This window comes from Schistocerca americana, chromosome 8 (assembly GCF_021461395.2).
Source record: "Schistocerca americana isolate TAMUIC-IGC-003095 chromosome 8, iqSchAmer2.1, whole genome shotgun sequence".
In the NCBI taxonomy this organism is placed as follows: Eukaryota; Metazoa; Arthropoda; class Insecta; order Orthoptera; family Acrididae; genus Schistocerca; species Schistocerca americana.
The window spans coordinates 352586903-352731081 of record NC_060126.1 but is presented as its reverse complement, the minus strand read 5'-3'; the positions used below and the strand labels follow the sequence as shown (position 1 = coordinate 352731081).

Sequence of the window (144179 nt, the reverse complement as noted above, 5' to 3'; positions counted from 1 at the left end):
TGTAACCGGTCGTGACGCAGAAGTCCCGCAAGCAGAAGCCCTCGCTAATCACTGCAAAAGTGCGCGAGCGCCCGCGATTTCCATAAACGGGGAAAAATGAGTCGAGTGGACGTCGTGTGGCTGTTAATGAGCCCCGCGTCAGCTCGGAGTGCCGGCACCATCGATCACCACTGGAGTGGCGCAGCAGCCTCGGCCGTAGCAGCTCCGACACCCGAGCCGATCACGCACTGCCGGTCTGCGGACACGGAGCACCTGCTGATCGCCGAAAGCACCTCAGTCGGATTTTGCGCAGAGCGGAAGCATTATGATGAGTGTGGACCATCGCTGTGCGGACATTTGCCACGCCGGACATTTGCCACGATTTTACCTGCTCCGAAGGGTTGGGTCCCTTGTCTGCCCCTCCTCCTCCTCCTCCTCCTCCTCCTCCTCAACTGCCGCACGACCCGCAGTAAAGGTACTTACTGAGCCTTTCCGCTGGTTTACTTAACATAGAACCAGACTCTCTTTGGATTTTCCGCCACATATCTAGAGAGAGTTTCGTTGTGGAAACTATTAAATGCATCTCGCATTGAAATCCGCACCAAATTTCGAGCCTCCGTAAAACTTCGCCAATCTTGGAGATTTTGCGTTCGTCTAAATTATACTCGCCTTTTTCGATGCTCCTGCAGCAGCTTTCTGTCGCGTTTTGTGTACCATGGGGGATCAGTTCCGTCTCTTATTAATTTATTTGGTATGAATCCCTCGAGTGCTGTTGATACTATTTCTTTGAAGTTAAGCCATATGTGGTCTTCACTTGCATAGTTTTGAAGGATTGGGGACTGTCTCTTAGAAAGACGTCAACAGAATTTTTAGTTGCTATTATAAATTTATATATTTCGCGTTTAGTTTTGGTGAATTTCTTTGTTACGGAATTGAGTCTCGCTACGACTGTGTGTTCACTAATCCCTGTATCCGTCGTGACGCTCAGGATTAACTGTGGATAGGAGGTCAAAAAATGGTTCAAATGGCTCTGAGCACTATGGGACTCAACTGCTGTGGTCATCAGTCCCCTAGAACTTAGAACTAATTAAACCTAACTAACCTAAGGACATCACACACATCCATGCCCGAGGCAGGATTCGAACCTGCGACCGTAGCAGCAGCGCGGCTCCGGACTGGAGCGCCTAGAACCGCACGACCACCGCGGCCGGCTGCTAAGAGGTCAAGTGTGCTTTCATAACCATTTACAATTTGAATGGCCTCGTGAAGTAATTCTCCAAAATTATTTTAAAAAAGCATTTAGAACAATTACAGAAGTTGTTCTCTATCTACAATGTATTTCTCTAAGCATACGGAAGGTAGATTGAAGTCACTGCCAACTATAATTGTATGAGTAGGGTACCTATTTGTGATGACACTCAAGTTTTCTTTGAACTGTTCAGCAAATGTTTCATCTGAGACCGAGGGTTGGTAAAAGGAGCCAGTTATTCATTTATCCCGGTTGCCGAATATAACGTCTGCCCATACTAAGTGACAGGAACTATCTGCTTCTATGTCGCTTGTGAGCTGGAACACACATTATTTTTCCTTAAGTCGTGCTTCTTGTTTCTGTTGAAGTGCAGATCATTACAATTACGGCTTTTCCCTCCAAAACGTAGGATGCTTTCTCTGTGATTCTGTAAATACCAGAGCTAAACAATGTAGAACAACAACGTACGTTACTAGCATAGCATTCTGTATTACTTCATTTCCTTATTTCTAACATTTTAAAATTGTACTTCGACCTTAGGTGACAAGTCAATCATAGATGTTCTTATCTCTATTTACTGAACGTATTTTCAGTCATGCTTGGAACATTGTCCCGCTACACTTTATTTACTAATGTTTCGCCGCAAGGGATATCACATTTTAGAGAGTAAATTAATATGGAGTACGTCGTTCTTCTTTTCAAACATTCACATACCCATTTCTTCTTTCCTTGTTGTCTTTTGAGCATCCAGTTGTAGTAATTAAAGTAATACTTGGCAGAACTAATTACATACTGACATAATCGTCGGTATTGCATCGTTTCACAAAAGTTATAAACATTTCGATTTCGGAAAAGAATCTCTGTATTTGGCCAATATGTCGAAGAAGAAGGTCCCTTACGTAATGGTTGTATCGAGTAAGATGTGGAGAAAGCGGTTTGAAAGCGAACAGAAGAAGTATGAGGAAGGGCGTCCCTTACCTGAGGGATCGCTACCTGGCGAAGGGGCAAGTGTGGCAAATGTCCGGCCTGGCAAATGTTCGGCGTGGCAAATGTCCGGCATTCGGACCATCGACCAGATTAATACTGAAGACGAGTTTTACATGAGCGTTGGTGCTTTTCCTGGTTAGAGTTGTGTGATGTTGGCATATTTTCGTTGCTAATTTGGATTACGTCATCGAGATCCAAACATCGATGGCCGCTAATAATCGACCCCAAAACAAAGATTTTTAACTTCGATCTTGCCGGTTTTCGAGAAATGTGGTGTCATGAGGTGAGGTGGCGCTCAACCACGTTCCCTCCGACTCAACGTTGAAATATTAAAAGTTTTGGCTGATTTCGTTGTCTAGGGGCTGGGGTACGTAGTTGCCGCATTACAGGCCAAATACTGCTGAGTCTACAGTATACAATATAAATGTGCACATGAATCGAATGCTCGAAGGTTTCTATCACTCGGCAATTGCGAATTATGAATGTAGTAAATAAATTACAAATGAAAGATTGCAATTAAATAAAATCTGCAGGTACTGTCTTAACGACTTTAAATGATGAGTACGATAGTAGAAGTACTTTTGAGAATGCGGTATATTTCTGCAAAACACTTATTGGTGTCGATGGTCCAGCAATTAAATAAAATGTAAGTTGAATAACAGGGAAGCAATAGATTCCTACTTCACGTAATTAGTTATGAACAACAACATAGCTCGCGAGATATTCACTTCCAAACGCGTACTACGTCTTCACTGTAGAAACCACGTAAATCTCACAAGTTCCGAAGTATTTCTGTCTCTCGCGACCACGCGCAAACCGCTCCACTCCCCAAGTCTTTCCCGCGTCTCCGCGTCCGTCGCGCCGTGGAGTCCAGCACTTACAGGCGTCACGCCTCAACGTGACCTAGTCTTCCAATTTTCAGCTTTCGCCTGTAGCACCACATTTCAAAAGCTTCTATTCGTTTCTTGCCTATACTGTTCATCTTCCATGTTTCACTTCCTTACGTGGCTACACTCCAAACAAATATTGTCAGGAAAGACTTCCCAACACGTAAATCGTATATTCGATGTTAACAAATTTCTCTTCTTCAGAAACGCTTTTCTTGCCATTGCCTGTCTGCTTCAGCTATAATCATTTATTTTGCTACCATAATAACGGAACTCACCTACTACTTTAAGCGTTTCTTTTCCTAATCTAAATCTCTCAGCATCACCTGACTCATTTCGCCTACTCTCCATTGTCCTCCTCCTTTCGGACACTTTTCATGCCGGTCAGCCGCTCTTCGAAGTCCACTGCGGTCTCTGCCAGAATTACAGTGCCATCGGAAGCCTTAAAGTTTTTTTTTCTTCTCCCAAATCTCAATTCTCCCTCTAAATTTTTCTTTGGTTTCTTTTACTCCTTGCTCATTATGCACATTTAGTGACATCAGTGATAGGGTACAATCCTGTCTCACTCCATTGCACCCCACTGCGTCCCTTCCATGCCCCTCGAATCCTGGACCTGCAGTCTGTTTTTCGCTCCCTGTATTTTATCCCTGCTACGTTCCGTATTTCAAAAAGAGTATTTCAGTTAACTTTATAAAAAGCTTTCTCTATGTCAACAAATGCTATAAATTTAGGTTAGCCTTTTCTTCACCTAAGTCGTAGGGTCAGTATTGCCCTGCGAGTTCCTACATTTCTCCGGAATGTTCAAATGCGTGTGAATTCTTAAGGGACCAAACTGCAGAGGTCATCGGTCCATAGACTTACACACTACTTTAACTTAAACTAACCTATGCTAAGAACAACACACACACCCGTGCCTGAGGAAGGACTCGAAACTCCGGCGGGAGGGGCCGCGCAATCAGTGACATGGCGCCTCTAACCGCGCGGCCATTTCTGCGGAAGCCAGTCTGATCTTCCCCGAGATCGGCTTCTACCAGTCTTTACATCCTTCTTCAAGGAATTCGTTTTACTTTTTTGCAGCCATGACTTACTAAACTGATAGCTCGGCAATTTTCACACCTGTCAGCACATGCTTTCTTTGGAATTGGAATTATTATATTCTTTTTTAAGTCTGAGTGTACAATATTTTGCCTGTCGCATACGCCTTGCATTCCATTCCAGTCACGGGTGGTCTCCCAAGTCCGTCAGTAGTTCTGACGGAATGTCGTCGTCTACTCCCGGGGCCTTGTTTCGAGTTAGATCTTTCACTGCTCACTTAAATTCTGCTCGCAGTATCATATCTTCATCTACGTCCACTTCTACTTCTGTAACATTGCCTTCAAGTTCATCTCCCTTCTATAGACGATCTATATCCTCCTTTCGGCTGTCCCTTCTTTGTTTAGGACTGATTTTCCATTTGAGCTCTTGATCTTTATATAGCTGTTTCTCTTACCTCCAAAGGCCTTTTTAATTTTCCTGTTGGCAGTATCTATCTTTCCGCTAGTGATATATGCTTCTACATCCTTGCATCTGTCCTATAGCCATTCCTACTTAGCCACTATGCAATTATGGTCACTCTCATCTTTTAAACGCTTGTATTCCTTTTCGCCTGCTTCATTTGCTGCGTTTTTATATTTTATCCTTTCATCAATTAAATTCAGTATTTCTTGTGTTATCCAAGGATTTCCAATAGGCCTTGACTTGTTCCCTATTTGATCCTTTGCTGTCTTCACTATTTGATCTCTCAAAGCTGGCCATTCGTCTCCTACTGTATTCATTTTCCCTGACCTAGTCAATCGTTGCCTCATGCTCCTCTGAAACTCTCAACAACCCTTGGTTCTTTCAACTTATCAGGTCCCATCTCGTTAATTTATTACCTTTTTACAAGTTCTTCCGCTTTAATCTACAGTTAATAACTAATAAATTGTGGTCAGTGCCCACATCTGCCTCTGGAAATGTCTTACAATTTAAAATCTGCTTCCTAAATCTCTTTCTAACCATTATATAATCAATCTAAAACCTTCCGATGTCTCCAGGTCTCATCCACGTGTACAGCCTTCTTTCGTGATTCTTAAGCCAAGTGTTAGCGATGATTAAATTATGCTCTGTGCAAAATTCTACTAGGCGGTTTCCGCTTTCACTCCTTTCTCCCAGTCCATATTCACGTACTATTTTTCCTTCTCTTCCTTTTCTACTATCGAACCCCAGCCCCTAATCACAACTAAAGTTTCGTCTCCTTTAAGTATCTGAATAATTTCTTTTATCTCATCATTCATATCTTGCATTTTTTTATCATCTGTGGAGATAGTTGGCATATATCAAGTTGTACTACTGTGGTGGATGTGGACTTCAAGTCTATCTTGGCGTTCACTATGCTGTCCATAGCAGCTTACCTGCACTGCTATTTTCTTACTCATAATTAAATCTACTCGCATTAAAGGTATTTGATTTTGTTTTTATAATCCTGTATTCAGCTGACTAAGTCCTGTTCATCCTGCCATCGCACTTAAATAATTCTCACTATACCTAATTTCATCCTATGCATTTCTCTTTTTAAATTTTCTAACCTACCTGAGGGAGACCAAGAGATGAATACACTAAGCAGATTCAGAAGGATGTGGGTTGCAGTAAGTACTGGGAGATGAAGAAGCTTGCACAGGATAGGGTAGCATGGAGAGCTGCAGCAAACCAGTCTCAGGACTGAAGACCACAACAACAACAACAACAACCTACCTGCCCGATTAAAGAATATAACATTTCACGCTTAAATCCACAGAACGCCAGTTTGGTTTCTCCTGAGTATCCCCACCCGGAGATTCAAATGGGGGACAATTACACCTCTGCCACAAAAACATTTCCCAGACCATAACGCTCCCTCCGGTTGCAAGGTGTTTGCTTTCAGACATTTCACGCTATTAATACCAACGAAGGATGCCTTCATCATTTAACCATAAAGTAGAGCTGCATGCCATCGGGAAAAATTACGGCTGTAATTTCCCCTCCTTTTCAGCCACTCGCATTACCAGAACGACAAGGCCGTTTTGGTTGATGCCAGATCAGTCAATCACCGAGACTGTTGCTCCTGCAACTACTGGAAAGACTGCTTCTCGTCTTGAGGAACTATACGTCTGTCTGGCCTCTCAGCAGATACTCCTCCATTGTGATTTCACCTACAGTACGGCTGTCTGTATCGTTAAGGCACGCAGGCCACTATATATATATTACTGAGTTCGGATAATTGAAAATATACTACTGGCGATTAAAATTGCTACACCAAGAAGAAATGTAGATGATAAACGGGTATTCCTTGGACAAATATATTATACTAGAACTGACATGTGATTACATTTTCAAGCAATTTGGGTGCATAGATCCTGAGAAATCAGTACCCAGAACAACCACCTCTAGGCGTAATAACGGCCTTGATACGCCTGGGCATTGAGTCAAAGAGAGTTTGGATGGCGTGCACAGGTACAGCTGCCAATGCAGCTTCAACACGGTACCACAGTTCATCAAGAGTAGTGACTGGCGTATTGTGCCGAGCCAGTTGCTCGGCCACCATTGACCAGACGTTTTCAATTGGTGAGAGATCTGGAGAATGTGCTGGCCAGGGCAGCAGTCGAACATTTTCTGTATCCAGAAAGGCCCGTACAGGACCTGCAACATGCGGTCGTGCATTATCGTGCTGAAATGTAGGGTTTCGCAGGGATCGAATGAAGGGTAGAAGAGCCACGGGTCGTAACACATCTGAAATGTAACACCCACTGTTCAAAGTGACGTCAATGCGAACAAGAGGTGACCGAGATGTGTAAGCAATGGCACCCCATACCATCACGCCGGATTATACGCCAGTATGGCGATGACGAATACACGCCTCTAATGTGCGTTCTCCACGATGTCGCCAAACACGGATGCGACCATCATGATGCTGTAAGCAGAACATGGATTCATTCGAAAAAATGACGTTTCGCCATTCGTGCACCCAGGTTCGTCGTTGAGTACACCATCGCAGGCGCTCCTGTCTGTGATGCTGCGTCAAGGGTAACCGCAGCCATGGTCTCCGAGCTGATAGTCCATGCTGCTGCAAACGGCGTCGAACTGTTCGTGCGGGTGTTTTTGTCTCGCAAACGTCCCCAACTTTCGACTCAGGGATCGAGACGTGGCTGCACGATCCGCTACAGCCACGCGGATAAGATGCCTGTCATCCCAACTGCTAGTGATACGAGGCCGTTGGGATCCAGCACGGTGTTCCGTATTACCCTCCTGAACGCACCGATTCCATATTCTGCTAACAGTCATTGGATCTCGACCAACGCGAGCAGCAATGTCGCGATACGATAAACCGCAATCGCGATAGGCTACAATCAGACCTTTATCAAAGTCGGAAACGTGATGGTACGCATTTCTCCTCCTTACACGAGGCATCACAACAACGTTTCATCAGGCAACGGCAGTCAACCGCTGTTTGTGTATGAGAAATCGGTTGGAAACTTTCCTCATGTCAGCACGTTGTAGGTGTCGCCACCGGTGCCAACCATGTATGAATGATCTGAAAAGCTAAGCATTTGCATATCACAGCATCTTCTTCCTGTCGGTTAAATTTCGCGTCTGTAGCACGTCATCTTCGTAGTGTAGCAATTTTAATGGCCAGTAGTGTAAGTTTAAATACTGTGTGTTGTACTGATGTATACACTGTCCGGTCACATTAATGTGACCACCTGTCAAAAGCCGGAATAACCACGCTTCGCACCATGAGATATGCAGGTAGAGAGTAAGCGAGGTTCTGGAAGCTACCAACACGGATGTGGAGACATACCGACTCCAGTACCATGGTCAGCGGTGATGGGTTTCTCGGTTGAGAATAAATGGGGCGAACAGTACGATCGAGGGGGGTCACACATATTCTCGGTCCAGAGAGTCTGGTGGCCAGGGGAGTACGGTGAACTCACTCCCGTGCTCTTTGAACCACGCATGTACCCCACTGCGAGTTGCGTGACGCGTTGCACTGTCCTGCAAGTAGGTGCCATCATGCCAAGAAAAAATAAACTACATGTCTCCAAGGATAGATGCATACTTATGTTGATCCATTGTGCCTTCCAGATTGACGAGATTGCACAGGGAATGCCACAAAAACATTTCCCAGACCATAACGCTCCCTCTGGTTGCAAGGTGTTTGCTTTCAGACGTTTCGCGCTGTTAATGCCATGCTGTCCTGTGGAGCATAAAACTTGATTCATTTGAAAAGGTCATCTGTCGCCACTCAGTGGACGTCAAGTTGCAGTATCGGCGTGCAGATTCCGGACTTTCTCGTCGATGCACTACATTCAGCATGGATGCTTAAACAGCGTGCCTGCTGCAGAGGCTTATATGCAGCAACGTTTGCTGAATGGTCGTTGAGGAAATGTTGTTGGTTGACCATTGGTTTATCTGGGAGGTCAGTTGCCCAAGAGTTGTCCGTCTGTCCGTCCGTACACATCTCCATAGCCATCATTAACTGTTGTCATCTATGGCCCGTGGTGCACCACAGTTTCCTCGGCGCTGTCTGTCTCCAGTTAATCATAAAAAAAATATCGTAAAAATTGAAATAAAACCTCTGGCTGCTCCGGTGTACTGTTTCGTAGTAATACAAGATGTAAATAGAAGTTTAAACTGTTTCGAGCAAAGATGCGGGACGGGACACGTCGGGTTAACAAATTTTGCAGGCACTGATTTAGCACTGCCAACAATGACGTCTGCACAGCTATGATGACAGACCATTCGTTTATTACTTCACTCAAAATTAACTGAATGGAAGTACAGGCCCGCACACTGATAAAACTCTCTTTTGGCAAAGTCCGCATTTCGAAGCACAGAACGCTATTGGTCAATTTCCCTTATTCATAAGTCTAAACAACAGTAATATTCTCAATCAGTTTTATCTTGATATCTTCGAAAACAGCTCTGGTTTGCTGCTCGAATAAATTACGGTGTAATTGTGGTCTCTCAGCGTGACTGCTGCTCGTTCTGGAATGTTCGACGTAGTTTCAGTTTCTTCTTCTTCTTCTTCTTCCCGGCATCTTCTGTGATGACCTTTAACATAAATCTTTTTCTTGTTGTCCTTGGCTTTTTTCGAGATGCTCCCACTTGTGCTTTCCCCTTCTGCATCAATCTTCGCAAACGGAATTTTTTCCTGGCATATAAGGTTCAAATGGTTCAAATGGCTCTGAGCACTATCGGACTTAACTTCTAAGGTCATCAGTCCCCTAGAACTTAGAACTGCTTAAACCTAACTAACCTAAGGACTTCACACACATCCATGCCCGAGGCAGGATTCGAACCTACGACCGTATCGGTCGCGCGGTTCCAGACTGTAGCGCCTAGAACCGCTCGGCCACTCCGGCCGGCGACATATGAGGAAATTGTAGAATTATTGTGCAGCAATGCTCTTCCAAAATATTCTAAGCTCGAGTCGCCTTTCCCTCTAAAATTACACATTTCTCCATTCACAACAATGTCTTTGATATCGTTCAAATTTCTCCTCTTTCCAGCACTAGTGAAGCTTTTCTTCTTTCCAGACATCAACAGATTTTTTGCTAATCTATTCTGCGCTCACATCCGACAGTCTTAACTAACACCAATCCAGCTGTGAACTACTCCACTCATCAACTGTATCTTATTCACACATAAATTTTTCTGATATATAGATAAAATATTCCGTACCAGGCTGAAGCGTCCAGAAATACATAAGCAACATACTTACATGCATTAAGAACACTACTATACCTCAGATATTACTAATTTACAGAACGATTTCTCGTCACGTGGTCAAACATATAGAAATCACAAAGTCAATTAAGGAATATATACTGCTCTGGAAAACTTTAGTAAGTAATAGATAAAGTAACATAATATATTAACTACTCAGTGGGCATGAAAGGTAGTCTGGGAGCATATTATGAGAGTCTTCTAGTCTTGAACGAAGAAGCTGGGCGTCACGTCGAGTGAGATGAGCTACATGGGGCTGGTCCTGCAATACCAGGCAGCTGAAGGAGCGAAAAAAGACAGCGTGGGTCAGTCAGTGAGCAGTTACCCCCACATAGCGTGGATGACTTCGCACGGGTAAAATCATCAGAAGACTGGGGGGAAGCATCCGTTACGTCACGATGACACCCGCACATCGGCGGCATCGATAGGGACTGGACCAAAGAGGAATGGGGTCGAGTGCTCTTCTCAGATGAGATCAGATTCAGTCTGCGTAGTGATTTTGGACGTACTCGCAAATGGCTAGAGTGGGAACACGGAATGTAGACAGGAACATTGTCGGACTTGATATTTCTTGCGGTCCAGGCGTTATAGTGCTCTCATCGGAGAACTGACCCTCGTATCCAGAATTAGGTTTTCACTCGGCAGCGGAGTGTGCGCTGATATGAAACTTGCTGGCAGATTAAAACTGTGTGCCGGACCGAGACTCGAACTCGGGACCTTTGCCTTTCACGGGCAAGTGCTCTACCAACTGAGCTACCCAAGCACGACCCACGACCCGTCCTCACAGCTCTGATTCCGCCGGTGCCTCGTCTCCTACCTTCCAATCATCGCAGAAGCCCTCCTGCATACCTTGCAGAACTAGCACTCCTGGAAGAAAGGATATTGCGGAGACATGGCTTAGCCACAGCCTAGGGGATGTTTCCAGAATGAGATTTTCAGTGGCAGAATTGAAGCTGTGAGGACGGGTCGTGAGCCATGCTCGGGTAGCTCATTTGGTAGAGCACTTGCCCGCGAAAGGCAAAGGTCCCGAGTTCGAGTCTCGGTCCGACACACAGTTTTAATCGCCCAGGAAGTTTCATATCAGCGCACACTCCGCTGCAGAGTGAAAATCTCATTCTGGAATCATCACCACTCCCAGTATTGTCACTGCACACATTTTGCTGCACCAGAAATCACTTCATTGTTTATTTCTCAATCTTCCCAAACATTTCGTCAACAAACACTTGTTAATGTGTCACATACATACACATTATTCACTTAACAGAGCTTGACACCAATTTGTCATTACAACAGAACAGACACACCTGTGCAAGAGATCGCCAGGAAGAGTCATCATGTGACTATCAAAGACAGCAACTGCACAACACACACCACTATAATTCTCCTCCATGTGATCTTTTCAGTGGTGCATTCGGCACTGGCTGCATTTTAAGGACGACAATGCGCGACCACATCGAACAGCGTGAGTGGAAGGGCTCTTGGACTGAGAGGATATTCGACGAATGGACTGGTTGCCCGTTCCTCCAACTTAAACCCCATTGGTGTGCTTTGGGAAAACGTATGGCAGCATGTTCACATGCGCCAACGACTATCCAGCCGCTGTTAGCCGCGGTGCCTTGAGTGTAATCACTCTCTTTGAATAAAAGTGACATTTCTGTTCGTTTGACTACGCATATCTTTCAGTTTACTTCTGTACTATATTGTAGCAGTTCTTTCTATCTATGGTCCAAGTTTCATCGAGCTATGCTACTTGATAGTGACAAATGATGCCAAAGTTGCTTTCGTCCCTAATTTTCCCAAACGAAAGTACAACTTTACAGCATATTCATACGAAGTATTAAATTTGCGGGGACGCTATTGCTTAATCATCGAAGCGTAATTCTATGAAGCCATACGAAATGCGACCAACGCGCAAAATCAAACAACAGTGAAGATGAATGGAACACAGTTACCAGGCCTTGGTAAAAAGTAATGCCTTTGAATTTTTTTTCGTGAAAATCCTTAATGTTTTTGTAAGTAAATCAAACGTTTTTAACATTCTACACTTTCATTCTTCATGTCTACGTGTTTGTTTCTCAACATAGTCACCCTGGCGACGAACTCACTTTTCCCTAACGAGAGACCACTTTGTTGACACCGTCACTGTAGAATGTTTGACTTTGTTGACGGAGCCACAACCTCGCGTCTGCTTGCACCGCTTCAAAGTGAAGCGCCCAAAGGTGTTCTTTAAGATTTGGAAACAGATGAAAATCGGAAAGGGGACCGTTGGAACTGTTCGTACGATGGTCGATGACAGTGAAGCCAAGGCCGTCGGATTGCTGCAGATGCCGTAGCGCTCGTGTGGTCTGGCATTGTCTAGCTGAAGAAGAAGGTGCTTCACGTATGGAAGAACTCTTCAAATTTAAAACTCAATTACGGCAAGCTGTTTCTCACGCATCGACATAGCTACGTTACACACAACCATGTTACACGCTACAATTCGGATCCCTCTAACCACAGAGGGCTGCAAATATGTAGATACGAAGAATAAAAGTGTAGAATGTTAATAACGATTGTATTATTCAAAATGATTTAAGAGTTTTTAAACAAAAAATTCAGAGGAATTACTCTTCAGCGCACCGTCTTATGTTAGGAAGATTCTGCAAAAGTGCAATTTGCCTGCTAAGGAAACTACATACAAGATTATTGTGCGATCTGTCGCGCTGGTTCATTTTTTTTCAAACGAGGAAACTGCGAAACAAGGGACAGAGGGGCAGCTTTTCATTTATCTACTTATTTTTTGCGCGCTGCGCAAGAGTGCTTTTGTTTTTGTCAAATTGATAGTAAGTCATACGCTATATTAAAAAAATTACACCTGGCGTTTTTGTTCGCTGCTGAAGGATGCCTTCTGGCATTTCTCCTTCGCTTGTTTCGGAGTTCATTATGCCACGAGGTGTCACAAAAGAGTGACAACGTGAATGAAATTTGTACTTATCTCTTCACGCTCCAGATAGCAGCACGCCAGTTATCTTCATACTGCCCCTGTTATAGCTATATGCTCGCTCCTCTGTGCAGACTTCGTTACTCTCAAGAAATGAAATAATCATCAAACGGAAACGAAATATTCTGCTGCTCTCGTTTGTTCTTCGAGCGATGTACAAAAGTTTGACACGACAGAAGGAAAAGGTACATATTTCTATGAGTTATCAATTAATGACCAAAAAAATATTATTTCTCCTGTATAAATATTCACTACTTTTGTTATAACATCAAAACGGTCGCAATTGAAGAATGAACTGCTTCAGTTTCCTGAGACAACTTAGCCATAAACTACGAACAAAACTAAGGATGTTTCAAAACATTCGCGTTGTTCCACAAAACCATATCTTCTACACCAGAGTCCCCAAACGCTTTTGTCTCAAAGAGCACGTGCCATTTTTTTCTGTTTTGGATACATCCCGTCCCTTTGATAGACTGAATATTTATAAATTCATCAACTTCCAATATGTTTTAACAAGTGATATGTTACAACTGACTTCGATAGATTTCACTGGAGTACTGTAGAGTGAAAACACTTTAAAAATACATGTTAAATTATATATTTATATTATTTAAATAATACAAATTTGAAATCTAGCAAAATTAATACATAAATAGCATATTTTCAGTATTCGGCTGCGGTAGCGTTCTCGCTTCCCACGCCCGGGTTCCCGGGTTCGATTCCCGGCGGGGTCAGGGATTTTCTCTGCCTCGTGATGACTGGATGTTGTGTGATGTCCTTAGGTTAGTTAGGTTTAAGTAGTTCTAAGTTCTAGGGGACTGATGACCATAGATGTTAAGTCCCATAGTGCTCAGAGCCAGTATTCGGCTTGAATTTAATTATGCTTAACCACGAATCTCCTCAGTCATTGATTTCCAATCTGTTTCTTTTTTGTGAGAAGATTGACAACCGCGGTAAACGTGTTTCCACGAGGTATGAAGCTGGAAAAGCTATCAAAAACTTTCTCGCTATAGTTCATAATACAGGATAATGTACAGGTATGTATCTTTGAAGTCAGAGTTGGTGATATCCATTTGTAAACTGATCTAAGTTCTTCGTGAATGTTTCTTCCGATCAGTTCTTCTTCTAATACGACATCCCTTTATAGACTATCAGTGTATAGTTTGAGAATCCACTGTGGTATTTCCACAGTCAAACCAACTTCACACCTGGCTTCAAAGAGTTCGTACAGACATTTAAATGTTGAACGTATGTTGAAACGCCATCATCCTGGCTGTTTGTCTGTGACAAACTGAGAAATTAGAAAAGTTCGCGCTGTCCATTGTATTGCTTCATTAGTTTATTTCTGACAAGAAAAGCCAAAATGACGGACTTCGTATCTATCAAATTTAGACAATCACCCTGTAACTGCAAATTAACCCCATTAAATTTAGTAAACAAATCTGTTAGATAAGCAATGTTTGATTCGCAAATATCAAATTATCTTATAAAATTGGATCTTTAGCATCTAAAAACTCTAAAATAGTCTTAAAAAGGGAGAAAAATCTTGTCAAACGTAAGTGTTTTTACAGCCAGCATACTTCATTGTGAAGGAGTAATCGATCAAAGTTCTCGTCCTTGTCATCCAGTAAATGCGCAGATAACCTCGAGTTTACCGTGTTGCTTCGAAGTTTGTTTATGGGGTAAACACAAATATTGATTAAAGTGATGCAATCGAATACCCAGACTTTTAGGAACTAAATGTTGCGATTGGACGACGCAGTGTATTTCTATATCCCGAGTACATTTTGTTTTAAATGGTTTATAAACAAACGATAGCGCCCAAACACGGCACATACTCCATCTGCTGCCGCTGTTATTATATTTGATATTAGGATATCTCTCTCTACGAAATAATCTTTCAAAATATTAAGTGTTGATTCACCATTACTGACGTTCTCACACCCCTTGGGAAGCGCAGTTCTTCATGGATTTCTTGGTTCGGAACAAATTGAACATATACCAACAGCAATGCTTCACTACCGGATCAGGTTGACTCATCCAGTTGTAGTGAGAAACAGGTCGTTTGCGGATAGTTACACAAGATGCTTTCAGAACCATAATTCATTTCATCGACACGTTTTGAACATTGCTGTTGTCAAAGGAAATCTTTTGAGTATATCATAAGAACGTATGTGTAGAACGGTTTTTAAAACCCATCCAATAGCTGCCAAAATTAACTGTTCCAGGACTGTGCGACAATCGGGAGTTAAGGAAACGGGGGGGGGGGGGGGGGGGGGAGGGGGGAGGGGGGACCAGGCTCACAAATTAACTAGTTATTATTTAATGCAATAACAATTTAACTTAAAATCAAAGAAATAAATACTGAAATTTAAATCTTAAGGCCACATTTTAAAAGAAATATAACAGTGTCAGCGCTGCATGGATGCAAGAGGTGGCTTGAGATGGTAGTTTTTAAACAAACAGTCGGATGGCGTATCCGGCAGATCGGTACAGGGTGAAGCAGACGGACCAGGCTGCGAGCAACGTGAAGCGGCAGTCCGTACAACGCGATGAACTGCGGTGTCACTAACCAATGATCAGACAGCCACCGAGTTGCCGCTTTCCACAACCGGAGGCCCGCACTAGCTGGCGGGCGCGAGGAAGGCAGACCCCACCAACCGACCGGCACGCCCTTCACACCACTCGTCCAACAGCCAAATTCCTGTGTCGGAAGGATGCAGCTTTCGCAGACTCTGAGCACTATGGGACTTAACATCTGAGGTCATCAGTCCCCTAGAACTTAGAACTACTTAAACCTAACTAACCTAACGACGTCACACACATCCATGCCCGAGGCGGGATTCGAACCTGCGACCGTAGCGGTCGCGCGGTTCCAGACTGAAGCGCCTAGAACCGCTCGGCCACCGCGGCCGGCCAATAGGATCTCTTGACTTCTCTCCAACCGAGCGCATGTGGGATGTGGTGGCGCGAAAAGTGACTCATGCGACTTCTCAACAAACAACTCTTACATATCTACGTGAAGCGGCCAAGCAGGCATGGGATAACATATTCCACAGCAGTATTTGCCATTTACAATTGACTGGATGCCAGAGTCAGTGCCTGCATTGCTGCCCGTGGAGGCTCCACAGCCTGTTATGGGTGTTGCGGCGTGGGTCGATACCTGGTAGCTCAGAACAGCTTGCGCTATTGATCTGTAAATGTAATCATTTCATGCACTACATATGCACTGTTGCAACAATAAATCTTGAGTGAAATGGAAACCTCTACAAGGATGTTCTAATTTCTTCTCGGCACTTTATCAGGTGCTGAAGCACTTCTGAATGGTAGTCATTGAAACTGAAACAACCCGAGAGGAGTGTTGATCATAAAGTATTGCTTTGACTGCTCGCCCGGCGGTAACAGTAAGTATGTCTCTAGTAAATCAGTCTTGGAAAAGAATCTTTCCTGTGCCAATTTGCCCAATAATTCTTCATGCTTCTAGTCGTGGAAGAGGATATAAATCCACGACAGTCTCTTGGTTTACCGTGGCTTTGAAATCAGCACACAGACGTAAACCTGTTGATGGCTTCTTAAGTACTCCCAATCGGCTGCCCATCTATTTGCAGAAATGGGTTGTATCGTCCTATTGTCTTTCCATCATTGGAGTTCCTGAACAACCTGCTCCTGTGTAGCATGGGGGAAGGCCTGGCACGATAAAATCATGGTTACGCATTGCCTTTAACAGTAATGTTCACCTCAGAATCCTTAGCCCTTCCTAATTCTGGTTCGGAAGATTCACTATACTTATTACACAAGACTGAAGCATTGGTGCGAGGCACTGAAACACTGATTTGTAACATATCGTCTCATATGCACAGATTGACAAATCAAACGACTATAAACCAAAAATGTTTGCTCTATTTCTAGAATATAGTACACGAAAGGAAATATTCTTTGTAACTTTATGAGAAGTTACTGGCAAACTGTACATACCAAATACCGCAATTTCGTGCCCGTTACACGCAGACAAAACAGATGTAGGTTTATGTAGCCGAAGGTTACTGACCATCTCATAGGCGTCTTATTTGGCTTTTGTGCCACTCTCAATTGTACAAAAAATCTGTTCGCCTGTCTGTAGACTGTAGCAGAAGGTTCCCGCGAAGCGCAAAAGCGAGCGTTCGTTGACGCCAGCTGTAATGACAGTGCTGGCAACATTCACTTGCTGAAAGTCACGCTGTAGTCGTGTGGTACCCAGATCCCTGCCATGGCTGACTTTTAAACAGATGATCTGGTTATGACCTTGTTTACCACACCTGGAACACTTTACATCATGACAAGGAAATTGGAAATTTATGGTAAGGACTATGGGACCAAACTGCTGAGGTCATCGGTCCCTAGCCTTACTCACTAATTTATCTAACTTAACCTTACTTACGCTAAGGACAACACACACACACACACCCATACCCGTGGGAGGACTCTAACCTCCGACGGGGGAAGCCGCGCGAACCGCGACAAGACGCCCAAGACCGCGCGGCTACCCCGCGCGGCACTTCATGACAAGGAGAAGCTGTTCTATCATGATTTGAAAAACACTGAGGACAAAATATTCTCACCTTATTCTGAAGCACACCTTGTGCCACATGTCTGAAATGCTTTTCCTTTACATTTACTGTTAATCTGGCTCCTGCTTCTATTCACTTTAACATTAACCTTAGACTTGCACTGAATGTTTCGAGAACTATGAACGGGAGAAAGAGACGAAAACTCAAAATCGACTCCAGTTGTGACCACAACACTTGAGACTTCACGATAGACAAAACCGTTTTCAGATCCTGATGTACCAATTTTAGGGTACTGTAGTGTATTGTATGTTCACCGGGGGCCTAGAAACGACGGAGAGGCTCCGTCCCGGCCGCAGCCGCAGTGGTCCACAACCCCACGACGACTACCGCAGTCCACTTCACCCCTCCGCCAACCCACACCGAACCACTCCTTTAGTTTTAGTAGACGAATGTAACCCCTATGTATGCGTGGTAGAGCAATGGTTAGACCGCACGGCTAACCGGGCGGGCAATTTTAGGGTAGTAGCACCCATGCGTGCATCTGACACATTCTGCATAGTCGCATTGCGTACCATAATATCGCTGTAGCTTAGTCCACAAGAACACTTGGACCTGCAATGTCTTGTTACCCCTCGTAGCTCGTTGTTTAGTGGCTAGCGATGCTGCGTCTGGATCACAGAGTCTCGGGTTCGATTCCTGGCCGGGTTGGGGATTTTCGCTGCCCGGGGACCGCGTGTTTGTGTTGTCCTGATCACTGCATCATTATCATGCGTGACTGTGGCTAGACTGGACAGTGTAAAAAAAACTGGACTGTGTAAAAATTGTGACTTTGTATGCACGCTGATGACCGCCCCACAAACTAAACATCATCATTATCTCGTTAGCCAGATGAGTTCAGCAAATCTAATGCTTTAATGACTTCAGGATACTTCTTTAGAGGACAATAATTAGATCTCCAGCAGCGACGTGAATCTGTGCCTCGTAATGCTTGTCGATTTTAGGATCGATTCCGTCACAAACAACATCTTCCAGACGAGAGTCCGAGAATAACTTTATGCGTAGACAGTACACGTCGACTCCGATGGTGGGCAAAAAAGAAAGTAATGCACGCCATACCTATAATGTTGTATGGGGTGAAGTGTGATTCCAGCTGAACGCGGTATTACGACCACTGCTCTTCTTTAGTATTTAAGAGGCGAAACTTGGGGCCAGCAACCGGTCGTGGAGCTGCTTGTTACGACAGTAAGATTGTCACTTGTTGGACACTAAGCAGCAATCGTTCAATGTGCTGGGTCTGAAACTGAACAACTTCGTTTAGTGACAGTTCTCGTGGGGACTCAGACAGGGTTAAGCACTGTGTATTATTGCCGCCGTTTCTATCGGTTCACTAACAAGAGAAACTCCATCGCACCGCTCTCAGATTTAGAGGTAAGAGGGTCCAGTGGATAGCCCGTCAAAAACTGAACACAGATCAAGCGTGCAAAACAGGAGGAAGGTGTGCTGAACTGTGAGAAAAAGCAAAGTAGAAACGGTGAAGGGTACAAGCAAGCGAAACAAGTGGAACATTAATCGCTGGCCGGTCGGAGTGGCTGAGCGGTTCTAGGCGCTACAGTCTGGAACCGCACGACCGCTACGGTCGCAGGTTTGAATCCTGCCTCAGGCATGGATGTGTGTGATGTCCTTAGGTTAGTTAGGTTTAAGTAGTTCTAAGTTCTAGGGGCTGATGACCTCAGATGTTAAGTCCCATAGAGCTCAGAGCCATTTGAACCACTAATCGCTGAAAAGAAGCGAGGGCATCGTAGTTCAGCGGTCACGATGTTGGACTGCAAAGCGGGCGAAGCGTGTTCAAAGCTTCCTCGTGCCAATTTTTTTATTTTATTTTAGTTCTTTTTCGCTGTTCGCTGTATTCACATTTGTGTCTGTGTCGTGGTGTAACTTCCGTTCGCAACATCAGCGTGTAAGGAAGGGATCCATAATGAAAGCTGATTCTGCACAACTTCTTACTCTATTAGCAGCCGAAAGGAAGTGGCTTTCGAATGGGAACCGCAAATCTTTGATGACAAGGTGACAAGTCCACCGAATCCTCCAACGGAAAACACGTCTGGTGTGTCATACACGGCACTATTGAAAGTACGTGTGTCACATGATACGACCTTATTTTTTAAAAAATGGTTCAAATGGCTCTGAGCACTATGCGACTTGACTTCTGAGGTCATCAGTCACCTAGAACTTAGAACTAATTAAACCTAACTAACCTAAGGACATCACACACATCCATGCCCGAGGCAGGATTCGAACCTGCGACCGTCGCGGTCGCTCGGTTCCAGACTGTAGCGTATAGAACCGCACGGCCACTCCGGCCGGCCCTCATTTGTACTCCTGGTGAGTGAGTGAGATATGTCTCCTTGCCCGATTTAGATGTTCGTATGAATGTGAATGTGACTGATCTCTCCCAAGGAAATGATGAAAACATAACACCTTGTCACATAAACTGCAACTAATAAACGCAAAAATTTCACAATTACATACTTTATCTATTCTCTGTCAAAAGGTACCTTTTTAGCGTTCTTGAAGTTGGGTTCCGTTTTGGAAGCTTTGACTCTTGAATTCCTTTGTTGTAACATAGTTCACATCCGTTTATTTGTTCTTTTTTTCGTTTCTGTGAGACTTCTATGTGGTATCTCGCTATTCCTCACGTTTACTTGTGACAGTAATGTATTCTTACTTTTGTATCCCACCTGAAAGGCGGCGCATGGGTAGGAGCAGGAAAAGGTGAAAATCTATCGGTACTGCAGTGTGAATTAAAATCGCCCTTACTTCAGCAACAAGAGTAATACATAACTTTGCCCTGAGGTGCGAAGCTGAAGCGAAGTGTCCCGGCCGTCTGCTCTTGATCAAATGGGCTGAATCAGGAGCGGAGTTCGTAGATCTTTCCCGCACCGGCTAGAGTGCGGTGAAGTCGGTGTCTGCCGTAGTGCCAACTTTAGAACTTGTATTTACGCCGTGGCATCGTTGCTATCGATACCACACTTACCATATGATATATATCCTATAACCAATGTATAGTACGACGACTACCAAATGGAAAGAGAACAAACATTTCAATGACCGGACGGACAGTTCATAAACTTATAAAACAAAAATATCAAACTAAATGGGACAAGGGAGTTTAGAAACCGGCTCGTCCACTTACCAAGTCCACCGCCGTAACCACTTAACCACAACGCCATTGCTTCCCCTTGTCGCTTAGTGTTTCAGTTGTCAAGCTTGGGCTGTTCACTGTTTCTGTTTCTCTTTTTTTCCATAGTTCAATACACCTTCTTCCTCTTTTCATGCTTGATCTGTGTTCAGTTTTTGACTGGATATCCACTGAACCATCTTGGCACTAAATCTGAAAGGGGGGGGGGGGGGGGGTTGCGATGGGGAGGTTCCCTCGTAAGCTCTCGTGATAAGTACGGGAACCTTATCGTCGCCATGAGAAGTAATGGCGGACGGGACAACACATCATTGTTGCCATTTTAGTCCATTGTACCAAGCCTAGATTACTTCTGGAGGGGGTCGAGCGGATACAACACATACAAAATATTGGGTTACTTTATTCAACTCTGAGCAATCTAAAGTACTTAACTTGGAAACAGTCTATGTTACTGAACACTATAACTTGATACAATACAGAATTACAATCAGGTCTCAATGTACAATTGACTATAGTCTTTGATACACAGTTCCGACTAATAGTTCTGTTAGATCGCAGCTGGATCTGAGCTAAGAAGATGCCGTCGTGGTAGGCGACAATCACATTGTGAGCAGAGGGGCGCTGCGTTCTAACGTAAGCAAGCTTCCGGCAGCGACGGCGTATGGAGACTCTTGAGGGCTGGCGCAAGTAGTTAATGAGCAAAGCTTATGTCGTGTGCAGTGCATTACTCCCAAGTACGAAGGTAAGTTGGGCACGCTGCGCTTGCAAGCTGTTAAGTACTCAAGTACTGTGCTATTGACCTCGCTGACGACCTTTTGGTCGCGACTCTAAACTTTGTGGAACTTGTCGGCTTGAAGAATACCTAATTAATCATTTCCAGCTCTCCACAGACCCCTGTGATAAGTACCGCAAGGCAAAGAGCATTAACTGCCCCTCCCACTCGTAGATTAGCTGCGTTGTGGCATTTAGAAAACAAACTCTTAAATGAGAGAAGTTTCGTGTGTGATTTTGTGCCACTGGTATCAGCGCACTTGTGTCCGAACAAGCTCGATGAATTCTGACAAATACCATCTTTTATTTTATTTCGATGTAATTAAGTATGTACACGCACTTACTCTGAGGACACTGGGCCTCCACGGTACAAATAACTTTTAGCAGAATTACACTGGTGTCCAAAATTAAAGCAATAAACCGCTGTTTCCCCGTCCTGTGCCCAAGTCACGATATAATCATACAAACTGCCAACTAGATGTCCGTACGATCGTGTTCTGCACAGAAGATGGCATACCGGTCAACAGACAACCATGCCAACGATGACGTCAGGACACATACGAAACGAGGTAGTGTTTGCTGGGTAGCCCCCACATCCACAGTCGCTGTGTACACAGTCACAGACTGTGCACTATGACACAGAGAAGATGCCTACCAGACACTCTGCGGTGGAGGGCCAGATAAAGAAAGAAATCAGGACAGTAGCAAACTGATGAGGCCAAATGACTTAACGTGAATCGTTCTGTCATTTCTCGGATGTGGCAATAGTTTATAGAGACCGAAACTGTGTCCTGAAGACCAAGGCAGGGCCGACATCAGAAGAGAGGAGCATTACTTGGCTGTAAGGGCACGACAGTACCGCCTTAGTACCGCAAGGCAACTGGCATGTGAGCTTGCAGATCCATTAGATGTGTTGGATAGAGGCAAACGGTGTGCAGAAGGCTGTATGTCTACCTCTGACGTGTCGTCACAGAAGGGAACGTCTAGAGTGGGGTTATCAACAGGCCACCTGCACGGTCGAACCGCGGGCTAGTGTTGTTTTCACAGATGAGTCCCGGTTTAGTCTGGAGTGGGATTCTCGATGTATTCGCATCTGGAGGGAACGTGGAACACGGCTTCGGGACCCAAACATTGTGGAAACGATGTGGGCAGAGATTATGTTTACCACTCGAACTGCTCTTCATGTACTTGTACGGGTGAATCGGCAAGGCTTAATTGCTGTCAGGTATCGTGACGAGATACCTGAGGAAGAAAGGGCGTTATTGCCTCAACATGAGGCATACTCCGTCGTTGTCAGGCCTGTATTGCTGCCAGAGGTGGTCGCACCACATACTGAGTACATTAACCTGTTGTCGGAATGTGTGTGCAAATCCGTTAAGTTGAAAAAAAAAACGAAGAACATTTTTGTCTACCGTTATGCATGTTGCAGTTGTTTACGTTCTGAATCCGTTACACTGTTTCTACTTCACCATCAACTGTTACACTGTTTTGTACCAAAATAAATGCAATATTGCAAAATATCCGTTTGTTGCTTTAATTTTGGACACCAGTGTAGTTTCTCTTTAACTGTAAGTGTGGTGAAACTCCCTAACTGTGGTTGTGTTGGACACTTAATTCGGCAGAATTCACATGTTGGGGCCCAGTGTACTGATAACTACACTGGACATAAGGACAGGTGAGTTCGAGGAAGAGCGTCTGGTCTTCAAGGAAGAAGTACTGGCAGGTAGGACACTATCAATAGAGCGGCACGCAGCCCTGTAAACTGCCGCTTAATGTAATAGTGCGTTATGAGCAACAGTTGGTTGGCAATTACACTACTGGCCATTAAAATTGCTACACCAAGAAGAAATGCAGATGATAAACGGGTATTCATTGGACAAATATATTATACTAGAACTGACATGTGATTACATTTTCACGAAATTTGGGTGCAGAGATCCTGAGAAATCAGTACCCAGAACAATCACCTCTGGCCGTAATAACGGCCTTGATACGCCGGGCATTGAATCAAACAGAACTTGGATGGCGTGTACAGGTACAGCTGCCCATGCAGCTTCAACACGATACCACAGTCAATCAAGAGTAGTGACTGGCGTATTGTGACGAGCTAGTTGCTCGGCCACCATTGACCAGACGTTTTCAATTGGTGAGAATCTGGAGAATGTGCTGGCCAGGGCAGCAGTCGAACATTTTCTGTATCCAGGAAGTGTAGAGCCACGGGTCGTAACACATCTGAAATGTAACGTCCACTGTTCAAAGTGCCGTCAATGCGAACAAGAGGTGACCGAGACGTGTAACCAATGGCACCCCATACCATCACACCGGGTGATGGCAATGACGAATACACGCTTCCAACGTGCGTTCACCGCAATGTCGCCAAACACGGATGCGACCATCATGATGCTCTAAACAGAATCTGGATTCATCCGAAAAAATGACGTTTTGTCATTCGTGCACCCAAGTTCGTCGTTGAGTACACCATCGCAGGCGCTCCTGTCTGTGATGCAGCGTCAGGGGTAACCGCAGCCATGGTCTCCGAGCTGATAGTCCATGCTGCTGAATCCACCGATTCCATATTCTGCTAACAGTCATTGGATCTCGACCAACGCGAGCAGCAATGTCGCGATACGATAAACCGCTATCGCGGCAGGTTACAATCCGACCTTTGTCGAAGTCGGAAACGTGATGGTACGCATTTCTCGTCCTTACACGAGGCATCACAACAACGTTTCACCAGGCAACGCCGGTCAGCTGCTGTTTTTGTATGAGAAATCGGTTGGAAACGTTCCTCATGTCATCACGTTGTAGGTGTAGCCACCGGCGCCAACCTTGTGTGAATGCTCTGGAAAGCTAATCATTTGCATATCATAGCATCTTCTTCCTGTCGGTTAAATTTCGCGTCTGTAGCACGTTATCTTCGTGGTGTAGCAATTTTAATGGCCAGTAGTGTGGTTATAGTTGCATTTATGCAGTCCGTCCAAATTCTTACTAGACTGACTCTACTCCTGGCGTATAAGCGACATCACCGCAGTAACTACGGTGGCATCTTGAACTATCAACTGCAAACTATAGATGTACAATCGACCAGTCATTTGTGAGGAGGCAATATTAAGCAGTGAACGTGTGGCTTTAGTGTGTCAATTTTGTTGTGTTACAACTCGGAATGGATCGACACCTCTAAAGCAAGTGTTCAAGATATAGAAAGTTTTGAAGAAGAGAAAAATGTGTGCGAAGTCTATCCTGAACAGCTTGACTCCCGAACAGAAACATCGACGCTTGTACTCCAGCCACGACTTGATTACAATGCAAAATGCGTACAGTTCTTTTCTGGAAAAATCATCGCGGATGACGAGACTGGGCGTTATCAACACGAACCTACCGAAAAACGACAAATTACAGAAATTAGCATGAAGGGTCAACGCTTCGAAGGCAGAACCAACATTCTAGCCAACGCGGCGTGCGACTTGAACAACATCTCATAGCATATTTAATTTCACACAGTTGTATGAACGTTCTGTGCTTTGTACTCACGCGAAGGGAGGCTATGTAGAACAAGTCAAGCATTAAAACCATCACGTTAACTTTTCTCTATTATTTTTATTAGTCCAGTCTCGGGACGTCTTGGACTGTCGCGGTAGAGTAGTATCTTTTTTACATATTATGTAAATCATCAGTACAGCTTATAAAAGTGACATTAACTACTTAAATGTTCTTATGCAGTTCAGAAGAAGACGAGATGCTACCAACGATCGTAAGACTGTACTGAATTGTACCAGTCTGACGATGTGCGCAATGGACCGAAACCAGTAATGGCAATAAAGTAAATCATTTAAAAGTATATGTGGCTGGCTGCGTTCTGCCTCAACAATTTTGACCTTGAAATGGTTTGTATGAATTGTAAGCTGATCATATGTGTAAAGTTGACGATACCAAACTGTTAAATACAGTTGTTACTCTGTTTTTTTCCCCGTTCCTTGCTGTATCTAATTGGCGCGCTCCAACAACGGTCAGGTTCTAGAGCAATATGCAAAGCGAGGAGAAGAAATTGGCCAAGTATAAGATCAGTAAACGAAATCTTGATACTTGACTGGTTTACTCTGTGTGTTTCGACATTCGAACTGACTGACTTTGCATATGCGAAAGAACTAGGTCACACTACCCCTTGTCCCCTCTTCGCCTGTTTAAATGACTGGGTTAAAGATAAGAGCAAATAACTTCCAATAGAAAAAATGCATTGTGTTATTCAGATTGGTTATATGGTTGATGGTTACTTTAATTGAAAGAAAAAAACAACTTTGACAGACTTCCATTGGTTGAGCTAATCTCGTTATTAGCGTAACGTGATATTCGACCTCTCTTCTCATACTAAAACTAGTTTATAGTTGCCTGCCATCCGAAGTTCCTGGTGCGCATACCGGGCAGCTGGTTGCTGTGTTAATCCGATATTAACGTCGAAGAGGGGCAGCAAGGCAGTCAGCTGTTGACGGTCTACCTCAAGTATGGAATAGGACTTGATTACACCGTAAATGTCAGGCCACTTCTCCACCCTGGAATGAACGGTTTACCGACTAAGTCGCCGGACAGCACAAGGTATTACTGGCAACTTCAGAGTCCAATATCCGGAAAATTATGTCACTGAAGTCTAGTACATCAACTAAGTATTTCCTCCTCTTCTGCCTTTAACACGAAGGGGAATTTCCTAACTTAATTAACTTGTGCTAAAACTTGCTATTGGAAATGACGAGTTCCACCAATACATGAATCTAATACCCAAAGCGTTTATCTCTTCCTAAAATTCTCCCTCCGCCCCGTCCTTAACCTACTTTCCTTAAGCTGGGAAAACTACAAAGAAAGTAACTTTTCCTAAACCTAATAATTACTTCCTTGTTCCCCGAAACTAAGATATTAGAAACCGGAAGTTTTCGGAGAAGCATTGAAACTTTTATCGCGCAAGTCCGTAGTAAGACAATTTCTATATTCAGTTACTTTCTGATGACCTTAAAGCTGAAGAGGGGGAGTGGTCGTCTTAAAATACAACTCTAAATGCTTGGTAGAGTGTGTGCGAACAAGCTGCTTCTGCTGCAGCTAGTGAAACAACGATGCCATAACGTTAAATGTGACGCAGCAAAGAACAACTTGACAGTGTACCAGGTTATCTTTACCCTATCTGCCCAGGGAAGTTATCGGACAAATCAAGCGAGTCAGATCTGCTTTTAACAAAATTTTTATTTATTCTTAAGTCGGAGAAGATGAGTCAAAAATATATTTAACAGTATTTCCTAGTTTTACTTTTTATGAAAGAGCAGTTAGTTACAATAACTCTGTTCTTAGCATGCTCTGATTTATCTCTTAAACTGAACAATTATGAAGCCAACGTTGAACAATTAATCGCTTTTCGCAGAATGTGATTTTGCACTTAAAATGAACCAATATTAAACAAACTTTGATAATGAAAGACATAAATTAACTGACCTTCGAATTAATTTAAGTAACTGTATGAGATTAACGCGGTGGGAGGGACCCTGTAGAAGGAAGACTGTATGGAAGCTAAAGCGCATTATGTGCTTATCTGTGCAATTCGCCCATGCAAGATTGAAGAAATTAAATTCCAACTCTGAAGATTTCGGATCGCACTATTGTGGGCGCCGAAAACTCAGCTCTGCTCCAAGACAGCTGAATGCTATTAACAACTACGGATGGCCAGTAGTTTTCGTCTCTCTTCGTCCACTTCCGCGCCAATCGAACCTCCGTCTCCGACTCGCCGAAAAGTTTCATTCCTCCTGCTCAGTCCCCAACCTCTATAAAAACAAAAAACAAAACAAAAACAAAAACAAAAAAAATCGTAGGTGGAGGGCCTAGCTCTATACTGTTGCTAAACTGACAGGCGAGAAATGCCATAAAATATTCTAAAAATAGAGGAAAAGACAGTAACCTTCCTTCTGCGTACACCACGCACAATTTCCTTTACGAAGTCGATTCCAGAGTTAAACCGTGTTGTTTCTGAGTAGCCAGTTCGTCTGCGCCCTACATTAGGCGAAACATGCTGTCGGAAGTTCCATGCGGCTTTTCGCGGATGATGCTGTAGTATACAGAGAAGTTGCAGCATTAGAAAATTGCAACGAAATGCAGGAGATCTGCAGCGGATAGGCACTTGGTGCACGGAGTGGCAACTGACCCTTAACATAGACAAATGTAATGTATTGCGAATACATAGAAAGAAGGATCCTTTATTGTATGATTACATGATAGCGGAAGAAACACTGGTAGCAGTTACTTCTGTAAAATATCTGGGAGTATGCATACGGAAAGGTTTGAAGTGGAATGATCATATAAAATTAATTGTTGGTAAGGCGGGTGCCAGGTTGAGATTTATTGGGAGAATCCTTAGAAAATGTAGTCCATCAATAAAGGAGGTGGCTTGCAAAACACTCGGTTCGACCTATACTTGAGTATTGCTCATCATTGTAGGATACGTACCAGGTCGGGTTGACAGAGGAGATAGAGAAGACCCAAAGAAGAGCGGCGCGTTTCGTCACAGGGTTATTTGGTAAACGTGATAGCGTTACGGAGATGTTTAGCAAACTCAGCTGACAGACTTTGCAAGAGAGGCGCTCTGCATCGCGGTGTAGCTTGCTGTCCAGGTTTCGAGAGGGTGCGTTTCTGGATGAGGTATCGAATATATTGCTTCCCCCTACTTATACCTCCCGAGGAGATCACGAATGTGAAATTAGAGAGATTCGAGCGCGCACGGAGGTTTTCCGGCAGTCGTTCATCCCGCGAACCATACGCGAGTGGAACAGGAAAGGGAGGTAATGACAGTGGCACGTAAAGTACCCTCTGCCACACACCGTTAGGTGGCTTGCGGAGTATAAATGTAGATGTAGAAACCATGATTATAGAGTGAGATAGATGTTGGTGATTTTGGTTTGTGGGGCGCTCAACAGCGTCGTTATCAGCGCTCGAACAAATTCCCAATCTTTTCACTGTCCGGTCTCGCCATTTTCCTGAATGATGATGAAATGATGAGGAAAACACAAACACCGGGTCCCCGGGCGGAGAAAATCCTCGACCCCCATCGGGAATCGAAACCGGGACCCTGTTATCCAAAGGCAGCATTTCTAATAAGTAGACCCCCCCCCCCCCCCCCGCAATCTTCTACTGGCGCTAGGGCATTGGTCCTTAAGGCTGATTATCGAATTCGCTCGGGGGAGGAGGGGGTGGAGGGACATATGGTGACTGCATCACCATTGAGCGCCGCTCGCCCAACACACAAAAAGGGGTGGGAGGGTCGGTCGTTCAGAGTGATCCCAATAACTCGGCCATCCAGCATGGAAGCATGGCTGAAACAATGGGATTTACAGATGGGCTCCTTAGTCGCTACAAATGGACGCTCAGCCCGATGCGATGCGAAGCTTCCCTCTTCTCCCTCCCTCCCCCCCCCCCCCCACACACACACACATAAACCGCCCAATATACTAACAATGCATGAGTAGAATAATATGCTGGCCCTAAAATGAATGGGTAGTGCCAAGCGATATGCGACGATCATGTCACAAATCCGAATACAGTTTCACGAAATACGCTCCAATACAAAAAATGAGGCAACACGAAGAAATTATCCGAATGGGGCAGAAATCGGTAGATGTGATGTACATGGACAACAAACATAGGATCACAGTTTCAGAAAAATTGGATGACAACCAAAGAGGTTCTACCATGAAAAACTCCATTTTGTCGGGCAGTGTGGCGGGCGACAGGCAGGTTGGTACCCCACCACTGTACGGAGGCGCCTCCAGGCACCTCTTCGGTGGTCATCTGGCCTCAGTTCGAAGCGGGACTCATCACTGAAGACAGTTGTTCTCTACTCAGTGAGATTCCAAGCCGAAGACGTGTCTGGAGATGCCACATATAGCTGTGGATACCAATCCGAACATCGCCTACCACATGGAGTGATGGTCTGGGGCGTCAATTCATTTCACAGCAGGATACCTTTGGTTGTCCTCCATGGCACCCCTGCAGCACAGTGATACGTCGACGATGTTCTACGCTCCGTTTTGTTTTCCGTCATGGCAAGCCACCCGGGAGTCACATTTCAGCAAGATATTGTCTGTCTGCACGCGGTGACAGTTTCTATTACTCATCTTCGTGCTTGCCAAACCATACCTTGCCCAGCAAGTTCGTCAGATTTCTCCCAAACTGATAAGGTTTGGAGCACTTATAGGCTGGGCCCTCCAACCATCTCGAGATTTTGACGATCTAACTTGCCAAGTGGACAGAATTTTACGCGATATCCCTCAGGAGGACATCCTACAACCCTATCAACGATGGTATTAATAATGAAACTTCCTAAAGATTAAAAATGTGTGCCGCACCGGTACTTGAACTCAGAACCTTTGCAGTTCACAAGTAAATGCTCTACCAACTCAGCTATCCATGCACGATTCACGGTTCGCCCACACAGCCTTACTTTCGCCAGTATCTCTCTCGTATAGCTATTAACACTGTTCTTCGTTGATAAGTATCAAATTCTACCACCAAGCACCAATGAAAGAATCTATTAACATGTCTTTACTAATAGCCATCAATTCCTGCTTCTGGATGATATTTGTTAAGAAGTAGGAAATCTGGAAAGATTCTCAAAATAAAGAGAATTTTTGACTGTATCTGACATTACCGCTTCATTTCCAAGCAGTCTGTAGATTGGCACTTCGAGACGGATGATCAAAACGCCTGGCTGTTCTGTAATTGGAAGTAGTAGTCTGAGAGGCGCAGTAAGCTTGTTAAAATTATTGGAAATAGACAATGGAGAAAAGAACAGGAATCAATCGCCAAATCCTTCGCCTTATTACAGAACTTCCGAATCTGAACAATTGCAAAGTCATGTTCAGTGCATGTATGTAATATACAGGGTTATTCAGCTACCCCTACTGACGTGTTTTTTGCAGGCTGCAGCGCCATCGAAAACATTCAAGAGATTTTCATTTTCTCTCTCTAGCTTGTGCAAGTTATTAGTCCTACAGATGAACAGGACCATTATGTAGGAACTACAGTTAAGTGCTGTACTAGGACACGCTGTCACTAGAGGCCATAGTTGTCGAATTATTCAAGAAAAACGTACAAAAGTGACCGACAAACGCATTTTTCCTGAAAAACTCGAAAATCGTAGCCTCCAGCGTATCCCAGTACAAAATTTAACTACATTTAATTTCCTACATAAACGTCTTGTTCATTTTTCTTTGTAGGACTAATAATTTGCGCATAACGAACGAGAGAATATTAAAATCTAGCGTGATTTTTTAAGGTGCTTCAGGCTGCATAAACCCATCAATACGGACAGCTGAATCAGGTCTGCTGTAATAAAACGACGAATTCCGCGATCGACTGCTATTCTTTCTCCATTGTCTGTATTCAATGATCGCTCGCACAACAGGATCAATGGATTCCAGTCTAATTACTAGAATTATTAGAAATGTCGCGAGGGTGGTAGCATGAGGGCTACTAATGGGTTCCCCATTGCACACTCTCTGAACAAATGATTAGGCTAAGTTGACGGGCTGCGCGGTCATGTTGCACGCCGACGACGAAGCTGTATTAAAGAACAGCTACAGCCTAATTTTAGCTTCGGAAAGCCAAGGATTTCTATATGCAGCCACCAATTAATACAAAATCTGTGCCATAAAAACTAAACGTAGCAGTTGCTGCGTTTTTCCGAACTGAGAATAGTGTTTAATTTTTCGCCATCAAAGTTCTCCATGTTATTTCATTAGTGCGTCATATTTTTTTTAGTTATATCTTTATAGCTCTGCTGTTTTGTTTCATTATTGTTTTTCTTTTTTCAAGAAAAATGCCGTATTCAATTTCTGGTGAGCCATTAGCCATTAGCATTATATCTTCCGTCTCCACATCGTCTTCGGATTGCAAGAAGGGACAGGCGATTCGTCATTAGGGCAGTGAAATGTTAAGGAATGTTATAAAAATAATGTGATCAAGAATCAAGGCAGGAAATTTTAAATATGTACTGAAACTATAATAACGAATAATAACTAGATTCGTCTTCACTTTCCTTGTTGAAGTTCTCCTCCACGTCCTTTTTCTTCTTCTGATTCTTCCAATTCATTCTTTACAGTCTGCTCGATCGTCATCCTCTCTAGGATATCCACCGCGTAGATGAGAATCACAATCGGAAGGATCACCACTGCATCCAAAACTTTTCATTAAATTGCGGTATGCCACTAAACCTAAATAGCATCGGTAACTTAATACAACTACAACGGTCCAAAAATATTTCAGATATGACGGAAATCAAAATTTTTACTTACCATAAAAATGTGTAATTTGATACTCATGTAGACACGACGACGAAGACTTCAGTCTTTCCTGCGAGAAGATACATGGGGATTTGCGGACATCACTTATTGCAGGTTCAGATTTCTGAACGTTAAACCCTGAGAATTTTAACCCAACCACTCTTACCAACAATCGCAAAATAACGTTGGAAATGTCGTGTGGCTAGGGCCTCCCATCGGGTAGACCGTTCGCCTGGTGCAGGTCTTTCGATTTGACGCCACTTCGGCGACCTGCGTGTCGATGGTGATGAAATGATGATGATTAGGACAACACAACACCCAGTCCCTGAGCGGAGAAAATTTCCGACCCAGCCGGGAATCGAACCCGGGCCCTTAGGATTAACAGTCTGTCACGCTGACCACTCAGCTACCGGGGAAAATAACGTTTGTAAGACAATGCAGCACGTTTGTACTCCTCTCGTTAAGGCCGGTTAAAGCGTTATTTTCGAGGTCTCCACGAACGTATATTTCAACAATGAGACATGGTATCCCGTGCTTTCTCAGAAGATTTTTATTTGTTGGGTAAATTTCCTCAGGCTACCTTACGTAGGAAATCCTCATTGTATACATGCTGATAGCTGATAGAGATACAGGATTTGGGGGGGGGGGGGGGGGGGGGGAGGGAAGATGTTACGTAGACTCCGTTGAGTGAAAGATACATTTAAGAGAGAGCTACATAAATTGCACGATTTCTTAAATTTCATTCGACAGTCAAACTTATGTTTGTGGCAGAGAATGACGTCTGCCTTCGTTCCTACACATTCTAGCTTATACAAGACCTGACAATAATCTGGAGCACATGTACAGTGTGGCTAGAAAATCCCTTTACATCCGAACGAAATGCATGTAACAGGACAAGGTGGTAAGATGTTCTAGATTTTAACTTCCAGTTCTGATCACTAATATTGTAACGGTGTTCCTCATGTGAGTAACAAGTGTGCCTGTACCTAACTGCCACGTGAGTGCCCGGGGAGGAGAATAATTCTGTGTGTTGACCCAAGTCATTTTTCGCCTCAGCCGGTCGAAGTGGCCGTGCGGTTAAGGCGCTGCAGTCTGGAACCGCAAGACCGCTACGGTCGCGGGTTCGAATCCTGCCTCGGGCATGGATGTTTGTGATGTCCTTAGGTTAGTTAGATTTAACTAGTTCTAAGTTCTAGGGGACTAATGACCTCAGCAGTTGAGTCCCATAGTGCTCAGAGCCATTTGAACCATTTTTTTCGCCTCTGTGTTTGATGAAGAACAATGGCAAATAACTTCCAACTTTACTTTGGAGGAGCGCTTAGTGACAACTGTGTGGGTCCGTAAATCGAAGCAAAACGACGAAAATGTGACAGATGATGGATAGGATTCACGAACGGTATGTCACCACGAAGCTGTCAGGCCTTGATCACCTGGGAGAAAAGAGATGATACTTTTTCGCTTGGGAAGTGTTTTGGATGCTTCACGCCCCCTCCCTTTCCCTCTGATCGTCCATCAATCCGGATGACATGTGCTGAAGTTACACGTTCACCCTGCAAATCGACTAAAATTCATGCTGCAGAACTTGAAATTAAACGCAGAAAAATGCATCTCCACACGAAAGTAAACTTAGCTGCTAAGTGGATGTCCATGAAGACATGGAACAGTATCAAGCTGTCCAGGGATAATGATGGCGCCGGCCAGGGTGGCCGAGCGGTTCTAGGCGCTACAGTCTGGAACCGCGCGACCGCTACGGTCGCAGGTTCGAATCCTGCCTCGGGCATGGATGTGTGTGATGTCCTTAGGTTAGTTAGGTTTAAGTATTTCTAAGTTCTAGGGGACTGATGACCTTAGATGTTAAGTCCCATAGTGCTCAGAGTCATATGAACCATATTTGATAATGATGGCACACATATGGATGTTTTGAACAGTTAGCTATTTAAGTGTTATTAAAGGTGCAATGAAATAATAACACTTGCAAAGAGACTTTCAGGTCACCATGCACGGGAAATCTACTAGCACAAATATGTATTTACGTATCACTTCACACAACCACCTACACCAGTAATAAATATTGCTTGTCTACGAGTATCTTCCACATCAGTGTCAGCAACAGTTCGAGATCGGACCTCGATTTCTTAAAAAATGGTTCAAATGGCTGTGAGCACTATGCGACTTAGCTTCTGAGGTCATCAGTCGCCTAGAACTTAGAACTAATTAAACCTAACTAACCTAAGGACATCACACACATCCATGCCCGAGGCAGGATTCGAACCAGCGACCGTAGCGGTCGCTCGGCTCCAGACTGTAGCGCCTAGAACCTAACGGCCACCCTGGCTTCTTAAACAAAAACCAAAAAACAAATAGCGTAAGGCTACGATAGCTTTTCCAAAGATAGGTGCTTCAAATGTAATTCTACACGGTCTAGTCACATTAAAGTGACCACCGCTTAGCTTGACGTTAACGTACAACAACCGCTCACACGCATCCACACACACACACACACACACACACACACACACACACACACACACACAGGCACACACACGCACACGCACACGCACACGCGGCTGGTGGCAGCACTAGCAGTGGAGGGTATATAAAGCGTGTTGGAGGAACGTAGAAAACAGCTCAGTCCTCGTAATGCTGAAATGGAGCGATTTATTTGACGTCCAAAAGGGCATGGTCATCGTCTTTCGGGCCAAGGGTGGAATCATTTCCGAAACGGGTAAGTTCGTAAACTGTTCGCGCGCCGCCGTGGATAAAGCATACTGTGTATGGGAAAATGGCGTTACACAAAACCAGCGCCAAGGCAACTGTTGCGCAACAATGGGGTGAACGATGGCTGTAGAAATGTGGACAGGCGAATAAACATGCAACTGTTGAGCAACTGACCGCCGAGATAAAGCAAGAGACTACCAACAGTGTGTCCTCAACGACTGTATAGCGAACGCTGCTGTATATGGTCCTCTGGAGTAGGCGGCTGGTTCATGCATCCATGCTAACTGCTGTTCAGCGGCGACGAAGGCTGCAGTTTGCACCCCGATACCGCAACTGGACGTCCATTGAGTGGCGACGGGTGGCCCTTTCAAATGAATCAAGTTAGTTTTTGAACAGATGGTCTTTGGTGTAAACAGTGTGAAACGTCTGAAAGCAAACATCCTGCAACAATCATTGGAGCGTTATGGTCTGGGAATCTTTCTGTGACATTCCGCAAGTGATCTCGTCATTCTGGAAAGCAAACTGGATCATCACAATTATGAATCTATCCTTGAGGACCATGTCCACGCCGGCCGGTGTGGCCGAGCGGTTCTAGGTTCTTCAGTCTGGAACCGCGCGATCGTTACGGTCGCAGGTTCGAATCCTGCCTTGGGCATGGATGTGTGTGTGTCCTTAGGTTAGTTAGGTTTAAGTAGTTATAAGTTCTAGGGGCCTGATGACCTCAGATGTTAAGTCCCATAGTGCTTAGAGCCATTTCAACCATTTTTGAACCATGTCCACCGTTACATGTAGTTTGCTTTTCCTCGGCACGATGGCAGCTTCCAGTAGGACAATGCAACGTGTCACACAGCACGCAATGTACGTGCTTGGTTCTAAGAGCACCAGGACAAGCTTACCGTACTCCTCTGGCCACCAAACTCCACGAATTTAATTCCAGTCGGGAAACTGTGGAACCACTTCGATCGGGCTGTACTGACAATGGAACCTCAACTAAGAAACCAAGCGCAGCTGCCCACGACACTGAAGTCGGCCTGGTTCCACATCCCTGTCGATGCCTCGCAGAACGAAAAATGGTTCAAATGGCTCTGAGCACTATGGGACTTAACTTCTGAGGCCATCAGTCCCCTGGAACTTAGAACTACTTAAACCTAACTAACATAAGGACATCACACACATCCATGTCCAAGGCAGGATTCGAACTTGCGACCATAGCGGTCGCGCGATTCCATACTGAAGCGCCTAGAACCGCTCGGCCCCTCGCAGAACGCCATTGACCCTAATCCTGTGCGTCTCACAAAGGTGTCGCGCTGCGAAGGACAGTCATTCAGACTTCTCACAGGTGGTCACATTAATGTGACTGACAGTGTATCAGTACTGCAAACAAGAAGAACGAGGGACCTCCTCCCAACCCAGCAAGGTCGCGATTCTTTACGAGAGTAACCAACAGTGTGAGGTAAACACTTGGAAAAAATTACCTGAAGACTACAGTTTAAACCAGCGCAAAACAAAAGACTTTCCGACCTATAATGGACGCTCTTGGTCCTATCAGTACTAGGGGAGTATGTAAAGTGGCGCATGGTTATGGTGAAGTACAACAAGGCAATACTGGTGGATAGTAAAAGAACGGATTAAGAACACGGACGCCACTTAGATTTAAAACAAAAAGTGATATCTGTTGTCGTGGAACGCCAGGAATACTGTACCGTGAGCTATTGTACATTTTAAAAACGTATGAATGTTAGCCAAAGAATGTAACATTTGTACAAGGAAGGTCTTTGAAACATTTGAGGCTTTCAAAAGTGTGTAAGTTAAATAGAGATCATGGCTATAAGCTTCCAGCTTCATAATCCCTGTATCACGGAAGTACGAGCGTTATTCAATAAATGCCATAGTTTTTCTTATAACCGTTAATCTGTATAGAAAAAATCCTTCTAGGGGCTTCATATGTAACGTTTCTTCTTAAAGTGTGTTAAGTGTCGAACAGCTGCAAACAGATGGCAGAGACGTAGTGGACTATCAAAATGGCGTCTACTCAAGACACTTGTTACAAGCAACGTGCTGTAATTAAAATCTTAGTTACGGAGAAGTAAATGTGGTGAACATCGATAGTGTGCATTGTATGATAGTAATTCAGTTGACAGTTCTGTTGTGCTGTGGGTAAACGTAGTTAAAGCGTCAGGAAGTGCAGAAATTAGACTCTATGATCGGTCACGTTCGGGATGTCACGTCACAGTCACTGCTCCCAACACGGTGAATCGCGTTGATGCTCTTACTCGTGCAGCCCGGCACATCACAACTCGACAGTTAGCTCTACAGCTATCGATTAGAATTAGAAATGCGTGTCCTATGGCTGAGACTCTGGGATATTTAAAGGTGTGCTCAAGATGAGTTCCACGAATGCTCAAAACAGACCAAAATTTTCAAGGTAAACCCATTTCATCTAAACTACTGGGGCAGTTTGAGGCCAATGGAGAGACCTTTCTGTCACGTATCGTAACAGATGACGAAACCTGGGTGTATCACTTTGAGCCGGAAAAAAGGCGTTCAGTGGAGTGACATCACACGCAATCATCAAAAAAGAAGATATTAAATGCGGCTCCCTTTGCTGTCAAAATCATGACGACAGCCTTTTGAGACAGTGATGGTGTCATTGCCGGCCGTTGTGGCTGAGCGGTTCTAGGCGCTTCAGTCTGGAACCGTGCGACCGCTACGGTCGCAGGTTCGAATCCTGCCTCGGGCATGGATGTGTGTGATGTCCTTAGGTTAGTTAGGTTTAAGTAGTTCTAAGTTTTAGGGGACTGATGACCTCAGATGTTAAGTCCCATAGTGCTCTGAGCCATTTGAACCATTTGATGGTGTCATTCTCGTGGATGTTGTCGGGGAGGCGAACCAGAGACCGCGTTTTATTGGTAGAACACTTAGAAGATACAACAGGTGTACTAAACAGACTGCCTACACCGCGCTTGTACATCTTCTGCTAGAGTACTGCTGCGCCGTGTGGGATCCTTATCAGATTTTAATTAACGGAAGACGTCGAAAAGGTCCAAGGAAGGGCAGCTCGTTTTGCATTATCGCCAAACGTGGAAGGGAGTGTCACAGTTCCGATACGTTGGATTGGGCGGCAGTCATTAAAAGAAAAGCGTTTTTTCGTTGCGGCGGAATTTTTTCACGAAATTTCATTCACCAACTTTCTTCTCCGAAAGTGAAAATATTTTATTGACGCCCATCTCAATCACTGGCCTATGCTTGGTGTTGGAACATTCAAGTATCATCTTGCAGGTCCTTTCTGTCGACAGTTCACTGGACGCCCAGAGGTGGGGTAAGTGTGCACCATACCGATAGAGGGGTTAGCCGGAGGCGCTTGTCTACACTTTAGTTTCGCAGCTAAATTGTTGAGTCAGGCGTAGTCGTGGAACTTGATGCTATCCTTGATGGGTTTCCTCCATCTGCCGTGGTCTTCAGCGAGCTCCTCCCACTTGTCGCAGTCAATGTTAAATGCGTACATATCGTGATTGACGGAAGCTTTAAAGTACGAACCAGGGCTTCCAGGAGGTGCCTTGGCATGTCTGTGACTAAATAGTGTGCGTCGTGGAAGATGCCCACCTACAGAGGCAGAAACGACCATCGTAATAAAAGAAGAAAAAAAAAGCAGAGCTGTCACATAAAGTTTACGTGTTCGTTTTTCCCTCGTGCTATTTGAGAGTGGAATGGCAGAGTAACAATCTGAAGTTGGGTAAGTGAACCACCTGCCATGCATTTAAGCGTGAATTGCTGAGTAATCATGTAGATGTACACTGAGGTGACCTGCTAATGTCATGTCGGACCTTCTTTTGCCTGCCGCAGTGCAGCAACTCGGCGTAGCATGGACTTAAGTTGTTGGAAGTCCCTTTCAGAAATACTGAGCCACGCTGCCTCTGTAGCAGTCCATACGTGCGAAACGTTGCTGGTGCAGGACTTTGTGCACGACCTCACCTGTCGATTATGGCCTATAAGTGTTCGATGGGATTCATGTCGGGCGATCTGGCTGGCCAAATCACTCGCTCGAATTGTCCAGAGTGTTCTTCAGGCCGACCGCGAACAGTTGTGGCCCGGTGACTTAGCGCATTGTCACGCATAAAAATTCCATTATCGTTTGCGAGCATGAAGTCCATGAATGGCTGCAAATAACTATTTTCAGTCAATGATAGGTTCATTTTCACCAGACGACCCAGACCATTCCGTATAACCACGGCTCATACCGTTATGGAGCCGCAACCAACTTGCACAGTGCCTTGATGACAACTTGGGCCCATGGCGTTGTGGGGTCTGCACCACACTAGAACTCTAGCATCAGCTATTACCAACTGAAATCGGGGACCGTCTGGCCAAGCCACGGTTTGACAGTCATCTAGAGTGCAACCAATGTGGTCACGAGACAGGAGAGGCGCCATAGGCGATTCAGTGCTGTTAGCAAAGACACTATCGTCTGTCATCTGCTGCCATAGTCCATTAACAACAGATTTCGCTGCCCCGTCTCAATGGATTTGTTCGTCATAACGTCCCACATTGAACTCCGTGATTATTTGACGCAGTGTCCCTTGTCTGTTAACACTGACAGTCTACGCAAACCCCGCTGACCTCGTTCGTTAAACGAAGACCATCGGCCACTGCTTTCTCAGTGGTGCGAGGTAATGACTGAAATTTGGTGTTCTCGGCACACTCTTGACGCTTTGGATCTCGGAATACTGAATTCCCTAACGATTTCGGAAACAGAATGTTCCACACTTCTAGCTCCGACGACCATTCAGGGTTCAAAGTCTGTTAATTCCCATCGTGGGGCCATAATCACGTCTGAAACATTTTCAAATGTATCACCTGAGTGCCGATGACAGCTCCGCCAATGCACTGTCCTTTTGTACCTTGTGTACGCTGTACTATTGCCATCTGTATATGTGCAGATCACTATCCCATGACTTTATTCACCTCAGTGTAGATGTGTTGCCATTAATTCTGAGGCATATCTGAAGAGTCTGAACAAACTCAAGAACCGTTTCCGGGGTGTTCGGTGTGACAAGAATCCAAAAGAAATCTTGCGCCAACATGACAATGTATGCCCACACGGAAGTCTCAGAACCCGGGAACACATCCCTATCTCCCAGTGTGTCACCTTTTTGCTGTACGGTGTTTAGTCCAGTTCAAAGTTTACTACAATTCGCGTCTAGCGACGCTACCTGGCTTAAGATTCTCGTTAACAGAACGTCACATCAGATCCACATAAAGCTGCTTGCCGAGAACACGATTATCATCTGGACATTAGGTATGATATTTGCTCCTTGTACAACGAAGATCGGTGTAAACCCTGCATATCTCATTTTGAAGTGATGGCATGTTCACTGTCGAGGGCAGTACAGTGTAATGAAATTATCCAATAATTGGGATGAGGTGGACGAAATTAAAAACTAATATTATTTGTGTGTTCTGTAATCAGTCAGGGCTCTGGAAGATATTCGATTATCGTCGAAATTTTGTACACGTTCCTATTTAGCAAGCAAGATGCTGAAATACCACAGAAAGATCTAGCCGCATTTGTGAATACGTTTCACTATTGCATAATTTATTTGAAATTTTGTTTTAATATGTAAAAGTGAAGATGTATGTATGTTATGCATACCATATACCTTAAAAATTTTACTCGCCACTTTTTAGTGGCTTTTTCACTTATTTTGAAGTGACCAGACTGTAGGATAGTGGAACTGTTTCTATGGTATCATAATTTATTTTCCTTGACAAACACCAAATGCCAGGAAACGACTGTAGATGTGTTTGAGATGACAGAACATTTTGTTAGAGATATAACCGTGAATATTATTGAAACTCTGAAAAATAGACTCCAGAAAAGTGTCTGTCACGGTCAGTGTTTAAATCTATAATACTACAACGAGACGGAACCATGGAGTAAGAGTGTCTATGGAGTGAGCATTCAGATGCGCAGAACAGAATTAAAGAGCGTTATAGCAAAACTCACGAGATATACCGTGTGCTATTGACAACATTCACAGGGCGCTTATGAGGGTAACACTCGGTTCACAGCACTTCCCGCAAACGCGACATCATTTTGACGTCACATGCAATATCGACGACAGCATGATTGGCTACCGACTTTCGTTAACATTTGATAGGGGCCTCTCGCTAGACTTTATGCGGGCATACTGGAAATTTACAAAAACACTTCATTCTTGGAATGATTTATTATAATTATTGCTCTAATGAAATGTCACAATGATTTACGGACGTTTAATGTCTTCGTACACGAGTGTTCTCTGAGGCTTGAATTTTTATCGTCAATAATTTACAAATTAAGAATTAAACACGCTTATTTTATGGTTTGCAATATGTCATTTCAATGTAACGCAGCACTGAAAATTTATCACAGACACGTCACCGCTATCACTTAATAATGCATCAACGATATAAGCCTTCAAGAGAGAATATGATAACCAAGGCAGGAGATACACACCAACACGACCACATCAGTCACGATGAAGATACTTGTCAGTACCTAAGGGATGCGCCAGCACATTTCAGACTTCCTCAAGCAACAATAGATTTTCTGTTACCGGATGAGTACTAAATGTTTTCAAGGGTGCAGATCAACGGACATTTCATAGAGGCATTCCCAGTGCAACGTTCTGTCCGACATCGCTGTCCCTTATCAGTGATACAGTTTGTCATCCCTTTGGCACCATTAATCCTTACAGGCAGCATTTCAATACAATGATTATATGTTGGTGCACAATGATGTTACCATTATAATTATAGAACCCTAACACACTGCAAAAGTATCACAAATAAAGGATGATTGTAAAGAAGCGACAGGGGCAACAATAAACAACGATAAAACACGTTTGTTGAGCATAAATGAAGGTTTTAAACCCAGGTCATTCCCATTCAGCGACTGTGTTGAAATGGAAGTGCTGGTATTAAAATTAAGTAAAAACATAAACGAGTTAAATGACGTCAATCCGAAAGGAGTGATGGAAAAAACAAGAGGTGCCCTGATACCGAATAGCACAAGAAAATAAAACATTATTCAAAGGGTTGATTGTGTAAACATACTCGCCCTGTCTAAAATGTGGTATGTTTAACAAAAGCTTACCCATCAACAGAAAATGTTTCACGCTAATTAAAAAGTACATTGGTTGGTTTATTTGGAAAGGTATGTTGTTCGGGTAGCCAGGGATTAACTAACGAAACCACTTAACGAAGGTGGCCTAACCTTAACAGACTGCGAGGCAAAATGTTCAGCCATTACATTGAAAAATCTCATATGTACCCTCAAATTATCAACTGATCAGATTTACAAAAATGCGGACTGGGGCATCGTGACAGAAAACAGAGATGACAGAAGGATGTCAAAAAAAGTAAGTCGTGTCTTGCAAGCCACACATATGTTTTTGAGAAGACTCCAGACGTAATATTCTATACGACAAAGAAAATAATCGAAACCATTGGAAAAAAACCTCCATGTTCCCCAGAAAACCAGGTGAAGCATGAAGACTTAAACTGGAAGACGCTCTGGTCAAATTTTGCTGACAGATCCTTAAGTTCAAAGTTGCGCCCAGCAGCTTACATGTTTCTAAATAATCTGATCAGGACAGCAGCGCGAAGCCACGGAATAAAACTAACTAATCATCCTTACTGTGGAATAGTTGACACTGCCATACACCGAACAGTAGGCTGCTACAGAATTGCAGATCTATGGAAATGGATAAAGTTTAAATCAACAAGTCTTCTATCAACCACTGTTAACGAAATAAACAACAAAACAATAATGTATATGGACGTAAAAGCGTTTCCAGCATCCAAGACAAGAACACTAACTTGGTTCGTGTATTGTTTTAGAAACTACATTTTGAACGAGGGAGGAGAGTCTATATATGATCTGAAACAATACCTGAAGAACGAAAAACAAGAAATTCTCAACAATAAATGCAAAAGAGTGAAGTTCTTACCATTTATACATATAATTTAAATGTTGTACTTAAAGTCGATGTAAAAGTTTTGTGATACTCGTTGCTGATTTGTGGAGACGAAAGATGTGGTTCACGTACAGTGACATACAAAGATTTTTTTGTGTATTAGAGTTGTTAACACATTCTAAGACTTTCTTATGAACGTAATACAAGTGTGTTCAGCAATATTCGATGTCATTTACGTTCCGTCTGATTTGAGAACGAAAAGTGAAATAAATATTTAGCGATTTCCGATTGTGTAATTAGGCAGGAACCTAAGAGAAGAGCTTAAATTGCTACGACTGAAACAAGCAGCAATAAAATTCATATTCTGCTTTTTCACTAATATATTTGTCTCTTTATGTTCGAATATGTAGCGACTTCCGAGTGTGTGGTCGGGCAGGAACGTAATAGGACAGCTTAAATTGCTGCGAATGAATCGAGGAGCAATAGTGTTCATATTCTTCCTTGTCACAAAGTCGGTAGCCGATACTGCGCATGGCTTCAAAATGACGTCAAGATTGCGAGAACTGTTGTGAAACGAGCATTGCCCTGCTGCTCTCGCTTATGAACACTCCATAGATATTCATATTCTACGGACAGAACAAAAGATGTAAACGCAGCAAGCAGTTGTGTATAAAAGCAAAGAGTCAACAGCTGAAGTAGGGAGACTGCGCACTTGACGTAGCAGTAGTAGAATTAACTTTTGCAACACACAAACTAAGTTAGCAGTATTTCTATAGTTTTATACATCGTGCTTTTTTTATTGGAGTTTTACAGTGGTGAGTAACTAAAGTGAGCTTAATTAATTTAGGAAAACTGTCCAGGACTGTCATTTTAGCGTTTCTTAATTGGTACATATTTGCTTTAAGTTTTGAATCGGATATACAATTTTAGCATCCATTGTGTATTTATGTCTGGTGTACATATTATGCCGTGAAGTCAAGTAATCATTTTTAACTATTTACGTCCACTATGATGCTCATTTACTTGGAACTGGTTTCCCATTCTTGCCCTTGTCATGTGATGTGTCCAGTTTGCGGATACTTTCTGTGGAAAATTAAAAAACCTAGAATAGAAGGTCTTTTTGGAGTCCATATCTCAATCGACAAAAACGGAACCCCCACTAGCTCACATTGTTGTCCGTCTGTCTGTCTGTCTGTCTGTCTGTTCATCCGGCAACAGTCGGACCCCTTTTTCTCAATAACGGGTAGGCGTATCAAGTTGAGATTTACGTCAGATACTAAGATCTACGGCCCCTTGGCGGTGTGAAAAAATTAAGGTTCTAGGTGAATGTAATGAAAAGTTACGGCCATTTATATCACATATTGCGATACTCGATAATTCACTCATCAAAATCTGTAGGTCCCGTTGACATCAAGTCATACAATTTGACAAGAGATAAGGTTTCACGTGAAAGTAAAAGAAAAAACCCGAAAAAAGTTTGTAATTATTTCACATATTTGATTTTGCCATTTGCTATCCGTCTGTTTCTCGGTCCGTTAAGACCCCTTTCTCCCAGGAATGGGTCGAGGTATCAAGGTGACTTTTGTGTCAGGTACTGAAGTCTACGATTCCTTGACGGTGTAAAAAAATTAAGCTTCTAAGTCAATCCATTCAAAAGATATGTCCATTTATGTCACATATTTAGATACAAACTCACTCTTCAAAACCTACAGCGTACTTCCCGTTGAACTAGAATCATTAAGTTTGGCAAGTAAAAGTAAAATAGAAAATAAAAAAATGATACTTTCTAATTATATAAAATAAAATTTTTTTGGGCCATTTTTTGTCCGTCTGTCCGTTAAGACCCGTTTTTCTCAGGAGCGGGTAGAGGTATCAAGTTGAAATTTGTACTATTTGCGAAGATCCCCAATCGCTTGGCTGGGTAAATACTATAAGCTAAGACGATGCAGTCAAAAGATACGGCCATATACGTCACATATTTTAACACTCGCAAACTCATTCTTCAGAAACCTATAGATAAACTACGTACATGATGATGCGAGCCTGGAAGACGAGAGACCGCGGGATCCAATCTGAGTTTGACCACAGATTTTTCATTTTTGTTTTAACCTATCTTCCATCTCTCAACGATCTGAGGAGTCTCTAGAAACAAATGTGGTTTGGATTCTGCGTTAAGCTGTAGGTTGGATAACTGGGGTAGGTTAGGGACACGCAAGTCGTCAAAGTGGCGTCCAATAGAATGGCTTGCAACAGGCCATTGAGCCACACAAAATTATGTGCAGTTGAAAAGTATGGGTGATGTACCATCTCCCAGTCTTACTCCTGATTTTATTTGAAAAGGCTTTGAGAGTTCCCCGACATATTTTACTTTCGATTTGTGTCTAAGTTCTGTTAATTACTTCTATTTTTTTATTGTCGAGGCCGAATTCCTTTATAATGTTGATTACTGTATTTCTATCAATAGAATCACGTGACTTTTTAAAATCTCCAAAAGTTATCAAATATTTCACTTTTCTGATTTTCCTCTTTCCCATTATGTTCTTTCGATTGAGTATTTGCTGTGCACAAGACCTTCCCTCCCTAAATCCTGCTTCAGTTCTTTTCAAAAGTGTCATGGAGAAGATCTTATATGTCACTGGCCAAAGGGGATCCCTCTATAACTCTTAGGATCAGTTTTGTTTTTTTATGTAGTGTATGTACTAATGCCGATATCCAATCTGATGGTAAGCTGTTCGTTGTCTAAATTTCATTAAAGATTTCTGCCAGACATAGAATAATATTGTCACCAGGGTATTTCCACAATTCAGCGACTATCTTGTCTTCTCCTGATCCTTTGTTATTTTTATGTTGGTTTGTGATTTTTCTGATATCTTCTGTTGCTGGTGGTCCTGAAACTGGTTGCATTTGGATCACGTTATCAAAATGAAATCGCAATTGTTTAGTTCTAGTCCGCATTTATTCTGTAGTTCTCTGTATTATTATATGCAGTCGTATGTGTTTTTGGATCTGTAAATAGTAAACGTGGTGGTGTGTACTTCTTTAAACTATTTTGAATGTTATATGAAAGTTCTTTATGTTTTTCTGCTTTAAATGTACTCAGTTGACGTCAGCTGATCTTTTGTATGTTGTACTCTGATCTTTTTGAGACCTTTCGATTGAATGTCTTCTTGGTGTTGTTCCCAACATTTAGGTATTTTTTCCAATTGTATTTTTCCCAGATAAATGCTGTATGTCAAACTTTTTACGTTGGGACTGGTTCTTTTCTCAAAATATTGGCCTAACCTTGAATTTAATAGTGGTCAGAATCTAAACCGCCACAACGAAAAACGCCTTTGTTTTAATGATTCCCACCCAAATCACGTGTCAAGTCCGTGGTCCTCTCTCCCCTATTTCGAGATAGTGCAAAACGAGCTGCCCTTCTTTGAATTTTTTCGATGTCCCCGTCGATACCACATTGCACAACAATGCTCCAAAATAGGACGTGCAAGTGCAGTGTAGCCAGTCTCTTTACTAGACCTGTTGCATTTTCTCATTGTTCTTCCAATAAATAATAGTCTTTGGTTTGCTTTACCCACATTATATATGTGATCCTTCTAACTTAGCTGATACGTAATTGTAATCCATAAGTATATAGTTGAATTTACAGCCTTTAGATTTGTGCAGTTTATCGTGTAACCGAAATTTAGAGGATACCTTTTGGTACTCATCTGGATGATTTCACACTTTTCATTACTTACAGTCAATTGTTACCTTACGCACCATACACGTATCTTGTCTAAATCGTTTCGCAATTTGTTTTGATCTTTTCATAGCTTTACAAGACGGTATATAACAGCATCATATACAAAAAATGTAAAAGTACTGCTTAGAATGTCTCCTAAATCGTTTATGTAGATCACGAACAACAGAGGGCCGATAACACTTCCTTGGAGAAGACCAGATATTACTTCTTACTCTATGACTTTCCTTCAGTTACTACAAACTGTCACCAGTCTGATAGGAAATAATGAATACAGTCCCACAACTGAGACGATTGTCCATTGGCACATGGTTGTTGTTGTTGTTGTTGTGGCCCTTCGGTCCGAAGACTGATGTGATGCAACTCTACACGCTACTCTATCCTATGTAAGCTTCTTCATCTCCGAATAACTACAGCAACCTACATCCTTTTGAATTTGCTTACTTCAGTCATCTCTTGGTCTCCCTCTAGGATTTTTATCCCCACACTACCCTCCAGTACTAAATTGGTGATCCCTCGATCTCTCAGAATGTATCCTATCAACCGAGTCCTCCTCCTAGTTAAGTTGTGCCGAAAATTTATTTTCTCCCCACATCTATTCAGTACCACCTCATTAGTTACGTGATTCACCCCTCCAATCTTCAGCATTATTCTGTAGCATCACATTTCAAAACTTCCATTCTCTTTACGTCTAAACTGTTTAACGTCCGTGTTTCACTTCCATACATGGCTAAGCTCCAGACAAATACAATCAAAAAAGAATTGCTGACACTTAAATCTATACCTGATGTTAAGAAACTTCTCTTCTTCAGAAACTCTTTTCTGGACGTTGCCAATCGACATTTTGTATCCTCTCTACTTCAGTCATCACATGTTAGGTAAATATAAATATAGAGTTTTTAATGAAAAACATTTATGAATTTACTGAACTATGGAAAATTGCATTTTCGAAATTCTCAAAAAGAAAGTAACGTGGAAAATATTTTCCTCTACATGTTCTGAAAGTTTCAAATTGGGATGAGCTTGGACTCTCAATAGCGATTCTGTTATATGTCATTCAGACCGTGAATTATTGTAATTTTAATTTTACTACCCGTAACAATTTTACAAAATCATAGTTGGTTTTATTACTTGGGCTACAAAATCCTACTTCTCATCAAAAAACTGTGTTTTAAAGTGTAACACCAGACAAATTAACAACTCAGAATTAATAAATAGACACAATACCTAAAATATGTATTTTATTACAATCGAAGAAAACATTTTTAATACTATATAAAAAGGATAGAAACGTAGAGTTCGTGAAAGCCAGGGATGCTTTGTCTTCTTCTAGTCCGCAACCTGGCAAAACTCTTAATAAAATAATTGCAGATTTATTGTTCTGTTAAGATAATCTGGTCATTACGTAGTAAAAAGATTTTACGCTCATAAGAGTTGAAGGAGCTAAAATACAAATGCAAAAAAATTAATTTTAAGCAGTTTGAAATAAATCTTTGTGTACTACAAAGATAACTATCCGGGGCTCCACATTGGGTTTTTAAAGTCTGCCGTGCTATGTCCTAAAAATCGTTTTTTAACTGAAAACAGTGGTATGCATAGTGTTTGTATGTGCACTACTCACCAAATCTTCAGACTTACGCTGAACGGGTGTAACATTCCTGGCCGGCCGGTGTGGCCGTGCGGTTCTAGGCGCTTCAGTCTGGAACCGCGTGATCGCTACGGTCGCAGGTTATAATCCTGCCTGGGGCATGGATGTGTGTGATGTCCTTAGGTCAGTTAGGTTTAAGTAGTTCTAAGTTCTAGGGGACTGATGACCACAGATGTTAAGTCGCATAGTGCTCAGAGCCATTTGAACCATTTTTTTGAAACATTCCTCAGCTGACAGTGAATGGTGGTACTGCGGTAAAACCCTAGAAAGACTGCAAGGCAAGAGCTGTGTGTAACCCATCATTGTCCGTTTGTTACTTTGGTAAAAGTCAGTTCTGTCTAGGACTAGAAATACTTAAAAAGTATTTACAAGAGTTGCTGACAGTAATGATATCGACCAGATAACTTACAAACAGTGGGTCTCTGTTGACTGTATACCTCTAGAAACCGTTATAAACCCTCTGACGACTTTATTCATTATTTTTTTGGGAAATTAAAATCATTTACACAGCATTTCATTGTGGCCAGTCAACAATCAATCTCCAAAAAAAACTGAAAATTGAATATAAAGAAGGTGAGTTTCTGGTGATTTGTGATTTTGCTGATAGCTACACATTTATTGTACAGGATGAAGTTCAAGGTTACCATTGAACCGACACACAAGCAACAATTCATCCTTTTTTAGCTTATTACAAGAATGGCAACAAACTTGCGCACATCTCTTATCATATCAGAATGCCTGACATATGACACTGTTGCTCTGCGTATGTTCCAGTCCTACTTAACTGACTTCCTGAAAGAAAAAAATTTAATGAAAAAATCATGTAAAATATATTAATTCTCTGGCGGAGCGGCAGCTCAGTATAAAAACAGAAAGAACTTCTGTGTTATCATGAAGAAGACTTCCCACAGTGTCGTAGGCCCCAGATTCCGAAAGCCTAAATCTCTCCCAAATTGTATCTTCTTTGTTGATTTCTCGCTGATTTAGGGGAACAAGTCCCTTAAAAATACTACTCAGGGTTGTTAGCTCTGAGGAACATGTTTCCAACCGCACCTCTAGTGAACAGAAGCTGACCACTTTGCCGCTTGTTGCAACTCAGACGCCTTGTAGACTTTTCCCGTGTCCCTTCTCCCGCTAGTTCCGCCGATCCAAGATCCATTCTCTCCTCCTTCACTTCCACTGAAGCCTTCACTGTAATCCTAGGATGAGTCCTCACAGGGTGCTATACCTGGGCTAGGTGAGCTCTGTTTTTTTTTTCTTTTCCTTTTGCGAGCCTGTTATTCGTCCCCTTCCTCCTTCAGCGCCATTGACACGATGAAATCCCAGGCTTGGGTCCGGTATAGCGGAGTTATTACTACTATAATTATTGTTAATACTATCTATACACAAATAACATTCATTCACGAAATACATATAGAAAATTTTAATTTTAGTTTGGATACATGCTGAAATTTGCGCAGAAACCGCAGAGCTGAAGTCCTAGTCGTACTTGTCCGGGTAGACAACATTCCATTAGAACTGCTGACGGCCTTGGGAGAGCCAGTCCTGACAAAACTCTACCATCTGGTGAGTAAGATGTACGAGACAGGCGAAATACCCTCAGACTTCAAGAAGAATATAATAATTCCAATCCTAAAGAAAGCAGGTGTTGACAGATGTGAAAAGTACCGAACTTTTTTTTTTTTTTTTTTTTTGGTGATCAGTCTACTGACTGGTTTGATGCGGCCCGCCACGAATTCCTTTCCTGTGCTAACCTCTTCACCTCAGAGTAGCACTTGCAACCTACGTCCTCAATTATTTGCTTGACGTCTTCCAATCTCTGTCTTCCTCTACAGTTTTTGCCCTCTACAGCTCCCTCTAGTACCATGGAAGTCATTCCCTCATGTCTTAGCAGATGTCCTATCATCCTGTCCCTTCTCCTTATCAGTGTTTTCCACATACTCCTTTCATCTCCGATTCTGCGTAGAACCTCCTCATTCCTTACCTTATCAGTCCACCTAATTTTCAACAATCGTCTATAGCACCACATCTCAAATGCTTCGATTCTCTTCTGTTCCGCTTTTCCCACAGTCCATGTTTCACTACCATACAATGCTGTACTCCAGACGTACATCCTCAGAAATTTCTTCCTCAAATTAAGGCCGGTATTTGATATTAGTAGACTTCTCTTGGCCAGAAATGCCTTTTTTGCCATAGCGAGTCTGCTTTTGATGTCCTCCTTGCTCCGTCCGTCATTGGTTATTTTACTGCCTAGGTAGCAGAATTCCTTAACTTCATTGACTTCGTGACCATCAATCCTGATGTTAAGTTTCTCGCTGTTCTCATTTCTACTACTTCACATTGCCTTCGTCTTTCTCAGATTTATTCGCAAACCATACTGTGTACTCATTAGACTGTTCATTCCGTTCAGCAGATCATTTAATTCTTCTTCACTTTCACTCAGGATAGCAATGTCATCAGCGAATCGCATCATTGATATCCTTTCACCTTGTATTTTAATTCCACTCCTGAACCTTTCTTTTATTTCCATCATTGCTTCCTCGATGTACAGATTGAAGAGTAGGGGCGAAAGGCTACAGCCTTGTCTTACACCCTTCTTAATACGAGCACTTCGTTCTTGATCGTCCACTCTTATTATTCCCTCTTGGTTGTTGTACATATTGTATATGACCCGTCTCTCCCTATAGCTTACCCCTACTTTTTTCAGAATCTCGAACAGCTTGCACCATTTTATATTGTCGAACGCTTTTTCCAGGTCGACAAATCCTATGAAAGTGTCCTGTATTTTCTTTAGCCTTGCTTCCATTATTAGCCGTAACGTCAGAATTGCCTCTCTCGTCCCTTTACTTTTCCTAAAGCCAAACTGATCGTCACCTAGCGCATCCTCAATTTTCTTTTCCATTCTTCTGTATATTATACTTGTAAGCAGCTTCGATGCATGAGCTGTTAAGCTGATTGTGCGATAATTCTCGCACTTGTCAGCTCTTGCCGTCTTCGGAATTGTGTGGATGATGCTTTTCCGAAAGTCAGATGGTATGTCGCCAGACTCATATATTCTACACACCAACGTGAATAGTCGTTTTGTTGCCACTTCCCCCAATGATTTTAGAAATTCTGATGAATGTTATCTATCCCTTCTGCCTTATTTGACCGTAAGTCCTCCAAAGCTCTTTTAAATTCCGATTCTAATACTGGATCCCCTATCTCGTCTAAATCGACTGCTGTTTCTTCTTCTTCTTTCACATCAGACAAATCTTCACCCTCATAGAGGCATTCAATGTATTCTTTCCACCTATCTGCTCTCTCGTCTGCACTTAACAGTGGAATTCCCGTTGCACTCTTAATGTTACCACCGTTGCTTTTAATGTCACCAAAGGGTGTTTTGACTTTCCTGTATGCTGAGTCTGTCCTTCCGACAATCATGTCTTTTTCGACGTCCTCACATTTTTCCTGCAGCCATTTCGTCTTAGCTTCCCTGCACTTCCTATTTATTTCATTCCTAAGCGACTTGTATTTCTGTATTCCTGATTTTCCCGGAACATGTTTGTACTTCCTCCTTTCATCAATCAACTGAAGTATTTCTTCTGTTCTCTGCCTCGTGATGACTGGGTGTTGTGTGCTGTCCTTAGGTTAGTTAGGTTTAAGTAGTTCTGAGTTCTAGGGGACTGATGACCATAGATGTTAAGTCCCATAGTGCTCAGAGCCATTTGAACTTTGAACTTATTTCTTCTGTTACCCATGGTTTCTTCGCAGCTACCTTCTTTGTACCTATGTTTTCCTTCCCAGCTTCTGTGATGGCCCTTTTTAGAGATGTCCATTCCTCTTCAATTGTACTGCCTACTGCGCTATTCCTTATTGCTGTATCTATAGCGTTAGAGAACTTCATACGTATCTCGTCATTCCTTAGTACTTCCGTATCCCACTTCTTTGCGTATTGATTCTTCCTGACTAATGTCTTTAACTTCAGCCTATTCTTCATCACTACTATATTGTGATCTGAGTCTATATCTGCTCCTGGGTACGCCTTACAGACCAGTATCTGATTTCGAAATCTCTGTCTGACCATGATGTAATCTAATTGAAATCTTCCCGTATCTCCCGGCCTTTTCCAAGTATACCTCCTCCTCTTGTGATTCTTGAACAGGGTATTCGCTATTACTAGCTGAAACTTGTTACAGAACTCAATTAGCCTTTCTCCTCTTTCATTCCTTGTCCCAAGCCCATATTCTCCTGTAACCTTTTCTTCTACTCCTTCCCCTACAACTGCATTCCAGTCCCCCATGACTATTAGATTTTCGTCCCCCTTTACATAGTGTATTATCCTTTCAATATCCTCATACACTTTCTCTATCTGTTCATCTTCAGCTTGCGACGTCGGCATGTATACCTGAACTATCGTTGTCGGTGTTGGTCTGCTGTCGATTCTGATTAGAACAACCCGGTCACTGAACTGTTCACAGTAACACACCCTCTGCCCTACCTTCCTATTCATAACGAATCCTACTCTTGTTATACCATTTTCTGCTGCTGTTGATACTACCCGATACTCATCTGACCAGAAATCCTTGTCTTCCTTCCACTTCACTTCACTGACCCCTACTATATCTAGATTGAGCCTTTGCATTTCCCTTTTCAGATTTTCTAGTTTCCCTACCACGCCAAGCTTCTGACATTCCAAGCCCCGACTCGTAGAACGTTATCCTTTCGTTGATTATTCAATCTTTTGCTCATGGTAATCTCCCCCTTGGCAATCCCCTCCCGGGGATCCGAAGGGGGGACTATTACGGAATCTTTTGCCCATGGAGAGATCATCATGACACTTCTTCAATTACAGGCTACATGTCCTGTGGATACACGTTAAGTGTCTTTAATGCAGTGGTTTCCATTGCCTTCTGCATCCTCATGTCGTTGATCATTGCTGATTACCGAACTATCAGTTTAATAAGTCACAGCTGCAAAATACTAACGCGAATTATTTACAGACGAATGGAAAAACAGGTAGAAGTCGACCTCGGGGAAGGTCAGTTTGGATTTCGTAGAAATGTTGGAACACGTGAGGCAATACTGACCTTACGACTTATCTCAGAAGAAAGATTAAGGAAAGTCAAACCTACGTTTCTAGCATTTGTAGACTTAGAGAAAGCTTTTGACAATGTTGACTGGAATACTCTATTTCCAATTCTAAAGGTGGCAGGGGTAAAATACAGGGAGCAAAAGGCTATTTACAATATGTTCAGAAACCAGATGCAGTTATAAGAGTCGAGGGAAGCAGTGGTTGGGAAGGGAGTGAGACAGGGTTGTAGCCTCTCTCCGATGTTATTCAATCTGTATATTGAGCAAGCAGTAAAGGAAACAAAAGAAAAATTTGGAGTAGGTGTTAAAATCCATGGAGAAGAAATAAAAACGTCGAGGTTCGCCGATGACATTGTAATTCTGTCAGAGACAGCAAAGGACTTGGAAGAGCAGTTGAACGGAATGGACAGTGTCTTGAACCAAGGACCTCTCGTTCCGCAGCTGCTCACGCTAACCACGGGACCACGGCGCTCCTGAGCTCACAATCTCCTTGATGTTGCCTATCTTCCGCATGGACTACTGAGTTTGTATATTTTGCTTATTTTTTTCATAGTTCCACACAACTTCTTCCCGTTTTCTCGATTGATCTGTGTTCAGTTTTTCAAGGCCTGTCCACTGTGCCAACTTATAACTAAATCTGAGGGGGTGCGATGGGGAGGTTCCCTTGTTAGAAATGCTCTTACACGCATGTGCTAGTGAGGTGGTGTTCCATCCTGTTGAAAAAATGAAATTTACCCTATGTTCTCGCGGTTATTTTCAAAGCCATACTTCAATTTACTGAGCTACATGGTGAGTGAGCAAGTGGGCTAGCTCTACCAGGGCAACACCTACCAGGAACAACATGCAGTAGCAACATAAGAATAAGCTCCAAGGTGAAGTTTCTTGCATCAGTTAAAATTAACCCCAAGTTTCTGTTTTCATTTATCTAAAAGATATAGCCTTATAAAATACGTATAAATGTTTTTGACGCAGTCTGTATTTTCATACAAGATAATCTACACCGTCAGAAAAAAATCACAACACCAATAAGTAATAAATTTAGAGTAATGAAATTTCGGGAATACATTTGTCTAGGCAACACATTTATGTGACTAAAATTGCAAGACCATAGGTTAATCCAAGAGCGAGATACGCAAGCCGTTGCAAAAGTGAATGGCTGGTACATTAGTCAGAAATTTGAATGCAAGCATGCAAACGTGCATGCATTGTGTTGTACAGGTGCTGGATGTCATTTTGTGAGATGGATTTCCATGCCTCTTACACTTGGTAGGTCAGTACGAGGATGGTTAACGCTGCTTGTGATTGACGCTTTAGTCCAATGGTGTCTCATATATTCTCAATTGGAGACAAATCTGGTGATCAAGCAGGCCAAGGCAACACGTCGACACTCAGTAGAGTATGTTGGGTTACAACAGCAATATTTGGATGAGCGTTATCCTATTGGAAAATACCCCCTGGAATGGTGTTCATGAGTGGCAGTGCAACAGGTCGAATCACCAGACTGACGTATTAATTTGCAGTAAGGGTGCATGGGATAACCACGAGACTGCTCCTCCTATCATACGAAATCGCACCTCAGATCATGATTCCAGGTGTAGATCCAGTGTGTCTAACGTGCAGACAGGTTGGTTACATGCCCTTAACTGGCCTCCTCCTGACCAACATAAGGTCATCGCTAGCAGCGAGGAAAAACTGGCTTTCATTCTACCCCACAAGGGCTCTCGCTTAACACCACTGAACACGCAAATGTCGATGGTTTGGTGTCAGTGGAATGCAGGTTAAAGGCGTCTGGTTCGGAGTTGTCCTCGAAGTAACCGATTAGTAACAGTTCGTTGTGTCACTGCGGTGCCAACTGTTGCTCGAATTGCTGCAGCGGATGCAGCAAGATGCGTCACGGCCATACGTCGAACAAGATGGTCTTCCCTCTAGGTAGTGCCACATGGCAGTCCGGAGCCTGGCCTTCTTCTACATTCTAGTGACATGGCTGCCAGCAGTCATACACAGTGGTTATATTCCTAATGAGTTTTCTGCAATATCGCAGAGGGAACATCCAGCTTCTCCTAGCCGTATTGCACTTCTCATTCAAACTTAGTCAGGTGCTCAGAATGGCGTCTCTGTCGTCTTAGAGGCATTCCTGACTAACACCAACTCACCACGTCCAATCTCAAAAGTAACTAACGCTCACGGCCGTTACAGCGCGTATTTAAACCAAACATGATTCGCATCCTCGTAGTGGCGCCACTATCGCCACTCTTATGCGACAGACGCGAAATTTGAATAGGTATCGTCTTTCAGATGTAAAAACACGCCTACCACCTTTCGTTTTTGTCTCAAAGCTCCTGGTTGGTGTTACGATATTTTTTCCATCAGTGTATATCAATGGTTGAAACATTTTTTCCTCAAGAGCCAGTACTGACATTGTGGAGCGGCACCTCGGGTCACATATGTACGGATCTTATTTTCAAGGTACATAAATAAGTGTGTTATGAGGCTCCAGTACAATAGCTCTAGTCAGGGTGCTATTAGTTGGGCGCGGGCCCCCAAGTATTGACCGTTATGTCGGAACACTTCGTGTCGACTGTTCTGTTCCAGGCTGGTGCCACTCTGAGCGATACCAAAGTTGTGACACTGTATTGCCTGACGAAGTGTTGTTGTGTTGCCTGTGTGAGTGGATGATTAATTGACTAATAACAGTTTTGTACTTATATTTAAATGCGTTATGCAAAATGAGACGCGATCACAAATGTTTGCTGATGTCATTTTTCTTGTACTCATTGCTCTGTATTCCCTGCTTCAAGTATACTAATGAACCAGGACATTATGACCATCTAGCTAATAGCCGGTACGTCCACCTTTTGCACGGATAACAGCAGCTACGCGTCATGGCATGGAAGTAATGAGGTCTTGGTAGGCCGCTGGGGGGGGGGGGGGGGGGGGAGTTGGTACCATATCTGCACACACAACTAATCTAATTCTTCTAACTTCCGGCGGGGAGGGCGGGGATGAGCTTTGGCCCCAAGTTCAATCACATCCCAGATGTGTTCGATCGGGTTAATATCTGCCCAGCTGGCGGGCTATCACATCAACTGAAAGTCGCTACTGTCTTCCTCGAACCAATCCATCACACGTCTACTAAAGAGACTCTTACATCACACTTGTCCGCCCTCTTCTGGAGTATTGCTGTGCGTTGTGGGATCCGCATCAGATGGGGATGTCGGAGGGCATCGAGAAAGTTCAGACAAGGGTTGCCCGTTATGTACTATCGCGAAATTGGGGGGAGGGTGCCGCGGATATGATACTTGAACTGGGGTGGCAGTCATTATCACAAAGGCGTATTTCCTTGCGACAGAATCTTCTGGTGTAATTTCAATCACAAATTTTCTTCTCCGACAGCGAAAATTTTCTGCTGGCCCCCACCTACATAAGGAGAATGATCATCGTGATAAAATTAAGAGGGACCAGAGCTCGCGCAGAAAGATTTAAGAGTTCGGTTTTGTCGCGCGTTTTTCACGAGTGGAACTGTAGAGAAAAAGCTTGAAGGTGATTCGATGCGAAACCTCTGCCAGGCACTTAATTGTGAATTGCAGAGTAACGTATAGATACAGATGTAGGTGACGATTCCAAACACTCGAACGGGACTCGAGAATGGGTCGCACAAATCTTCTGCACGCAGTCTTCCTTATACACTTAAGCGCCAAAGACACTGGTATATGTATGTACATTCAAAGACAGAATACAGTCAGAATACGGCGCTGCGGTCGGCAACGCCTATATAAGACAAGCGCCTGGCGCAGTTGTTAGATCGGTTACTGCTGTTACAATGGCAGTTTGAACGGGGTGTTACTGCCGGCGCACGAGCGATGGAACACATGTCAGAGGTGGCGATGAAATGGGGATTTTCCCGTACGACCATTTCACGAGTGTACCGTGAATATCAGGAATCCGACATCGCTGCGGCCGAAAAAGATCCTGCAACAACGGGACCAACGACGACTGAAGAGAATCGTTCAACGTGACAAGTGCAGACCTTTCGCAAATTGATGCAGATTTCAATGCTGCGCCATCAACAAGTGTCAGCGAAACATCATCGATATGGGCTTTCGGAGCCGAAGGCCCACTCGTGTACTCTTGATGACTCCACAACGTAAAGCTTTACGCCTCGCCTGGGCCCGCCAACACCGACATTGGACTGTTGATGACTGGAGACATGTTGCCTGGTTGGATGAGTCTCATTTCAATGACATGGAGCACTATCCTGTTGAAAAATGCCCTTGCCGGCGGGGAAACTTGATCGTCATGAAGGGGTGTACGTGGTCTGTAACCAAAGTATCATACTCCTTAGCCGTAATGGTGCCTTGTATTAGCTCTGCTGGACCCGTAGATGCCCACGTCAATGTTTCTCAGAGCATAATGGAGCCGCCACCAGCTTGTCTCCGTCGCGCAGTTTAGGTGTCAAGGAGCTGTTCCCCTGGAAGACGCCGGATTCGCGCCCTCCCATCGGCATGATGAAGAAGGTAACGGGATTCATAAGACCAAGCAACGCTCTGCCACTGTGCCAGCGTCCAGTGCCGATGCTCACGTACCCATTTCAGTCGTAGTTGTTGACGTGAAGTTAACATTTGCTCATACACATGTCGTCGGCTGCGGAAGCCCATAGTTAGAAGTGTTCGGTGCACTGAGTGTTCAGACACACTTGTACTCTGACCAGCATTAAAATCTTATGTTAGTTCCGCCACAGATCGCAACCCGTCCTGTTTTACTAGGATTCCCAGCCTATGACGTCCGACATCTGTAATGAGGGTTGGCCGCCCAACCCCACGACGTCTGGACGTGGTTTCACCTTGGTGAAGGCACTCACTACAGCACTCCTCGAGCAACCGACAGGTCGTTCAGTTTCCGAAATACGTGTGCTGAGCATGCGGCCCGTCACATTTTGTCCTCGGCCAAACTGAGATGGCGCGCCTTCCCTATTCTACACATGGACAACACGCTCACTGATACTACTTGCACCATGCATATGTCTGACTAGCAGTCATTTCTCGCCATGTAACGTTGCTATCGCTAGATGGGTTTGTATCTATAGTTGATCGATGGTCATAATATTCTGGCAGATCAGTGTATTTGAAGATGAGCCTTCACGAACACAGTTAATTCCGTTTGAACTTTATACTACAGCACCTGATCGGTAGGAGGCATAAAAGCCCCTGAGTTGTCAGCACTGGAAGTCAAACAATATAATATTCCCCTTATCACGTCCCCTCACTCCACTACGGCAAAAACTATTTGCCCCTGAATAGAGGTTCGCATCTGTGGTGACCGACCAACATAAAGCGCGCTCACTATAATTCCTCTAGCATATTTTTCATCCAACGGAGTCAGGTACAGCCAACTGTAGCAAATGATAACCATTTATCACTTGCCGTTTTCGCATTAACATAAGCTCTTCTTCTTCAGAAGTTTCAATTAAAATTAATCACATCTTAAAATATTGCCATGTCTGTAATGATTTTTGTTTGTTGCTGACAAGGAGACCACACGGTAATAGGATTTTTGTAATTTTTTATATTTATGGTAGGTCAAGTTCGGAGCTGAAATAATCAGTTTTTCACAGCAGTTCGATGCATCTCTGAAAAAAATTCTCGATAAAATTGGCTTTGTAGTTTTCCAGGTGTCTTTAATTCAATGAAACAAAGACAGTTTTTCGATGTAGATGCATGACTGTGATGGGTGGCTTACTACTCCTACAGGCAATCTCGATTTGGTTCCCAGCAGACGCAAATTTTTAAACAAAGATGGATGTTCCACGGGTGTTTCTGTGAAGCATAAAACACACAAAGATGAAAAACACATCGGTAGCGTTCAAGACGTAAATGTTGATTCAAGTCTCATTTCGGTCATTTTTCGTTTCTTTTTCCATCAATTGGAATCCCTATGTTATTTGATGCTGAGGGAATTAGATTGGGAAATGAGGCACTTAAAGTAGTAAAGGAGTTTTGCTATTTGGGGAGCGAAATAACTGATGATGGTCGAAGTAGAGAGGATATAAAATGTGGGCTGGCAATGGCAAGGAAAGCGTTTCTGAAGAAGAGAAATTTGTTAACATCCAGTATTGATTTAAGTGTCAGGAAGTCATTTCTGAAAGTATTCGTATGGAGTGTAGCCATGTATGGAAGTGAAACATGGACGATAAATAGTTTGGACAAGAAGAGAATAGAAGCTTTCGAAATGTGGTGCTACAGAAGAATGCTGAAGATTAGATGGGTAGATCACATAACTAACGAGGAAGTATTGAATAGGACTGGGGAGAAGAGAAGTTTGTGGCACAACTTGACCAGGAGAAGGGATCGGTTGGTAGGACATGTTCTGAGGCATCAAGGGATCACCAATTTAGTATTGGAGGGCAGCGTGGAGGGTAAAAATCGTAGAGGGAGACCAAGAGATGAATACACTAAGCAGATTCAGAAGGATGTAGGTTGCAGTAGGTACTGGGAGATGAAAAAGCTTGCACAGGATAGAGTAGCATGGAGAGCTGCATCAAACCAGTCTCAGGACTGAAGACCACAACAACAACAACAACAACAACAACATGTCATTTTGATACAAAATGCGCCAAATATATGTTAATTATCGCCCGCCTAATTATCGTTGCTGGAAAATATGAGTTGAGGGGGAAATGCAATACAAATGCAGCATTTCTGCGGAGCATTCGGTGCCGTGGAATTTATTGTTTTCTCTGTTTTTACGACGATTACCACTCTGGCTTGTGCGAGGCCACATCTGTGGTGTAAAGCAATGGACACAGTCAAAATAAAGAGTATCTGATTTTAATTTGTTGTGTTTTTTTGTTAATTTAGACACCCTTTATTAGTGATTTTCTATAAAACATCGATTATTAGGAATTTCTAATTGCAATGAAAAACTGGAATTTTGCGTGCAATTTGTGATTAGAAATAAGACGTGCATTTTTCATTAAAAAGTAGTCATTAGATCTGTGTTATTTAAAATAAATTTGATGAATTTTATATTTAAATGCCGTGTGTATTCTAAGTGAATGAAAAAAAGCGGAAAAATGATGATCGAAACGAGAAACGAGCAAGCGATTCCCATTCTGCAGTGATATCGACCTTTTTGGAATGTTTATGTACTTTCAGTTCACAAGTTGATAGAACGAGCGCCTTTATTTAAAAAATTGCGTTGGCCAGGAATTGAACGTAGCAGGCAAATGTTCACCTACAGAACGACGCGACCCATCGTCAGAGTCTTATATTTCGATTAATTAAACACGCTCAGAAAATCTCAGAGTCTATTTCCTCGAGGAAAACAGTTATCTTTTAAGATACGATACAGATGATAGGCTTCTGTGAAGAGAAGATACATTACTTTAAAAGAGCATAATTATAGGCCAATAAGTTTTTAAAATTTCATGCAATATGATACTGACCCATTCCCCCCAGTTTCATCTGACACACATCCACTGTACGTCGTTGCAACTATTTTCTCTTTGTTTTCATAAGCAGTGTTTTGCTGAAATTTATCGTTCATTATTTTGTTATATATTTTCCTGTGATTTGGGGTCGTAATTACAGCAAAGGCTACCTGGAATAAGTTACATAGTTCACCTCTCCCCTTACATTTTACGTAGTATATTTACGTTCCCAGAATGAGATTTTCATTCTGCAGCGGAGTTTTATGTTTACGTCGTTTGTACATAATATGCAGCAAACTACTCACAGGAAACTTGTCCATTAATGATACGCATTTTCACAATTAACATTGCGGTTTCACTTCTTATGGCGAAAGATGTGTTAAATGTGCTGCGAACGTAAAAAATTAGAATACACTACAGGACAGTCTGTTACCACAACCGTTATTAGGCATTCCCATACGTTGGCTTGCAAGCTAACATAGACCACGGGCTAGGCTAACGATCACCTGTCACCACAACCAAAATTTCAAAGGGTGAGGTGGAGGTTGGCGGCTGGTTAACGGAATGGCTCCTGAATAATGTTAATCTTATTATTTCAGTGCTCGCTAACAGCAAGTCTTAGAATTCTACGCGGCATTGTGAAGAAGCAAGCTCGCTTACGTCGTACCAGGCAATTAGAATGTATGTTTATAATGAAGCCTGTGTATGTTTTCGATAAATTGCTAACAAATGTTAAGCATTAAATTTTGAAATAATTAAATCTAAGAAATTTATCTTATATCCCATTTAGAGTTTTGTCGTAAATTTCATTTTTGGATGCATTCGTTGAAACCTATGTTGACTGATAAATAACCGTTGCCTCGACTTTACATAGCATAATGAAGTGGTCGACATATCGCCTGTAATAAATGATACTATCTGCTTTTTCTTGATATCTTTGAAGTATTTCTTCTCAATATGTTTCACATGAAACTTTCAGCTTTAGTTTTTGCGATATCTTCGCATGCAAGGCTGTCTATAAAACATAAGAAGGGCTTATAACAATATGAACTGTAAAACTGCTACTAACTCCAGGACTTCGGTGACAGACACACGTTTAGGAGTCAGTAAATTTTGTTTTATAGCTACTCAAAGTAGCTTCGTCTAACAATGTTTATGTATACGTTTACGGTGCCCATGGGTGCCATGAGGACGTCTGATATTATTCACACCCTGTTTTTATACTGTGTGATTCTGCAAATGTGAATATTTCCGTTAAGTTCTTTTTTTATTTAGCCCCGGTTACTTGCATACATTCAGCTGTTTTGTTATTGACAGTTGCATGTAAAGATTTGCCATATGCAGATTCATCTGCGCACGTCAGGAGGGCATAAGCGACTTAATTGTTTTGTTTCCTTGAGTTGGTGTCCGTCTACGTTTCTTTTTATTTATGTAGCGCCTTCAGTGGCCTGTTACACATTTTTAAGTGTATAATCTTTGCTTTATGCAATTATTACAGATACGTCACTATATTGCAGTTTTTTTACTCTTATTGTTACGTAGGAAAGAAGTTTTCAGAGCGCAAGTCTCTGGTTCAACTTACGATTTTGTGATATTATTCCGTGTGTGTCGTCCTGGGGCTGTACTTAGTTGAGCTACGTACACCAGGATGTCAGATCTTTCTAGTTTTGGACACATCAGTTTCCCATTGCGTTGATCCCTGTGTTAACAAATAACAACTGCGTGTTCTGTATTTACTGCAGTGTTGCCAACTGCCACTGTGTGTTTTCCACTATTCTTTTTCTTGTGGTGTTGTCTGTATTTATTTCGTTATTAGTTTGTTGTGTGTGTATGTGTGTTACTTTACATATGTGGTGGGACCTGCTCTGGGAAACTGAGGGAATATACCGCAAATACTTTCTTTTTGCAGTGATATGAGTTTAAGCTGTTTTTTGGTCTGGTTTTGTCCTACATGTTTGTTATTGTTTTAGTTGCTAACATATGTTGGCTGGTACGCTGATCTGGTCATTTATTACTTATTCATTGCAAGGGCTCTTTGTATGTGAAAGTTTTCCCGCAATGTTAAGAGTTTTCTGTTGTAATTGTTCACTTTCATTAATTTCATATCCTGTTCCATGTTCATTCGGTGTTCAGCAAAGGTAGAATGGCTGTTTTCACATTTTTAGATTATTACGTGTTAATTTTGAAATTCGTGCCTTTATTCCCAGATAAACTGGTTGCGGTCTTGACATTCTAACTCTCATATACCAGTTCCTTGGTATTTTGTCTCCGTTTTCTGTTGTGTTTGTAAATGGAACTAGAGTGTTTCGTGTTCTGTATGCTATATGTAATCCTTGTTTATTCAGTATATTTGCTATTATCTGTGTTGATTAGTGTTTGTATGCTGAAGTGTCTTTTCTTTTTGTTAGTCACACAATGAGTGTTTCGTTTCTGTGTGTTTGTGCGTGCTGTAGTGTATATGTTTGTGGAATTTTGTGGTGCTTGTAGCCTCTGTTTAATTGCATATTTCTTTAGTTGTGTTGCGTTTTAATGGTAGAGCCCTTCTATTATTTATTATTTTTGTCTACTCTTCTTTTCTGAAAAGAGAAAGTTCACGTTATTTATTTTCATGATGAGAAGAGAGTGGAAATTTGCATTGGGATCCTTCTCTGGTTTTCATGCTGCATGGAGTAAAGTGTTGTTCTGTTGTCTTTTTTGTATTTACGAGGGTAACTCAATAATTATAGAGACAAATTGGTCCGAAGAAAAGCTTTTATTTTCGCAAAACAATATTTTTCTATTTTCCAAAATTAATCTCTTTGAACATTTATGCACTTGTTCCAATGGGCTACTAGCTTTTTTTTCGGCTGCAAGGAACTCTTTATCTTGACGTTTTAACTAATTTCCCACAAACTTTTTCACGTCCTCGTTGTCCTAGAACCACTTCCCTCCTTCAGTGCACCAAACAAGTGGAAATTACTAGGTGCTAAATCAGGACTGTAAGGGGGATGAGCTAGTACTTCCCAGCCATTTTGTCGATGGTTTCACGGGTTAGTTGAGCTATATGAGGACATGCGTTGTATTGCTGGAGAATCCATGTCGTCTCTCTCACATGACTGGCTTCACCTTGTTTAAAAGCAAGTCCGAGTAGTATTGGCTACTCATTGTACGCTGCTCTTAGAGATAATCACAAAAAACTTGACCTTCAGCATCCCACCGTCAATATGACTATTCCTGCTGTTGCTTGGATTTTGAATTTTTTCATGATAGGTGAGTTGGTGTCCTTCCACTCCAAGCTTTGTCTTTTTGATTCTGGCTCATAGTGTGTGAACTCAAGTTCCATCACAAGTTAAAATTTTGTTGAGGAAGTGCTCACCTTCTCTTTAATAACGTTCTTTTAACTCTGTTCTCAACCTTGTTTCCTTGTGTAGCCGCAACAACTCTTTTGGGACCCATCTTGCACGTGTTTTGCAGTACTTCAGCTTGTTGCAGATAATGTTATGAAATGTACCAGTACAAACTTTAATCTTATCAACTATCATTTCCACAGTCACACGGTGGTCGCCGTGAATAATGTTGTCAATTTCACTTTCAAGACATGGAGTTAAAACTGCAACTCGTCGGCCAAAACGATTTCGTCAGTCACTGAGTTGTGACCATTTTTCAACTGCTCTACCCACTTGTAAAAATTTGCACCATCCATACAACCTTCATCATGAACTTCACACTGCTTTCTTGCCTTCAGCAAGTAAACAATGAATAACAGAACATCGTTCAACTAATGTGGGCGTTTCAAGCGGACTCGCCATCGCTATCTTGAAATGTATTTTTGAGGTTGTAAACAAAACAATGTTGATATCAGCTGATCAGGGCTCATCCCAGTGATGCAAACTTAAAGCCATCAAAGTACGAAACTTGCCCTACGAACAGTTTTTTTCAACAGACCAATTTGTCTCTTTAATTATCGAATGACCCTCGTACTGCTGTCGTATTGAACTTACAAGCTTTTGTAACAACTGTGTGCTTATGTAATTTCTTGTTAAGCCTCCAGATTACCCGTTCCCTTGACATTCGCAATGACATAATTTTATCTCTTAGATAATTTTTTTTTACTTTGAAAGGTTCCTTCTGTTTAGTTATGCATCGTTATCTTTTTGTATCTCTGTTTCTTCCTATTATACTAGAGGTGGCCGGACGTGTGTGTGGCCGTCGCCTCATTGACACGTGCTTGCCTGCTTGATACATTGCTCGGAAGAATTGAATTTAAGGGGCCGGCCCGACATTTAGTTAAATGATCTGATGATTATTTGTTAATATTGCGCAACGGATAACGCGGGGGAGGGCTCAAACAACCAAGTGGGCAAGTCAGTAAAGCCCACACACTATCATGATCTAGAAAGACCCCACTTTGTTGGTAACACTGATCTCTACACAGGACTGGGGTTTGTAATGATCACTAAATTCATGACATTGCTCTCGACACAGGACTGGGGTTTGTAATCACCACTAAATCCATGACATCAAGTTTGTAGGACATTTATTGTCTAGATTCACAGAAACTTTACAAACTTAATATGACATTATCTATATTCCCCAAAACTTTACAAATTTAATAATTGCAGCGAACAAAGTCAAGTCAAATAACTTCTAGTTTTGTCTCACACTGAAGGTGCTTAAACTAACAGGCATCTCGTTTCCACTTAGGGGCTCCGGAACGCCCTATACTTGCAATGTTAAAATAACGCTTATAAATTACATCTTTCCTCACAAAGTATTTGAGGTAGGAAGTTGAACTTTTTACAGATTATTTATTGGAATATGGGCTACAACTTAACACAGGGATTTTACAAAATTTTAGTTCAGTTATTAAAGATGATTTTTTTTCAATTGTAATGAAAATTCACAACTTTTTTTGCAATTTTTTATTTATATATTCAAAAATATACAGTTTTTTGGAAAAAGGCTGTGTTAAATTATGCAGAAGGTACTGTGTAACATTTACTGAAAGTTTGAAACAAATATGTTTGGAAGATCCTTAGAAAACATGTAATTAGTATGAGAAAATAAAAGTTTTGGGAATCGAGCGACAAAGATTGGATTAACTTTTTAGTGCATTCCAGGTCCATAGGATGGATTATCTTCATCCTCTGCAAACTCCTCCTCCAGCTTCCTCTTGTTCCTCCTCCTGTTTACTCTTGCTTGTATTTCTAGACTCTTTACAGCCCTGTTTGCAGCCCGAAGGCGTTCCTTGTCTAAAGCAAGCATCGCTCCTTGTTGTGTTCGTAGATTTTGCTACCATTTTCTTCAGTTGCAGTTACTGCAACACTGTTCCAAAAGGTGGTCGTGTATGAACACTTATCACATTTCAGTTGTATTTCACTAGCAAGTCCTATGTGCTTTATTATGGAGAGTTCCAGACCAACTTCACTACAATGAATACATCTTACACAGTTTGAAAAAATTCCTTTGAGAACCGACATATCAAATATTTAATTCACATCCGATTCGCCCATAAAACATTCATAGTTTTCACTCATTGAACCAAGCTTCTTCTGTGAAGTATTTTCTTTCCCACTTTGACTGCTATGGGCAGGTGTACTTGGGAGGTTAGGTTCACTCACTTGGTTATCGTCTTTATTGTTTACAGTAATAACACATACCTTTGGCTTTCCAACATTTCTCCTTTTCTTAAAAGCCTTCAGAGGATTTCTAATAACTTTACTTTTACTCATTATTATACTTCAATAAAACAGAGACTCAAGAAACAGAATTAATTACGAATATTTTCGAGATAACGACAGAGTAAATAAACATGAAACAATCGACAATCACACCAGCGATATATATTGAACCATCACAGGTTAGCCACAACACATACTTTATCTCACATCACTAAAATGTACCTGATGAACACGGACGTTAATAATAACACCATTTGACAGCAGTTTAACAGCGCCACAGTGGATCACGCCCATGTAGAACACATTTCAAAAAAAATTTAAAAATAGTTGTAGTCTTCGGAATTGAATAAATTATATATCTATTAAAAGGTAATAGTCCGCAGATACAGAAAACGCAAAAAAGTAAAAATTGAACTTTTCATGATTTTGAGCCTTTCCGGAGCCCCTTAAGCACTGGGAAAGAAGATAGGACTACGTTGCTGCCCTTGTGGTCCGTCTGCTGGGACAGTGATCGAAATTCGCACCAAAGATTACTACTAGCACCGAATAACAAAAATTCTCTTTGGCGGAAAAACGGAGGAACAAAGCAGACACAAACGTCTCCCATATTGACAAAAGAAAGAAAATTCGAAAAAAGTAAAACATCCTGTGAAATATGGCACACGCAAATAATCAATTAACAGCACACGTAGGCATCCTCACCTCAACTAATTTCCAAGAACGAACTGGTAGCTCGCTGGTAGTGCAATTCGGCACCACGTGGGTGACCGATGGCAACAGCTAATTTCTTTGTACTCACCCCTCTGTTCGTTCTTGCTTTCCATACTATACAATCATTCACACACTCAACCTATTCTTTATCAAAGTAGTTAGTACGTACTGTTTGCAAATGGGGGTTAAAAATGAACTGAACAAAATTTATGAGATGGCCTAGAAAAACCTTACGTCACACGCTTAGAACCTTAAGTATGTCACACACGCAACTCCTACCTGGTTTCACACTGAATCGTCATCCAAATTACTCATCAGCCATTACGACCACGTGTTAACTAGGCGGGGTGAGGCCCCAGGTTACTTCAACATTGCAAAAAACGCTGCTTCTAAAAGCGAAACTATACGTTTCTTTTTTTTTTTTTTTTTTTTTTTTTTAGGGCTATTGCTGCTCTCGTGTGCTGAAGGCACCAAGTCATTGCAGCACTATAAATGGATAACGCGAGCCCCCATGCTCGCCTCTGAAAAAGAAACCCAACTGAAAACTTTAATTGTAAAGGCAAAATATCTCAAAAAATGAATGAATCGCCGTAACGACACGCTAACTATTTCAATCCTGAAAAAGAGCGGATTAGTAACAGTGTAAAACATAATACCTCATCCCTCGGTGAAATTGGCGGCAAAGACGGATATCGCTCTCGATGCCGTCCGCTCAGTTCAGCCACTACCCCAAGAATGACTATCACGGCGGCTCTCAACGGCCGTTCCCTTACGTGGAGGGGAGGGGAACTTTTACCAACCCCCGACTACCCCCTGGCAAATAGGTGCATCATCTCGGTCTTTACTCCAGGCTTAGGTTGGCACTAACCGACCTACAGGGTGACCACATCTCTGCCTTGGCACTAGCAGCAGACTTAATACAAACCCCAAACGTAATTAACCCAAGGCAACGTAATGGGATTAGGGAAAGGAAGTGCATTTATGTAATTATGAATTGAATCAAACAGGTAGTCCACTTCTTCACTCGAGATATCACACTATTTAAACCAGAAAATATCTTGAAAGTATATTCAATATAATGCAACAAACAACTAATTGTAATGAGATGGAACAAACTGTTCCCTCTCAACTTCTTATGTATGTACACTCCTGGAAATGGAAAAAAGAACACATTGACACCGGTGTGTCAGACCCACCATACTTGCTCCGGACACTGCGAGAGGGCTGTACAAGCAATGATCACACGCACGGCACAGCGGACACACCAGGAACCGCGGTGTTGGCCGTCGAATGGCGCTAGCTGCGCAGCATTTGTGCACCGCCGCCGTCAGTGTCAGCCAGTTTGCCGTGGCATACGGAGCTCCATCGCAGTCTTTAACACTGGTAGCATGCCGCGACAGCGTGGACGTGAACCGTATGTGCAGTTGACGGACTTTGAGCGAGGGCGTATAGTGAGCATGCGGGAGGCCGGGTGGACGTACCGCCGAATTGCTCAACACGTGGGGCGTCAGGTCTCCACAGTACATCGATGTTGTCGCCAGTGGTCGGCGGAAGGTGCACGTGCCCGTCGACCTGGGACCGGACCGCAGCGACGCACGGATGCACGCCAAGACCGTAGGATCCTACGCAGTGCCGTAGGGGACCGCACCGCCACTTCCCAGCAAATTAGGGACACTGTTGCTCCTGGGGTATCGGCGAGGACCATTCGCAACCGTCTCCATGAAGCTGGGCTACGGTCCCGCACACCGTTAGGCCGTCTTCCGCTCACGCCCCAACATCGTGCAGCCCGCCTCCAGTGGTGTCGCGACAGGCGTGAATGGAGGGACGAATGGAGACGTGTCGTCTTCAGCGATGAGAGTCGATTCTGCCTTGGTGCCAATGATGGTCGTATGCGTGTTTGGCGCCGTGCAGGTGAGCGCCACAATCAGGACTGGATACGACCAAGGCACACAGGGCCAACACCCGGCATCATGGTGTGGGGAGCGATCTCCTACACTGGCCGTACACCACTGGTGATCGTCGAGGGGACACTGAATAGTGCACGGTACATCCAAACCGTCATCGAACCCATCGTTCTACCATTCCTAGACCGGCAAGGGAACTTGCTGTTCCAACAGGACAATGCACGTCCGCATGTATCCCGTGCCACCCAACGTGCTCTAGAAGGTGTAAGTCAACTACCCTGGCCAGCAAGATCTCCGGATCTGTCCCCCATTGAGCATGTTTGGGACTGGATGAAGCGTCGTCTCACGCGGTCTGCACGTCCAGCACGAACGCTGGTCCAACCGAGGCGCCAGGTGGAAATGGCATGGCAAGCCGTTCCACAGGACTACATCCAGCATCTCTACGATCGTCTCCATGGGGGAATAGCAGCCTGCATTGCTGCGAAAGGTGGATATACACTGTACTAGTGCCGACATTGTGCATGCTCTGTTGCCTGTGTCTATGTGCCTGTGGTTCTGTCAGTGTGATCATGTGATGTATCTGACCCCAGGAATGTGTCAATAAAGTTTCCCCTTCCTGGGACAATGAATTCACGGTGTTCTTATTTCAATTTCCAGGAGTGTATTTAACTGTTAACACATGTCCATTTTTGCGATATATCTTGCTGCTTTCAATTCGGCTACACTTAGTAACCACTATGTGCTGATTGAGTCTTATATTGTAATCTCTTAAACAACAGTTATTTTCAACACTATCTGAAGTGAGATCGATCAGATCAATGAGGCGTTCCTGCAACGGTGTGATTTCTTATGTGGCAGTCTACCTGGCTACTCATCAAGTTTTGCTGTAATTAATGAAGTTTCTTCCTGCGTTTAGAAACAACCAATTGCCGTTCCTATTGTGCATGAGTCAACAATGTCCTGCGTCTCACTAATTGACACAGGGTCAATCTTCCTACACTAATTTCAGCTTGCTGTGAAATTTTTTGTATTAATCTCTTCATTCACTTTTTACACCTCTCGTTACCCTAATTTTACCGAGCGAGGTGTCGCAGTGGTTAGCACACTGGACTCGCATTCGGGAGGACGACGGTTCAATCCCGCATCCGGACATCCTGATTTAGGTTTTCCGTGATTTCTCTAAATCACTCCATACAAATGCTGGGATGTTTCCTTTCAGAGGTCACAGCCGACTTCCTTCCCCATCCTTCCCTTATCAGATGAGACCGATGACCTCGCTGTCTGGTCTCCTCTCACAAAACAACCCAGCCCAACCGTAATTTTAGCAATTTCACTCCACTGAATTTGTTTTTAATATTCGCAAATTTCGGTATTATCTCTAACTGAAGACATTTTTTATTAAATTTTATTTTAGCAATGTTCCTGAATAATTTTAGTTCAAATGTAACAAACTTTTTAGTGAAACTTTTTTCCGTTATGGATGTGGAACATTGCGACTATGATAAATAAAGGCGTTCAGAAATGACTCTAACCAATCTCCGGCGTTTGGAAGAACAGCTGTGGAGGCATGGGAAGCACCGTTAGTGATGTACAGGTGTTTTGTTAAGTTTTGTTGATCGTCAGACCATTATAGCACAAGATTAATAAGTTCTTGAGTTCATGACTCCACGTTTACAACAGGAATATGACAAATGGGGATTACAGGCGAGTCTAACAAAAACCGAATATTTGGCAGTGAACAGTGACACTAGATTTGAGGTTCACATCAATGACGAGTTAGTCATAAGACGAATGGAAAACTTAAATAACTAAGGGCATATATTGACAAAAATGGATTGGGTGATACAGAAGTAAAATACAAAATACTACAAAGCAGAAAAGTAGTAGGCTGTATAAATACTTTTTGGTGAGACACCACAATAAGAAATGAAATAAAATGATCGTGTGGCATTGTTGGCCGGGAGTCCCCGTCCGGAGAAGTTCGGCCGTGTCGGTGATTATGAGGACAAACAACATTCAGTCCAAGGGCAGAGAAAATCTCCAACCCGTCCGAGAATCGAACCCGAGCCCGCTGCGTGGTAGGCAAACACGTCACTACTCAGCTAAGCAGGCAGACTGCAACGGTAAGAAAAAAATGGGTAGGTTAATGGTTAAATCTGTTCTACGTTATGGATCAGAACTGGGGATTTTAAAAGCTGACTTCAAAAGGAAACTAAAAAAATGTGGAAATTGATTATTTACGAAGGAGCGCCAGAATAGCAAGAATCGGGAAAAAGACTAATGATGAAGCAAGAAATAGAATAAGGACAAATGAGACCGTGATATAAGTAGAATTGAAAGCAAATAGTTCAAGTGGCATGGGCATATGTTGAGAATGCCAGGTAATCGGTAGCCAGAGAAATTTTTGAATGGAAACCACGTGGAAGATGTAAAGGCGGCTGACCACGGAAAGTTCTTAGATTGACCACATCAACGAAATAACGGAGCATCGCGCTCACGACAGAAGCTTGGCAGAAGATAACAGCAATACTGCAAAATGTGGTTATTAAGTGATCTTTACATTAATTAATCCTGTATAATAGAAACGCTTTATCTTACCATGACCGGTTTTAAGCCGCTTAGCGGATGGTGTACTGTTCCTAGTGATTATTTGTAGCGTTGTGGGAGTCTTTGTGTAGCTGCAGCAAGACAAAAAAAATTCGAAGAAAGTAAGCACTGAAAGTGGTGAAGTATCTGAAATTATTTACATCATAAGGTCGACTTAATGACATTACTTGCCGTTATTTGCATCCATTGGACTATTTCCGCTGAACAAATTACTTTGTGTAAAATACACAGAGATAAATGTAAATGTGTGACTAGGGCCTCCCATCCTGTCGACCGTTGGCCGGGTGCAAGTCTTTAGATTTGACGCCACTTCGGCGACTTGGCGCGTCGATGGGGTCGAAATAATGAAGATTAGGACAACACAACACCTACTCCCTGAACGGAGAAAATCTCCGACCACAGCCGGGAATCGAACCCGGGCCCTTAGGACTGACATTCTGTCGCACTGACCACTTTTTTTTTCTTCGTTATGGTTCGTTGTATCTGGTCGTGGCGGACGTCACATGACATCCGTTGAAGCTCGTTGTTGATCGTTTCACTCAGAGTTTTTTTATTGCAGAGGCCAGCCAGCTCTCTGACCGAACACGCTGAGCTACCGTGCCGGCTACCACTCAGCTACCGTGGGCAGACATCACACAGAGATACCGGTAGGTAATGGCTCCCACGTGTTTCACGGGATGTAGAAACAAACCAGAGAGGGTGACTGAAGCTAAGGTTCAAAGATTTTGTGCTGAAGCAGAGATTTTATTTGATTAACACGGTAGTTTAGAAGGTTGTAGATTCATCCTGAATGACAGTAAATGTGTATAGGGATTTAAATTACAGTCATCATTACAAAAACATACGCTGTTTATAAAGTCTACAAAAATTGGGTACGAAAATGAAATTTCTTCGGTATTTCTTGGTACTGAAACTACATTTAGCAAGTTTATATCTACTTATTAGACGCTGAATTTGAACTAGACATCAGAGCTTATCACATTGATGGCTTCACTTAATGTAGCATTTAGGTATGGTTATGCATGAAAGTATTTAATTGTTTCAGTGTATAGGAGACGGAGGTTGAATTTTATGAAACGATTGTTTTGTACTGGGCAGGCTGCAAAAAAGGATTTATTTAGTTTTTTTTGGAATGTGTCGATGTACTCCTTGTATCTGGTATCAAATGCCTCTGAGCACTCTGGGACTTAACATCTATGGTCGTCAGTCCCCTAGAACTTAGAACTACGTAAACCCAACTAACTTAAGGACATCATACACATCCATACCCGAGGCAGGATTCGAACCTGCGACCGTAGCGGTCACGCGGTACCAGACTGAAGCGCCTAGAACAGCATGGCCACCCTGGCCGGACTATCTGGTATCATCTTCTTCGTAATTGCCTTACGTGGTAGCAGGAGAAGTTGTCACAAGTTAGTTTATATATATCAGATTTGTGATAAGGCTGGTTGGATGTCATAATATTATAAACATTTCTTTGTATTTTTTTGTTCATGTGAAAACTTATTTTATCTTATGTGGCTTGAACCGCTTTCCGAGTTGATAAGAGATATTAATGAGAAAAGGAGAGATACGTATTTGGTTTCTTCTGTTACTGCGGAATGATGTATTGATGGCGTTTGATTAGTTTTAACGTTTGCATCTAATTTCTCAACTATAAGTATTGTTGTAAGCTATTGTTTTTAAAATGTTTTGTTCCTTAGATTTTATAGCTGGTTTAACTTGAAATTTGCTTATACATTTGTGTACTGATCTAAAGAATGCTAGCTGCTGTTGATTGGGTGGTTTCTTACTGATATGGGATGACATGTTTGACATCTGATGTGGTGGGCTTTTAATAAATTGGGTATTTAGGTTTATTGTTGTGGTGTGTCGCGTCCATCTAGAAAATTAATTCCATATTGTCTTGTGTTAAACTGCAAAGTCTTTTCTCACCTGCTCATAGAAAAGTAACACACAACGCACTAGCTTGCGAGTCACGATCGTTTGCCAGACGCAGACAATTAGGCCGCCGGTCTGAATGCGATTTTGCCGCGCGGGATTAGCCGAGCGGTCTTGGGCGCTACGGTCATGGACTGTGCGGCTGGTCCCGGCGAAGGTTCGTGTCCTCCCTCGGGCGTGTGTGTGTGTGTGTGTGTGTGTGTGTGTGTGTGTGTGTGTGTGTGTGTCCGCAGGATAATTTAGGTTAAGTAGTGTGTAAGCTTATGGACTGAGGACCTTAGCAGTTGAGGGACATCCGACCACATAGTCAAATAAAATAAAATTTACCGAATACTGAAAAATCGGGCCCTGTACTAGATGGAGAAAACGCAAATGAAAAGCAGACACTGTTGTATTCCTCACCAGAACACTCTTTCATTGGTCGTCCAATTGTATAACATCGAAATGTCTTCTTCAATCTGCACAACGTTTTTAATAAGAGGCTTTCTTTTGCCATTTGGTTGGCTTTACACAGACAGTCTGCCTCTAGATCATCGATGTAGATGTCAGGGAGAAGGCCATTTAGGTTATTGCTGATAGCCAATCCAAAATTCTCAATATAGATTTTTATCTCTGTAGGGTGATTTATAGGAGGAATGTCATATAATTGTGAGTTGATTCTACACGTGAAAATAAACTGAAGAAGTCCTATGAACCAGTATCCAGTTTTCCATTCTTACGGAACTGGACCAGGCTGAAGTCTACACACATCCACGAGTGGACATGAGGACAAGTGTGAATATTACTCATCGAAATGCCGCGTAGGCACTGTTGGACATAATAATGGTGGGACAATGACTGATTCATCGTACAAGGGGTGTGGAGGTTTTCCAACAGATGGCAGCACTGTGACATTGTCTGAGGCAACAGCTGCAAGTGCACCCAGTAGGCAATCGTGGGCTGGATCAGTGAGCAGTCGTGGGGCGGTGTGGATGTCGTGCTTGAGTGTTGTTTAATTGAGGACGTCTATTGCGTCCATGAATACCAACATGCTACATACATTCAACCATGCAAAATATACAGCCATGTTTGTGTATGGGTACTGTAATGGCAACGCCCGTGCGACAGTGACAGAACAACAGAAATACCAGGTACGTTTGCCTGATCGATGAACCCCCTGTGCCAGGGAATTTCCCAGTGTTTTTCAAACATTATGTGAATCCAGAACACTACCCCATGTATACTAATATCAGAACGTAAGACCGTCCAGTCAACTGAAGAAAGGGAAGACATTATTGCAACGGTACAACGGAGTCCCACCACCAGTACATGCCGTATTAGCCGTCAGCTTGATATTCTACAAACGTGAGTGACGCGTACATTACATTTCGAGAGCTTGTACCCATTCTGCATTCAGGTGACTTAGTAAGCAGACAATTTTGTGAATGGTCGGTTGTACACAGAGACATCGTGCAATACACTTTATTTACAGACGAGGCTACATTTATACGCAATGGCATCATGAACACCCGCAATTCTCATACACAGGCGATGGAGAACCCACATGACACTAGGGAAACAAGATTCCAAGATAGGTTCTCAGTGAACGTCTGGCATAGTACGACTGATGACATTGTGATAGGGCCTGTGTCCTTACCAAATCGTACGACAGCCGCAGCAAACGCACGTTTCCTAATAGAAGACCTACCTACACTTTTGGAAGAAGTTACATTAGAGTCGACAGCAAATGTACTTGCAACATGATGGATCACCGATTCATTGTAGCAGACAAGTATCCCAGTATATGGGTAACAGATAGCCTCGACGGTGGATTGGCGTGGCGGACTCGTTAACTGGCCTAACCCCATTAGTCTTCTGTTTATGGGGATGGTTAAAAGGTGGGTGGCGGGGGAGGGGGGGAGGGGGGGAGGGGGGGGAGGGGGTGTGTACGCTACGAACGCGGATACACGTGAAGAACTTCTCGCTGGTATCACCGACGCTCTTGCCAGAATTAAAGCCCGCCCAGATGATGTTCCATGTGCAACACAACACTTGTTCAAACGCGTTATATGTGTATTGAGATGGGCGAGGAACTTTTTGAACACCTCTTGCAGAATAGATCACTTGTCTGATCCCCCCCCCCCCCCCCCCCCCAGTATTCTGTCTACCACAGTGAGTGCCTACACAGCATTTCGGTAAGTAATATTCACACTTGTCTTCATAATGAAATGAAATGATAGTATGGCGTTTATTGGCCGCTAAGCTACTTAAAGTAATTCAGGGATAGTACTAGCTTCAGCAAATTCATTAGTTCGTGGATTTCTACGTTACTTAACTACTTGCGATGTAATAAGTTGTTTTTTATTATTCAGAATGTGTATTGTAGATAGTCTATATCAGTATACAGTTTAACTGTACCGAGGGCTGTAAACCTTGCCAATATGTGTACGGTTATGTATGTGATGTTTTTAATCAATTAATAGTCGTTTACTGAAGGTACGTGAAATTGCCTAGTGATTTTGTGTCCGTATCTATTTACTAAATTCACAATTGGGCGTACTGGACTGTGATCCGACCCTTGGGTTCATGATCTTACAGTATCTGGCTTCAGTTGTTGTTAGAAGGAAGCTGCACTTCCTTAAGAGGATTTTATTTTATCTTGGTATTTGTGGTTTGGATCTGATTCCAATTTAGCTATATTGTTGCTTTGAAAAAATGGAAAGTGTTGCTAATGTGTTTTGATTCATTCACTATCACAACTTGTCTGCCGTCGTAAGCCTTAAGAAGAGTATTATTGATAGTTTCCTTTTCATTTTAGTAGTTTGCTTCTGTGTTGCAGCCTCCTTATGGGTATTTCTATGGAGTTTTTACGTTATTACGTTTTTGGCTATTTTATTTGCTTTATAGGCTAGAGAGTTTTGATGATTTAGACTTTTGCTGATATGCAGGCAACTTTGATGGTAATAATTAGGTCTTTGAATTGCAGCCGTTCCGTTGGCGACAATGGATGTCCTTCACACATCGTATACAGTGTGTGGGATAAAAACGGACCTCTTAGAATACAGATTTGCGCCTAGAATCATACACCATTCCAAATTCTTTTAAATAAATTTAGTGAATGAGTGAACACAATACCACTTTTAAGAATTTTGAAGTACTTTTAACCTTGCAAAGCAAAACACTTACACTGACACCAGCTACACCAGACTTACACAATCTCAACACCAAGAAATATAGAAGAAAAGACGTTTTGAACTCTCGTTTTGAAAGACTTTGTTTATAGCGTATGTTATTTTTGTAGTAATGAATGCACTTTAAAACGATATACAAATTACTATCATTAAGATCTATATGAAACTTTCTAACTACCAGTGTTGAACAAAGAAAACCTATGCTTCACCACCAAATTTTTGAACATTAGCTTAGGTCGCACTCTCTGGTTCGTTTACATCCCGTCATCCCGTATAGCACATAGGAACCGTTACTTGCGTAGAGTTTATGTCGTGCTGAGCACTTGACATAAATGGAAACCAAACTGTTTTCCAAAGTGATTTGTTCAGCAGGATTGAACCTATGCATCAAAATAATGGCGAGTAATGTCATGAAGTCGATCTTATGATACAAGTAATTCCAGATACCACACCACATTCAGAGCTCGCTTGTTTCGATTTTTTGTCTTACTACCGCTAAACAAAGCCCCCCGAGATGTTGTAAACAATCACTAGCAACTATTTACCATCTGATAAGTCGATAGGCAACTTAAAATAGACAGTAGTAAAATAAAAAGTTACTTTCGTCACTAAAGGTGACTAGTTGCAATCATTTCTGGAAACCTTAAACTCGCTTTTGTCTCAGAACGCCAGTCTTGTTTCATTTTTGGAATGAACGACATTCTAGTCGTTTATGAATAAGTCCATGATTGATATAATTTTTTAAAATAATCTGGCATAATAGGGTCAAAACACCGGTTCCCGTCAGATCACCGAAGTTAAGCGCTGCCGGGCTGGGCTAGCACATGGATCGGTGACAATACTGTCTGCCGAGCGCTGTTGATGCCGAGCGTTGTGGCAAGCGGGGTGCACTCAGCCCTAGTGAGGCAAACTGAGGAGCTACTTGATTGAGAAGCAGTGGCTCCGGTCTCGGAAAATGACCTACGACCGGGAGAGCGGTGTGCTGTCCACACGCCCCTCCATATCCGCATCCAGTGACGCCTGTGGGCTGAGGATGACACGGCGGCCAGTCGGTACCTTTGGGCCTTCATGGCCTGTGCGGGAGGAGCTTTTTCTTTTAGTTTGGCAAAATAGCATAAATTCCAATTGAAAAGTTAAGGCTTCGGCTATGTTCAGATCAGCAAGATAAAATGAAAGCTGCGTGAAAATGTTACTGCCGGCCGGGGTGGCCGAGAGGTTCTAGGCGCTACAGTCTGGAACCGCGCGACCACTTCGGTCGCAGGTTCGAACCCTGCCTCGGGAATGGATGTGTGTGATGTCCTTAGTTAGTTAGGTTTAAGTAGTTCTAAGTTCTAGGGGACTGATGACCTTAGAAGTTAAGTCCCATAGTGCTCAGAGCCATTTGAACCATTTGAAAATGTTACTACATAGATGAATGCGACTAAGTGTTGGCTATTCCTTAGCCTAACAGTTGGCTCCTGTTAGAAGTGGAGCTGTGGAGGTAATGGGAGAGTCCACAACAGCTGTGGACTACGTGAACATTACTGCAGACCATTTGCATTCCATCATGCTTGACTCCTTCCCTGACAGTAATGGCATCTTTCAGCAGGATAATAGCCAGTGTCACTAAAGAAGAGTCATGCTACAGGGTTTTGAGGAGCATTGTTAATGAACTCAGATGGATCTCATCACCACGTAATTCGCCTGCTCTGCACCATACGAAACACATCTGGAAAGCTATCGGGTGCCAACTCCTCACTCATAACCCACCGGGCCGTAATTTACGGATACAGCGTGATGTCTGCGTACTGATCTGGTGCCACATACCTCCGAATAACCAATCAATAACCTATCGAATTCATGCCGCACAGAATCGCTGCTGTAATGCATTCGATAGTACCAGTATGCTACCAAGTTGATGGTCATAGTGCTTTGGCGGATTCGTTCTGTAGCAGGCTCACTTCCCTGAATCTTTAAAGGATCGCGTTCACGTGCTCCGTTATCAGGGGAGTCCATCACTGTGCACACGCCTCCGCGCACAATGCTGACCCCGTAGCTAAACGGGAAAAAGGCAAGGACGAAGAAGAATAAACGATATTATTGTATACATGGGTGGGAATTTAAGGAGGTGGGACCTGGATAAACTGAATGAACCAGAGGTTGTACAGAGTTTCAGGGAGAGCATAAGGGAACAATTGACAGGAATGGGGGAAAGAAATAAAGTAGAATGGGTAGCTTTGAGGAATGAAATAGTGAAGGCAGCAGAGGATCAAGTAGGTAAAAAGACGAGGGATAGTAGAAATCTTTGGGTAACAGAAGAGATACTGAATTCAATTGATGAAAGGAGAAAAAACAAAAATGCAGTAAGTGAAGCAGGCAAAAAGGAATACAGACGTATCTACAATGAGATCGACAGGAAGTGCAAAATGGCTAAGCAGGGATGGCTAGAGGACAAATCTAAGGATGTAGAGGCTTATCTCACTAGGGGTAAGATAGATACCGCCTACAGGAAAATTAAAGGGACCTTTGGAGGAAAGAGAACCACTTGCATGAATATCAAGAGCTCAGATGGAAACCCAGTTCTAAGCAAAGAAGAGAAAGCAGAAAGGTGGAAGGAGTATATAGAGGGTCTATACAGGGGCGATGTACTGGAGGACAATATTATGGAAATGGAAGAGGAGGTAGATGAAGATGAAATGGGAGATATGATACTGCGTGAAGAGTTTGACAGAGCATTGAAAGACCCAAGTCGATACAAGGCCCCGGGAGTAGACAACAATCCATTAGAATTACTGAAGCCTTGGGAGAGCCAGTCCTGACAAAACTCTACCATCTGGTGATCAAGATGTATGAGACAAGCGAAATTCCCTCAGACTTCAAGAAGAATATAATAATTCCAATCCCAAAGAAAGCAGGTGTTGGCAGATGTGAAAATTACCGAACTACCAGTTTAATAAGTCACAGCTGCAAAATACTAACGCGAATTAACCGAGCGAGGTGGCGCAGTGGTTAGCACACTGGACTCGCATTCGGGAGAACGACGGTTCAATCCCGCGTCCGGTCATCCTGATTTAGGTTTTCCGTGATTTCCCTAAATCGCTCCAGGCAAATGCCGGGATGGTTCCTCTCAAAGGGCACGGCCGGCTTCCTTCCCCGCCCTTCCCTAATTCGATGAGACCGATGACCTCGCAGTTTGGTCTCTTCCCCCAAACAACCCCCAACTAACGCGAATTCTTTACAGACGAATGGAAAAACTGGTAGAAGCGGACCTCGGGGAAGATCAGTTTGGATTCCTTAGAAATGTTGGAACACGTGAGGCAGTACTGACCCTACGAGTTATGTTAGAAGAAAGATTAAGGAAAGGCAAACCTACATTTCTAGCATTTGTAGACTTAGAGAAAGCTTTTGACAATGTTGACTGGAATACTCTCTTTCCAATTCTAAAGGTGGCAGGGGTAAAATACAGGGAGCGAAAGGCTATTTACAATTTGTTCAGAAACCAGATGCAGTTATAAGAGTCGAGGGAAGCAGTGGTTGGGAAGGGAGTGAGACAGGGTTGTAGCCTCTCCCCGATGCTATTCAATCTGTACATTGAGCAAGCAGTAAAGGAAACAAAAGAAAAATTCGGAGTAGGTATTAAAATCCATGGAGAAGAAATAAAAACTTTGAGGTTCGCCGATGGCATTGTAATTCTGTCAAAGACAGCAAAGGACTTGGAAGAGCAGTTGAACGGAATGGACAGTGTCTTGAAAGGAGGGTATAAGATGAACATCAACAAATCCAAAACAAGGACAATGGAATGTAGTCGAATTAAGTCGGGTGATGCTGAAGGAATCAGATTAGGAAATGAGACACTTAAAGTAATAAAGGAGTTTTGCTATTTGGGGAGCAAAATAACTGATGATGGTCGAAGTAGAGAGGATATAAGATGCAGACTGGCAATGGCGAGGAAAGTGTTTCTGAAGAAGAGAAATTTGTTAACATCGAGTATTGATTTAAGTGTCAAGAAGTCGTTTCTGAAAGTATTTGCATGGAGTGTAGCTATGTATGGAAGTGAAACATGGACGATAAATATTTTAGACAAGAAGAGAATAGAAGCTTTCGAAATGTGGTGCTACAGAAGAATGCTGGGGATTAAATGGGTAGATCACATAACTAATGAGGAGGTTTTGAATAGAATTGGGGAGGAGTTTGTGGCACAACTTGACCAGAAGAAGGGATCGGTTGGTAGGACATGTTCTGATGCATCAAGGGATCACCAATTTAGTACTGGAGGGCAGCGTGGAGGGTAAAGATCGTAGAGGGAGACGAAGAGATGAATACACTAAACAGATTCAGAAGGATGTAAGCTGTAGTAGGTACTGGGAGATGAAGAAGCTTGCACAGGATAGAGTAGCATGGAGAGCTGCATCAAACCAGTCTCAGGACTGAAGACCACAACAACAACAATATGGGGTAACTAAATTCCCTTTACAGACTTTGAGGACAGGTTTCTTACACAAAAGAAAACAAAATATCTAGTATGCATGGGCTCTAAAAATGCATACCTTAGGAGCAATGAGCACCTGATCGTCTTCGTTAATATGTCATACATCTCTTCCACTGAACAAGTGCTCATAGCTCTTAACGTATGCACTTTTAGAGCCCATGCATACTAGATATTTTTTTTGTTCTAATCCATACTACGTCCTCGAAAAATATAGAAAGCAAAGACCTTGCAGTAGAAGCGATGTGTTTTACAGTATCGAAGATGAACGAGTGCTCATTGCTCTTAAGGTAGGCGTTTTTGTGCCTATGTTTAACTATACATTTTTTCATAATGAGATTTTCACTCTGCAGCGGAGTGTGCGCTGATATGAAACTTCTTGGCAGATTAAAACTGTGTGCCCGACCGAGACTCGAACTCGGGACCTTTGCCTTTCCCGGGCAAGTGCTCTACCATCTGAGCTACCGAAGCACTACTCACGCCCGGTACTCTCAGCTTTACTTCTGCCAGTATCTCGTCTCCTACCTTCCAAACTTTACAGAAGCTCTCCTGCGAACCTTGCAGAACTATCACTCCTGAAAGAAAGCATATAGCGGAGACATGGCTTAGCCACAGCCTGGGGGATGTTTCCAGAATGAGATTTTCACTCTGCAGCGGCGTGTGCGCTGATATGAAACTTCCTGGCAGATTAAAACTGTGTGCCCGACCGAGACTCGAACTCGGGACCTTTGCCTTTCGCGGGCAAGTGCTCTACCATCTGAGCTACCGAAGCACGACTCACGCCCGGTACTCTCAGCTTTACTTCTGCCAGTATCTCGTCTCCTACCTTCCAAACTTTACAGAAGCTCTCCTGCGAACCTTGCAGAACTATCACTCCTGAAAGAAAGCATATAGCGGAGACATGGCTTAGCCACAGCCTGGGGGATGTTTCCAGAATGAGATTTTCACTCTGCAGCGGCGTGTGCGCTGATATGAAACTTCCTGGCAGATTAAAACTGTGTGCCCGACCGAGACTCGAACTCGGGACCTTTGCCTTTCGTGGGCAAGTGCTCTACCATCTGAGCTACCGAAGCACGACTCACGCCCGGTACTCACAGCTTTACTTCTGCCAGTGTCTCGTCTCCTACCTTCCAAACTTTACAGAAGCTCTCCTGCGATCCTTGCAGAACATTTTTTTCTTGTTTTGAAACACACTACCTCCTCACAAAATAGGGAAAGAAAAGATTTTGCAGCAGAAGAGATGTATTTCACATTGTCGAAGAACAAATGCTCGTAGCTCTTAAGATGGGCATTTTAGAGCCTGTGTTAGCTAGACATTTATTTCTTGCTTTGGTGTAAGGAACTTGTCCTTAAAGTTTATAAAGGGAATTTATGCTCCAGACTGAACGCTGAAAGGCATAATCAGTCATAAATGATGATGATGATGATTTACTTACTCCGTGTATGTAATATATATAATTTATTCTTCTTCGTCCTTGCCTTTTTTCCCTTTTATCTAAGGGGTCGGCGTTGTGCGCGGGCGTGAGCGCTGTGCTGGACTCTACCGGATAACGGAGCGCGTGAACGAGCCCCTTTCAGGATTCAGGGAGATGAGCCCGCCCCAGAACGAATCCGCTTCTCAATTAGAGGGCGCACGCTCGCGCCCGATCGGTTTCAGATATGGTAACTCTGTAACTCACAAAATAACAAGTGTAAGAAATATTTATTTATTTATTATTCGAAAGAGCTGCGCCAATGAAGTTTTTCTGTCAAATAGTTGATGTACTTAAACCAAAATTGCAAAATAATTTAGAAAAGATATCTATGGTGCGAGAAGTGACAATTAACACTGAATAAATAAGGGTGTGAAATTATTTACATGAGTACTAAAAGAAATCCGCTAAATTTCGATTACACGGTAAGTCACGCAAACCTTAACGCTGTAAATTCAACTAAATACTTAGGGATTACAATTACAAATAACCTAAATTGGAACGATCACACACATAATGTTGTGGGTAGAGCAAACCAAAGACTGTGATTCATTGGCAGATCACTTACAAGGTGCAACAGATCAACTAAAGAGACTGCTTACACCACGCTTTTCCACCCTATTCTGGAGTATTGCTGTGCGGGATCCGCATCAGGTGGGACTGACGGATGACATCGAAAAAGTTCAAAGAAGGGCGGCTCGTTTTGTACTATCGCGTAATAGGGGAGATGGTGCCACAGTCATGGGAGTGGCAATCATTAAAACAAAGGCGTGTTTCGTTGCGTTGGGATCTTCTCTTGAAATTTCGATGGCCAGTTTTGTCCTTCGATTGCGAAAACATTCTGTTGGCACCCACCTACTTAGAGAGAAATAATCATCACGATAAAATAAGAGAAATCAGAGCTCGCACAGAAAAATTTAAGTGCTCGTTTTTCCCGAGCGCCGTTCGAGAGTGGAACAGTGGTTCATTGAACACTCTGCCAGGCACTTTATTATGAATAACAGAGTCATCACGTAGATGTAGAATTGTGTGTAAATCAATTTAAATGAAATTTCCATCAATTTTAATGAGGGACGAAACGTTCAAAATTTTAGGTGTGGATGGAACATATGCCTAAATGGCTGTGTTCACCTGGAAGTTCTGGTGGTGGGATGTTCATTTAAGAGTGGTGTTCAAACGAGTGCCCGTTTTCTCGAATGCACAGTGCAGTGCGCCTACTGAACACCCAGCGGACGAGATTTAAAGTTGCTAGTATTTGAAGTCATGTTATCAGAATAGAAATTGCAGTAAATTCGCCTAACACACATTCTCCATAGATGAATAGCATTTCTATAGGGTGACGGAGTTAAAAGTTGCCCTCTGAATGCGAATTCAATATTTCGAGGCCTGAAATAGGTTAAACAGATACAACGATGGGCAGTTTTATGCAGTAACCGTTGTTAGCATTCTTCTGTGAGCGTTTCAGTTTATTTCGTCAGTGAAGTTAGACGTTTCTCTTTGCGGTGAGCAAATGGCTTTAGTGGTAGAAGAAAGAGTTGAAATTGTGCAAGCAGATGGAAAACAGTTCTGATTGAGGAAACTTGCGAAATTTTCTAGGTCAAGTATCAGGATAGACGACTACCAGCAAACAGAGCAATACAGTGTCTGTAAAAAAACTGGCGCACATGCGGATCCGTGCAAAATGTAAAACGACAAAGAATTCCTTGAGTTCGGACACCAGAAGTTATTGCAGACATTCACTGGAAAACTATTTAGAGCCCAGAGAAGTCTACATTAAACTGGCCCAACAGGCGCGCACATGTAAGTAGGAGTTACCAGCGGATATTGAAAAGTCTTAATTCGAAGCCATATCGAGTGACGGTTGTGCAACGATTACGGGAGGATGATAGAAACATTCATTAGTGCACGTGCCTTTTGAAAAACATCGAGGATGGTTTGTTTGACGCTGTCCACTACATCATGAGTGATGAAGCATCGTTTCAACTTTCCAGTCATGTGAATTCACAGGACACGAGGTACTGGGCAACGAAGAACCCTAACATTGTGTGTCAGCAACTACTCCATGATGAAAAAAAAAAATCGAAATTTGGTACCGTGTAAAAGGAACGCGCATCAGTGGACACTATTCAAATGGCTCTAAGCACTATGGGACTTAACATCTGAGGTCATCAGTCCCCTAGACTGAGAACTACTTAAACCTAACTAACCTAAGGACATCACACTCATCCATGCCCGAGGCAGGATTCGAACCTGCGACCGTGGCAGCAGCGCGGTTCCGTACTGAAGCGGCTAGAACCGCTCGGCCACAGAGACAGGGGTGGACACTATTCTCAAGACAGTTGCATACATGGTAATTTTTGATACGGTTTGTTCTCATCTCACTGAATACGAAAGACAATACTGCTTCTTCCGGCAAGACGGGGCAACAAGTCACACGTCTGAGGTATCCCTGTGAAACATTCCCTAAAAAAAAATTCATGAATTGCTGTGCTGATTGGTTCAAATGGCTCTGAGCACTATGGGACTTAACATCTATGGTCATCAGTCCCCTAGAACTTAGAACTACTTAAACCTAACTAACCTAAGGACAACACACAACACCCAGCCATCACGAGGCAGAGAAAATCCCTGACCCCGCCGGGAATCGTACCCGGGAACCCGCGCGTCGGAAGCGAGAACGCTACCGCACGACCACGAGATGCGGGCTGCTGTGCTGATACACCTTACATTATTTGATTTTCGAACAACTGAGCAGAATTGAACGTACTCAGACATTTCGCTCTTTACTTATCCTGATCAACACTAAACTGACACACAATATTTTTAGCGCAACGCAATCTGACTTTCAATAAACCCTAAAAAAGAATGGCCCTGACTAACAATAACCTATACCTCTCATGAATCACTTACCTCACAAAAATCTTCGTTACTGGAAGTACTGCAATACAGCGATCGCCAATACTGCCAGCTAAATAAAAGAATCTAACTACTGAGGGCACTAACTACTGATAGGCATACTTAGCAAATGAAAGATTTTGATAGAGAACAAACAATGTATTTACCTTAAGAGTGTTCAAAAGTCATTATATATATCAATTCATGACATCCAGTCTTACAAATTTACTGTCTCTAATGGACACACGTCCAGATCATCCGCTCTCAAAACTCCGCCATCTCTCTCCCCACATCCACCACTGCTGGCGGCTCACCTCCCAACTGCGCAACGCTACGCGCTGTTCACATACAACTGCCCAACACTACAATAGCGAATATTCCAACAATGACAACTAGCCACAGACTGCAGCCAGTGATTTTCATACAGAGTGCTACGTGGCGTTACCAACATAAAAACCTAAACAGCCTACTTACACGTGCAACGAGTCCATGATTTCTTAACTGAGGAACGAACTATCAGCAAACATTTATGGCCACCACGTTCGCCGGATCTAAGTATGTGTGATTTTTCCTCCTGTGGGGACACTTGAAGAGCAAGGTGCATGAAACAAATCCTCACACAATATAGGAACTGAAATAAAGCATCAGCCGTGAAGTTGCCGCCGTCGATATCCGAACTTTACGCCAGATGTCTGAATATATTTAGACGTGCTTTGAACTGATATTGCGAGGGGGTTGCTTTCCCCGTCGGAGGTTCGAGTCCTTCCTTGGGCATGAGTGTAGGTCGTGTCCTTAGCGTAAGTTAGTTTAACTTAGATTAAGTAGAGTGTAAGCTTAGGGACCGATGACCTCAGCAGTTCGGTCCCATAGAACTTACCACCACCCCTTTTACACTTACACTGGCTACTTTCATCTTCGCCACCCTGTACATCCTCTTCTTGGTGCACGTCATACTCATGCAGACCTTCAACTAAAGACGGATGACTGACTGGCCGATGTGCATTTTCCTTGTGTTTCCATTTGTTTACTATCAGCTCCAGCGAATGGACAAATTAAATTAGCCCCGTACCAGCCATATGTGGTAGAACAGGAGTCGGTCAATTTTGTTATGTTTTTAATAATATCTTTTTTACGTGAAGTTTGCGAACCGTTCTTGAGTAGAGCAAGTGATTGCCGAGCCGGAAAATAGCAGGGCATACTTGAAAAAGGTGCAGTGCTGTTCGTATGTTTGTAACGAATAAAGTTACAAGCTAGGCAATCATGCTGCTTTATGTCCACCTTGTAGACAAGTATCATTTCCTTGATAACTTTTTTTATTTTGCTTCTGGACTAAAAGTTATGCAAGGCGGTCAAAATAAATGGCATAATATGTATACGTACAGGGTATAAAAAACTAGACTTGGAGATTTTAGAGTTATTAGGCGAGATGAAAAACACTTTCGTTATGTAACGCAAATGTCACAGGCACACTGTTTCCCCACTGGGGGAGGGGGGGGGGTCGTCTTTGAAAAGTTTCCCCACTTCAGTGGTCTTGGGAAGGTTTGACGCTGCTTCCTTTAGGCCAACGTTCCAACATCACGTTGGACGTTGACAATGGAATCTGATGTACTACACAGTTACCTTTTATTGCAAAGAAGGATAATTTTTTATTATTGCTAGTAACGTCTGTGTTCCCTCCCCCTCCCCCCCCCCCCCCCCCCAGATATAAAAATTATTATTATTTATGTTGTGCTGTATTTAGAGATTCTTGACGGTTGATAACAGTGAGTTAACTGACACGCACCTAATTTATGGGTAGGTAATTTGCATCAGTCAAGCAGCAAGGCACCTGTATAGAGATCGATTTCCAGGGAAGAGTTTACCAAATGATGTCACATTTCAAAGGCTTGATGGTCGTCTTTGTGAAACGCGATCCCTTAAACCGGAATGGCGGAAAACTGATAAACCTAGAACTGATCACGCGGTTCAGTTTCAGAATACCCAGCACAAGCAGAGCACAAGTCCCAAACGAATGAAAATTAAAAAAACCCGCAGGTGACTCCTGTATATAAGAAAGGAAATAAACTGACCCGCATAATTACAGGCCAATGTCTTTAACATAGGTTTGCCGCATAATTCTCGAACAAAATGGTTCAAATGGCTCTGAGCACTAGGGGACTTAACATCTGAGGTCATCAGGCCCCTAGAACTTAGAACTACTTAAATCTAACCAACCTATGGACATCACACTCATCCATGCCCGAGGCATATTCTTCTGGATGTCTGAGGGTGTTTCGCCTGTCTCACACATCTTGCTCACCAGATGGTAGAGTTTTGTTAGGCCTGGCTCTCACAAGGCCGTCAGTAGTTCTAAAGGCATGTTGTCTACTCCCGGGGCGTTGTTTCGACTTAGGTCTTTCAGTGCTCTGTCAAACTCTTGACGCAGTATCATATCTCCCATTTCATCTGCATCTACATCCTATTCCAGGGAAGGCGAATGCTCGACTTCGTTCTATTGGTAGAATTTTGGGAATGTGTGGCTCATCCATAAGGAAGACGGCGTATAGCACCTTGCGCGGTCCATTTCTGAGTACTGTTAGAGTATTTGGTGCGCCCTCAGGTTGGATTAAGGAAGACTTTGAAGCAATTCAGAAGCGGGCTGCTACATATGTTACCGGTAGGTGCGATCAGCATGCAAGTATTACGGAGATGCTTCGCGAGCTCAAATGGGAATCTCTAATGGGAAAATGATGCTCTTTCCGCAAGGCGGAAATTTAGAGAATCGGCTTTTGAAGCTGACATCAGAACTATTCTACTACCATCAACGTACATTTCGCGTAAGGACCATTAAGATGCGAGAAATTGGGGCTTTAAAAGGCTTTTAGACAGTCGTTTTCTCTCGCTCTATTTTCAGTTGGAACAGGAGAGGACATGACTAATACACGATACACTCCGCAATGCACCGAAAGAGGTTTGCGGAGCATGTAGATGTAGCTTTAGATGCATAACAAATAAATACCTCGAACGCCAATTTGTGGAACATTCTGCACAAGATGATCCCTCCTACGAAATGATGACTTTCCCCACGGGCTGGAATATGCGAATGGTGTCTACATCAAATTGTAAAAGTCCCTGACGTGCACATGCGTATTTTGTTGACTTCCGAGGATGCCTTCATAAGGAAAGAAATGTCATAAAAGCCACGTCTGGGAGTTGGATAATCCTATGGCGACACGTGTGTTCCCTAATCAGTAAAGATTTTCCATAAATGTGTGGGCCGGTATTGTTAATGAACATCTCATTGGACTGTACCTTCTCTATAAACATGCTCGCTGGAGGAAATTGACGTATCTATCACTGTAAAGGGCTACCGGAAATGATGTAAAATGTTCATCTAGCAGCGAGGCGACTATTATGGTTCTACAATACTGGCCATTAAAATTGCAACACCACAAAGTTGACGTGCTACAGATGCGAAATTTAACCGAAAGGGGGAAGATGATGTGATATGCAAATGATTAGCTTTTCAGAGCATTCACACTAGGTTGGCGCCGGTGGCGACACCTACAACGTGCTGACATGAGGAAAGTGCTTCTTATCCGCATGGCTGTAACGGATCGTGCAGCCACGTCTCGATCCCTGGGTGAACAGATGGGGACGTTTGCAAGACAACAACCATCTGCACGAACAGTTAGACGACGTTTGCAGTAGCATGGACTATCAGCTCGGAGATCATGACTGCGGTTACCCTTGACGCTGCATCACAGACAGGAGCGCCTGCGATGGTGTACTCAACGACGAACCTGGATGCACGAATGGCAAGTTCTGTTTACAGCATCATGATGGTCGCATCCGTGTTTGGTGACATCGCGGTGAATGCACATTGGAAGCGTGTATTCGTCATCGCCCTACTGGCGTATCACTCGGCGTGATGGTATGGGGTGCCATTGGTTACACGTCTCTGACACCTCTTGTTCGCATTGACGGCACTTTGAACAGTGGACGTTACATTTCAGATGTGTTACGACCCGTGGCTCTACCCTTCATTCGAGTCCTGCGAAACCCTACATCTCAGCAGGATAATGCAAGACCGCATGTGCAGGTCCTGTACGGGCCTTTCTGGATACAGAAAATGTTCGACTACTGCCCTGGCCAGCACATTCTCCAGATCTCTCACCAATTGAAAACGTCTGGTCAATGGTGGCCGAGCAACTGGCTCGTCACAATACGGCAGTCACTACTCTTGATGAACTGTGGTATCGTGTTGAAGCTGCATGGGCAGCTATACCTGTACACGCCATCCAAGCTCTGTTTGACTCATTGTCCAGTTGTATCAATGCCGTTATTACGGCCAGAGGTGGTTGTTCTGGGTACTGATTTCTCGGGATCTATGCACCCAAATTGTGTGAAAATGTAATCACATGTCAGTTCTAGTATAATATATTTGTCAAATTAATACCCGATTATCATCTGCAGTTTTTCTTGGTGTAGCAATTTGAATGGCCAGTTGTGTAGCATGACGGGGCGCCACGGATATTTGACGTGGTCGTCAGAAAACATTTGGACGAAGCTTTTTTTTCAGTTTTTGGATTGGTGGTTTTGGGGGTGATGATATTTGGTTTCTGGGGCGCTCAACTGCTTGGTTATCAACGCCCGTACTAATTCTCAACCTTTGCTCAGCCCAATCTCGCCATTTTCCGGAATGATGATGAAATGATGAGGACAGCACAAACACACAGTCATCTCGAGGCAGGTGAAAAATCCCTGACCCCGCCGGGAATCGAACCCGGGACCCCGTGCTGGGGAAGCGAGAACGCGACCGCGAGACCACGAGCAGCGGAATAGGAGGTTTTGGGCCAGTGACGTGTCTACCACGTTTTCCGACCTCACTCATGTGAAGTTTTTTCTGTGGAGATATGAAACACCGATAGACACTCAAGAACGGCGTCGTCAAACTGAAACCCGCGGGCCACATGCGGCGCAAACCAAATGTTCGCGCAGCCCGCAGTTCCCAGCCGTATTTTATCGTAATATGGATCTAGTAACAAATAGCCGAATCCAGAAATGTCAACAAACGTTAAGAGCTTCTTAAGAATGTAGTTTTTCTGCTGAGTTAGAAACAAAGATTCTTACGGAGGCAGAATGTTTTAAAATGTGCTCATAATTAACGTTGGTGAATGCGGCCGTGAGCTAATTAAAGTTGCCCGCTTAGCTCAGGGGCAGAAGGGTAAACAGCGCGGCCACAGCGAAGTTAGAGGACCTGAGGAGTTTTTGTTTTATTGTTTGCCTTCCGGTTCTGATAACTCACAGGTATGTGTGTGTCGTATCGACCAGCTGCTATACATTTCAAGCGGAAGTAATCCGGATTCGTGAGTGCGAATTATCATCTTCAAACGTGGTACGTATTTGTTGCAAGTAATATGAAATTTAATTAAGGCTACTTTAATACAACGCAATGATAAGAAAAATGACGTTGAAAATATTTGGTAAACATTTGTGATAATGTCTTATTTTCCATAATGCTTTAAAGATAAGTGCAGTTACTGTTATTAATCAACTGATCATCCGCTGACACAGATAAGACAACAACACTTCGTCAAGCAATTAGTATCGTAGTTTTGGGGTTGCTATGGTTGGTAACAATCTGAAACATAACAATCGACACGAAAGTAGCTATTCCATTAGGGGCTCATATCATACGAATTTATGTAGGTTATCAATTAATAACAAGATCTGAATATCTATACGACCCGATGTGCCGCCCTACGATATCAGTATTGGTTCTCGAGCAAAAAAACATGACGACCACTACTCTATAAGAAATGGTTACTTGTTTGTATGAAGACGCAGCCATTATTCGTGGAAAAAACGGGTTGTTTTGTGTGTGTTGCACAATAATTGGCATACAGATGCCTGTTGTGCAATGATGTAAACGAACATCGTTATCAACAACAACTGTAAAACAATGTTAATTACAGTGCAATTTAAACACTTTCTCTGAGAATGACTGACGTTTAAATATTCAAGGACATCTAGCGGGGCAACAGTGCACTTGTGCCATTAGTCATATAGAAAAGTGTTTCTTTTCATCTACTCGAAACATTCTCAAATTTTGTTCTCGTAGTAGTTTTACTCTCTATACCTTGCAAGGTTCAAAAAAAGGCATCAGGAATGCACATTAACACACAACGTAATCAGCCACGCGGTCAAATTAGGGAAATGAGCACAATAAAATTAGAAGTAATTTAGATTCATTTAGAGTGGCCGGGATATCATGAGGGAGGAAAGGAGCGATGACTTGATTGAGGGGATGGAAGTGCGAGGTGCTAGGTGATTTCCTGATTTATTAGCTATGGCACGTTTGGTTGCAACGCATCCGGCTCGTTTCAGATGGTTCGGTAGTCTTAACACGCGGCGGTGAGGTCATCTGTAACTAGCATCGAACGCTGTCTTTCCTAAAGACTAGAAATGAGCGGGGCTGGAGTACTGTGGCTGAAGCGCTGAAACCCAGAGCCTTAAAACACAGGCAGTGTTCAGGGAAAGAGCACTGTTTCGTTACCTATCTGTTATGGGGTGCCATAAAAGTTCACTCTGCGGATGTTACCGACGAAGACGCGCATATTTTCTTTGTTTCCCGACCCAGCACCGCTCGACGCACTAAAATATTTCGAAGTAATTTAACAGTGCGAGCAAAGCTGACAAGAAGGAGGCTGTTTTCAAGCCGTCACACCATCCGCGAGGAATGTTGATTAAAATAAGGTCTAATAAACGGCGAATACAATTTCTCTGCAATAGTATGCGACCTGATGATTTGGTAACTCAATGCCTCCTGAGGAGAAGGGAACATACCAGAATTTTGCAAATCTTTTAACCCGTTCAGTATGCCATAGCTTCGCTGATAGGCTTGTGTTCTGCCCATATTATTGTCTACTGAAGTAGGACCTCATTTACATTCCACAGACTCATAAAGTAGAGGGTGTACATGGCCACATTTTAATATAACATAGACTGACATACACCCGCTACGTTAATTTCCGCAACATTTCTACATACATACTCCGCAATCCAGCATACGGTGCGTGGCGAAGGGTACCTCGTACCGCAACTAGCATCATCTCTCTCTGTTCCACTCCCAAACAGAACGAGGGAAAAATGACTGCCTATATGCCTCTGTACGAGCCCTAATCTCTCTTATCTGATCTTTGTGGTCTTTCCGCGACATGTAAGTTGGCGGCAGTAAAATTCTTCTGCAGTCAGCCTCAAATGCTGATTCTCTAAATTTCCTCAGTAGCGATTCACGAAAAGAACGCCTCCTTTCCTCTAGAGACTCCCACCCGAGTTCCTGAAGCATTTCCGTAACACTCGCGTGATGATCAAACCTACCAGTAACAAATCTAGCAGTCCGCCTCTGAATTGCTTCTATGTCCTCCCTCAATATGACCTGATAGGGATCCCAAACGCTCGAGCAGTACTCAAGAATAGGTCGTATTAGTGTTTTATAAGCGGTCTCCTTTACAGATGAACCACATCTTCCCAAAATTCTACCAATGAACCGAAGACGACTATCCGCCTTCCCCACAACTGCCATTACATGCTTGTCCCACTTCATATCGCTCTGCAATGTTACGCCCAAATATTTAATCGACGTGACTGTGTCAAGCGCTACACTACTAATGGAGTATTCAAACATTACAGGATTCTTTTTCCTATTCATCTGCATTAATTTACATTATCTATATTTAGAGTTAGCTGCCATTCTTTACACCAATCACAAATCCTGTCCAAGTCATCTTGTATCCTCCTACAGTCACTCAACGACGACACCTTCCCGTACACCACAGCATCATCAGCAAACAGCCGCACATTGCTATCCACCCTATCCAAGAGATCATTTATGTAGATAGGAAACAACAGCGGACCTACCACACTTCCCTGGGGCACTCCAGATGATACCCGCACCTCCGATGAACACTCAACATCGAGGACAACGTACTGGGTGCTATTACTTAAGAAGTAATAAGGCGAACGTGCGTCAAATTGTCGTCACAGTTTCCATGCTGTTAAATATTAGTCATATAGTTCGTTTACGAAATGTACGTGAGTTCATCGGAATCTTTATTTATTTAAACGTAATGGAAACCGAAGGAGGTACTAATATCGACACTGTTCTCTAACTCTAAACTGTTTTTACTAGCGAAGAAATGCTCCTATTGGAGAACAGAAAGAGCGAATGTGCTCCTGTTTAAAAGGCTCTAACTGAAAAGTGATTTATCAGCTGCATCATTCTACCTTTATCACTGTCTAAAACTTTTCCCAAAAATTTTGGCACGAGAACATATTCGCGCTCTTTTTAACATTTCGCTCACCTCTCACTCCAACAAGCTCAGCCCATTATAGCTCGTTTTCACCCAATTGTCTATCGCTGTGAGTCGCTCATACCCATCCACTCCCACCGGCCCATTCTCACTCATTTTGAGTTTCCATCTCATTATCATTATCTCTTTGTGTCTCTCTGTCACTGTCTCTTGTCTCACAGCCATAGTGTCCTTCGTTCTGTCCTACTTCTACTGTAGGCCAGCATTCTGAAAATTTTTAGAAAAAGTAATGTACAGCCAGCTTCTCAGCCATCTGACCACAAATAACATATTATCAAGAACACAGTTTGGATTTCTGAAGAGTTCTGATATCGAGAAGGCTATTTACACCTACAGTGAAAATGTACTTCATTAAATAACAAATTACAAGCAGCAGGTATTTTCTGTGCTTTGTCAAAGGCATTTGATTGTGTGAACCACAACATCCTTTTAAATAAATTACAATTCTATGGTGTCACAGGCAGTGCTGCAAAATGGTTCAAGTTATACCTCGTTAACAGGAAACAAAGGATATCAAGTACAAGGGACTAGTGAATTGAGTCATCAGTCATCATCAGAACGGGAGGAAATTACATGTGGTGTCCCACAAGGATCCATCTTGGGGCCATTGCTTTTTCTTGTGTACATTAATGATATCTCATCAGTTACACTACCAGAAGCAGAGTTCGTTTTGTTTGCAGATGACACAAGTATTGCAATAAATAGTATGTTGAGTGTAGTTCTAGAAAGATCTGCTAACGATATTTTCATGGATATTAGTGAGTTGGCTTTAAACCATTTATTGACATTAAACTTCGAAAAGACTCACTATATGCAATTCAGAACCTGTAAGAGACTTCCACCCAGCATATGCGTAAAGTACGAAGAAGAGCAGATAGAAGAGGTTGACAGTCTTAAATTTCTGGTATTACAACTTGATAATAAATTCAGTTGGGAGGAGCACACCACAGAACTGCAGAAATGCCTTAACAAATCTGTATTTGCAATTCGAGTGTTAGCTGAAATAGGCAACATAAAGATGAAAAAGCTTGCGTACTGTGCCTACTTTCATTCCGTAATGTCATATGGTATAATATTTTGGGGTAACTCTTCAAGTCAAACAGAAGTTTTCACAGTCCAAAAGCGTGTAATACGTATTATTTGTGGAGTAAATTCACGGACGTCCTGTAGAAACCTCTTCAAAGAACTGGGTATACTAACTACTGCCTCTCAGTGTATTTACTCCTTAATGAAATTTGTCCTAAATAATATGTCTCTTTTTCATACAAACAGCTCAGTTCATACATACAATACCAGGAACAAAAATGATCTGCACAAGGACTTAAAAGCACTTACTTTAGTTCAAAAAGGGGTCCACTACTCAGGAACACTCGTCTTCAATAATTTGCCAGCAAACATAAAAAATTTAGTTACAAATAAAGATCAGTTTAAAAGGAGCCTGAAACAATTCGTGGTGGCCAACTCCTCCACCATCTTTCAGCATTTATTACTTTTCTGCCTCTTTCCCATTCTACTGACTCCGCTTTCTGCATAAAAAAGCGCGAATATGCTTGCACGACAAAATTTTTGGGAAAATTTTTGAAGTTGGTGGACCAGGTAAAGGTCGAATGAGGCAGCTGGTGCCCCACTTTTCATTCAGACTCTTTTAAACAGTAGCATATTCGTCTTTTCTGTGCTCTGATAGAAGAATTTTTTGCTGGCTGCCTTCTTTTCCCGCCGACAATAGGGCATTTCATTCTAATTTTAGGTGCCAGTAAAATTTTGATAGTTTACTTATGTGACATTGAAATAACGTGAAACTAATTTTACTCCCCAGACCGGGTTTTACGTCCCTATTTTAGGTGTACATGTAAGATAACTATGAATCTCTGTATCTCGGAAACGGATAACGATATCAATAAAATTTTCAAGGCTGTTAGGGATAGGGATCTTTGTAATATATCGTAAAAATTACACCCATTTCTTGTGTATAGACGTCGTGGAAACTGCGGTTCAGTTTTGGTACGAAAAAATGATAAAATCCCTTTTTTTTGGGATTTTCCAAGGAAACGCCCATGAACTAGTGGTATCTCCATTTCTTGTGTATAGACGTCGTGGAAACTGCGGTTCAGTTTTTGTACGAAAAAATGATAAAATCCCTTTTTTTTTGGATTTTCCAAGGAAACGCCCATGAACTAGTGGTATCTCCATAAGCACCTTTAAGCCCATCGTAGAACACATCAGATGTAAAAAGAACCAACCGATCTGCTCCATTTACTTAAGCAGGAGTAAGCGTGTAGTATTCATACTTTGATCCTGTACTGTATGGTAGTGACACTAAGACGATCGTTCTGTTGGGTATACAAACGGCAACTAGCCGAAGGGCTATCCAAAACATTAGACCCTACCTTCCTCTCACCAATCCATTGTATCACCTATAGCACCCGCGGTATGAGCCCCGAAATAATCGCGTATTGCGCGGGGTTTTGGAATATACGCCGACCGGAGTGGCCAAGCGGTTCTAGCGCTTCAGTCTGGAACCGCGCGACCTCTACGGTCGCAGGTTCGAATCCTGCCTCGGGCATGGATGTGTGTGGTGTCCTTAGATTAGTTAGGTTTAAGTAGTTCTAAGTTCTAGGAGACTGATGACCTCAGATGTTAAGTACCATAGTGCTCAGAGCCATTTGAACCATTTTTTTGGAATATACTAGGTAGTGCATGCACACAGATTGTTGCAGATACCTACACAAGCACGAACGGATAACTGCATTCGTGCAGATCTGTAGAAATCAATGGCGTGCATTCAGGGGAAGAAACTGAATCGCTGCTTTGGTAATAATAACTGAAACAAGACATTATGTATTTATAATCACGTGATTATTCAACAGCATCTAGATAAAACCATTTCATTCCTTCGAAACACAAAGAACTAATAAATTTTAAGATAGTGATAGAGCACTGCCAGCCGAGCCGAAGGAAAGTCACGTGCAGCTTACAGGGAGACCACACGCCTGTAGGGCTCTTGTAATCTGTACATATAAAAGAAATGTTCCGACCGGCTGACTCAGTCACTGACTCATCAACGCCCAGGCCAAACCGCTAAGGATAGAAACTTTAAATTTGGAGAGGGTGTTGATCTTACACTGCAGGCGCCGTTTAACAAGGGAAATTCCACTCCTAAGTGAGTGAAATAGGGGATGAAATGTTTTTTGAAAATATGTTGCTATTAAGGCAATTTTGAAGCGAGACATACAAAAAGTGGCATCCCGTTTCTCAGTTAGAAGTAAAGAAATACCTGTTTCAGCATTTTTGGAAATTTTTAGCGCTATGGGCATGAAATAGTGGATGAACAACTAAAGTATTTTTAAAGTAACGTCTGTGAAAATTGATATTTGATTTTTTCGGCTACAAACAGAAATACGAATTTCGGGGTTTTTTGAAATTCAATCCCTAACAGGATGAAATAAGAGATGAAATGTTTTATGAAATATTTCATTGTGAATGCTTTTTCAAAGCTAAATCTATGAAAATTTCTAGATTAGAAATAAAATATATGTGTATCACTGTTTTTGGAAATTCAGCCCCTACGGAGTTGAGATAGGGGATGACAGTCTTTGTGTAAATATTTCATTATGCAAGCATTTTTGAAGCTAAAGCTATGAAAATTTGTATTTGGCTTCTTTGTTAGAAATTCAACTATTAAGGCGGTAAAATTGTCCGTGAAAGTTGTTTTGGAAATAAATCATTATTAGAGAACTACAAAGGCATTTTTAAAGCCACATCTATCAAAACTGGTATTTGATTTCTCGGTTAGAAATTAAAAAAATACGGATTTCAGTGTTTCTGGAAATTCAGCCTCCTAAGCGAGTGAAATAGGGAAAGAAAAGTTTTATGATTATTTCACCATGAAAATATTTGCAAAGTTAAATCTATCAAAATTTGTATTTTGCTTCTCTGTTAGAAGTTGAGGGATGTGTTTGACAATTTTTTTGTGGAAACTGAAGCCTTCAGGGTATGAAGAAGGGGCGTAAAGTTTAAGAAAATATTTCATTGTGTTAAAAATTTTAAAGCTGAATCTATGAAAATGGGTATTTCACTTCTCCATTCGATATAAATAAATATGTACGAGAATGATGAAAGCTGAACAAATGAATTAAAATTTATACAACGACCGGGACTAACACAGGTCTCGTTGTTTACTTTTTTTGTTGACCTAATTTCATTCTATATTGTTCGTTGAATTTGTTCTGGGGGGTCGTCCGATGACACCCATTTATGTTCTTCGTTGATCCATTCACTCAGATTTTTGTTACAGAGGGTAGCTAACCCTCTGACTGAACACGCTGAGCTATCGTGAGGGCATTTACTAGGCAGAAGTAGTGATCATTACACCGCCATAGCACTATGGTCAACGCTGCTGCACGGATTACCCAAGTCCAGTGCCCTCCCCAACACAAACTTCAATCCTTATCTTCAGCTTATTTTCCCCCCTAAATTGTCACTGTTGCCGGGGCTCTCCGACATAAAGATAAGACTTAAATGTCTCGGGAAAAAATTAGTTATAAGATCTAGAGGATCACCTGAGGTATAGGACTTCCCCATTACGTCCAACGGTGGGGTACTACTACAGTGCCGGAGAGCCCCGGAATTGTAACAATTTAGGGGGAAAATAAGCTGAAGATATGACTTGAAGTTTGTGTTGGGGGGAGCACTGGAGTTGGGCAGTCTGTGCAGCAATGTTGACCATAATGCTGCGGTAGTGTAATGATCAGCATTTCTGCCTAGTAAGCGCGTGTTACAGAAGTGTAGCTGTGTTTATTTTTCTTTCTTTCAGAGACAAGTCATGGAAAAGGCGGGTTTCTTTTTGTCAAGAAATAAATGAATATTCTCCTATGGCCATTTACCCCTTCCATATGTTCCTGTTTGGCGACGAAGACGTCGTGGCCAGATCTCCTACAATGACGCCTCCCCACTTTGCCTCCTAGACCATCCTTCTATTCCTTTACCTAAAAACAAATAAGCAAGGAGACCTGGGTTCGAGTCCCGGCCGTTGCACAGATTTTAATTCATTTTTTCAGCTCCCTTCATTGATGGATGAGACTTTAATGTCTTGGGGAAAGTTTAATTATAAGATAAAAAGAAATAAGTGTTATGAGATGAAAGTTCCTGTGGAAATATCACCACACGAACGCAGAACGGCATGAATAACAAAAACCTTGGACTCCAACTACCAGACTCGCTTTTTCGTCAGAAGTACGTTTGAAAAAGGTCATGCTTCTATGGTCTTAATTAGCGTGAAAGTTTAGAAGCTAAAAAAATGTCAGACCACGCGAGCGTATCAGCGCTCGCTAAGCTAGTTTTTCTTTTTATATTTATAGTACGTGAAGTTCAGAACTCAAATATTAATCACTGAAAACAGTTCGATGAAAAACTCAAAAATTCTCGAGAAAATCGACTTTGAAGTTTGAACGAAGCGTAAAATGCATAAGAACGAAATCAATTTAAATGTTAATGTTTTTTTAAATTAACCAATATTTTATAAAAGATCAAAAATTAAGAATTTATATTTGCGATGGTAACCGGATCTTTGTGTTCTATATGTAATTATAAATAAGAAGACGTGCATTTCCTTAAAAATGACAAATATGTGTTAATAGATATGCATTGAAATGTCCTGCCTGACTGACTCATCACCCACCCCAAACCGCTAAGGATGAAAACTTGAAATCTGGAGTGTGCGTTGATCTTATACTGTGCTCGTCGTTTAAGAAAGGATTTTTCGAATTTCCACCACTAAAGAGGCGAAATGGGGATGAAATGTTTTTTGAAAATATGTCAGTAATAATGCAATTGTAGTCCGCAGCTCGTGGTCTTGCGGTAGCGTTCTCTTTTCCCGCACACGGGGTCCCGGGTTCGATTCCCGGAGGAGTCAGGGATTTTCCTTCCTCCGTGATGACTGGGTGTTGTGTCGTCGTCATCATCATCATCATGCATCCTCATTCCGGCCGGAGGAAGGCAATGGCAAACCATCTCAGCTAGGACCTTGCCTAGTACGGCTTTGCGGGTCTCCCGCATCGTCCCCTACGATCCTCTGAGTATGGGACCTCATCATCAAGGCAGTTTTGAAGCTATAACTACTAAAATTTATATATGGTTTTTCGTTCGGAAATAAAGAAGTAAGTATTTTGGTATTTTAGAAAATTTGACGCCCATGAGGGTTAAATAATGGTAGAATCTAGTAATATAATGCAGAACTGTATCCACATGAGCCGGCCGCTGTGGCCGTGCGGTTCTGGCGCTGCAGTCCGGAACCGCGGGACTGCTACGGTCGCAGGTTCGAATCCTGCCTCGGGCATGGGTGTGTGTGATGCCCTTAGGTTAGTTAGGTTTAAGTAGTTCTAAGTTCTAGGGGACTTATGACCTAAGATGTTGAGTCCCATAGTGCTCAGAGCCATTTGAACCATTTTTTTGTATCCACATGTATTATAAAAGGAGTTGTTGATCAATTAATTTTGTGCGCACTCTTTCTCAGAAGAAAGGAGATAATTCAAAATGGGCGGCCGACGCCAGAACTAACGAACCTGATTCAAAACACCAGTAAATTCACTGGGTATTTTCAGTGTAATATGTATACCAAATCTGACTGGTTGGCTTTTAGTGCTGACCTAAATGCAGTGTTAGGAGCTATTGTCTATTGTTAGGAAAGGATAGAAATATCTGTTGGACCAAAACAGGGTATACACATTTGGGAAATTTTATGAACTCTATAACGTAGCACGGACTCTCTGTTAACCATCTATGATAGTCCGTAGCTACAGCTGCTTTTAGGGAAACTAGAATACAAAATGCGCCTGACGACCAGCTTAAAAATGAAACATCTCTACACAATCAAGGGGTAAAGCAGGTCAGGGGGCATCCTTAAAAGGCTTATCAATGCAGTGAGTTTTCTGGAAAAAAAGGAGTTGGCACTTCCAGGACACGATTAAACAACAAGTTCTATTAATAAGAGAAATTATGTGGAATTCTTTAAGCACACTGCAGAGTATGATCCTCTTTTAGCGGAGGACATAGAAACCTCTGCTATGGTTAAAGGACTTTCTAATCCAATTCTAAATGGTCTAATACAAACTACAGTTTCGACCGTTTTATCAGTTATAAAGTAGGACATTGTGGATTTTCCTTTTGTAGCCGTCGGGTTGGCTAAACTTAATATGTGGTAAATAAAGTATAGTTTTCTATTGTTCGCTGTTATGTACTGTATATGAAGGAGAAGTATAGGAAAGATTCTTGTCGTTCTGTGACAACCATACACAATGTATTGCAGAACTTATCCGTCACGTCTTTCACAATTCGTATGTAATGAACAATTAACTGCACAAACATTTGTCGTGCTGCGACTATGGCGGGAAATGTGAATCAGGCTCAAGCATTAATCAAAGTCATTCATCCTGAAACCATATTCTTTCACTGTTATGCCGATGTACTGAAACTCGTTTTGTCTCAAGGCACCAGTCATATAACGGAGCGTAAAATACTTTCTAGTTTGTTTTAAGGACCTGTACCTTCTTTTTCGAGCTCACACAAACGTGCTAAATTTTTCGGTAAATTTTTACTACGTCATCTTCCACACGTCTGTCCATCGCGATGGAATTACTCATGAGGACTGGTAAACACTGTGTGCCGGAACAGAACTAAACCTTGTTCGTTGTGGTATATTGATAATTTTTATTTTAGGGGCAGTCTGACTGCAACTGAATGAAACAAATTTCGTGCCATACGCGTTTCGCCTTTTTTCTCTGCAAGGCATCTTCAGTGGCCTGGAATATGTACATATTTTTGCTACTTAGTTTACATTTTGGTTAATGTAACTGTAGGTTATAAACAGTTCTGGTGGTTGGTTTTTGTTATTATGGAGCAATATTTTGAACTGTACTTACAGACTGCATGGACGATTTTCTACATATTCCGCTCCTGTTCCATTTTTGGTGTCGTTCCTCTGCTTATAAACGCCACTTGCGATTTCTTTCCCCATTTCACAGCACTAGGAACTGAACACTTGTTTTGATGCTATGTTTTGGTTTGTGTTGCCGACTGTCAGATGTTATTGCCAAAGATCTAATGTTATTGCCAACTTTCTAGTGTAATTTTTGAAGTATCTGTGATCTGTTTATGTATGACTTTTGTGTGCGTGTGTGTGTGTGCGTGTGTGTGTGTGTGTGTGTGTGTGTGTGTGTGTGTGTGTGTAGAGGGCAAGGGGGAGGGGGAGAAGATTTCTTTTTTAGTTGGTTGATTTGGGGGAAGGAACCAAACAGCGAGGTCATCGGTCCCATTCGATTAGGGATGGATGGGGAAGGAAGTCGGCCGTGCCCTTTCAAAGGAACGATCCTGGCATTTTCCTGAAGCCATTTAGGGAAATCACGGAAAACCTAAATCAGGGTGGCCGGACGCGGGTTTGAACCGTCATCCTTCCGAATACGAGCCCAGTGTGCTAACCACTGCGCCACCTCGCTCAACTTTGTGATGTGTTTATTGCTGTGCTAGAACGTCCTCAAGAAACTGATTCAGGTATTTTAGAATCAATTAGTGACTTTTTGGCACTTTTAGAAGATTTGAAAACTGTTTTTCTCTTGAACACGTTCGGCAAAATATGTGTTGTACGACATCCTTGAGGACCAAACAAGTGATTTTATACCGTGAACAAAAAATGCAAGAAACTCGCTGCTCCACGGCCTCGCTTCATGACGACGGAACAGGTTCCCAAGAAATATTCGAAGGACAAAAATATCAACTATAAACGCATCTATTGCGAACTGTTTGCTGACATTGATAGCCACTTGGATTTAAGATTTGAAGATTATTCTAAACTGAAGTTTTAAATTTATCAGCACATGAAAACTATGCGCAATATTCTAACCAGTTCCACAAAAGCAGCTCTAAACGTCTCTTAGATGGATATGGCAAGTTATTCGATGGAATTCGATTGTAAGTTGAGCTGACTGCTGTATAGTACTGGAGAATTTAGAAATAAAACCGTAAGTTAACCTGAAAAACTAGTAAGGACTAATTCAGTGCAAACCTAACGTTTTCGACAGATTAATGTTAGTTTCCTTACCGTCAAATTTCTGTGTGTACCTCTTCAGCAGAACGGTCGTTTTCTACGCTTAAGAGAATAAAAAGTTACTCTCGAAATCCTATTGGAAAAGAGAGATTGTGCCATTTTCGCATTATTTCTATTGAAGCTAGCCTACTAGAGCACAGAAAAAAAGGAACATTTACTTGAGGAGGTGGTTACTAAATTTGCTGCCCAGGAGAGAAGAATGGAATTTAAATTCTGTTGAAGGGTGAATTTAAAGCCAGAAACTAATTATTTTCTATAAAACTTTCCTTATCGTAATGTAAATCGATATTAGGTTTGTTTATTTCTAAGTCTGTTCTTTCAATGTAAACTATTACCAGTTGCGATTTCAATCTTTAGAATTTAGTCTCTTAATTCAAAATATTACCAGTCTTGTTATCGAGACGAGCTTGTCCCTTAATTTACTATTGTTTGTTTACAGGATGTGTCTCCCAAGAGTCGCGAGGCAAATTTTCTCTGATGTTTCGGCAAATATTTGTAATTTCGTTTTTGGGATGTGTAGCTGGAGTCAACCCAAACAAATACTGCTAATTACGCCTTTCATACGACGTCCGGTGCCGACGAAAGTCGTCGGTGTGTTTCACGTTACAGATAAAATGATTTTTAAAGAGGATATTCTTATCCGTTCGATAGAGCGGTCCCCTATTACGGTGTATGTGTAGTAGATATGTACTAAGAGGGGCAGTAAAACACGATGGGAACTAGTACTCCAGCAGCGGCTGGCTTAGAGTACTGTGTGACGGAAACAGTCGGTTTGGAAGCCAAGGCCGTGCTGTCGCTGTTGCAGCCCTGATCGTTAGTTGCGTTTTACTGCCCCTCTTCTAACGGGGACGTAAAACTGAGTTTTAAAAATCATTTTGTTTGTAACGGCAAACAAACCGACGCTCTCTGTTGACATTGGGCGTCGTAGTATGAAAGACACGATGAGCAGCAGTTGTTTGGGATGACTCCACATACACCCGAACCCGATATGTATACTGTCCAAAACAAGGTCGAATACTTTGAGGGGTGGTAGTAAAACACTCCTGTCTGCTACTGCTATACCATAACCTCGAAGCTGGAGTCAGATCGTGAAATAAAACTATCTTGTTAAAGCAATTATGGTATAAAGCAACAGAGCAGTGTTACCCTCTGAGAGGAATTTTGTTATGTTGTCCGTGTTGTACGTAACGGGGGTGGCTTATCGGAACTGAAAGTCAGGATTACTTAAATATTCAAACAGTAACAAATAATGTTTTACCTCGCTACACTGTTTAAGGAATAAGGAAAACGGTCGCCATCCTAATTAGGCAAAAGGATGATTGACATTCTTATTCAAAAATTTGAGTATGAGTAACTTTAACGGATAAACACAACCTATACTTTGCTACACGCGAGTGCAATGAACTCTGACACTTGCATATGTTCACGGCAAGATTTGAGCTGGCAGAGCAGAACAAACTATTTGCATAAATATAACAGATAACGAAACACACTATTACCTTCAGGGCTTATTCAAACTGAATGGTCTTTGTAACATTACTATTAATATTCACTGCAGAATCATTAATTGGACATAGGTTAAGTATTACTTTTCAAACACTTTCCTAGTTGACATAAAATTATAAATGTAGTTCACTGCAAAATTATGAACTGGTCACAGGTTAAGTCTCTCTCAGCTAAATACCTTTCTATTTAGAGTGAAAGTTAAATGGAATCCACCAACAGATTACTTTTCATTGTCTTTTGAATAAAGAAGATACTGTTTTCATAGATAGTTGTCTTTCTATTAATCGTTGAGCAGTATGAGCACAATAGGCAAACTATGGATCCTGTTACAACATTAATATGCACTTTTAATACTCAAAAGAAACAAGTGCTTAGCAAGCATGAGTATATAACTTTCCACAACTGCAGTTTTCCACTTTTACTAGAGAGAGACACAAAATTAACATATTTGTAAAATACTGACTCACCTTCTGCGATTTACAACAGGCAGCAATGTAATCATTTACTAAGCAAAACTTTATAAACCTCAATCTTAAGAACTTTTAATTATGAAGTTAGCAACAACACATTAATAAGCAGTTTTAATAGGAAAATTATTTTGAGCAAGCATCACTTACTTTAACTCACTCTCTTGCCACATTAACTTTCTTTTTACTATGTTCAAGAGCCATTAATTAGCAAAACACTGGGCTTTAATGTTCTTTCAGTAGGCACACTCGGTAATCGCTTTAGTTCAAACGGAGAGGAACCTGAGAGATGTTATGATAAGGAAAAAAATCAAGGTAGGTACATAAATTCAGTTATAAATTACCTTATATTTGAGCACACTAACACATCCAATAAGCTGATTCTTCACTGTATGTTATTATAGTACTCCGTTACAGTAAATGCGCGATGTACTGGCAACTGCATGTTGGTAGGTGGATTTGCAGGCAGAATTGCTGGACTCTGTCCCTTCTTGGTGGCGATGATGGATACCAATTCCAGAATCGTTCCAGTTATTTATCCATCCATCCGGGGCATTGGAAAATGGCAGAAAAAGCTTCTCTCGGAACCAGCGCAATATACAACTTTTACATGGGCAGTGCACAGTTTGGTAGCTCGTCCCCCAACTGACTCTTGTTCCGCCTTTTCTACCTAGGCCAACCACAATTTGCGCGCGCTACACAGTTCCCTCCCCGAGGGGAACCACAACACCTTTTATATATATCAAATGACTAAGAACCCTAAGTGAAGGTCAGCAGTTTACATAACAGCAAACAAACATTTTAAATAAAACAGAACATTTGCACATATTAGTATTTCTACAAAAAATATTCACCCAAATTCCAAATGTATACAGTAAGTTTTGTCCCCCTCCAGTTGAGACAAAGAATTTAAATGACAGATATACTACATTACATAGAATCAAATCATGACATCAAAGTTTTAACAAAGAAAGGAGTATACAATTTTGTGTTACCGATTCAAACACGTTTACAGAAGCTCAACGATGTAACATTAAATAAAACAAAAAGGCAAAATAAATCAGTAGAGCATTAGAGCTATGGTGTTACAGTAGTACTCATCGAAACAAGGAAAATAAGTCCAATAAACATGGGACTACAAACGTATACTTTCTGCGCTAAACACGTGTTTACAGGGAGTGTTCAACGTGGCGTCCATTCATAACAATGCACCCCTCTCCCCTCCGGACTAAGGAATGACGCATCCTTTGATGTACTGTCTGTTATTGTTGTTGTACCTGCTGGTACGCATTGAAGACGCGTCCCTGTAGTGTCAGCACATCGTTGATCGGCGTGGGGTGGAGGAATTTCTTCAAGTTTCTCCAAAACCAAAAGTTTTGGGGGGACTGAGGTCTGGGGAACGACCAGGCCAAGGTGTGGGGCCCCACAGCGATTCTGAAATGTCTGCGTCAGATGTTCGCGCACATTGTGGCGAAAGTGTGCTAGTGCGCCATCATGCATAAACCACATTTGTATTCGTTGCTGCAATGGCACAGACTCCAGCAAGGTAGGCACTCAATTCATGAGGAAGTCCAGATAATGAGTCTCAGTTAACCTCTGTGGTAACACGTACGGCCCTATAAATGTATCGCCGATTAAATCTGCTCTCACTTTGTTTGAGAATCGGTGTTGATGTCCTCTTTCCTGAATTGCTTGGGGATTTAAATCTGCCCAATAAATGCTAGTTATGTAAATTCACAACAGCATCTCTTGTGAACTCTGCCTCATCGGCAAATAAAATCTTGGATGTGAATAGTGGATCTATGGCACACTTCTGCAACATCCATTGACAGAACCACAGTCTGCCATGAGGATTCTGTGGCCTTAGGGACTGATTGCGCTGTAGATGATATTGGTTCAGCAACTGTTCATGAAGTCATGAAGTGCTGCACTTACGTCACGTTGAACGAGTTTCTTCAGTCGTCGTTGGTCCCGTTCTTGGAGGATCTTTTTTCCGGCCGCAGCGATGTCGGAGACTTGATGTTTACCGGATTCCTGATATTCACGGTACACTCGTGAAATGGTTGTACTGGAAAATCCCCACTTCATCGCTACCTCTGAGGCACTGTGTCCCATAGCTCGTGCGCCGCTTATAACATCACGTTCACCAACTCACTTAAACCTTTGTTGAGCGCCCATAACACCATATCCATCCATCATCACTTAAACCTTGATAACCTTCCATTGTAGCAGCAGTAACCGACCTAACAACTGCGCCAGACTCTTGTCTTATGTAGACGTTGCCGACCGCAGCGACGTATTCCTTCTGTTTACACATCTTTGCATTTGAATATCCTTGCCAGTGCCAGCTTCCTTGGCGCTTCAGTGTATATGTATGCAGATATAGTCATTAGTTTTCTGACTTGTTTGATGATGCGGTCTGCCAAGAATTCCACTCCTGAGCAACCCTTCAATCTCTGAGTAGCAATTGCAACGTACGTCCTCAATTATTTGTTGGATGAATTCCAGTCTCTGCCTTCCTCTACTATTTTTACCATCTACAGCTCCCTCTAGTCCAATGGAAGTTATTCCCTGATGTTTTAAGATGTCCCATCGACTGTCCTTTCTTCTTTCCAGTGTTTCCCATACATTCCTCATCGATTATGCGGAGAATCTCCTCACTCCTTAGCTCACCAGACCACCTAATTTTCAACATTCTTCTGTGACACCACATCTCAAATATTTCGATTTTCTTCTGTTCCGTTTTCCCCACAATCCATGTTTCACTACCACACAATACTGTGCCCCAAATGTACATTCTTAGAAATTCTTCCGCAAATTAAGGCTTATGTTCGTTACTGGTAGAGTTCTTTTGGCCAGAAATGCCATTTTTGCCAGTGGTAGTGTCTTTACATGCTACTTACTCCGTCCATCATGGGTTGTTTTGCTGCCTAGGTAGCAGAATTTCTTCACTTCGCCTACTTCCAATTCTGATATTAAGTTTCTTGATTTTCTCATTTCTGCTACTTCTCATTACTTTCGTTTTTCCTGATTTGCTCTCTGTCCATATTTTGTAATAGTATTAATAAAAATTATAATATTCAGCGCTTGTTGAATGGTCACTGCACGCCACTGCTAAATATGTTGCACTCTCTGGTCTGAGCATATGTTGTAAAGTCACAATTAAACATCGGTTTTGCGAAAGAACTTATTCCCCTTGCCGGTCGCTGTAGTCGAGTGGTTTTAAGCGCTTCAGTCCGGAACCGCGCTGCTGCTACAGTCGCCGGTTCCAACCCTGCCTTGGGCATGGATGTGTGTGATGTCCTTAGGTTAGTTAGGTGTAAGTAATTCTAAGTCTAGGGGACTGAAGACCTCAGATGTTGAATCCCATAGTGCTTAGAGCCATTTGAACCATTTTATTCCCCTTCTAACAACAGTTTATCGTTGGTGGCTGGAACATCGAAGGATGCCAAGCGACCTGCGGACAAAGTGCAGGTAATTTCTGGTTTCAACAACGGCCGTTGGACCGATAAAAACGTAAGACTGTATCATTTACGTCAATATGTTGTAGAGTTATGGAATACGTTGTGCACTCACGTATTTTGGAGAACGAAACTTTGCCGTAAAAAATCAACAAGAATTCCGAAAACAAATTTTGTCGTTTTTAATGGGGCAAAATCAAAACTTCTAAAAATTTATTTCGGATTGATGCGGTTTTACAAAAACACACGCGAACGTGTGTGTGTGTGTGGGGGGGGGGGGGGGACGAGGAATCATGTAGTGGACAACGTTGGAAGATCTGTTAGGCAGTCCGTGGTAAGATTCCAACGCCAGAGAACTAGCGAAGTGAAGGAAAACCCGCACAGGATCTGCGATTGGTTGCGGAGACTGAACCTGAACATGAATAAATGTAACGTATTGCCCATAAAAATGCGGAGACATCGATGTAGTTAGATTACACAGTTAATCCACTGATAATCGCTGGAAATATTAATAACCGTAAAATATCTAGGAGAAATCCTACGGAGCGATTTATACTGGAATGACCACTCAAAACCAGAATGTAAAGAAAGGTAATGTCATATTGAGATTCACTGGAAGAACCTTACCGGGTTGGATTAAAAGAAGATGTGAAGAAGATCTGCCGATGACTGGTATGTATCATCAATAGATCGGTAAGTCAATTCGAAAGAGTTGCGGAGCTGCTCATTAAAGTACGGTGTCAGACGTTACAAGAGAGGCGTTGTGCATCACGGGGAGCTTTACTACTGATATTCGGACAGCATACTTTCTTCCCACTCAGATTTTCGGAATTAACTCCGTAAAGAAAGTCAGAGAAATTTGATGCCATTCGGAGGCTTACCGATAGCCATTCTTCCCACGCAACATCATGAATGAAACTGTGAAGAGGGGAACAGACAGTGGTGTCAACAGCATTCTTCGCCACGTACCATAAGATGGCTAGCTGAGGCTTTATTTCTCTGTAGGGAGCGCTTAGAAATAGGAAGATTCATGAAATTTCCCACGAGACAATGTATCTTAGAAACTTAGATCCTTGGCACAATCCATCTTTGGGAATGGGCATTGTTTATTCTTTCGGAGCGCCAACACAAGGGTGAAAGAATTCAGAATTTTATGCTGCCGTTTCTGGCAGCCTTCAGGCTTCACCTCGTGATCAACAGGGAACCTGGCTGTCCTTAATGTGGCCAGGCGCTAGATCTTATTCAGCAGCCTTGAAGAAGACACTTATGTCTATCTGTAATATACCAATACCGTTTAAGAATTAAAAACTGAACTGCACAAAACGGAAATCTCACTGAACGACCTGTACTTATGCGTTTATTTTCAGGGATCTTCTTGAAAGTCTCATTCGATGCCTCGTCTTTCTCCACCTTGCGACAGTAGAATTCTCATCTGAAGCTTTGTTGTGCGTAAAGTGTAATGTAAACTAACATATTCGTCATTGGTGAAGTAGTCTGGGTTGCATTTAATTTTTTGAGCTCTGTCGAGGGCCACATTTACTATCTCTCATTTAGGAAGTTTTCAGAGTTCTCGGCGAATAAGCAACACTGAAAAAATGAAATGATGGTTTGGCAGTGATGACCGGGCGTGTACACCTGGGAAAGTTCGGCCTCCGAGTTGCAAGTCTTTTTAGTTGACTACACAGTGGGCAACTTGGCTTGTCGATGAGATGAAATGACGATGAGGGCAACACAACAAAACACCCAGTCCTCGAGCGGAGAAAATCTCCGAGTGGACGAGAAATCGATCCCGGGGCCGTTGCATGATAGCCAGACGTGCTGACCACTCAGCTAAGGGGACAACAGCGCTTGTTCACGGTTGTTGCAAGTGATACCTTTTTCACTCTTTGAGTGTTCCCTTGGGGCCTGATTTTTGCTGATACACTTTAAACGATGCAGTAAGATCCGTTTCATGCGGTCTGTCGCTCGACATCTCCAAGCGAGTTATAATTACATGAGTAACATGGAATCTCACTTTCTTTTACCATTACGAAAAGCCCCTGGAAGTAGGGCGATCACGATAATGCTTTTATTCAACATCCAGTGGTACCCAGGAACCCACCATCCATCCTGAATGAGCGGATGGACGGGTAAGTCTTTTTGAAAGTTTTGCAACGATGAGAAGCTCAAATCAGCCTGCGTGAGCTATGCCGACCTTATAGTTCGTTGGTGGTCGTAGGGCTAGCGGTGAATGCAGGATGAGTCATCGATGTTCTGTTACTTGGAACCACGCTGTCCAACTGTTGGCAAGTCAGGTAACGGCACTAGTTAGTCCCTTCCCTTAGCGAGGACGGGCCCGCCGGAATCTGCGATCCCACTGGCACTTCCCTCGTAGGCACATTGTAAGTATGACTGGTCTCTTCATTTAGTTTACTGATACAGTTCGGAGTTGAACACCGAATCGTTATTTCATCGTGTAGTAACTTTCTATCGGTTTTCTACCAGTGTTACAATTCAATAGTTATGTTCGTGGTTATATTTTCAGTTGTGTTTAATCAGCTTTAACGTGTAGCAGGCTTCTAGGTAAGCCAACATTTGTCCATGTGGAGATGCTCTAACATGTCCTTAAAGCTCAAAGGGCTGAGTGTTTCACGCTTTAGTTTATGTTTAAATTCGAACGCCTATATGGTCAAGAAACTTCTAAAGACTTTTACATCAGAATTCGTGTGATTTTAATCTGTTCGTTCATTCTTTGGACTTGATCCTGTGTTAGTGGTCACGCTACGTGGCATTATAATCCATCAAGGCTCGTCCTGAGATGTTTGAATGAATGCATCATTGCCTTCAGCGATTGCATTTAGTCACTTCGCGGCCACCTCTCAGGGAACATTTTCATCCGAGTTGAAAGATTTTCGTCCGATGTTGAACATAGTAGTCCCAGGTCAGAGTTGTCATTTCTCCTTCATTTTGCCTCCAACAAACCATACTAGCTTCATATTACTGTACGTGAAATTACGTACCGAATCAGTGGGGCCCACTGCCATGCGTATCGAATTTTTTCTCGTTTTGTACTTACAGGAAACATGGTCATCTCACCAGTTCGGTATCGTACCAGTAATAGACATGTTGTGGCCGTGCTTGTGACACGTCCGGGGGCACAAATTGGTGCGGATACCTTGAACTATTTTTTTCACTTCGGACCGTTTCCGTACCTGATAATCCCACGGCGGGCGTACTGTTCTGCTCCGCACTGCTGCTGGCGTGCCTGAAATTATCTATCGAAATATGCAAGCGGGTTTAGGGGAGCCACTCAACGTCAAGCTCAACACTGTGCTACGTCTGGTATGAACATCTGTATTCTGAGACGATGAGAAATCACAGGTCGCACTGCTTACATTCTGTCATAAGTTTTGCTGTCAACTTATAGGTGACTGACTGACCTCCAAATCACTTGGACGAGCGTACGCGTAACCGAACACGGCGCGGATGATTATTGTTGATGCGAAAGCCGAATAATCAAACGTGCCGGCCGGGGTGGCCGAGCGGTTCTAGGCTCTACAGTCTGGAACCGCGTGACCGCTACGGTCGCAGGTTCGAATCCTGCCTCGGGCATGGAAGTGTGTGACGTCCTTAGGTTAGTTAGGTTTAAGTAGTTCTAAGGTCTAGGGGACTGATGACCTCAGACGTTAAGTCCCATAGTGCTCAGAGCCATTTGAACCATTTTTTTAATCGAACGTAAGTTCTTACGCTCACGACGCATACACAGATTTCTTTTGGTACCAGTCCTCCTTGGCACTAGTAATAATATAACAGTGTTCGTAAAGTTAATTTTACAGTTCACAGTTCTCAATTGTACGAGCGTGTGCGTAACCGTCGCGGCGCGGCTGATTGTTGATGATGCGGAAACGCGGTGACCGAACGCACGTTCTCACGCTCGCTACAAGCCACTGGCACTTGTTTGCGCTCTTATGGTAACTAATTTTGGCTGATTCACATTAGTTCATTCTGAGAGACGGAACACTTCGCGGTTGATTGATACTGTGCGGTACGACAAGCAACGAGAGGCGACACAAATACTTTATCGGCGGCACTGCTCATTTTTTAATTACTTCTTGACGCACTTTCCTCTGAATCATTTGCATATTTTATCAATTTACTGTAATAGCACTTGTAGCAACACTTCAACTTCCATATTAACAATGCCTCTCATATGCAGAGCTACCCATAACACAACATAACAGTTCCGTGTCCCGTGCTCGACTCTGCAAACGGGCTGCCCGCAAAGATACTCCGCAACCAAGCCAGCGATATGACAGTACGCTTACACGGTTTTACTCGGTGCAATTGCAGGTCCTTAGTAGGTCTATCGCTTAATCCCAGTATAATAAATTTCGTGAGTTCGAATCAACTGTTTCTGTTGCCATTGTTCCTAGCATCCCTATTGTTGTTGAACGCGAATCACCAGTTGTTTTGGGGGAATATGTAATTATATCATTTTTCTTGTTGTCCATGTTTCATTGGCTGAAGCAGTTTTCACTGGCCTTTCTTGTAAAGGTCCGTGGCTATAGTATGTGTTTAGTGAATTAATATCCATTATTTATGACCAGTGCCCTGCTATCTTCTATTAATGAACCGCATAGTTCGAAACTTCACCGTTTATTGCGTAACGAAAGCTGGAAAGGCAGATGAAAATAAGTACTGAGTTGCACCTAAAATCCTCACATGCTCTTAATTCTTTCAAACGTCCTCCTTTCACACTGAAAGCATTGTACAAAACCGCAAAGTTTTTATTGTTAAAGTCTTCATAAGTGTCGTGTTACTGTTCTCCGTGTTGTTCTCCTTTGCTATTTCGGTTATCTTGCTTCAAATTTATTGTTTAAGTAGATTAAAGTTATCATTTCTTTGTCCTTTAATCAGGTGCAGGAATGTCCATTCGGCGGCATTCAGAAGAACGTTTACCATTTTTCTGCTCTGAAGACATTGCAAGACCTGGAATGGCTGTATCTCAATTATCATCAGATGACAACTCAACAGACAATTCATTCGAGAAAGTGGGATGTCTGGTGACTAGTACTGGAACCAAGAATACGTACACAGACCTGTTTTCTGATTCACCCTATAAACATCTTGTAAAAGATTGTGGTTCACCTAATCGAGAGTGGGAGATATATTACGCGCAGTTTCTCGGCAGTAAATTGCCGCTGCAGAAGTTTCCACCTTCAGCACCACCACTGCCAGCAGCGGCAGAAAGGTGGTTTCGAGGTCGGCGTTCTCAGACCTTTAGTGTATTCGAATGGACTGCTCTTGATGACAGTTCTCAATCGTGTTGTGCGCGCCACGAGATGAAGGAAGGAAGAGAGAGCAAGAGCAGAAAACGAAAATCGCAGAAGACGAATCTTTTGGCACAATTTCCACTTTGCGGAAAAAGCTTTTCACCAAAACGTGTGAGTACTGCGTTCACAGATCTAACAAACAGAAAGACGGTTCCGAAAAGACTATTTCATCTAACGTGCGGAATACAGAATGCTTCACCGGATCACGTTTCTTTTGGCTGTCCAGGCGACAGTGAAAAGCAGTGAATGCTTTTGTGATTCCCATTCTCTGTGTTTGAATTTATGATTAAATTTGATATGTTGATACATTAACGCATGTGAAGCATATTTATATTTTTAAAATTTTTGTAATTTGGAACATGTTTCTTTTATAAAATATTTAAATTGTATCTTTACTATTGGGAACATGTATTTATACAATAAAGCTCTATCTTCTACTTTATGTCTCACTATTGAAACACTCCTGGTTTGTAGCTACAAAGTATCGCAGCATATTTGCTAGTCTCATAATGCAGTATTTCTGGTGTGATGTCTTTTGTGCATAAGCACAGGGAGCGATCATATACTGCCAGCTTTAATACAGACACATAGAAACAATATGTAAGCGTATTTTCTGAAGGTTGTGTCTGTGTTTAGAACAGCATGAGCCGGCCGGTGTGGTCGTGCGGTTCTAGGCGCTTCAATCTGGAACCGCGTGACCGCTACGGTCGCAGGTTCAAATCCTGCCTCGGGCATGGATGTGTGTGATGCCCTTAGGTTAGTTAGGTTTAAGTAGTTCTAAGTTCTAGGGGACTGATGACCACAGATGGCTCTGAGCACTATGGGACTTAACATCTATGGTCATCAGTCCCCTAGAACTTAGAACTACTTATACCTAACTAACCTAAGGACAGCACACAACACCCAGTCATCACGAGGGAGAAAAGATGACCACAGATGTTAAGTCCCATAGTGCTCAGAGCCATTTGAACCAAGAACAGCATGAACCATTCCCACGGTAGTGATAATTAACCGTTAGACTTTAAAGATACGCAGAATGAATAACTTCGACAGCCCAGAAACAAACTGGCAAATGTTCAAGTGTGTGTGAATTTCTAAGGGACCAAACTGCTGAGGTGGTCAGTCCGTAGGCTTACACACTACTTATGCTAAGAACAACACACACAACCGTGGTCGAGGGAGGACTCGAACCTTCGGCGGGAAGAGCCACGTGATCCGTGACATTGCTCCCCTAACCACGCGGCCACTCCGCGCGGCCAACTGGTAATACGATCTGACTTGTGAACTGGTTTACTTATTCAGTCACACATCACACTTCTTTCGCATATCTAACTCAACGAAAAAAGTAAGCCTCCATATCTAATATCTGCATATTACACGCTGAATATATAAATTGACAAGGCAATGGATTACACGAACATGTGTTAGCCATCTGCTTATGGCGTCCAACTGTGCAGTGCGGCTGTCTCCTGTTTGTGTAAGTGTAAGTGTAAGTTCAATATACAAGACCGTTTATCATCACACGAAATTTCAAGGGCTGGTTCTCCTTTATACGTACTATTGTAATCGTGAGATCACGTACATAGCCCAATACTCCATGACCATCAGTCAGCAACGCAGTAGATGTCCATTTATCTCTCTCAGCATCAGTAACCTAATAGCATTTGTTGGAGGATTGCCGGCCGGAGTGGCCGAGGGGTTCTAGGCGCTACAGTCTGGAGCCGCGCGACCACTACGGTCGCAGGTTCGAATCCTGCCTCGGGCATGGATGTGAGTGATGTCATTAAGTTTAAGTGGTTCTAAGTTCTAGGGGACTGATGACCTCAGCAGGTAAGTCCCATAGTGCTCAGAGCCATTTGTTAGAGGATTGCTTATTATCTATTCATCAGGATTCTTGCGAGTCGTGACGCTCAGTCATGGAACGTAACATGGCGGCCCAAGAGCGTGGCTCACTCAAGTGACCAAAATATAAAGAAATGAAAAGGTTCAGAGAGAAATGAATAAAAAAAATCAGTATATTGTCAGTAAATACAAATAGATAACTTTTCAACCCAGTAGTGGTATTTCAACTTACAATTCCAAGATTTGAATGTAAAAGCAGAACAACGCCGCCTTTGTAACACACAATTCTGACTGCAGCAGGGGGTACTGTGTTTAATTTACATCATGAAGCAAAATAATGTAAGAGATATGCAATAACCAGCTTAGAAATAGTAAGAAATAGTTATACAATAAAACTAATGAGCAGCTTTTTAACTGTGAGTAAGCATGCGACCCGATACCTGCTCGAGGAATAATAGTCACTGAATAGTACCTGACTAACCTTGTCACGAACACTGATCCTCATCGCAGAAAATAAATTGTAATGATCACACCCAGTTCCTCCTGTCTTGTAGTATCTGTTCAACAGTAGACAGCCGTCTACACAGCCAGCTTTGCTCTCTACATCAGAACACAGCGCAAAGCGTTTCTGACTTTCCACCCACAGTCAGAACAAGTAAACAAACAGAACAGAAGAACAAAACGACTTAATCCCTTTAAACAAGAAAGCTCACAGGGTTAGCAGCCTGTGAACGAATTCTATTGGATGAGAGCAAACAAACTCGCCAAAACTGTCACAGCGACCAAGCAAAGATGTTGTTACAGAGCTTGTATCGATTGATGGAAATTGATTAGCGTATATTCACGTGGTCTAGTAAATATAAGAATCGCAACCCACAGAAAACAAGATACGATGTGAGGAATGTCAAAGTGCTGAATAAACAGACAGCTTTCAATTTGTTTGTTGTGCCTTGATCCTCCAGGAAGCTGAAAGAGTGAATGGCTAGAAGTGATTTACTGTTATTTTAAAGAAAAGTTAATATTTCAGTGCAACTGACTAACACTGATATTTACGCACATATGACGAAGATAGATTATTTAGACACAAGTGACTAGTATTGGCCGGCCGCTGGTGGCCGAGCGGTTCTGGCGCTACAGTCTGGAACCGCGCGACCGCTACGGTCGCAGGTTCGAATCCTGCCTCGGGCATGGATGTGTGTGTTGTCCTTAGGTTAGTTAGGTTTAATTAGTTCTAAGTTCTAGGGGACTTATGACCTCAGCAGTTGAGTCCCATAGTGCTCAGAGCCATTTGACTAGTATTGAATATAAAGCGCAATGGACCGATAGTGAGTGGTCCACAGTTTCTCCCCTACAACTTGAATTCACACTGCATGAATCACATATTAGGTGAGTAGCGTCCAATACCGCATCGAGGTCCGCAGCGTACCACGAAAACGTGAGGCTATTCGAACGCTAATATAATTTGTCTAGCACTAATGATGCTCGTTCGCTGGCCACAATACCAGCACCATTGAGCTCGATGAATGATGCGATAGATAACCACTGCAAGCAACTGCGTAGTAAGCAAAGTAACTGAATAATCAAACAGCAACTTCAAAAGTGTCGAAATGCTGCCAACAGTCCGTCAGATGCATAAGACCGCAAGTAACAAAAGCAGTTATGTACTAGAGATCCGAAATGACCTCGCTACACTCGCTTTAAATTCGCGAGCGAGTAGTGTGACGTCATCTCCGTAGACCAATCGTCACCTGATTCTGTTGTCGGGTACAAGTGGACTCGACTCGTTGAGAAAGGAGAGCGACTATACTAGTTAGCAAATATGACCGCGGACTCACGAAATTCCTGCCACATATACAACCGTTTTGAAAGAAATTTCCGCCATTAAACTGTAAATTAGTATTTATATCTTTCACACAATCATGATTCCGGTATTATAGCCATTCTAAAATGGAAGTTGAAATGGCACACAATGTTCGAGTTGCTTAAATGACAGAAGAAAATTATGTATCAATATAACGACTAACTGATTAGCAGCGAATGCAGTTCTGCTTACACATGATTTTGTATAGATAAAAGTTTTTAGAAGAATGCAGTAAATTTACTTTAATTTTTAATACATATTCCGAGAATGTCTAAAAATCTACATCTACATGGATACTCTGCAAATCACATTTAAGTGCCTGGCAGAGGGTTCATCGAACCACCTTCACAATTCTGTACTATTCAAATCTTGTATAGCTCACGGAAAGGACGAACCCCTATACTTTCCGTACGAGCTCTGATTTCCCTTATTTTATCGTGGTGATAGTTTCTCCCTATGTACGTCGATGTCAGCAAAATATTTTCGCATTCGGAGGAGGAAGTTGATGATTGAAATTTCGTGAGAAGATTCCGTCGCATGAAAAACGCCTTTCTCTTAATGATGTCCAGCCCAAATCCTGTATCATTTCTGTGACACTCTCCCCAATATTTCGCGATAATACAAAACGTGCTGCCTTTCTATGAACTTTTTCGATGTATTCCGTCAGTCCTATCTGGTAAGGATCCCACACCGCGCACTAGTATTCTAAAAGAGGACGGACAAGCGTAGTGTAGGCAGTCTCCTTAGTAGATCTGTTAACTTTTGTAAGTGTCCTGCCAATAAAACGCAGTCTTTGGTTAGCCTTCCCCACAAACTTTTCTATGTGTTCCTTCCAATTTAAGTTGTTCGTAATTATAATACCTAGGTATGTAGTTGAATTTACGGCTTTTAGATCAGACTGATTTATCGTGTAACCGAAGTTTAACGAGTTCCTTTTAGCACTCATGTCGATGACCTCACACTTTTCGTTATTTAGGGTCAACTGCCACTTTTCGCACCATTCAGATATTTTTTCTAAATCGTTTTGTAGTTTATTTTGATCTTCTGACGGCTCTATTAATCGATAAAAGACAGCGTCATCTGCAAACAACCGAAGACGGCTGCTCAGATTGTCTCCCAAATCGTTTATATATATATATATATATATATATATATATATATATATATATATATAAGGAACAGCAAAGGGCCTATAACATACCTTGGGGAACGCCAGAAATCACTTCTGTTTTCCTCAATGACTTTCCGTCAATTACTATGAATTGTGACCTCTCATAAACAAGCAATTTTACTACAAGCCGCTTGTGTGGTACAGTGTCACAAGCCTTCTGGAAATCCGGAAATACGGAATCGATCTGAAATCCCTTGTCAATAGCACTCAACACTTCATGCGAATAAAGAGCTAGTTGTTTTTCACAAGAACAATGTTTTCTAAACCCATGTTGACCGTGTATCAATAGACCGTTTTCTTCAAGGTAATTCATAATGTTCGAACACAATTACTTTGACATATACACACCTTCCAGGCGTTACAGAGTGTGTAACGGCACCAGCAGAAAACATGACATGAGGATGAAGTGCCGCCTCTAAACGGTATTAATTGGTGAAATAAATTACAGAAATGAAAGATAAGCTGTACACCTCGCTGTCAGCCCATAAACGCACGTTGGCACGACCAAATGAATACAGACATGGCGTGCTTTTTTATCGGAGGGATATAGAACTGACATTGCTCTGTTACCGATTTTCGGTAGACGCAGCACATAGGTTTTCTTGTGGTGGACGTGACAAGAATACAAGCAATTTACTTACATTGTACGAAAATTGTACGTTGATGGTCTGAAGCGTGGACTCTAGCATTCCACTCCTCCTCTAATGGAACACATATGCAATTGCGTACTTCTCATCAGTTAATTTTCGTCTTACACCCTCCCACAGTCTCACAAAACACAGCATTGTTAAAGGCCATCTGATACCGACAGTCGGTCATTCCGCCTTGTCAGTGCTGCTATACAGCAGCAAGATGGTGTACTCATCTTCCGTACTAACAGTAAGCCACGAGTAGTCTTACACTCCTGCACGTTTCAGGGAGAGAGACATCGATGAGTATGAAGCGACCTCCGCACCGCCGTAATGACTCATCATACTCGCGGGACTACGAAGGAAGCCCGTTAGCCCTGTTGTAATAGCGGCGCCTTGATCTGTGAAGTATGAAACCTGAACGTTAAGCCGTCGGCACACGGACCGTGCATCCGAACGTTGAGCGTTGAGCGTGCCCAGTTTCTGACGTCATGGCGTAGAATAGCACGTTCGGGAGTCTTTCCGAACGTGCAGAGCAGTATCTGGCATGTCAGATATTCTGAGCGTGCGTCTGAGTGTTGACCAATGAGATGGCACGCCGGCTGCCTTCAGTACAGAGCTGTTAGGCACCATATTGGCATTCATTTCAAGCCTATTTGTATATATGCCGTTTCTGAGCACCAGCAAATTGAGAATCACTGGAAAACCCGTTGTTAATTGTGTGATTCGTTCCAATAAAATAATGAGAAACATCGTATTCATGCCAAAAGAGTTACTGTAACAAGCGTATTATGAGAGTAGGCTATTTGAAGGCAGGGACCCACTGAAGATCCAACCAAAACGCATTGTTCTTCGTACAATTTGTTATAATTAAATTTCAATTAATAACATAATTATCTACGATTAACGTTTTTAGCAAGGGGTAAGACAATATTTTTAAGAAATAGAAGCATGTTGTTGGTTTAGCGTAATGAGTAGTAGCATGCCGGCGCGGTAGCTCAGCGTGTTCGGTCAGAGAGCCGATTGGCCTCTGTAATAAAAAAACTGAGTGGAAGGATCAACCACCGAACTTGAACAGGATGTCTTGCGACGTCCGCAACGACCAAACACAACGATCGATAACTTCTTAACCCTCTCAAATTTTTTTCCCTAACATTCGCGTTTTTATTTATTTCTGATACTTTATTATTAGTTTAATATAAGTATATGCTGTAATATTTGATGTTATGTAAATATAAGTTCACCTCTTTTTGAGGGGTGACTGTTCGATTGACTTAATTACAGGACAGCTTGCGCTACTTGTATAAAGATATTTTGCTCCTTTTTCTTTTACGCTTCGTAATTCACATGTTGCAAAGATTCTGCTACTGGGCAGGAACAGTGATCAAGTAAGACTGATCTTGGGGTTTTACTAATACGTCGGAATGAAGAAATAATTTTATCTTATGCGGAGAAGTATTCCTAATTTGTACCGCACTGTTTGTAATGGAATTTTTATAAGCCAGTGTCCTTATTGATTGGACATGGTACTTTCCTTTTCGTGGACGATGGAGGAAATGTTTGTTTTAATAGAGCTAACGTGAGAATTTTACGCGCACCCGTTGAGTAAACAGTGTGACTTACGAACTAGAAACAGCCCTCAAACTACCGCTGGAGTGCGTTGCGATCGCGTATACCACGTTGGGGCCCACGTACCGTATGCACAAGTCCCATCGTTCCTGAGCGTTCAGCAGCACGTTGAACTTGGCACGCTCAACGTTAACGTTCGACAGCACGGTCCGTGTGCCGACGGCTTTAGACTCTTACCGCTTGCGTTTCTGATCTCTGTTGTTTACTTCAATCCGAAGACTAGTTAGTGGACCTCTATGTAAATCTATACTGTGAAAGCATCTGCACCTCTGTGTTGCTACTGCAACCTACATTTATTTGAATCCGCGTATTGTATTCAGGCCTCATCCAACAATAACCTCCGTTACGAAACTGACTATACCTTGATGTTTCAGAATGTGTCCCATTAATCGATCCCTTCTTTTAGTCAATATTGCCACAAATTTCTTTTTCCTCCCCAGTTCTATGCAGTACCCATCTAATCTTCAGGATTCTTCTGTAGGACTACACTGCAGGAGGTCCTGTTCTTTTTTTGTCATAACTGTTTATCTTCCACCTTTCACTTCCATACAAGGCTACACTTCTGTCAGACACTTACACAAAAGAATTCCTAACACTCAAATTTATATTTGATCTTAAAATATGTCTCTTTTCGGTAGTTCATTTCTTACTACGGCCAGCCTATGTTTCACATCCTCTCTACTCAGCCCATTGTCAATTCTTGCTGCCCAAACATCAAAGCTGACCTCCAACTCTTAGTGTCTCATTTCCTACTCTAATTCCTTCAGCATCGCCTAATTTAATTCGAAACATTCTATTATCCTTATTTTATTTTTGTTGTTTAGAAGCTCTTCCAACTCTTTTGCTGTTCTGATAGAATTACAATACCATCAGCAAACATCAAAGCTTTTATTTCTTCTCCCTGAACTTTATTCATCGTCCAAATTTCTCCTGGGCTTTCCCTACTGCCTGCTCAGTATGCGAATAGAATAACATAGGGGACATGTTATATTCCCTTTCTGAAATAAGAGGGTTTCTTTGATGTCGGGCCAAATATCTCACGAAATAAGCGTCAAGCGAAAAAACTACGAAGAACGAAACTTGTCTAGCTTGTAACGGGAAACCAGATGGCGCTATGGTTGGCCCGCTAGATGGCGCTGCCATAGGTCAAACGGATATCAACTGCGTTTTTAAAAAAATAATAACTCCCATTTTTATTACATACTCGTGTAGTACATAAAGTAATATGAATGTTTTAGTTGGACCACTTTTTTCGCTTTGTGACAGATGGCGCTGTAATAGTCACAAACATATGGCTCACAATTTTAGACGAACAGTCGGTAACAGGTAGCTTTCTTAAATTAAAATACAGAACGTAGGTACGTTTGGACATTTTATTTCAGTTGTTCCACTGTTCCAAAGTTCCTTTGTGAACTTATTTCTGAGAACGGATGCTGTTACAGCGTGAGTACCTGTAAATATCACATTAATGCAATAAATGCTCAAAATGATGTCCGACAACCTCCATGCATTTGACAATACGTGTAACGACATTCCTCTCAACAGCGAGTAGTTCGCCTTCCGTAATGTTCGCACATGCATTGACAATGCACTGACGCATGTTGTCAGGCGTTGTCGGTGGATCACGATAGCAAATATCCTTCAACTTTCCCCAAAGAAAGAAATCCGGGGACGTCAGATCCGGTGAACGTGCGGGCCATGGTATGGTGCTTCGACGACCAATCCACCTGTCATGAAATATGCTATTCAATACCGCTTCAACCGCACGCGAGCTATGTGCCGGACATCCGTCATGTTGGAAGTACATCGCCATTCTGTCATTCAGTGAAACATCTTGTATTAACATCGGTAGAACATTACGTAGGAAATCAGCATACATTGCACCATTTAGATTACCATCGATAAAATGGGGGCCAATTATCCTTCTTCCCATAATGCCGCACCATACATTAACCCGCCAAGGTCGCTGATGTTCCACTTGTCGCAGCCTTCGTGGATTTTCCGTTGCCCAGTAGTGCATATTATGCCGGTTTACGTTACCGCTGTTGGTGAATGACGCTTCGTCGCTAAATAGAACACGTGCAAAAAAATCTGTCATCGTCCCGTAATTTCTCTGGGGCCCAGTGGCAGAACTGTACACGACGTTCAAAGTCGTCGCCATGCAATTCCTGGTGCATAGAAATACGGTACCGGTGCAATCGATGTTGATGTAGCATTCTTAACACCGTCGTTTTTGAGATTCCCGATTCTCGCGCAATTTGTCTGCTACTGATGTGCGGATTAGCCGCGACAGCACCTAAGACACCTACTTGGGCATCATCATTTGTTGCAGGACGGGGTTGACGTTTCACATGTGGCTGAACACTTCCTGTTTCCTTAAATAACGTAACTATCCGGCGAACGGTCCAGACACTTGGATGATGTCGTCCAGGAAACCGAGCAGCATACATAGCACACCGCCGTTGGGCATTTTGATCAAAATAGCCATACATCAACACGATATCGACGTTTTCCGCAGTTGGTAAACCGTCCATTTTAACACGGGTAGTGTATCACAAAGCAAATACCGTCCGCACTAGCGGAATGTTACGTGATACCACGTACTTTACGTTTGTGACTATTACAGTGCCATCTATCAGAAAGCGAAAAAAGTGGTCCAACTAAAACATTCACATTTCTTTACGTACTACACTAATATGTAATAAAAATGGGGATTCCTATTTAGAAAAATGCAGTTGATATCCATTTGACCTATGGCAGCGCCATCTAGCGGGCCAACCATAGAGCCATCTGGTTTCCTCCTTCAAGCTAGACGAGTTTCGTTCTTTGTAGTTTTTTCGTTTGATGCTTATTTCGTGAGATATTTGTCCCCGTCACTATCAATGGACCACCCTGTTTAACATTTCGTTGCTTGTGCTTAGAATTTGGTACTTCCAAAATCTTAACGAATGCACTTCGCTCAACATTATCAAAAGCTTTCTCTGAATCTATAAATGGTGTAAATGTAGAAACTTTAATGCAAAGACAATAATTACAGTGAATTCTCGTGTTTTATGCTTGTCTTATGGACATTACAAAAGGTGGGACACGATTCTTAACAGGGAGTGTGATCATCACGGACGGCAGTGCATGTTCTGCAGCGTACTCCCATGCTGGCCACATGGATAATAAGGAGTTCTTGCGGTAGGATATATTCCTCCGCCGGAGTGGTTGACAAGTGCTGTATGGTCGTTGGTGCAGGTGGACATGCTACTGTACGTCTCGCCAGCAAACATGGTCGATGGGCTTTAAGTCGGCGAAACGGGCTGGCCAGTCCATTCGCCGAATATCCTCTCGTACAAAAGCTCCTTCATCAGCGCTGTTTTATGTCGTAGCCCAGTATCAACCTCAAAATTGACGTCAGAGACAAACGCACCCCTGAAACGACGCACACGGCGAGGGGGTACAGTGTCCCCATAACCTTGCCCGTCGAGTGTCCCGCGTTTAAAGATTTGCAACGGTGCCAAGTGCGTAGGGAGCGGACCAATGAGGAATGGACGTCGCGTGATCATCTCGGATGAGGGCATAATGCCTGTGTTCGCAGCTTGTGGCCTTGCGGTCGCGTTCTCGCTTCCCGAGCACGGGGTCCCGTGTTCGATTCCCGGCGGGATCAGGGATTTTCACCTGCCTCGTGATGACTGCGTGTTTGTGTTGCCCTCATCATTTCATCATCATTCATGGGAGTGGCGAGTTTGGGCTGAGCAAAGTTGAGAATTTGTACGGGCGCTGATAACCGCGCAGTTGAGCGCCCCACAAACCAATCATCATCATCATCATCATCATCATAATACCTGCTTACTGATTCTGAACGTTGCCTCATATAGAGAGCGGTGGAAATACGTTAAGTTCCCAGGAACTGTACTCCTTCTCAATATTCGTCTTTTAAGAAGTACATTCGGCCTTGTCTTCATCTTCATGGATGACAATGTGCGACCGCATCGAACTGCGCAGGTGGAGCAGCTCTTGGAACGAGAGGATATTCGGTGAATGGACTGGCCTGCTCTGACTCCCGACTTGAATCCCATTGACCACGTGTGGGATGAGTTGCGGAGACGTATTGCAGCAAATCCAATTGCACCAGCGACCATCCAACTGTTAATTATCGCGCTGATTGGAGGAATGACCAGCGTAGGAGAACCTTGAATATTATGCATCGCCGTCTGTGGTGATCACACATCCTATTGAGATCCATGTCCAGGGGACCATCATAAACCGCGGTGACTTCGGTGTCATTATTGTCCTTTAATAAAAGTTTCTTGCCTGTTCGTCTCGCTGTGGATTTCTTTCAGTTACGTTTTGTTCTACACTTCTTTTTAGTCATCAGTCTTCTGACTACTTTGATACAAAATTTTGTACATGGCTGCACGTTCACAGACCGAGAATAGTTGCATTTAAAAGAAAACAGTCCTCGGTCACTATTTTTAACGAATTAACCGCGTTTCAACACTGCTAGGAGTGTCGTCCTCAGAACTTAAATCAAAGAATGGTCTATAACATGGTTACAGAATTATGACTAAAAACGTGTAATACAGAGTCTAAGTACAGAATCATCGTGAAAGACTGGCAGTACTTATGTGTCATTTATAAAATAATAAATATGCCAAACGGGCATTAGTCACAAAGATATTTAAGATAAAAAATTGTGATTGAGAGCCACTAAGGGCTGCTCGTTACTTACGCGGTTACAGGTTGCAAATGGATAATTATGTTATTAATTGAAATTTAATTATAACAAATTGTACGAAGAACAATGCGTTTTGGTTGGATCTTCAGTGGGTCCCTGCCTTCAAATAGCCTACTCTCATAATACGCTTGTTACAGTAACTCTTTTGGCATGAATACGATGTTTCTCATTATTTTATTGGAACGAATCACACAATTAACAACGGGTTTTCCAGTGATTCTCAATTTGCTGGTGCTCAGAAACGGCATATATACAAATAGGCTTGAAATGAATGCCAATATGGTGCCTAACAGCTCTGTACTGAAGGCAGCCGGCGTGCCATCTCATTGGTCAACACTCAGACGCACGCTCAGAATATCTGACATGCCAGATACTGCTCTGCACGTTCGGAAAGACTCCCGAACGTGCTATTCTACGCCATGACGTCAGAAACTGGGCACGCTCAACGCTCAACGTTCGGATGCACGGTCCGTGTGCCGACGGCTTAACGTTCAGGTTTCATACTTCACAGATCAAGGCGCCGCTATTACAACAGGGCTAACGGGCTTCCTTCGTAGTCCCGCGAGTATGATGAGGTGCCCGCGTTAACAAATGCGGCCAGGTGAACATGGCACTGCAACGAGCGCGTTATCTAGTAGCTGTAGATACAATTAGGCTATTTCACATTGAAATATAGGCAGAAATGATTATAAATGAACAATATTTGGTACATAATGGAAAGCAATGTTTGTTTGGATAGTAGCATACAACATAACATTCTGTCTACATCGTAGCTTATAACAGTAAGATAGAACATGAAAACATCATTATGAAAATGTAGATAGGACTGGCTCAAATGGTTGGCTCTGAGCACTATGCGACTCAACTGCTGAGGTCATCAGTCGCCTAGAACTTAGAACTAATTAAACCTAACTAACCTAAGGACAGCACACAACACCCAGCCATCACGAGGCAGAGAAAATCCCTGACCCCGCCGGGAATCGAACCCGGGAACCCGGGCGTGGGAAGCGAGAACGCTACCGCACGACCACGAGATGCAGGCGATAGGACTGAATGACAACTTGTAGAAAGCAATATTAACGTGAAATACAGCCAATAAACATTTCATAATTAGAAAACATAGGACTACCTTAGAAGGAAAAGAACATAATGGCAATATGCACAAGGAGACCCGAAGTCAGATATCAACAACTTTATACTGTTGAAAAAATTTTTGTTACGTAGCTGTAGCTGTTCGTTAAGGAGAGGCTATCCTTTCGAGCAAGATGTTTGAAAATCTCTAATTCTTCTAGAATATCTAGTCTACGCCCTTTCTTTTAGATGTGAAAAATGTTGCTATCGCAGATGGCTTTAGGTGAATGACCTGTAATTAGAAGATGGTCGGCAAAAGACGAATTTTGGAGGGTAGTGCCATTTTTTCTTAGCAAGTGTTCTTTATATCTGGTAGTGAAGGCACGTCCAGTTTGTCCTATATAGTAAGAAGTGCAAGTATCGCAGATAATTTTGTAGACACAACAATTTTCTAAAGGGGAACGAATAGAATGCAAATTATGAATGAAGTTTTTTTGTTTTCAAGTCGTTATTAGCAGAAAAAGCAACATTGCAATCGTATTTATTTCGAAGAATGTGTTGGATCTGATAAGAGATAGGCCCCACGAAAGGAATAGAGAAATATTTTTTTTGAGTTAGACTCGATAACAGAAGTGCCTAGCGTAGTAAGTCTTTTAGCAGTTTTCTTTTTAAGGAAGTCATCTACTATGTTAGATTTATACTCTTCGTTAACTTCTACTGTTTTAAGTAAATTGATTTCGTCGTAACACTTTTCTTTAGAAAGTGGGATGGAAATGGCTCCGTGAACAGCAGAATGAAAGAAGGCTTTTTTATGCGATTGTGGATGAGTAGAAGATGCAGGAACGATCTGGTCGGTATATGTTACTTTACGAAAAATATTGAAAGAAATTTTATTTGTTTCTATGGTAAGCGTCAAGTCAAGGAAGTTTAATTGATGGGCCTCATTTTCAAATTCGATAGTGAAAGAAACTTTCTCATGAAGATCATTGAATAGGTTAAAGATACGATCAACACCGTCAGCGGGTCCTTTGTAGATGATTAGAATATCGTCAACGTGTCTGGAATGAGAAAGAATGCCTAGTGACGCAGCTCGAAAACAAAAAATTTTTCTTCGAGGGAGTTGATGAAAATATCAGTGAGGATACCAGCTAACGAATTTCCCATAGCAAGATCGTCGGATTGCTGGTACAAATGTCCATTAAATTCGAAATAGTTGTACTTGACTACGACAGAGATGACACTCATGAAGTCTGTGATTTGCTCATCTGAAATATCTTCTTTGAACCGACGTAAATTTTTTCTACAATTGTAAGCGTTTCCTGTACGGGGACGTTAGTATAAAGATTTATGATATCGAAAGAAACTAACTTGGTGTCTGAACTACATTCTAAATCTTATTTTTTGGATTAAGGTGCGACTATTTGGGACGGAAAAACTGTTCACCAAAACGAATGATTTTCTCAGGGTTTCATGTAGAAATTTGGCCAGATCATGGTATGCACTATCCATACTATTAGATATCGGGCGTATCGGATGATTACGTTTGTGGATTTTAAACTGAGACCGAAGTTTTGGGGGCAGAGGGTTCATATTAGTGAGCATTTTTTTCTGAAACGGTTTGAGTAGGAAATTTGCGCTGTTGATGGCTGTCCTGACCTCTTTTTGTAAAACTGGTGTCTGATCCTCGTGCAGTTCCGGAGTATTATTTTCTTTAAAGAAATCTAAGGTTTTGGAAATATATTCAGAGTTATAAGCAATAACTAAAGAGCACCCTTTGTCTGACTTAGTAATTAGCGCTCCTGCTTCTTTAAGTTTATTATTAAGGGAAACGACCAATCATTATGCGTAACGTTATGAATAGGGGCTGTATTTTTCATGAAAATATTAGCTACGTCATAAGCAATACGCGTTTGACAAGCATTATCTATTTTTTTTACTACCGAGACCAATTTTAAGATCTACAAGCACTTTTTCAATCACATTTCTATCTGACAAGTTGGGCGAGATATTATACTTCAGCCCTTTTTCCAGTAGGACAGTTTCATTCTGTGTAAAAATTATGTTAGTTTTGTTCAGAATTCTTTTGCAAAAAGTATGGCTGCTTTTCTTAAACGTAATCTGAGGACACTTTTAGCTAGGAAACAGACAAAAAAGCTTGCTGAGTTTCTTTCCATGTTTCTGTATTATGCCTAGTTACAAGTTTCTAAATGTTCATTAATTATCGTCCAGACATCGTCAATATTAAAATTTGAACATTCCTAGCAGTGCTGAAGCCAGGTTAATTTGTTAAAAATAGTGACCGAGCGCTGTTTTCTTTCAAATGTACTTTGATACAGCCTGCCACGAATTCCTCTTCTGTGCCAACCTTTTCATTTCAGAGCGGCACTTGCAACCTACTGTAATCTCCCCACGGAAAATTACCCTCTACCACGCAATAATTAATAATGGTCAATCAAATCATCCACATTTATTCACTTTTGAAAAGTATCTGATCGGATTTCCTCGTAATATATGCGCCGACAGCTCGTCGACGCCAAGGTATTTTTCTAGTACGTTTATTAAGACTTGGAATCTACAGAAAACGGAACATGTAATTGAGATGGATTGAATATACAATTTCCCTCAGAAATAAGGTTTGTGACCCTTTTATTTTAGAGTGAATGACGAATGAGTTCTCTGTCTGAATCATTGATGATTGTCTTGGCCCTGTAATTAGTGGGGAAGTTTCAGTTGTGACGAAGAGAGCCTGCAATCACCGAGATTTTATAAAATCGTCCAAAAAGGCTTCGGACACATCTGAAATTCTAAATCTGTCGTAAAATGAACGAATTGTTCAAACGAATGCAGCGCTTAACAATAATAATAGAACTGGCACAGTAGTACCATCACCGTCAGAGGGTGGTACGGGACTACAAGTCCCACCGCCACACCTCCAAAGTGAATTGCAGTGACGCAGTCACTGCCCTGTGGAAATTTACCGCCTCACCAACACAGTTAGACCGCAGACGTGGTACGGGACTACAAGTCCCACCGCCACACCTCCAAAGTGAATTGCAGTGACGCAGTCACTGCCCTGTGGAAATTTACCGCCTCACCAACACAGTTAGACCGCAATAGACCGGTGATGCTGTATTGTAACATATCACCCCGGACTACAAGTCCATGTTTCAGCTGGGCGCAGAGAAAAGGCCAGATCTATAATTTTATTATTAACGTTTGCTAGTATAGATGAAGTTTACGCTTTTCTATTTAGTATTATTGGATATTTGAACATTGATTAATTGTGATCATGCTAGATGTAGTTTGATTGACCTGCCCCAGTTGCATTTATTTGTATAAGTACAGTAAGGAACTAGCCACAGAAGTACTCTTGTGTGAACGGAGTTACATATAGTGACAGTAGAAGGGAGATATATATATATATATATTGACGGTAGAACATTTATATGGTTTTAACTAGGGCAATGTTTAAGATGAGTCAAGCAGAGCAGAGCAGCACACAACAGCCTTCAGCTGTTAGCACTGATAGTAATGATGTAGTAAGAAGTGTTGTAGAACCGATTGCTACAGATAGAGCAAGAGAACGCCCTGTAGACACGGCTGGAGATGAAACGGCAAGTACGCAACATGGGTTAGATCCATTGGTCATTATCATGAGACAGATGCAGACGATAACCGAGAGCATGAATAATATGAATACAAAATTAGCCTCAGTTACTGAAGGGCAGGAAAATCTGAAAACCGACATTAACGCGAAATTAGCCTCAGTTACTGAAGGGCAAAATGATTTGAACGCGAAATTAGCCTCAGTTACGGAAGGGCAGGAAAATTTGAAAACTGAGATTAAGCAGCAGTTCCAAGACAGTTTTTCCGAATTAGAGCAGCGGATAGAGACGAAGACCAAGGAACTCAAAGATCAGGCCGAAGAGACGGAACGAAAATTAACTGCACAAATAGAATTGGTGAAAGCTCAATGTGAGGAATCTACTCACCGCGTACGTGTAGAAATGAAGGAGTATGTGGCTATTAAGATAGATACCGTACGGGAACAGGTGGAAATGGTTCCGCAATTAGTACAAAAGCAAGATGCCATGTCATGTGCAATTGCGCAACTTCCTGAATTGGCACGTACGCAGACGAACCTAAAGGAAAGTGTTGAACATCTGACAGAGCGTCAAGATGTGATAGACCACCAAATTAATGTATTAACGGGTAAATTATCCGAAATCACATTAGAAAACAAAAGGCTAATATGTGAAAACGTTGAGCAAAATGTTAAGGCAGCATTCCAGAGTGTATTTGGCAAACAGGAAGAGAATTTGTTTGCGAAAGGACTTGAGGAAGTGCGACAGCAGTTAGGTGCTGATTTCGAGCATTGGAAACAAACGATAGAAGAGTCGATACGCGTTTCACAACAAGGCTCAGAACAAATGAATACAGGCCAGCAGCAGAAGTTGGCAGCGACTATAGAGCCAGTTACTGCACATTCGCACACGATACCGATTTGTGTAAGTAACTCAAACATTAAATTGCCACGAGCTAGTTGTTCGCGTGAAGTCTTATCTAACGGAGATTACGAAAGCCTTTGCCATGCCGAAGAAAAAATGATAAAGCATCGGCAATTCCAGATTTTTAACACTGACAAAAGGGGGGTCCATCCAATTGTTTTTATTCGAAGTTTCAGAGGAGTGCTACCCAGAAATTGGTCGGAGTGGCAGAAGATCAGTTTCGTTACAGGATATATACAAGGTTCGGGGGCGATTTGGGCCTCGGACATGACTTCTGTTTGCTCGACATATGACGATTTTGAGAAGGCGTTTTTAGCAAAGTTCTGGTCAGAAGGGGTACAGGAACGCCTAAGGCAGGAGGTGCTCTACCCAGAGCCTTTCTCCTTTTCAAAAGGAAGCCTTAGGAAGTATTTTGAAAAAAATATAAATAAAACTAGATACTGGGACAGACCTATGCCCTCGCCAGACATAATAAACATACTTAAGGCAAGACTACCAATTAGCATCCGGAATCAATTGATTTACGGCAATGATAAAGACTTGGAGTCGTTCCTCACGACGTTAGATCATATAGATATTATTGAAGAGAACAACCAGAAAGTCCGGAATAACAGATTCCAATATAGGGAGATAGAACCTCCGCCAAATGGTAGGCAAGGGAATGGACAGAGATCGTTAAATAGCGGAGAAACCCCTAAAAATCTCAATAGTAATACCGGCAATAGTCTTGCGAGGGGCTATCCAAGGAACAACAGAAATGGGAAAAGATACAACCCCGTGTGGGGGAACGAAAGGAATTTCAGACCTCAAGCCTGGAACAATAACAGTAATAGAAAGTGGAATCAACCGGGGGGAATGAACTCAAATAACCAACATCAGTGGGGACGGACATCTGCGAATCAACCGGTAATTACCGAAGTGACGGACGATGTCAACCAGCAGGCAAATCAAAATCCAACAAACTTGTAAGGACCCACTCGTGCCCCGGAGGAGCGGTCAACAATTGGTTGAGGGGCAACAGGATATGTGTACCCATGCTAACGCATAATGATGGACGATTACTGGCAGATGAATTGACCGAGGACTTACAACCCCAAGATGAGGATAAGGAACAGGTGGCAGTAGCCGAAGTGCAAGTCATTTTGGAGACTGTACCTATAGTGGCGGTTTTAGACACAGCTGCAACCACAAATGTTATTTCGGAGGCTCTATTCAACAAGATCAGAAATATAAGACGAGTACCAATTTTTCCAGTTCAAAATTGCAGAATAATAGGCGCCGTTGGGGCTAGATCGGCTAATGTAAAAGTGCAGTCACTACTTAGTGTAGAAGTCGGAAATGTAGCAATATTAAGCACATTCCTTGTTGTGAAAAATTTGATGGTAGACTGCATTATCGGAGTCGACAGCCTACGTCAATACGGATGCAGAATAGATTTTAAAATAGGAAAAATTTGGTTGAATGTTAATAAACAAGAAATTGAGTTGGACTTGTTGAAAAAAGAAAGCCTTACCAGAAAATATAATAGTGGGATCAGTGTGCAAGTAATCAGGACGGCACAAAATTCTAAACAGCACGTAATTAATGAGTTCCAAGTCAAAGGAGATTTCGGTCAATTAGTGTATGAGAAGTTAAATGAATCCGACTGCATTATTGAAGATCAGAAGATGCAGCTCAAAGAATTATTATTAGCGTATGAAAACGTGTTTGATGAAAGGCCAGGAGTTATTGCGTTAAGCCGCACGAAACGTATTGTAGAACTTTCTATCCTGTTCCCTGGAAGTTAAAGGCTCAAGTTCAAAAAGAAATAGATCGCATGTTGAAATGGGGTTTGATCGAACCCTCTACAAGCCCATACTGCTCCCCATTGTTGGTCGTGCCAAAAGCAAATGGGACTGTGAGACTGGTACTTGACGCCAGAGAGATAAATAAAATTATAATTCCAGTGAGAACACATCCGGAAAACATAGACGAACTTATACAACGGTTCCAGGATGTCCAATATTTGACAAGCATTGATTTGCGGAGTTCTTATTGGCAAGTCAAGCTGGATGCGTCATCAAGGAAATATACGGCTTTCATTTATTCCGGAAGAAGTTACCAATTTACTGTGGTTCCTTTTGGACTCAACATTAGTGCTGGAATCTTTATAGCAGCTCTAGATTATGCACTAGGCCCAGAACTAAGAACCAGGATAACAGTGTTTGTTGATGATTTGCTTATTGCATCGAAGACTTGGGAGGAGCATATTACCTTACTTAGCCGGGTGTTGGACGTGTTCAAAACCATGGGAATAACTGCTAACCTACAGAAATCCCATTTTGCAGTAAACAGAATCAAGTTCCTGGGGCATATAATTGACGCAAAGGGAATTTTACCAACCAAGGAGAAGCTAATTGCGATTAGTAAGTTTCCAACACCCAGAAATAGGAGGCAATTAAAAGGGTTTATGGGTCTTGCCTCATTTTTTAGAAGATTTATAACAAATCAGGCCATGAACGCAGCAGCTCTAAATAGTTTGCTGAAGAAGGATGTGCCCTGGCTCTGGACATTAGGGTGTCAAGAAGCATTCGAAGAGATAAAGAAGCAATTACTAACTGCACCGCTGTTGTACCATCCGGACATGCAAGAAGAATTTTACTTGTCAACAGATTCGTCGAATGTGGGTCTTGGAGCGTGCCTTTTCCAAGTACGCAAGATAAATGGGCAACTTACCTTCTGTCCTATTGCGTTTGCTAGTCGTGTTTTGTCCAACTGTGAACGAACTTACACGACGACAGAATTAGAAGCTCTTGCGGTCGTCTGGGGATTTAAAAAATTTCATTATTATCAATATGGGTCAAAGACTATCGTATATTGCGATCATCAATCATTAACGTTTTTACAAACGTGTAAACTGTTACACCCCAGACTGGCTAGATGGACTCTCGCTCTGCAACAATACCAATTTAAGATCGTACATGTCTCAGGGCAGCAAAACATTATTGCTGACGCTCTATCAAGGTCACCGCAGGGTTTAACCAAAGAGATTGAAGTAAATAATAACTCAGAATTCCCTGTATTGCTGCTGCAGGAAAATCCATTTAAGACGTACTACGTCAATTTGTGTGCGCATATGGCCCAGTTACAGAAGAGAGATGCTCAATGGGGAAGTGTCATTCAAAGGTTACAACAGCAACCTTCGGATCAGATGGCAAATTATTACAAGCTGGTAAATGGCGTATTATTTTTCCGCTGTGGAAGGCCAAACAAAGTCCGTTGGTGTGTTTGTATACCTGAGGCGAGAATAGAGAAACTTGTATGGTTCACTCATTTAACCTGGGGACATTTCGGTGCGACAAAATGTGCAGACAAGATAAGTGGGTACTGTTATTTTCCCAACATAAAGCGCAGAGTGCATGAGGTCTTAAAGAGATGCATAATCTGTCAAAAAACAAAGCCGGATTCAAATGGGACTAAGCACCCATTATGCTCTATATTAGTCCAAGAACCAAAAGAATTAATTTCGTGCGATCTGTGTGGACCGTTACCTACTTCAAGAGGTGGTGTTAAATATGTGTTGGCATTTCTCGATGTGTGTACGAAATACGTAAAGCTATACCCGATAAAGGCGGCTACAGCCAAAGTAATTGTATTAAGATTGATAAGGGATTATCTTCCACATGTTGGTACACCTAAGGCGATCATAACAGACAATGCTAAAATATTCACGGGACTCCGATGGAAACAGGCTTTGTCTCAAGTCGGTGTGAAACACATACTAACATCATTTTACCACCCACAAGGCAATTTGGTTGAAAGAATTTTTAGAGAGTTCAATCGATTTATGAGGACGTATTGCCATAATAACCAGACTGCGTGGGCAAATTATGTGGAAGAGTTTGAGCAGATATACAATAACATGCCCCACTTCTCAACTGGATATACACCTCGTGAATTGATGTTCGAAGCAAAAGAGGAAAACTTCTGGACTGACCATATGCCCAAAACTCAGGAAACTGAGATGCCTTGGGAAGAAAAAATAAGACAAGCCATTATAAATATGACGAAAAAGGCTGATCAGAGAAAACAACAATATGACAAATTAATCAAGAGGGTACAGACATACCATGTCGGAGAGAAGGTACTAGTCAAAAGACATACCAAATCATCCTTAATAAAGAAAAGTATAAAGAAATGGGAGTTACTATATACTGGCCCATACATTATCCTACAAATTCCGAATCCTGGGGCTTATCTGTTGGCATACCCGGGATCGAACAAAATAAAAGGGTTATTTTCCCATAACGACCTGAAAAATTTTAATGAACATTAGAAGATAGGGAGGAATGGTGTTGCGAGTGACAGAGATGAACGCTCGTGAAAAACATAACAATAAACTGTGTGTGTAGTGTTAGAAAACTTTAAATGGAAATAGTTAATCAGTGACATAGATTATAGAAATAGTGACTAACTATTACTATCGAGTGTTGTAAAGAAGATAGTGGAGATAGGCTTCACCTGTGGTTTGGGTGAACATGGAACTTTAGCATTGCTAATGTCATCAAGATTTATAAAGAATCTAACTAACCTTCAAGAAGAATGAAATGTTTCCCGCAAATGACGATGAATAATCAAAAGAGGTTCCGAGTGAATGTTCATATATAATCTCAAGTGCACGCTTAGGTGTGTAAACGTGTGAAGGGATGTGTTGAGGCAGTGAATCATGAGTGACGGTTAACGCTGCAAAGATAATTTCCCGCGCAAAACAGTTGACGTCGGCGCGAGAGGTAAAATCGATATAGACAACACAGATATGCTTTGTAAGAGACTCGCGTCAAACGCGAGGGTAAACTGATTCATGTTGAACTTTAAAAAGAAAAGGTGTTATAATTAGAAGTTAAGAGCTTTTAATTTAGTAATGAATGATTAAAGAAAGTAATATTCATAGAATTAGTAGTTATTTAATGGTTCGTGTTCGTTTGGGAATTTTGTTTGAAGAATCCATTTCCATATATGTGCATGTGTGAACGCCGTATGAATCAGAGAATAAATGAAAGAAGTGAATCCGCATTCCTCAATGCTAATAACTTTTACATTACAACAATCAATTGGAGAAACATGTGTTTTTAGGATAAAAAGTTTTTGAGTATAGATAAATTATATGACTTTCAAGGAAATGAGGTATTATGTCTTTGTATAAAATGAACCGCACTTTCCATTATTCGATGATTTGAATCCAAAATCTACTGTAAGTTGCATGAATCCTTTAAATTACGAAGAACAAATCACTGACAGAAATGTGTCAGAATTTTCGGACTTATAAGCACAATGGGGATGCAAAGTCCGAAAGAGTATTCAAACGAGAGTAAATATGATGATGCTTTTGGCAACATCATTAGTTAATGGCTAAATTCCTTGAAGTACGTCGTAACAAAAAGGATGCATGAAGCCATAAGGATTTTGCTTTCAAAAAGGAGAATCTTGGACGGTGCAACCTAACTAGTTCTCTTACAGGAAGAGTTTCCCTTTTGGTCATTGCTAATTCTTTTGGAATGAATGTTGCATGTGAATTCGAGTATCCCTGTCCCTTCTACTCTTCCCATTGTGGGTCGCGTAGAAGACCGACTACAAAGTGGGCAGCGTAGAAGATCGACTACAAATGTGGACGTCGGGGACATGCAAGACCCGGGGGAGTTTTAGTACCGCAAGATATTGTCCTAGGAACAAGATTGTAAAACGAAAATTCACGTTATTTATTGTAAAATGTTTTTTTTTTTTTTTGCTAGAGGCACAAATCACTCTTCTCCAAATCGTGATATAAATTGATCCCTGTCTTTCCTTTAGAGATCTATTTCAAAATTATTTTTTTTCTTCTATAGGCTTTCCTATCTTCTATGTACCGTAGGCTGGGGGTCTAGGCTTAAGAGGTTTTCCAAGGTTTCCCTGCTTAAAAAAGTTCCCGAATGGGTAGACCCTGATAACAGTTTCATGAAAGATCATCTTCCTTGGTTGTGCACAGCAAACATAACACCTAGATGCACGTAAAAGCAATACAGCCGCGGTACCTGTCTCTTCAATTCTTCTGTTTTCAACATTTCTTTTCTTCGTCTGTCTTAAACATAATATTCTTTTTCAGTCGGAAGACTGACAATCATCACTTCCGGGTTATCCACACTAATAGATAGCTCGCGAAGTGTGTTCGGTAAATCAAAATTGAGCTCACAAACTTCGCTCGCTGCGAGGGGCATTGTAATCTCCCCACGGAAAATTACCCTCTACTACGCAATAATTAATAATGGTCAATCAAATCATCCACATTTATTCACTTTTGAAAAGTATCTGATCGGATTTTCTAGTAATATATGCGCCGACAGCTCGTCGACGCCAAGGTATTTTTCTAGTACGTTTATTCTTTGGAATAACAGAGAGACATATACGTATTCTCCATGGTTATTATAGACGGATAACTAGGACAGCTTCGGAAGTATCGGTTGGAGGATTGTCGGGTTGCTAAAAGAGACATATTTGCTTTTCTTCTCGCTAAAGCGAGCTATTAACGTTTGTGCCACTAGCGGGTTATTTGAAGAGAGAGAAAAACTGTAAACGCAAATTAAGTAAGACTTGGAATCAACAGAAAACGGAACATGTAATGGAGATGGATTGAATATACAATTTCCCTCAGAAATAAGGTTTGTGACCCTTTTATTCTAGAGTGAATGACGAATGAGTTCTCTGTCTGAATCATTGATGATTGTCTTGGCCCTGTAATTAGTGGGGAAGTTTCAGTTGTGACGAAGAGAGCCTGCAATCACCGAGATTTTATAAAATCGTCCAAAAAGGCTTCGGACACATCTGAAATTCTAAATCTGTCGTAAAATGAACGAATTGTTCAAACGATCGATTTTCCCAACTGAATGCAGCGCTTAACAATAATAATAGATATAAAGATCTTTTACAGCAAGCCAGCCGCTGAATGTTAAGACAAAGGGCTCCACCAGAGATTCTATTGGGCTGATTTCACGTAATGAAATATTATATTTAAAATCGTACAGAGAAAAGAGAGAGAGAGAGAGAGAGAGAGAGAGAGAGAGAGAGAGAGAGAGAGTGAATGAAATTGGAGAAAATACTCAGAATCCTCCATTAGTGTAATTGTTTGCCTGTCTTATCACGGGTCAGCCTAAAGACAAAACAGGAGGCCCTTACTTTACGGTACAGATTTATGTGTGAGAGTGAAGGAATCATAAAGGCAACAAATACACGTCTTTACAGACAAAACATTACTCCAAGTTAGCGGCAAGCTGCATTCACATACTTTCATCATTTACAGTATAATCCATTATACTATGTCCTCAACTATTTGCTGGATGCATTACAATTCCGTCTTCGTCTAAAATTTTTACCCTCTTCAGCTCCCTCTAGTATCATGGAAGTTATTCCCTGATGTCGTAGTAGATCTCCGATTGTCCTGTCCCATCTTCTTGTCACTGTTTTTATTTATTTATTTATTATTATTTATCGCGAATGGACCCAGAAGGATCACGCAAAGCTTTCTGACTTCGTTTCTTCCATACTTCTTTCATTCGTTCTCCATGTTTTCTTTTTCTTTCTTCTGTCCATTTTGTTCCTGGTCTCTTTAGTGCTTCCTTCTCCGACAATACAATCCACTTTTCCACCTTATTTCTAAAAGTTTTTCTATCTTTGACATCTTTAAGTTCAATATTTGCTTTTTGTAAATCTAATTTTACTTGGCTAATCCATGGTGTTGTTGATTTGACTTTTTCTATGTAAGTGAGAATTCTGTTGGTGAGTCGTGTGGGGGGAAGTCTAGTGACATGTCCATAAAATTTTAATCTTCGCCTTCTTATGTCTGCTGCCAGGTTTAATATAGTTTCTGTGGTTCTTCTTGATTGTATCCGGTATCCTTCTTCTGTTAATTTTGGACCTAAAATCTTTCTCATAATTTTGCGTTCTTCTTTTAGTATTTTTTCTAAATCACATTTTGTGTGGAGTGTGAGCGTTTCACTAGCATATAGTGCTGCTGGCTTAATTACTGCGCAGTAGTGTCTGATTTTTGTGTTCGAGGAGATGCATTTTTTATTGTATATTTCATGTGTCATACCATATGCTCTCTTCATTTTCTGTTGTCTGATCTTCTGTGCAACTTTCTCTCCTCCGGTTGGCTCCAAAATTTCACCTAGGTATTTAAAATGTTTTACTCTATTTATTTTTCCATATTTTGTGTTCAAACTGTGTATATGGAATTTCGTACAGAAAAATTCTGTCTTTTGAAACGAAATTTGTAAACCTACTTTATCCGCGCATTCCTTAAGGATCTCTATTTGTTTGGTGGCGATTTCTTCATCATCTGCAAGTATGGCCAAGTCGTCCGCGAATGCTAAACAAGATATCTCCACGTTGTCTTTGGTTCTACCAAGATGGATTGGTTTCCAGTAGGATTGATTTTTTAATTCTTTTTCCCATTCCTTAATGACTTTATCCAGGACTATATTACACAGAAGTGGAGATAGCCCGTCACCTTGACGTACTCCAGTTTTTATGAGAAAAGGTTCAGAGATTTCTCCCCTGAATTTAACTTTAGATACAGTGTCTGTCAGTGATTCTTTGATAAGCCTTAGTGTTTTGGAGTCAAGTCCAAGTTCCTCTAAAATGTTAAACAAAGATTGCCGGTCAATTGAGTCATAGGCTTTCTTAAAATCTACAAATGTACAAATTATGGGGGCATTTCTAATTGCTTTGTGTTTTAATATTGTCTTTAAATTAAATATTTGTTCTATGCATGAGCGACCGGGGCGGAAGCCTGCTTGATAATCACCAATTTGGCGTTCCAGCTGCTCTTGTGTTCTTTTCAGCAGGCATGTTGAGAGAATTTTGTAGGTGACTTGTAAAAGTTTTTATTTACTTATTTATTTATGCATTTATTTTGCTTGGAAAGATTAGGGCCTTCAGGCCCTCTCTTACACCTAACCAGGCATACTCAAATTGAACGAATTTCAGTTTTTACAGAACATTGAGGACATATAACGTGTTATACAGTATTAATGTTAAAGAAGAAAAAAATAGAGATTATAACAGTAGTATAATGATAATTATAACAATCAAGAATAATAATAATAAGTAATGACTATGTATATGAAAGTAAACATATTTTTCTTTCATGAATGTCAGTCCTATTGCTAGTTGGGAATTTTCTCTTTATGTTCTTGCAGTTTGTGAGTTATTCTCATCGAGCAGAGACATAATACGATAGAATGGGGTGAAAGAGATATAGAAGAGGTACCTAGGTTAGAGGAAGAGAAATAGAATGGTAAAATTCGAGGCTATGATGGAGAGGAGAAAGAAAGAGATGAGAGGGGCACAACAATGGTGGCTATACCGTCCCTAATATGTAAGTTTTGAGTTCCCTCTTAAATGTTGAGTGGTTCTGGATAAGACGCAGATCACAGGGGAGCGCATTCCAAAGTCGTGTGGCTGAGATGGAGAATGACACGGAGAAAGATTTTGTGTTATGTAAAGGTACAGCCAAGATGTTAGACGTATCCGATCTGGTATTGCGGTTGTGGAATGATGATAGGTGTTTAATGTGAGAAGATAAGTCTTGGGGGCACCAGTGGCTAAGAAATCGATGAAGTAAGCACATCGTGTGGAGATCGCGTGCCTTATGTAGGCGTATCCAACCTAGCTGGGAGTATGAAGGACTGATATGATCATACAACCGTATGTTGCACACGTACCTAACGCAAGCATTCATCACTAACTCGAGGCATCTCGAATTTTCACTATTTGTACCGTGTTGAACTACATCACAGTAGTGAAGATTAGGCAAGACTAGTGTTTGGACTAATTTTTGTTTAACATGGGTTGGAAATATTTTTCTAAATTTTTGGATTGCATGTAGGGAGGAGAGCGATTTCCGGCAAGCTGTGACTGTTTGTTGTTCCCAGTTTAGGTGTTCATCCAAGATTATTCCAAGGTCTTTTACTGTTTTTTGGTATGTTAGCTGGGTACCATTGAGGAGTATTTGAGGGACTGTTTCGCGAAAGTACCGGCTGATTAACTTTGGATGAGATATAAGAATGACCTGGGATTTCTTGGGGTTTAGTTTCAGACCTAGGTTCTGTGCCCATCGAGAAACAGAGCAAAGATCTGCGTTCATACTCGCTACTGCGTCAGCAATGTTCTTGGGGCTTGCACTTATGTACAGTTGGATGTCGTCGGCATATAGATGGGAGTTGTAGGAGTGAATCACTGAAGAAATATCATTAATGTACAGTGAGAAGAGGACCAAGGATGGAGCTTTGGGGAACTCCAGAGCGCACGTTTTTCCATGATGACTTCTCCGACCCACAAATGACTTGTTGATTCTGTTTTTGAGGTAGCTGTCGAACCAGTGTATTGCGCTGTTTGAGAAATTCAACTGTTTCATTTTAATTAGTAATATATCAAAGTCAGCTGTATCAAAAGCCTTGCTAAAGTCAAGCAGTGTTGGGATGGCAGCTTGACGTCTGTCCATAGCATGTTTAATGTCATCAGTTACTTTGATTAATGCAGTTGCTGTACTATGGTGCTTTCGAAAGCCTGACTGATATTTATCATGGGTGTTACGAGTTTTGAGGTAATCCGTCAGCTGTTCATGGACGATGTGTTCTAGGGCTTTAGATATTGCAGGTAGTATGCTAATCGGCCTGTAGTCACCTGGCGACTTAGGGTTGTCAGCCTTGGGTATAGGTTGAATTAAACTTTGCTTCCACTCAGTAGGATGTGTACTACTGACAAGAGAAAGGTTGAAGATGTCTGTGATAACTGGAATAATAGTGTCTACGACGCTCTTAATAATGTCAATGCTCGCTCCATCATTTCCTACTGCCTCGGAAGAGCTTCTCATAATTGCCTTGTGTACTGTGCCTGTAGTGATATGTTTTAGGAAAAACTTGCCTCTCGAGACATTGATATCTTGGGGCTGGTAATTTGTCGCTGCGTGGCAGTTTACAGCTGTTGAGAAGAAATCGTTTAATTCTTCTGCAGACGCTTGATAAACAGCGTCAGATCTTCGCTTTCCTATCCCAAACTGCACAGTTTTTTCCACAGTGCAATAGGTTTCGATATGCCGCATACGACAGAGCGGGCATGTCTGATTTTGGCATTCCTCACGCATTGCTTGGTTTTGTTACTGAGTGTCCTATAAGCTTCGTACGCCTCGGGAGTTGGGTTACGCTTAAAGGCCCTATGTGAGTATTACGTTTATTCATTAACTGGCGTAATTCAGTGGTGAGCCACGGAGCGGGAGCTCTCTTTACCTTGACAGTGCGTTGAGGAGCATGTTTGTCATACAGTGTAATAATTCTGCGACATAATTCCCGATTTTTTCCGTGTAAAGTCGGTTCATTGCTTATATCATGCCAAGGGATGTCTGAGCAATCCTTTTGAAGAGCGTCATAGTCAACATATTTTAGGTTTCTGTAGGTTACCAGGTGAGATTTTTCTTTGGTAGTATGCATTGAGTAATTTAAGAATATCATGTCATGAGCAGAGAGTCCCGGAGCGGATGTCTGATTGACGCGAATTATTTTATTTGGTCGCTTTGTTGCTATTATATCTATGAGTGTATGGCTGTGTGGCGTGTGATGGGTTGGGTCCAGCGGTGTTAAACTCATGTCATTGGAGTGGAACAGTCTCCATAGTTTTTCTGCAGAGGGAGATTTTAACTGTAAGTCGATGTTTGTGTCACCCATAACGATTATGTGGTCATACTGTGACATAAGCGAGGACAGGGCAGACTGAATGGAGGACACAGTTTTCTGTGTATTCTTTTCCTGGTCGACTATGCGGAGAACTTTCTCATTCCGTATCTTATCAGTCCCCCTAATTCTCAACTTTCTGCTGTAATACGACATCGCTGAGGCTTCTATTCACTTCTGTTCCAGCTTTTCCACATTCCACGCTCAATGCTATACGATGCTATTCTCCAGAAGTACAGCCTCAGAAATTTCTTCTTCAAATTTAGACTTATGTCCAATACTAGAAGAGTTCTCCTGGCCAGGAATGCCCTTTTTGCTAGTGCTGGTCTGCTTTTTATGTTCTCCATATTCCATCCTTCATGGGTTATTTTGCTGCCTAGGCAGCACAATTCCTTAACTTTGTCATCCTCAATTCTGATGTCCAGTGTTGTCCAGTGTCTCTATGTTCTCATTTTAGTATTTCTTATTGCTTTCGTCTTTCTTCGATTTACTCTCAATCCATATTCTATACTCATTAGACTGTTCATTCCATTCAACACATCCTGTAACTCTTCTTCATTTTCACTGGAGATAGCAATGTCATCAGCGAATCTTATCACTGATATCCTTTCACCCTGAATTTTAACCCTACTCTTGAACCTTTCTTTTTGTGTGTGTGTGTGTGTGTGTGTGTGTGTGTGTGTGTGGGTGGGTGGGTGGGTGTGGTGCGTGTTGCGTGTTCTTTCGGACATGCTGTGCCGTCTCCTGGCGTATTTTTCCCCTGCGAATATACTTGAAAAAATGACTTAATATTTTTCAGTAATATGCGAAAAACATTGACATTTTTTCGTGTGAAGTGCGTCGAGTGAAAAGGACAAAGACAATAAGTACGAATTATTATCTGTTAATTTTCATTTCTCTGATAAAAGAGAAAAACAGTACCGCTGACCTAGCAAGACACAGTATTCCCAAGCTGCCCGCAGTTATTGATTTAAATCAATGGGGAGCGTTGAAAATTTGTGCTGAACCAGGATTCGAACCCAGATCTTCTGCATACTATGCAGAAGCGCTGACTACAACGTCATCCAGATACCGTTGCCATCGCAACTGCACGGACCACCCTACCACGCCTCCCGCCAGACCCTAATTCTCAATTTATCCACACGTTACTGATGTAGTGACCCTTGCCCATCATCGGCACTACTCGCGGCATTTCGCCGACTTTCCAAAGAGTTCGAGCTTCTTGTGTCCTTTGAAAGGGCACGGCCGGCTTCCTTTTGCATCCTTCCCTAATCCGATGGGACCCATGACCTCGCTGCTTTGTCCCCTCCCCCAGATCAACCAACCAAGACTTCAAGCTTAGTATATGTCTGCACTGAAGTGATCATTGGTTGTCCTCGCCATAATTATACAGGGTGAACATTAATAAAACCGACCAACTTCAGCGACGGATTCCTGAGTCGCAATGGACGGAAAAAGGTCGTATGAACATGTGTCTGGAAATGGGCGATGTGCGTGCAACGACAACAGATCGTCCCGGAACACAGTACGAAAAACCAGCCAAAGCTCCAAATTTCACTTTTTTTACTCACTCGATGACTACTTTCGGGCTGGGACCCATTTTCAAATCATCCTAATATGTTCAAAAACGATATTTCCAAAAGTGCATAAACCATGACAAAAATGTGCCAAGGAACACTTACATCGCATACAGATAACTCATTCATCGAATGAATCAAAAAAGTGAAATTTGCAACTTTG

The 144179-nt window shown here is 42.2% G+C and overlaps 1 non-coding gene across 1 annotated transcript; it reads right to left on the bottom strand.

Moving 5' to 3' along the window:
- Positions 1–10571: 10571 nt before the first annotated feature.
- Positions 10572–10646, bottom strand: Trnas-uga. Its single transcript has one exon. It is a non-coding gene; the product is annotated as a tRNA-Ser (tRNA).
- Positions 10647–144179: the final 133533 nt, after the last annotated feature.